This window comes from Dendropsophus ebraccatus, chromosome 2, assembly GCF_027789765.1.
Source record: "Dendropsophus ebraccatus isolate aDenEbr1 chromosome 2, aDenEbr1.pat, whole genome shotgun sequence".
Classification (NCBI taxonomy): Eukaryota; Metazoa; Chordata; class Amphibia; order Anura; family Hylidae; genus Dendropsophus; species Dendropsophus ebraccatus.
In genome coordinates, this window is record NC_091455.1 from 171360382 (window position 1) to 171482277 (window position 121896).

Genomic DNA, 121896 nt, shown 5'->3' on the forward strand with positions numbered 1-121896 from the left:
CCCCGGAGTTATTATATAAAGCGATTGTGCAGTTCCCAGAGAGCCATTCAATTATGCTAATGACTATGAGTTATGGTATATTGACTTATCTGCTCTTTGGCGGTTTTATGGCACTACTAGTGATGCAAGATAATGAAATGAAGCACAAACCTTGAAGATATTAGAAAAGCAAACATAAGCTCTTATAAAAGGCTGGAAGGCTGGCGCTGGCACTACAAACAGGTAACTGATACCAGAATAAAAATAAAATTATTGGCAGTGCTTTTCCTCCAGTTACTTTGTGCGGGTGATATAGGAATAGTGCAGTAGCTCAATGATATATCCTCGGAGGAATAATTCTTGTCTTTTCATTTGTGTAATGATGGCTGGCAGTAGGCCAGAGACTAGTAGGCCAAAAGGAGAGCAAGTTTCTGCATTCTCATTACATCTGCAGTTCCTGGGATACAGAGAGCGATCAGCAGCCAATATGCAGGGAAAAACAACCTGTCTAAATGATGTTAGAGGAAGGCGCTCTTACATTAAACTAATTAGGCGTTTCTGATGCTCCCATACTTTCCAATATGCCCATTACATTAACTCCTTTATTGCTGGATGGGGGGGGGGGGCATAAGAATAGATCTGCAAAGTAACAAGGGTAAAGGCATCGCCTACTTAAAGCTTTTTTTAAAACCTCTGGTATGTCATAACAACATGTCAGAAGTGCGTATTGGTCAGGGTCCAGCTGCTGAGAACCCTGCTGACCTCTAGAGCGCACGCGCTCTGCTCCTTCATCTCCACTGCTAATACGAGCAGTTTATGGAATTCACCTCCCTGTAGTGGAGATGAAGGGGCAGAGCGATTGGCAAGGTTCTCAGCAGCCGAACCCCAACCAATTTTAAAGACGGTAATTACACTTAAATTTTCTTTTCTTTTTAAGGAAAAAAAGACTAGCACAAGTACAAGACACTTCTACTTGTAGACATGAATTGTTCTTATAATTTTCTTACATTAAACATAAGGATGTTCTTTTTACTTGGTTGGGAAAGATTAACTAGACTTATTAGGAAGCAAACGTACCAACAACAGTAATTCACTGTGCCTAGCTCACCCGCTTCCATTTTTCACCCTTAGCAGTGGGTAAGGCTTTGAGGAAAGTACTTTGGCCTTATATATTGCTGCAAACTAAGCAGAATTGTACTGGCCCACCGTGATCGGGACCGGAGGGCCTTAACACCTGAGCAGTTTGCTCTGCTGCATGGCCCTCCAGGTAACCCAGGACACATGTCCTGGACTGCTGGGCCAAAGGAGAATAGAGACATCCAGGACTTCTGGTACAGGCAGGCAGGGAGAGGAGGAGCAGAATGGAGTGCTATAAGAGAAACAGTAGGGGAGTGTTTAACTTTTTTTTGGTGAGTGCACATAAAGGGCCTAACATTATATGGGGAAGGGTAGAGCCTTATACTATATGAGGTGACTGATGGGGCCTAATACTGTATAATATAATGGGGGCATGCTGTAGCTCAGTCTCTTCTGGTCGGTCAGCATCCTGCTTCTCCCTGATGGCAGACTGGTCCTGCTTCCTCTTCTACCATGGTTCCCATGCAACCCTACTGGCATCCTTGTTCCTCCAAGCCTTAGTCTCCTAGTCTTCACCTATCCTGGCTTACCTTCTCATGACAGCTGTATCACCCATTCCATCTTGCCTTAGCGTTGTTGGTTCCTTGTGTTCTTGAGCAAAGGTGTTGTTCCTGTGTCCGCTATTCTGTGTATCCTAACCCACACCTGGAACAAGCCTGGAGGACAGAAATGGCTGCACATGGCGCCCATGGTTGATATGAAAGCCTGTTCACTACATTAAAAACCAACATCAGAAGTTACCACGAGCAGGTCTTCTGATACACGAATCCCTATACTAAAAAAAACACTGCGCCGGTCAGCAAAAGCCAACCCCGCAAAGCAAGCGCAAGCAGGGAAGGAGGACCACAGAATGGCCCTGCAACCCCACTGTCACAGGACCAAACCCCAAAAGCTCCCTCAAACCCTACAGGCACCGCCGGCAGAGAAAGCGGCCATCAAGCAACACAAGTGTGAACAAGATGGTACTACTCACCACTGTACCAGCAGGTAGAATGGGAGAAAGAGGAGGTACCTACAATATGTACACAGGTGCTTCTGCTAATTTGGATCACATGGGAGTAGTGCTAGCCACAATGAAAAAAGGGACAGGACAAAAATAACTGCACATTGCACCCATGGATGATACGAAAGCCTGTTTAGCTACATTAAAAAAAAACAACATCAGAAGTTAGTATATAATTTGATCAAACCATATTGCCTCATTTACCACGTGTAGGTCTTCTGATACTCGAGTCCCTACGCTAAACAACACTGTGCCGGTCAGCAGACGCCAACCCCGCAAAGCAAGCGCAAGCAGGGAAGAGGGACCACAGAATGGCCTTGCAACCCCACTGTCACAGGACAGTCACTTTTTTCATTGTGGCTAGCACTCCTCCCTTGTAAGAGCCATGTGATCCAAATAAGCAGGAAGCACCTGTGTACATTTGCTAAGTACCTCTTCTTTTCTCCCATTCTACCTGCTGGTGCAATGGTGGATAGTATTACCTTGTTCACACCACTTGGAGGCGCCTGGTCCTGTGACAGTGGGGTTGCAGGGCCATTCTGTGGTCCCCCTCCCCTGCTTGCGCTTGCTTTGCGGGGTTGGCGTTCGCTGACAGGCACAGTGTCTTTAGCGTAGGGACTCGAGTATCAGAAGACCTGCATGTGGTACATGAGGCAATATGGTTTGATCAAATTATAAACTAACTTCTGATGTTGGTTTTTAATGTAGCTGAACAGGCTTTCGTATCAATCATGGATGCGATATGCAGCCATTTCTGTCCTCCAGGCTTGTGCTAACCCATACCTGGTCCTTTGACTACACTTGCCTGCCTGACCCCTACTGTACTGTTTGCCTCTCTTGTTGCCGACCCAGACCATGTGACCTGATCCTGGCTTGCCATGCTGCTGCCTCAGCCCTGGTACAATTCTTATTATCCTGTTAATGACCTGGCCTACTGAGTATGCACATTCTGCCTGTTTCGCAGGTGCTTTGCATCGGTACTGCCTGGTTCTCAGGACTTCCCATACTGCTTGTGGAAGACAGTGTGTCCTCTAGCAGCAGAACTTCAGCATCCTAGAGGAGCATAAAGATTGAAAACCTAGAGGGCTTTTGGACTCTGCACTGTGGTGATGCCCAAAGTAAAATCTGTTTAGAGCACATCAGGTCCACATCTTCTGCTTGTTACATATAAATAGGAACAAAGAGGGAGACAAATACTATATGGGGCCACAAAAAGGGTCTAACACTATATGAAGAAACAGAGGTGACTATGGCTTACTTTTGATAAAACATGATTAGTTATCAATACTCATATGTACACAGATACGACTCTGTTGTGACACTCCTAGGATACTGTAACTTTGTCCTTACCATGTGACCATATGGGTCCGATATGGCTTTGAGGATCAACCTTGTAGGTGGACATTCCATAATTTTCAAATATATAAAGTATAGTATATAAAATATATGTATATTTTATACACTAAATCATGAGATGAATATTTAGTGAATATACAGTACCTGTGAGCTACCTGCCCATGTTGCCTTGTAGCAGAAGCCGTACATAAATCTTAGGTTATCTGGAAACATAACACAACTGTTTTACTTTATTAAATTTCCTATGGGCTATTTTTAGTACTTACTTTCAAATCCTTTTCCACAGGGGAAGATTAGGGATTGCACTCACTAATGTTTTTCTAACCTCCCTTCGGATTCATCACTCAGAGAGTAAGCGCCCTCTGCTGGACATAAGAAGCAAGACACAGACCAACATAGTAATTGGTTTGTATTGTTTGCCTTCATTCAGATATGTATAAGTGTTTAATGGCCTTCTATAATCTAAATATTAAGGAGATTAGGAGACCATTGGATATTAACTTAAAGACACAGATACAGTATGCCTGGCTGAATTAGGCTAAAATGACAAAGGACAGAATTACAGCTTCCACAAGCCTAAATACAAAGCTGCAGTTCTGCTGTCATAAAGCCCTTAAAGCGTAACTGTCATATTTTTTTTATTGCAGAAATCAGTAGTATAAGCAATTTTAAGAAACTCTGTAATAGGTTTCATCAGCCAAAAAAGCCTCCTTCTGTACTCAAGAAGCAATCTCCCAGCCTCCCCCCCTGACTTCTTATCTGTGCATTATCAGGCAAACACGTCTTCGTTACAGAGAAGCAAGTGAAGACGGGTTCTGCTCTCTCCATTGTAAGCCTATGAAGGGGGGAGGGGCTGAGGGAGATGAGGGAGCAGGAAGAGGTGACATGAAGGTCCGCTGTTTGTAGACTCTTTGGGCACTTAAAACGCTGGATTCAGGGGTCAGAAAGGTCAGTGCTTATCTATGAACTTACTGAGAGAAGATTGCAGGGTGTTGTGCTGTGCAGGAGTGCTCCGTGCTCAGTCACTCCTAACAGCCCCTCCCCTCTCCATAGCCACATAATGGACACAGAAATCCTGCTTCTTCTGAAGTCAGGGGGGGGGGGAGGCTGGGAGATTGCTTTTTCAGTCCAGAAGGAAACTCTTTTGGTTTATAAAACCTTTTACAGAGCTTCTTAAAATCGTTTGTACTGTTGATATTTAATGTTTTCTAAAAAATTACCCTGAAATGACAGTTACGCTTTAAAGTGACACTGTCGCCCCCTTTGTGCATTCTGACATCTCTACACAGGTGTAATGGGTAAATTTAGCGTTTTTCATACCTTATTTCATATCATACGTCATGGTATTTGTTCAAGTAAAAAGTGTCCTTTTATCAACTGCAGATTGTATTAAGTGGGCATGGCCTCGCAGCATTAGCGCCACTTAGCCCCGCCCCCTCGCTGTCCATTGGAACAGGCTGGCCGAAAGGTCTAGGCCGCGCCCCCTTTACGTCAGCCAACCAATGGGCGTCAAGGGGGGTGCCGTTGTGGGCGGGGCTAAGCAGCGCTAATGCTGCACGGCCACGCCCACCTAATACAATCTGCAGTTGATAAAAGGACACTTTTTACTTGAACAAACACCATGACGTATGATATGAAATAAGGTATGAAAAACGCTAAATTTACCCATTACACCTGTGTCAAGATGTCAGAATGCAAAAAGGAGGTGACAGTGTCACTTTAAGATGTGTTGCTGTATTTCACCATTCAGTAGGCTGAGAAAGCTGCAAGTGAAGTTATAATTTTTATCACAATGGATAAAAGTCTTTCACATAGTAACAGTTCTGGTTCGGTCTCATAGTCCCATAGTCCCCCTGCTTTTACAGTAAAGAATCCCATTCTATGTTAAAATGTAGAAACCTTCTTTCCTTTACATGTATCTTCTACTATAAATAGATTGTTGCAGTGACAATTGATTTATACACAGGTCTCGGCTGGCATACAATGCCACAATAAATCCATCCACACAGTATGGCTCAGTTATACAGTGCTGATGTATCCAATGCAGTTTTTTTTTTTTGTTATGCAAACCATGTCTCTTCTGCATGAAGAAAATAAGTTATATGGGCATCAAGATTTCCTACAGGAGTCAATAGAGACTAAAATTCAGAACTGCAAGTGCCTTCATAGGGTAATGTATGAAAAATATCTGGTTTACAGAGGAAATGTATGTATGTGTATAGATATAGACAAGGTAAACCACCATGTCACTCCAGATGAAATCAAACAAATAGGTTTATTCCTCCCATTGGTGCAACGTTTCGCTCATACAATCAGAGCTTTCTCAAGCAAACTGGTCTGCTCGAGAAACCTCTGATTGTATGAGCGAAACGTTGCACCAGTGGGAGGAATAAACCTATTTATTTTATTTCATTTGGAGTGCCGCAGTGGTTTACCTTGTCTACATAGCTGTGCACTGGTGGTTCCACAGTGCACACTGCTGGCACCCCCCCTCCACAAGAACTTATCTGCACGAGTGCTGCTCCCACTATACATATCATAGTGATAGATATAGATATATATATATAGCAGCTGCATAAATGCACCTAATTTTCTCAAAACCTTTGTCACTGTTGGCATTTATTAAAGGAGAAGTCTGGGGATTTTGAAAATCTGGCAGCTGGCAAGGGGGAATTTGTTAACAAGTAGGAACTTACCTCTCCCCGTGCCTGCAATGAGCAGCAGGATCAGGGAGAGGTTCCCCCGCCATGCTCCGGGATCTCCAGGGTGTATATGTCATGACCCCGCTGATGGACTGGCCGCTCAGCTAGTCAGTGACTGGGGCGGGACGCCACTCCAGTCACCGACTGACTGAGCGACCAGTCCGTCAGCCAGGACAGCCCCCCCCCGTCCCAGTCAAGACATTATCACAACTCGGGGGGAAAAGGAAAAAGGACTTCTGGTGGGGGTCCCGAGGCCGGTCCAGGCACTCTCCGCAGGAAGAGATAAGTGCCCACTTGTTTTCAAATTACCCTCTGCCGGATTTTTTAAATCCCCTGACTTCTCCTTTGAAATAAAAAAAATTATGTTATTGTATAAATAGGTTCATCAATACTTATGTCCATGTTTTTTTTTTCTTTTCAGTATTCTGATTATTACACATTATCTTCAAACAGAGACCCAATACAGGAAATAAATACAATGATTTATTAGGAAAGTAACACTTATTATAAATGATGAATTTTAAACGAGTCACATAATGACAACTAAAAAAACAACAAAAGAAGTCATTGATCTTTGGTCTCCATGAGAAAACAGTGACGGGTATGAATTTCATCTTAAATTATTTCAACTAATTTAGCATCTGTTCCCATGGTGTTAATATTATCAGCTCGTCTGTAGTCGTCCTAGAGTAGACATACCGTACATACTTTCCTATAGGTCATAGTTTTCCACTTGGTTTTGCTCAACAGCTGGTACCCGAACTCCTTCCTGCAACTGAGAAGTGGTTCATCGTCTGGCTTAGGCCTGCAGCGTCTTCTCAGCAGCACGCTTACAATCTCTCTACAGTAACCTGATAGCGGCCCCAGCAGTATAAGTATACAACACCCTGCTAAACTTGAGATACAGACCCTTCTCGGGCATCATGTGGCAGCTGAATTTCCTGAAAGAGCTTGTTGTTTGAGAAGAGGCAAAAATAAGGTAGTTTACCGATACACATTCAGCGGAACACAATGCCCTATTGCACAGATGCTTGAGGCTGATGATTTACCTTGGTATTCTGCATTACTATGATCTATAGCAACCCTCAACATAAGTTATCTGGCTTAAGATAACATCCATTCTCAGAGCAACCCCTGTCCATACGGATGACATAGAGGACCTTTTCCCTTTTAGTGCCCATTGCAGAGGAAAAAACGAGTCCATCAGGAGCATCCCTTATTATTGGGGTTTATGTAGCCAGACCTGCTGGGCTGGCTTCAATGTGGAGAGGGGTTGTAATGCTGAAATAAATATGATAAATACAGAAAAAAGCAGTAGACATAGTAGCAATTTAAAATTTCCCATTTATGAAATACACTTCATAAAGCAAAGAACTATAGCCGTGCTATAGCCAAAAAAGCTGGAAACAGCGTCCTGAGAGTTGGGATTACATTGGAGACCATAGTAGTCCTATACCATGAGGGTGAGACAAGTTTCCAGCAGAGGTAGGTAAGCTAAAGTAAAACTTGCAGATGACAGAGGACATAGAAGTCACATTTGTTCCCAAGGAGCTGAGTCAGTCAGTAATCCTGTAGAAGAACATTTCTATATACTTAAAAAAATGGCAATATAAAAGCTGCATCCTGTCAGTTATAGGTAAATCTATAAATAAAAACCTTTCAGGATTACAATGAACGGGTCCTGTCATCATGACTGTGTTCAGGTTCCTCCAATACAAGACAATTCTGACATCCAAATCTTGTGAATTACAGAAGAGTGAATGCTGGAGGTGACATCTATCCATGTATAGTACACTCAGGAGACGGCCCATTCACCTTCCATTTAGTGCATCGGGTAAAATGGATTAAATGCTCAGGATCAAATCCCTAAACTAGAGTCCTGTGTGAGTGGTCATACCACTTCGTCCGAGTCTAGACCATGTTCTTCATACAAAGTGTCCAAAATATTGAGTTGCTTCTCCATAGCTGGGAGGTAAATGTTCAGGTCCCTCATCATGGCATCAGGGAAGGCGTCATCTTTCTCATCTCCCTCCTTGACAGTCAGTGCAGCCACAAACCCCTCATATGTTGGGGCCGCTCTTAAGGCCAACTGTAAGAAATGTAAGAAATATTTGTAGAAGTAGCGTTTTCAGGTCTTTCGCAATAGCGGTCGTTTGAGATTGTTAACGATTATGCGAACGATAATCGTCCGGTGGAATAGGGCGCTTACTATGAGAGTTCTCCTGGTCGCAGTACAGTTCTCCAGGTCACAGTTTTACTGCCTTACTGCACTGTAGTTATCCACTGTGACAAAGTGGCATACTTTGCAGGGCTGCCCAGTTTATCCTTTGAGGAATCAGAGGCCGAAAAGAGAGAGAATTCTATAAAATGGTTAAGCTGGTTGTCCAAAAGTGCACCCATTAACCAAAAAGGTGAACTGGCAAACAAAATTATCAAGACTTTTCACAAGTAATGCTTAAAAAAAAAAACCAACAAAACAAAAACAGACCTATGCTGCCATCTACAGGCCTAAAACAGTACAGCACCCTCTTGGACAGCTACTTCTTTATGTTCGCATCCCTCGCCCATTTAATATTACAATACCCTGTCACTGTTACAATACAGATAACATACTTACTGCAAATACACCTCTAACCACCCAGCCGTGATACTGACGTAATGTTTTACCATATGCATTACCTGAAAAGAGAATAGTTGGAGAAAAGTCACTTCTTGCTTTTCTATACAGGCAGAAAAGCACAAGGGCATATAAATATGAGGTGAATGTATAAGCTATTACATATAGGAATCTCACATACCTTGGCTATGATAATATGTAGCCTTTGTAAACCGCAATGTGTTCAGCCAGCATCACAGTGCCTGCCGATGTATGCATAATAAACTGTGTCCAAACCATCATACATCATACACACTGTAAAGATTTCCCACTTACTTAGTGCTGTCTGGATGTTATTTTCACCACGTTTCACTTCAGTGAGAAATTGAAACAGAAACTTTAGTCCTCTGGAATTAAAAAAAAAAAAAAGAAAGTTAAGATTCTGTTGCTTGTGTGAAGCATTCATTCTCAAGACCGGTGGAGGTCCTACAGGTTGGACTCCTACTGATAATAAAGTGATTGCATATCACTTGTTCTGGTTCTGGGAATCTGGCCCCCACAAGCTACTAAATCTATTGGGGCAGCCCCACACATTTTTATCACCTTTTCAGCCACAGAAGGGCCTCAGTTGCAGAATTCCGAACTTGTGACAGGTTATTATTAACTTCATGGAGAACGATCTTCTGAAGGGTTGTCAATTCTTCCTTATTGGTTATGTATTTCTGATTTATTTTCTGAGAAAGTAAAATAAAAACTAATCAGAGCTGAGAAATAATAATTATAATGCAGGTTAGCAGTGGTCCACACATAGAAGATATCTGCAGGTAAAAGCCACGAAAAATTATAGTACAAGAAAGGTGAATTTTACTGGGACCCAGTATATGCTTATCTCTACTCAAGGTTGGTGATACATTTTACTTCACCCAATAGCCAGGGCTCACCTGTAACACTATAAATAAGACCTAGCTTTCTGGGCTTAGATATTGTAGCAGTAAAGAACAGCCCTGCCCTATTTCTCTTGATTGCATGTATTCTAAATGGGGAGAAAGTCTCTGCTAGGCTCCTCTGGCCATGTCAAGAAGAGAGAGTCAAAAGAAATTCAACATGCCCGATCCTTCTCTTCCCCAACACTAGCTATTAGAGTCAAGTTGAGAGACCACCATACCCTTTTAATGGTCAACTGGACCCAACAAATTTGGGGTATATACATAGCTAATGTGTATAGCCCTTTTAACAAATAGCGTAAGGTTAGACTAGGCACTATGCCTATGCACCAACAAGTGGCTCATGTTGTATAATAAATCTGCACCATTAAGCACACCTTAATAATTGCCATCCATTATTCCACAATATTCATCCACTGTACTAAAAATGTTTGTTACCAAACAGCTCAGTAAATGGGTGATAACACTACAATTGCCGCTATCAAGATAAACAACAAATAATGCAGCTGTGACAGCATAGATGAATTATCCATTCCAGAGCTAGTCATCAGCCATACTGGGATAAAGATGGGCGAGTCTACACACATCTACAGCAGATATGGAGGGATTAGCATAATCATACACTGAATTCTAAAGACTCATTCTTCTCTCACCTTTATGTTCCCGACAAAATCCATTTTTACAGGTGCAAATACTGTTGGTCCAAGCTTGTCTATGGAGAGACAAATAACATTACCAAGGCCGTTATTCCAATCCATAAAGTAGCTTTCCCTTTTGAAGTTTATTAAAAACCACAACTTGATGAATAGAAATGTTTGCAATGCTAAAAGTCTGAAAAAAAGTTATTCACTCTATATGCCTCATGTGAATAAGAAAAAAATGCTGCATGGCAGATGTATATTGGCTTTATGATGTTGAGGGAATGAGATGCCAAAACACCATATACTACCCACCATGGTGCACTAGGATCCTTATGTGTAGTACTGAGCATCCACCTCTCCTGGCATGGATATAAGGCATCATACCTGAAACCTGACTTCAAAAAGTGCAGCTTATCTGTATTCTGCTTGGTGTTGGCACCTGTTCTTGTACTTTAGTTGCACCTATAAAAGTCTTCTGATGTGTCACTGAGACAAATGGGAAGATGTAATTAATATAGGGCCGGTAAGTCCGCAATCAACTGGGACTGAAGCTTCTCTAACATTTGTCCATCCCTGATTTAGACAACATAGCAGGCAATGGCGAACGGTAGTTCGCTAAAGTAGTTCCATGTAAACCAAGCCCTGAAGAAGATTAGCTTACATAACACGCTACATAGCGAACACATACCCAAAACAGGGACAATAGCATAGCAGGAATCCAGGAAATATTCTGTGGGTATACCCTCTTCATCTTCATATATAAGATCACTGAATCTGAAAAAGAAAAAAAAGACATATGTTCTTCCATCACATGATCTGTATTTGAATTCATAACTTGAACTAAGGTGTCTAGAAATGGAAAGAAAATGTATGGTGGTTATGTTGTGTTCTGAATCCAGATAAGGATCCACCATCTACCAGGTCTTATAGTTTTAGTCTGGGTTCACACTGCGTTTTGTGATGACATTTCACTGCATTTGATTCTGCTATATCATACCAATGCATTTTTTTTTATAATGTAAATCTACAGCCCACTTACCACTTTGCAGCCAATGTTCCAAGGCCCAACACACAACAAATGGAGCACTGGCTGAACACATTGGGGGAGATTTATCAAACATGGTGTAAAGGAAAACTGGCTCAGATGCCCCTAGCAACCAATCAGATTCCACTTTTCATTCCTCACAGACTCTTTGGAAAATGAAAGGTGGAATCTGATTGGTTGTTAGGGGCAACTGAGCCAGTTTCACTTTACACACATGTTTAATAAATCTCCCCCATTGTGTTTGGGGGTGCAATTTTTTTTTTTTTTCTTGGGATCTGTGGGGGTTCCACCCTCAGGCCATGTTCACACAACATAAAACCGGCCACTATTCAACGAATAGCGGCCGCAGAAAACTGACATGTCAGTTTTTTGCAGAGCAACTAGGGATCCCAGCTGGGATACCCTCAGCTGCAGCACAATGAAGGTAAAGTATTAATCACGGCCGTGTCGGAAATCGGCAAGAACAGCCGTGATTAATACTTTACTTATGTTGTGTGAACATTGTCTCCGCATGTTATCCTATGGATTCGGTATAATTAGACTATGCTTTTTCACTTTCCTATGTCAAAGCATCCTGTAAAAAAAAGTATGTAAACTCCTGCATGGCCAACCCTTCCTTCATCCGATATCTGCTGTCAGAAGGCTGCCTGGCCTCCATACACATTACATTTACGGATGACCCCACTGAAATTGAGTTTGGCTACTGTTCTGCTACTTTCTATGGACACCTTATGGGTGACATATAACACACATGCTTATATAGTGGCTTATGTTAAGAAATGCTCCAACAAAAAACCTGTTCAAACAAAATGTCAGTAATCTTTCCATCAAAATGTTATTTTTAAAGAGTCACTGTCGTATTTTTTTTTTTTTGCAGAAATCAATAGTCCAGGCGATTTTAAGAAACTTTGTAATTGGGTTTATTAGCCAAATATGCCATTATCTGCATTTAAAAAGCCTTTTCCCAGGTCCCCTCCTCCCTCCTCTTTTCCATTCACTGCAAAAAAACAAACAGGAAATTGTGACTTATTGCATCAGACACAACCCTGTCTGTTCTAGGGAGAGGAGGGAGTTAGCCGAAAGCAGAAAGCAGATAACAGAGGATTACACAACACGGAGGTGGGTGAACACTGTAATCAGAGCTCAGAGAGGTCAGTGGTGACTGTCGGAGGAGATAAAGGGTGAGGTATTTGTAGACTAACTCTTTGTTGCCCTGTTTTGGTCTTTTATTTAGCTCTCTCCATAGGAGAACAATGAAGACAGGGGGAGAGCTTCAAACTGCTTTTTCATGATAAAAATGCATTTTTCAGCTAATAATCCCAATTACAAAGTTTCTTAAAATCACCTGGACTATTGATTTCTGCAAAAAAAAAAAAACAAAAAAAAAAAAAACAATTTCACGACAGTAACACTTTAAGTAGTTTAATGTAATGAAGCATTCATGCCTGTGACTCATTGTGCTGAAAAACGTTTGGGGCAGATCTCTACTATTGCCCCCTCCTTCATCCACATTCCCTCCTCCTTCATCTTGCTGCAAGGTGCCGCTCACTGTACGTGTCCGTGTGTCATTTGCGTTGTCTTGTAGGTCATGGTCAACCAGGTCTTCTGTAGCTGGTGGGATTATGTCACCATCAACTTCAGCTCCTGCAAGAAAACAATTACCATCAAGTATCAGAAAAATGTCCAAGTTATGTTAGGTCACATGTAGTGTGCCCGTAATTACGGACCCACACTTATGGGCAGCACTATGAACCCATTCATTTAAATGGCCTTGTTCACACTTTCAGTAACTGCATACGGATGTGATCCAGGCAGGTCACAGTACAGACTTGCAGTTGTGGCACGGATGACTAGTGTCTATAGTGTGGGTCTGTGCATTGCAGACACCCTACAGATGCACTACACTCCTATGGAACGTGTGAATGAGGCCTTAAGATTATTATAATAAACATATTGTGAAGAATCAGAAAGCTAAACTTGCTTGAGGAGGAATAAAGGGATTTATGATTATAGAGTATGCCAAAGAGGAGAGAAAAATTTTGATATCTCTTAAAAAGGATTGTTTAAACAAACTATGTTGCAACACGTGCATTCTACAGTATAAGCAAAAGTTAGGACTTTACTTAAAGGGAAAGAAACAAAAGGTTTGCACACAAACCGATCTGTTGCACCAACCCAGCACATTTATGTATTACAAATTTCATCTATACCTGCAATAGAGTGCAACGGATCAGGATAAAGGTCCCTATATATTTTATACTTTTGTCGGCTGAGTTCTAGGTGTGAAGTCCAGGCTCTGTGCATCGTACACTTGTGCCAGAGTGTTAAAAAGCAAACAGACCTTCCGCTCAGTCAGTCACTGTCATCGCAGTTCAATGCATTTTTACCTCCCAAACTTTTGGGTTTTTCCTGGGATGTCGCAGGGACAGTCTCAGAAATTTCCATACCAAGGACACGAATATTTTCAATGATGGAATGGTCGCAATGATTGGTCTTCTCTATATGAGAGCCATTTTCAAGGTTATTATTCAGCTCCATTTTCCTAAAGAATATTAAAGGATTGTCAGCAAATGTCTTGTTTTATAAGTTACAAACACAAAGCAAAATGTCATACAAATATTCCAGTAAAAGTATTTAAAGGGGTTTTCCAGGCATTTTTTCATTGAAGGCCCATCCTCAGGATAGGGTATCAATGTATGATCAGTGGGGCGCTGTTTAGCAGAGGTGAGGCCCAATACAGCACAAATATACACAATGGGAATCTCCTATATTGAAACAGATATGGACACTGTTGTAATATATCAACACTGAATGCAAAATTACGCAACTTTCTACACAGTATTTATTAAACATTATCTACAATTTGGCTGGTACTTTGAGAAAGATAAGATAAGTATGGCTTTCTATTCACTCAGTGTTTGAGATAGCAGCAGAAAAGGGGAGTAAGTACATGCCAGCTGAGATTGTGGACAAAGAGGAGAGAAACCTTGAAGGACAGCTCACAAAGGCTATAGATAAAGAGGAAATCGGTCTGCAGGAAAGAATTATATAGGCTGTGTACATGTGTATAGAGAAACACATCAGATACTGCAAGCTGCAAAAGCAAGAAAAATATAGTTTTCCAAAGGTATCCATACCCTTTCAGTGCTGCTCCCTATTATAACAAAATGTTGCCAAATACAAAAATATTTTTTCTACAAATGGCTGGCTTTATAAAACTCCATCACAATCACACACTTACCTTTGTGCAGAAATCTGATTAGACAAGGTAGATCGGCGCACCTAAAAATGACAAAAAGAAAATGAATTCTAGACATCATGACATCAGCTGTATAGACTACTAAGCCGCTGTTTACTCTGTAGTATGAGGTTGTAAATGATTCGGAAAGCGCTAAATTCAAAATTCTGCAGGATTCAACTGATCAGGTCACATGACTGTAAAGCGATAGCAGAATTGTTACATTTACTTTGGGGCGTGAACAGAGAACAAATGCCAAGAAGCTCTAAATGAGTACAAGATGAGTAAGGGAACATATTGTTAACCATAAAATGTTGCTCAACAAGGCATTGTGTGTACTGATTATATTTTTGTTTAACCACCCTTGTGACTTTCAATAAAACTGATGCATGTCTTCTTTGTGTTTTACAAAGAGTTCTTTCAAAAGTGTGTCTCCAGGCCCATGAATAGCATCTGTCACCAGATCAACCTTAGAATATTATGGCATTTAAAGGATTCCCTCAAAAACAGCGATTCAAGGGTGGTGCATAAACATCCACTAAAAAGCAGACTCATGACCTTGTGTCTAGGGAACCAAAACCTTCATGGAATGAATCAAATGCACCAAGAAGTTTGATTCCATTTGTACCTCCAAACTATTAGACCTCATTTGTTGATCTGTTAGTGGGTCTGGATATATTTAATGATAAACCCTTTAAAGTGTCACTGTTGTGAATTTTTTTTTTGCAAAAATCAATAGTCCAGGCGATTTTAAGAAACTTTGTAATTGGGATTATTAGCCGAAAAATGCATTTTTATAATGAAAAAGCAGTTTGAAGCTCTCCCCCCTGCCTTCATTGTTCTCCTATGGAGAGAGCTCAATAAAAGACCAAAACAGGACAACAAAGAGTTAATCTACAAATACATCACCCTCTATCTCCTCTGACAGTCACCACTGGCCTCTCTGAGCTCTGATTACAGCTGTCAGTCACCTAGCTCCGTGCCTGTAATCCTCTGCTTTCTGCTGTCCCTCCTCCCCCCTTCCTAGACCAGACAGGGTTCTGTCTGATGCAACAAGTCACAATTTCCTGATTTTTTGCAGTAAATGGAAAAGAGGGAGGGAGGGGGGGACCTGGGAAAAGGCTTTTTAAATGCAGATTATGGCATATTTGGCTAATAAACCCAATTACAAAGTTTCTTAAAATCGCCTGGACTATTGATTTCTGCAACAAAAATAAAAAAAAAATAAAAGAAAAAATACGACAGTGACCTTTTAACATAAGCTGTATATGCAAGTTGGAAGTCAGGGGGAATGGATGGGTGGGCTCAGGCGGACGGCAATCTGTAAGTATTGTTTACTACAGCTGACAGAATTGACAATAACTCTGATCACAGCTGTTTATACATGCTATGGTCAACAGCCAAACATGGGATGTAAGCATTAAAGAAGTCATCTAGGACTAGAAAAAACACAGCTACTTTCTTGCAAAAAGAGCACCACCCCTGTGTGTGGTATTACAATTAAGTTAAATTCACTTTATCTGAACTAAGATGCAAAACTACACCCAAACCGAGGACCGCAGAGGTGATATTTCTGGAAGAAAGCAACCAGGTTTTCCCAAGCCTAGATAAACCCTTTAAGGTGCATTCACACATAAGTTCGCAGCGGATTTCACCCTGTGAGTTGCGAAGCAAATGCAATACTCAGTAACATTACAGTCTGTGGCCCTGCAGTCTCGCAGCAGATTTTCATTCAGTGAGTGGACATTAAAGCGTAACTGTCATGTTTTTTTATTTTTTATTGCAGAAATCAGTAGTATAAGCGAAACTCTGTAATAGGTTTCATCAGCCAAAGAAGCCTCCTTCTGTACTCAAGAAGCAATTTCCCAGCCTCCCCCCTGACTTCTTATCTGTGCATTATCAGGCAAACACGTCTTCATTACAGAGAAGCCAGTGAAGACGGGCTCTGCTCTCTCCATTGTAAGCCTATGAAGGGGGGAGGGGCTGAGGGAGATGAGGGAGCAGGAAGAGGTGACATGAAGGTCAGCTGTTTGTAGACTCTCTGGGCACCTAAAACGCAGGATTCTGGGGTCAGAAAGGTCAGTGCTTATCTATGAACTTACTGAGAGAAGATGCAGGGTGTTGTGCTTTGAAGAAATCCTCCGTGCTCAGTCACTCCTAACAGCCCCTCCCCTCTCCATAGCCACATAATGGAGACAGAAATCCTGCTTCATTTGATGTGAGGGGGGAGGCTGGGAGATTGCTTTTTCAGTCCAGAAGGAAACTCTTTTAGTACATAAAACCTATTACAAAGTTTCTTAAAATCGCTTGTACTGTTGATATTTAATGTTTTCAGAAAAATGACAGTTACGCTTTAAGAGGCTGGGTTCACACTATGTATATTTGAGGCTGTATTTGGTCCTCATGTCAGGTCCTCATAGCAACCAAAACCAGGAGTGGATTGAAAACACAGAAAGGCTCTGTCCACACAATCTTGAAATTGAGTGGATGGCCGCCATATAACGGTAAATAACTTCCATTATTTCAATACAACAGCCGTTGTTTTAAAATAACAGCACATATTTGCCATTAAATGACGGCCATCCACTCAATTACAACATTATGTGAACAGAGCCTTTCTGTGTTTTCAATCCACTCCTTGTTTTGGTTGCTATACAGCCTCAAACATACAGCCTCAAATATACGTAGTGTGAACATAGCCTAAGCCGGGACCCGGAGAGTGAATGGAGTGCGAGCAGGGAAGCATTTACTGTTTATTATTTTTACTGTCAGCTAATTAGTTTAATATGGCCGTCGCTACATTCTCGCATAGGAAATAAATCTGCTGTGAGAATGCAGGGCCATAGACTATAATGTTAGCGAGTATCGGAGTAGATGTGCTGCAAAACTCGCAGTGTGAACTCTGCTGCGAACTCACAATGTGTAAATACACCCTTAGGCTGGATTCACACGCTGTAACTGTGCGGCTGTATTTTTTATGCGGCTGTAAATGTGCGGGTGAAACTCCGGCCGTGGGAAAAAATAGACATGCGGCTCAAAACATACGGTCATTTACTTGGAAATCTGGTTCAACTAAAAATAACAAATAAAATGTTAAGAAAGTGCTGGAAACACCTCTGGATGCATCTGGGAAAGCAGGGAAACAGTTTACATGAATCGCTATTACCGGGGTTTGCGATCCTCTGCACTATAGCCGATGTCTCTCATGGTTAATCTATTGAATTAATAAAACACATTTTCTGTCTAATAAAGTCCCTTTTATTGTTCAATAATTAAATGTAAACGATTCCATCATTTTGCAATTAAATATACTGTTAAAATAAATATATATATAAATAAATGTATATTTATATATATATTTATTTTTTGACAGTATATTTAATTGCACAATGATGGATTCGTTAGAATTAAATTATTGAACAAAGAAACTGTATTTATTTAAACGAAAATGTGTTTTATTCATGAAATATTAATTAGTACAGAAAGCTCTATTAGCCGGTAATTCATATGCCGGCAATAGAGCATTCTGTACTAATCATCACTTTACTTTAATGAAAACATCAAATGTTTCTTCTAATTATGTTATGACAATAACATTATTAGAAGAAACATTTAGAATTATATGTGCGCTCAGCTGATTGGCTGTTCGGCTGAGCGCACATATAATGAGCCGGTCCGCAGTACAGTGACTTCATTGTGCTGCGGACCAGCGAAGAGGACACATCGGGGTGAGTATAGAGCTCTCCCCACCCCCTCCCCAGCACTGCACCCCTCCCAGCAAGGAAGGGGGGGTCAGTTAACCCCTTCCTTGCTGGGATGGGTGCAGTCTGACATCAGTCTGGCCCCCAGGGGGTTAAGGGGGATGCAATACATCCTCCCTTAACCCCTTGGGGGCCAGACTGTAAGCAGGGATCTGTAAAGATGCTGCATACTGTAAGGTGCACAACACCGCTCACAATGATGGGTGTTGTGCTCCTGTTTGTGTGTTTTTTGTGTGTTTCTCCCTTTTTGTTTTTCAGATATCGGTATCCTGTGGATTACGTCGGATTCCGTGGACTACGTCGATGACCAGCGGTTGTTCTTTGAATTTTTTAAATAAAATGGTCAATGAGGGGTGTGGGGGTGTTTTTATTTGAATAAAAAAATTTGTAAACTTGTGTCTTGTCTTTATTTCTTTACTTTTTAGACTTAGTAGTGGAAGCCGTCTAATAGACGGAATCCATTACTAAGTTGGGGCCTAGTGTTAGCCGGTATAAAATGGCTAACACTAACCCCCTATTATTACCCCAGTACCCAATGCCACCAGGGGTACTGGGAAGAGCCGGGTGCCAGTGGTCCCGGAGAGTCAAAATTGGCGCTCCTGGACCGGGCGGCAGCAGGCTGGTAAGATTTAGGCTGGGGAGGGCCTAAACCAATGGCTCTTCCCACCCTGGTGTTACCAGGCTGCTGTCGTTTGGTTTTTTAACCCGGCTGGTTATAAAAATAGGGGGGACCCTATGCGAATTTTTTTTTAAATAAATAAATAATTAAAAAAAAAACGCATAGGGTCCCCCCTATTTTTATAACCAGCCGGGTTAAAAACCAAACGACAGCAGCCTGGTAACACCAGGGTGGGAAGAGCCATTGGTTTAGGCCCTCCCCAGCCTAAATCTTACCAGCCTGCTGCCGCCCGGTCCAGGAGCGCCAATTTTGACGCTCCGGGACCACTGGCACCCGGCTCTTCCCAGTACCCCTGGTGGCATTGGGTACTGGGGTAATAATAGGGGGTTAGTGTTAGCCATTTTATACCGGCTAACACTAGGCCCCAACTTAGTAATGGATTCCGTCTATTAGACGGCTTCCACTACTAAGTCTAAAAAGTAAAGAAATAAAGACAAGACACAAGTTTACAAATTTTTTTATTCAAATAAAAACACCCCCACACCCCTCATTGACCATTTTATTTAAAAAATTCAAAGAACAACCGCTGGTCATCGACGTAGTCCACGGAATCCGACGTAATCCACAGGATACCGATATCTGAAAAACAAAAAGGGAGAAACACACAAAAAACACACAAACAGGAGCACAACACCCATCATTGTGAGCGGTGTTGTGCACCTTACAGTATGCAGCATCTTTACAGATCGCTGCTTACAGTCTGGCCCCCAAGGGGTTAAGGGAGGATGTATTGCATCCCCCTTAACCCCCTGGGGGCCAGACTGATGTCAGACTGCACCCATCCCAGCAAGGAAGGGGTTAACTGACCCCCCCTTCCTTGCTGGGAGGGGTGCAGTGCCGGGGAGGGGGTGGGGAGAGCTCTATACTCACCCCGATGTTGTCTCTTCGCTGGTCCGCAGCACAATGAAGTCACTGTGCTGCGGACCGGCTCATTATATGTGCGCTCAGCCGATCAGCCAATCAGCTGAGCGCACATATAATTCTAATTGTTTCTTCTAATAATGTTATTGTCATAACATAATTAGAAGAAACATTTGATGTTTTCATTAAAGTAAAGTGATGATTAGTACAGAATGCTCTATTGCCGGCATATGAATTACCGGCTTATAGAGCTTCCTGTACTAATTAATATTTAAAGTGTCACTGTCGTGAATTTTTTTTTTGCAGAAATCAATAGTCCAGGCGATTTTAAGAAACTTTGTAATTGGGTTTATTATCCGAAAAATGCATTTTTATCATGAAAAAGCAGTTTGAAGCTCTCCCCCCTGTCTTCATTGTTCTCCTATGGAGAGAGCTAAAGAAAAGACCAAAACAGGACAACAAAGAGTTAATCTACAAATCCCTCACTCGTTATCTGTTCTGACCATCACCAGTGACCTGTCTGAGCTCGGATTACAGCTGTCACCCAGCTCCGTGCCTGTAATCCTCTGTTATCTGCTTTCTGCTGCCGGCTAACTCCCTCCTTCCTCCTCCCCCCTCCCCTCTCCCTAGAGCAGACAGGGTACGTCTCCTGCAACAAGTCACAATTTTCAGATTTTTCAGAGTGGATGAAAAAGAGGAAGGAGGGGGGGACCTGGGAAAAGGCTTTTTACATGCAGATAATGGCAGATTTGGCTAATAAACCCAATTACAAAGTTTCTTAAAATCGCCTGGACTATTGATTTCTGCAAAAAAAAAAATACGACAGTGACTCTTTAATGAATAAAACACATTTTCTTGGAAATAAATTCAGTTTCGTTTGTCAATAATTTAATTCTAACGAATCCATCATTGTGCAATTAAATATACTGTCAAAAAATAAATATATAGATAAATATACATTTATTTATATATCTATTTTTTTTAACAGTATATTTAATTGCAAAATGATGGATTCGTTAGAAATAAATTATTGATCAACGAAAGTGTCTTGATTACAAATAAAATGTCTTTGATTAATTTAATATAGTAACTATTAGAGGCATCGGCATTCGGCATCATTGCCGGCTATTTTTGAAGTACTCCGTACGGACCGCCTGTCAATCCTCGGCCGCATGTCCAGCCGCAAATAATGGTCTTGTTCATTTTTTACGGGTCCGTTTACGATAGGGCCGTAGATTCATACATAGTGTGCACTGTGCAGCCGCATATCCTATACTTCCCAGCATACACACGAACCACCAAAAATACCGCCGCACAATTACAGCCGCAAATACAGCCGCACTCTTACAACGTGTGAATCGAGGGTGAAAATGTATATGTCATTACAAATCGTCACCTAAACAGCTTGCAGTCACTCTTGCTGCCGGAAGATTGGGTAAATATGAATACGACCATGACGATCTTTCAGTAACAGGAGCAACTGCAAGGTGATCAGGTAAAGGTTCCTAATGACAGGTATGCTGTGTTCTAGAGAGGTTTTCCTCTAGAACACAGATGTCCAACATGCAGCTCTCCAGCTGTTGAGAGACAATTCCCATAATGCCTAGAAAGCCAAATCTTATAAGGGTCAACCTACAGTAAAATAGAAAAAAAAAAATTCTATGCTTGCCTCACTTCCCCACCACCACCGTCCTCACAGAGCCTGGTCCTGTGAGGACGGTGGTGTCAATGATAGCACAATCCCCAGCCCACTCAGCCAATCACTGACCACAGCACTGCCCCGCATCAGTCACTGATTGGCTGAGCAGGTAAGTCCTTGTGCTAAGAGTGACAGAAGGAGCAGCAGGGAGTGAGAAAAGTAAGCAAAATATAACCCCTCTTTTGGAAGTCAACGCAAAAAAGATGTTGCAGAACGACACACAAATCACTAAATGCAAAATGCCAGGGCCTGTGACCTTCCGCTGTGGAGCTGTTTGCAGCATAGGTTCACTTGAGGTTATTACACAGCTCATGACTAATGTAGGTGTGTTAGTTGTCAGACGGTACCTTGTTGGGTCTAAGGGCAGAGAGGTGTGGAGATCCAGGGGGTGCGGCATACATAAGGCGAGACGTGAAGGTGTTATTTGCAATCTGCATGCATTCTTCCAGGGTCTTCAGGAAAGTATTACACGTAGACTTCAGAAGGGCTCCCATATCGAGATCATCCTATTATAACAGCAAAAAATGCATAACCTGTTACAAAGTGGCTCTCCATACATTATATATAAAATGAGGTTATTTGAAATAGAGGTTCACCTAATACACAGACTACCCAATGTTAGCAAAGAATATGTAACAAGTCACAGGACTTGTACAATATAAGTAAGTGTACTCCCTGTATATACTGACAGCAGCTCCCTGTGTACATCATAGAACTAAAATCAGACTCCCCTCCTCCAGGCTGTGCTGTCCTGCTCTGTGGTGAGTCTGTCCATAAGATGGCCAACATGGATAAGCATGTGACCATACCCCGCCCCTCAATGTCCACCACTGAGCCTCTATATGTCTATAGAGGACACTGGGGAGACCCAGGGACACATGACCCTCCATGTCAGACATCTTATGGACATAATCACCACCTGACCATATTTTAGCACTATGAGGTACACAGGGAGCGGCTGTCAAAAAGTAATGTGAATACACTTACTTATACTACATACAAAACAATTTTACTATAAAGTGTTCAAACCCTTTAATAATTTATTGTAGGGGGTATATTATGCTTCATTCACTTACGCTGCTGCAGAACCGCTTTAAAAAAAACGAGGAATAAAGAACTTTATGCAGTTCAGCAGAGAAATTGAGAAAGGTTAGATGTAAGATACACACTTTAATATAGTGATGTAATCACTGTATGAGATGAATGGCTTATCTACCAGAAACCGCTTTATGAGGTTTTGCTTACAGCTGTAGTTACTTATTAAAGGCTCAGAATTACCATTGGCTATGGATAGGAAACCGTAACTACTTATGGTTATACCCTGAGCAAATAAACCAAGCCCAGTACAGATGTACATACCTGAGATTCAGATGTTCCTATAACAGCGGTGTCTTTAGTCTTGTTCACTTGCTGGACCAATATATCACAATACAGTCTTAATTCAGACATCTTAGTTTTAAGAGTTTCTGTGCTGTCATTGAACTCTGTGGAACAAAAAAAAACCAAAAAAAAAGTATAATCTTAACAGCTAATGGGACAAAAGGTTATAGCAGAAAGATAGTGGAGATTTTTAACATATCATGAATTAAGGGGCTTTTTTAAATCAGCTGGTGTCAGAAAGTTATATAGATTTTTAATTTATTTCTATTTAAAAATCCCAAGTTTTCCAGTACTTATCAGTACTTACTGCAGGAAGCAGTGTACTCAACCCTGTCCGGTGCAGAAGCAAATCCACATAGAAAACCTCTCCTGCTCTGGACAGTTCCTGAAATGGACAGAGGTGGCAGCAGAGAGCACTGTGTCAGAATCAAAAGAATACACTACTTCCTGCAGGACATACAGCAACTGATAAGTACTGGAAAACTTGGGATTTTAAATAGAGGTAAATTACAAATCTACAAAACTTTCTTTTCCTCTTCATGCACCAATTTTTCTCATTTTGCCCATTAAAATGAAATAATGTAATCTAGACAAATCCTTCACTTTCTGAGAAGTAGAAAGAACAAAATAAAATATGACATCAGCGTCTGCAGAATGTGAGGTTACTATGGAGTAATATCCTGTCTAAATCACTGGATTTGAGGAGGTGGCAGGTCACCAACCCAGAGATGTAATCTCCTGATTAAAATGTGTAATCTGTGGTATAACAGATGTGACAGCAAACATATGCAGCAAGTGGGCAGCAATCCTAAGCTTCTCCAGTGTCATGTGTAACACCAGGATAATAAACAAACTGCATATACCACATGATGATCACTAACAAGAATTCCATTAGACCCAGGACTCAACTACCCTGTTTGCCTAAAGATGCGCTAGGCCTTATTTTCAGGGGATGTCTCATTTTTGCATGAAGAATTCACATTTGTTGTTAAACCAAAAAAATAAATAAAATAAAAAAATCTAAACTAATCTAGACTGTGTGCAGCTCTACGTCTGGCAGTAGGGGACAATGGGGATGGCGGCAGATGAAGGGCCTCTTGATGCCTGCCTGCACATTTACAAATGTCGGCTGCGGAAGAGAAGATCAGGGTTGGCTGCAGGTGACGGATTTTCATGACCTGCATACAGCTGCTCTGCAATGGGTTGTGATAAGGAACAACGACGGTGAACTAAAAAGAATCACAGCTGCATGCCCTGGGGTTCTGTTTGGTAGGCATGCTTGAAAACAAAAACTTTGCTAGGTCTTACTTCAGGTGAGGCCTCATATTTAGTAATTCCTCTACTAGGTCTTATTTTCAGGGGAAACAGGGAATACTGTAGCCATCTCCCAGGAATGACTGTGAATAACATGAATTAGCTATATTGCTCTTTATTCTACATATGCTAGGTCTCCTAAATCTATTTGGCACTGAATCTATATAGTCAGCAGATATTGGATATATCTGCATCCTGTTTGAGGTTATTATTAGGGGTGGAACACACCTTCATGCTTACTCCAGGCTTCCAGAGGGCGTTCCCTGTTTTCGCTGTCAACCATTAAGTGAGTTATTATGATACGACAATCTAATCATCCTGCTTTCTAACACATGCTGCCTGCAATAGACACAGCCTACTCTATCTGATATACTCACCTGTCTAATGAAACCAGAAGTAATGGCAGCATTAATTGTGTTCTTAGTTTTCTCCCTGGGAGGTTTCTACACTTCCACTGAGTTTTCTATGCCCTTCTGCTGAACCTCCAGATTATTATCCCTCCTCCGAGTTAGGCTATATTCAGACGTCACTTGTTCTGTCCGCAATTGTGGGAACGCAATTGCGGACAGAACACAGAACCTATGGTATTCAATGGCCTCATTTACACGTCCGTATGTGTGTACGGGGCCACGATCCATGTCACAAAAAAAAAAAAGGACATGCTGTAATGCGGACCGCATTTTGCAGCACAGATCGCTACGCTAATGAAGCGTCAATGTAGTGTTCCATGAAGCAGGGAGCACTAAAGATGCACATTCGTAGTGCGGGCCATGGGTCCGCAGTCACGGGCTGCACTACAGATGTGTGAATGTAGCCTTACTTATACAATAAACAATATATACAATAAAAGGCTTATCTATTTTATTTGTTTTATTCTGCACACAAAGGGATTTTAAGGAGATAATGGAAATGCACAATACTGCAGCATAAAACAAGTCTCAAAAATAAAAAGCTTGTAGACGGTAATCCCTCGCAGGCAGGGTCCTCTTTCCCTATGTACCAGTCTGCCACTTACCTTATTCATGTAATTTGTTTTGATCTTGCAATGTTCCTGTTTGTTAAACCCAATCGCTTGTATAGATTTTCAATCCTATTAATTCTTTCAACATTACATTTAGGAAGCAGTCCACGATTTGTGTGCTTGTATATTACAACATAGGCCTGGAAAAGTGCATGATCATATGACCCTGGCTTGCAACGATCTATGTCTGGGCATCTGCTTCATAAGTCTATGGGGCTGCTTGGACAGTGATGATTGACAGCAGGGAAGTGAAGCATGCTGCAGCTTGCTCTCCTGATCATTGTGAGACCTCCACAGATCAAAACTTAGGACATGTACTTTTTAAATACTAAAGTAAAGGCTTATGGGTATGCCTTGTGTATACCTATTTAAAGGAGAAGTCCAGTGAAAATTTTTATTAAAGGGTTTTATTGCCCTTCAAAAGTTATACAAAATCACCAATATACACTTATTGCGGAAAAAGCTTATAAAGTGCTTTTTTTCCCTGCACTTACTACTGCATCAAGGCTTCACTTCCTGGATAAAATGGTGGTCACGACCCGACTCCCAGAGCTGTGCGGGCTGTGGCTGCTGGAGAGGATGATGGCAGAGGGATGCTCAGTGTCCCTCCAGTGCCCTGTGTCCCTCAGTGTCCCCCTGCCACCATCCTCTTCAGCAGCCACAGCCCGCACAGCTCTGGGAGTCGGGTCGTGACATCACCATTTTATCCAGGAAGTGAAGCCTCAATGCAGTAGTAACTGCAGGGAAAAAAGCACTTTATAAGCATTTCCCGTAATAAGTGTATATTGGTAAGTTGGATAACTTTTGGAGGGCAATACAATACTTTAATAAAAATTTTCACCGGACTTCTCCTTTAAGTGGATTTGGCAAGCCATGTTAATTCCTATTTCCCTACTGATATGATTTTCGAATGCAGTTAACATTTACCTTGATTTCTATGGCTTTGGAGAGAGAGAGGAGGCTGAGTAAACACGGCACTTGCTATTAGTGCAACAAATGACAGAGCAGGCACAGAACTTCTCATATGCAGTACTGCTGTAGTCAGTTTCCTTTTCTTATTGTTACTGTGGCTCTTACACACAGGAGAGCAGGATACACTAGAGAATCTGCACACAGCACATAGAGACAGTCAGTGCAAATAAAGAGAGTTCTATAATTCTGCAGCTCACCTTGGATAGCAACGCACTGCTGGTCTCTTAGTGAGGGCAGGCATTCTATCTTTAGCAGCATTCTACAAGTTCTACAAGTTATGGGCGCTGGATTACTGGTGATACATTGATTCAGGGATTTATTCTGACTCTTATCTTCTTACAACCTTATTAACTATGTTACTATGTATATGTACATAGAGGACATACAGAAAAACAAGGAGGGTAAGGTTTGGTGGGGATTGAAGACGTAACGTAAGGTGAAGGTGATGACGTAATCCTGTCTGCTGACCTGTTACGCATAAAGCCATGTCATCTTTAGCTTGTCTGAGCTGTGATCACACGACCTACCGTAGCTACAGTAATGCAATTTATGGATGCATCTGAGCTGGAATGAAACAGATGACACTGCAGGATAATAAAACCTAGAGTGCAACCTTAATATTTTAATTGAAAAGCCTTACCTTTCTCTTTCTTTGTTCTGATGTCTGTTATACAGGCTTTTGCAGAACCCAAGGCAACAAGCCACTGCTGCCGCTCTGCTGCTGTCCTTGCTTTTAGGTAGAAGTATTGCTCCCCTGGAATTGCTAGATCCATCCGAGTGTTATCGGTGGCATGTACTGTCAAGGCAGAAATAGACATTGTTTGTTGTGCATATTTACAGGAAAAATAAATAAACTAAATTGCTAAATATTTAGAGAATGCTTGAATTGGGGAAAAAAAAGGGTTGCGTGTTATGGTTTTGATCAGGAACAATAAACCCTTATACGGCTCCTGAGGAACCTCAGCCCTACACGCCAATAAATCTGTGTCTCTAGGGAAAAGGTGTTTTTATATAACAAAAATGATGATATGAAAACAAATTCAAGTTCAAGGCTCTATAAGAAGGTAAGGAAAATAGTAGTCCAAATTCATAGCCCCTGCAACCAATCCCTAGCATTAACTGAATATATATATTTTATATACACACGCTATATAAATTGAATAAGGGCCCTATTACACAGTCTGATGTGCACTGGAAATGAGCTCTAGTCTTGCAGATCGACCTACTACAAGGCTCGACCAATGTGTAGGCGATCATTCATTGGCTGCATGTCTCCTATTACACAAGGAGATACGCTGCCAATGAACTAGGATTTTTTTTCAGCCACTCAATTAGCTGATGCCTGATCTTCAGCTAAACGCTGGCCCTATTACCCAAGACAGTGCCAGCCTGTTTAGCGGATTACTGTGTAAGAGGGTCCTAACAACACCACATAAGCAACACCCTGGTGTTGGTAGCCCGCTCCTGCTCCACCACAGCTGCAGGTTCCCAGGCCTCCTGCTCTCCATGTATTAACAACATCAGCCTACTTGCTGCTCAGCATAGACTCTATACTCTATGCTGAGCGGCCATTTTCATTGGGAACAGCACATCAGCAGATGTTGATAAAACACTGACAGCGGCGGACAGCGGGACAGGTAAGTATAGTAGCACTCATGTCCCTCGCAGCATAGCCGATTATGATTATCCCGGTGACCTTGAAGCATAGCCAATTATCTAGGGTGACCTCTTTAGGCCAACTGTGGCTTTCTGGTCAATTTTAGAGAACTATTCCTTCCCAGAAATGTACCTTGAATTTCACAAACAGCCATCTGGATGCTTCCCTTACAGCCCTTCCATGCTTCTTCTCTTGAGTCATAATAGGAGAGAACTCCTCCACAAAGAAGAAACCATCTTGGCTGCCACCCTGGAAGAAACCATGAAAAAGACTTGGTATAAATACTAGAAAGAGACCAAACCAACGCAATACAGGTAGCTACTGTAGAGCCACAATGTTGTGTCCACTTACCCCGCATGTCAGCGTTATAGTTACTTTGTGCAACAACGTCTACTGTCTCAGTACTCAGCACCAGACAGTTCTAGCTAGGGTATATAACCCTATGTAATTTTTTCCACACGTTTTTCCATCATTTATGGTAATAAGATACATTTTTACAAAAACTGTGTGGCATCTCCCATCTCAGAGTGGATGTGAAGCTGAAAGTAAAAGGAAGGAACCATCATAATGGTCAGCTAGGCTGGGCTCATTGTTTTTCCTTTGGTTTGACATATCACTCCGTGAGGTATAAGACACTCCAGGAAGCTATCTACAGAGAAGTAGTGTACCGTATGAAGTAGACAAACAGATTCCTTTTCTCTGTATTTCTAGGTGGCCTTTTGACTCTTTACACACAACAAGAAAAGAAATACTTTTCATGAAAGGTGTCATATTGGTTCATGTATTGCCCTGGACTGGTTTCTGGCTCTAAACAAAACCAGAATCTTTCGGATGATGCGGATTTGTGTGGTTCTCGTGCCACAGGCCTAGGTTGTTTTTTTTTTTTTTTTAAGGAGAAGTCTAGAGAAAATTTTTATTTAAGTATTGTATTGCCCCCCAAAAGTTATACAAATCACCAATATACACTTATTACGGGAAATGCACATAAAGTTCTCCCTGCACTTACTACTGCATCAAGGCTTCACTTCCTGGATAACATGGTGATGTCACGACCCGACTCCCAGAGCTGTGCAGGCTGTGGCTGTTGGAGAGGATGATGGCAGAGGGATGCTCTGTGTCCCTCCAGTGCCCTGTGTCCCTCAGTGTCCCCCTGCCATCATCCTCTCCAGCAGCCACAGCCCGCACATCTCTGGGAGTCGGGTCGTGGCATCACCATTTTATCCAGGAAGTGAAGCCGTGATGCAATAGTAAGTGCAAGGAAAAAAGCACTTTATAAGCATTTCCCGTAATAAGTGTATATTGTTTTTTTTGTATAACTTTTGGAGGGCAACACAATACTTTGATAAAAATTTTCGCCGGACTTCTCTTTTAAATCACAGTCACAATGAGCCCTTAAAACTGCTGACAGCACAATACAGAGGAACGTTACGATACCTTGTGTTCTATTCATGCACCCTATATAACAATGAAATGTCTTGGGAAGTGCTAAAGAGATGGGCCCTTTGTGTCAAGTGCCCAGGAATCTCTGCATTGAACGCTTCCTTAGCCCCTCTGCTCAGTGTTGAGCGCTGGCTGTAGATCCATCACTTGTCTAGCAAACAGTACAGTAAGCTCTGAGCACTATAACTCACCATATAGCAATAATACTCTAACCTACCCCTCTAACTTATGCCTTACCCCTCCATACAGTCCTGCTTTTCCTTCCTGACAGCCAATAGTATTCACAATATGTGACTTGCTTGCCATCTGACTTACAGAATAATCTCCACCTACTGAATCTGGTTGCTGGAACACTCAGCAATGTGCTGATAACACCAGGGGAAGCTGATGCCATGGCCGCTATTACAATAACCAATGTAATGCATGGTCATGTTGTGTCCTTGAGAGTGAGAGGTCATCTTTATGCAGCTCACCTTACAGCCTAACAGCCCAGTTTCAGTCTATTAAGACATATGCGTACTACAGAAGGGGACCCCTGGTTGATACATAATGGTTATAAAGAGATCACAGAATGTTCTATCTGGAATTAAAATGCAAAGTAATTCTCTATTATACTAGGGATGGTGCTAGGACCCTCCCATTCAGGTTCTCTCTATAAGACATGAAGCAGCTCCAGGGTAGAATTGTGGAGAAAATCAAATCTGCAGAAACATGTACATGACTTGCACAATATACGTGTCCTGGTAGGCAGGTCTGGAGGAGACGGCGTGTGAAACGCGCTGGCATTGGCTTTAGGCTAGGGCTACAGAGTCACAGTAATCTTATTAACAATGATTATGAAACCCTCTTGTATATCACTAGATAATTTGTTTTCATATTGCTTTTAATACATCGGGCCTCACTAATGAAACACACACGTGTAGAGACTATAGCCGTTCCTCAGATCCCTTCTGATGTTCACCACCTACTAGAAGGATCTGATCATGTGCACATCCTTCACTTTATTACCCGCACCAGTTTTCAGATCTAATAAAATCCTATAGGACTTAAAGTGTCACTGTCATTTAAATGGGGGGTCTGAGAGGGAGGAGTGAGCACAGAGAGGAGAAAAGGCAGCCCTACATAGCACAATATCCTGCAATCTTATCTCACCAAGTTCCCAGACCAGCACTGACCTTTCTGACCTGTAAACCCAGCATTTTATGTGCCCAGTCTCAAAACTGCACAGCTACTTGTCTGCTCTTCCTGCTCACTGTTCCCCCTCAGCCCTTCCCATCTCTATATGTTATAATGGACACAGCAGAACCAGTCTTCACTTTCCTTCTCTGTAATGAAAACAGCTTTTCCTGCTAATGAGCAGATAAGAAGTGAGGGGGGAGACTGCAAAACAGCTTTTTGAGTACAGAGTTGGACAGAGGCTTTTTTGCCTAATAAACCAATTAAAGAGTTACATAAAATTGCTTGTACTATTGATTTATGCAAAAATATTTTAAATGACAGTTACACTTTAAGGACAGGCCGTCAATGTAAATGTCCTATAAAACCTTTTAAAATGTGAACACAGCCTAAGCAAGTCTCTGCCTGCTGTACTGCCACTGCCCAGACTGGTATAATAGATCGATTTTCAAACCAATAACAATAGATTCCTACAGATAGGCAGTCAACGTAAAAGTCCTGGAAAACCCCTTTAAGAAGTGCAATACATGTACAGTAGACATATATTATGGCATATCTGAGCCCATTCCGTTCAGCGGACAGCAGTATACTAGTGACTATGTTCGGCCCATATACTTTATGCATGGTCAGGTATAGTGAACACCCCTTATAAAGAATGATCACATAGGACATGTAAATAGTATAGTGCTTATATTCTTCCGCTGTTATCCAGGCTTATAGCGATCTTGGTGAAGCAGTAAATACACTGGAGGTACCTGCTCTATCCAGTCCAGAGCCTTTCACCGACATTGTACCTAGTAAAGGTCCCTTACACAGGCAGGTGAAATTCCCGGGACAAACACTGTAGTGCTTGTTATAGGAAGTGGCACTTACTTGTTTTTATTTTCAAGTTTTGGGAGGAATTCAAACAAACATTGCTGTGACACATGACGCCCCTCCCATCAGACACACAGCACTCCCCCTTCCATCAGACAAACAGTGCTCCCCCTCCCATCAGACAAACAGTGCTCCCCCTCCCATCAGACAAACAGTGCTCCCCCTCCCATCAGACAAACAGTGCTCCCCCTCCCATCAGACAAACAGTGCTCCCCCTCCCATCAGACAAACAGCGCTCCCCCTCCCATCAGATAAACAGTGATCCCCCTCCCATCAGACGTACGGCGCTCCCCCTCCCATCAGATGCACTGCGCTCCCCCTCTCATCAGACAAACAACGCCCCCTCCCAGCAGATGCACGGTGTCCCCTCCCATCAGACGCACGGCGCCCCCTGCCATCAAACACTGAGCTCCCCCTCCCATCAGACACACCGCGCTCCCCCTCCCATCAGACAAACCACGCTCCCCCTCCCATCAGACACACCACGCTCCCCCTCCCATCAGACACACAGCACCCAAGCAATTTCCCTGTTTACACGGGTAGATCTGCTGCCAGCACACAATGATTTTTATGAGAAGACAAAAGATGTGAACAACCGATAGCTGGCTAATCGCTGGGATGTTTACACTGGACAATGACCAGCAGCAAATATACACGGAAACATTCACCTGCCCGGTCACTGGCTGCATAAAGAGCCCATAAGTAATATCCATTTCCTACACCGCCTTCATGCACATAAAGCTTCATCACTGTATAATGATATAGCGTCTGCAGCTTTCTATGGCAGATAGTTTAGTATTGTAATGTTGGCATGTGTGTTTACATCCAGAGGCAAAGTGTGTTGTTTCCATGTTACTTGGTCTGGTCTGGTACCCATACATAATGGTCTGTGCTATTGCATCCAGCAAAAAAAAAAAAAAAAAGTATATGTTGCAATGTGTTGTTTATTTTACAATGTAAATCAATGGGAATCAGACAGCAGTATATGTAAATAACATATATACCTTTGTATCCTTTTGAAGTGTATAAAACATATACATTTAACACAAACACAATGAGAACCAGTGAGTTGGATATATATATCAGTGTATGCAGTCACTACAATCGTTACACATCTCTTCTGTCCAGTTTGCTGCCATGTCTAATACTGGCAGGAGAAAGTTTACTGACCGCCACATATCTGCACATTTTTTGACGAGTGTCTGACATTTAATAGAAGAAAAAAAAAACCTTGTCTTGAGATCTAAGAAATATTTACCTGAAGAAACAAAGCTGCCATGGAAACAGGGACAAAACCTGTACCGCCCTGCCCGTAATTGTGGTGACAAGCAGCAGAAGAGCCGGGGTATACAGAGCTCCAGCAAGTCCGGATAGCTGTATGGTGTGCACTGCAGTGTGTGCCCCAGGGATGGCCACTACGGTACGGGTCATATCCTACATAACATGGGCTATGCTGATGGCCACATCCTACATAACATGGGCTATGCTGATGGCCACTATAACATGGGCCATATCCTACATAACATGGGCTATGCTCAAGGCCATATGGCCCGGGCCTTATATTACATAACATGGGCTATGCTGATGGCCAATACGGCCCGGGCCATATCCTACATAACATGGGCTATGCTGATGGCCACTATGGCACGGGCCATATCCTACATAACATGGGCTATGCTGATGGCCACTATAAAGGGAAAGAAAAGAGGACAGGGGCGCCTCCTGGTTTAATATTGTCAGGCAAGCAAAACTTCAAACTGACCAAAAGAAGGAAGAGGCTCACCTGATTGAGTTATGCTTTATATTAAGCACAACTCTATTTAGCGTATTGGAAGACGAGGTGTCGCTGCTCCAGCCGGGGACCCCAAGCAGGGAGCTAGGTAAGATGCACAATATGACCCAAGAGGGGGCACTGGACCAAGAAACGGCACACTGGGGGCGCAGATACCACAGACTTCCACGTGGTCAATAGAGGATTGATGTCATCCGCAAATGAGTAAAAGGGTATTTATTTGCTTGTAAACAACGCGTTTCGGCCCTCCACATCCTAGGGGGCCTTTCTCAAGTATTACCTCTATGTGGCACGGGCATAACATAGGCTATGCTGATGGCCATTATGGCATGGACCATATCCTACATAACATGGGCTATGCTAATGGCCACTATGGCACGGGCCATATCCTACATAACATGGGCTATGCAGGAAAAATAAGCACTTGTATAAATTTCCTAGGGCACCAAACTTTGCAACCACATTGGTGACACTGAATCATTTTGTACGACCAAATTCACTGTGTATCCTGAGCCTAATAGATGCTCATAGTAAATACATATTTATCTTACAGCCTGTCAAAGGGTTTCCTAGGTACGATTTGTGATAAAAGAGCTATTATCGGGGTGTCCTATATATATGGGCGACATAAGGAAACTATTTTGTTCTCAGAATCTCAGTGATCATCCTATGCATAAGTTGCCAAGTTTGGAGTCTGGATTTGGAATTTGGTAGGAAGTGTATAGTGAAGGCGTTTGGTTAGAGTCTATGTACAAATACAATATCCAGCCCTGTATAGAGTCCCCAGACCAGGAAATCAGAGTGATGGAATGGCCGATATGGGGACATCCTGGCTGCTGTGTGTGGGGTATTTGTGGCAGGAGAGAAAGCCTTGTGTCCCCTCTGTTCCCTTACTCACCTTTCCCTATTCCCATACTCCTCTCCCCTCCTCAGAATGCTGTGTGTGGTGCTGGAGCCCAGACAATGGGAGATATACAAGTGTCCTGGAGCCCTTAGGATGGAGGATACTTGGGATAAGTTAGAGGCCTCACTCCTGAGCTGACACATTGCTAGAAGACATCCCCCATATATAAGCACCAGACTGATGGGACTATCATTAGCACCAGATATAATACATACACTACCGTTCAAAAGTTTGGGGTCACATTGAAATGTCCTTATTTTTGAAGGAAAAGCACTGTACTTTTCAATGAAGATAACTTTAAACTAGTCCTAACTTTAAACAAATACACTCTATACATTGCTAATGTGGTAAATGACTATTCTAGCTGCAAATGTTTGGTTTTTGGTGCAATATCTACATAGGTGTATAGAGGCCCATTTCCAGCAACTATCACTCCAGTGTTCTAATGGTACAATGTGTTTGCTCATTGGCTCAGAAGGCTAATTGATGATTAGAAAACCCTTGTGCAATCATGTTCACACATCTGAAAACAGTCTAGCTCGTTACAGAAGCTACAAAACTGACCTTCCTTTGAGCAGATTGAGTTTCTGGAGCATCACAAGAAGCAAGAAGATAAGCACATTAGAGTCTCTAGTTTGAGAAACAGACGCCTCACAGGTCCCCAACTGGCATCTTCATTAAATAGTACCTGCAAAACACCACTGTCAACATCTACAGTGAAGAGGCGGCTGCGGGATTTTGGGCTTCAGGGCAGAGTGGCAAAGAAAAAGCCATATCTGAGACTGGCCAATAAAAGAAAAAGATTAAGATGGGCAAAAGAACACAGACATTGGACAGAGGAAAACTGGAAAAAAGTGTTGTGGACGGATGAATCCAAGTCTGAGGTGTTTGGATCACAAAGAAGAACGTTTGTGAGACGCAGAACAAATGAAAAGATGCTGGAAGAATGCCTGACGCCATCTGTTAAGCATGGTGGAGGTAATGTGATGGTCTGGGGTTGCTTTGGTGCTGGAAAGGTGGGAAATTTGTACAGTGTGAGGGTGCCTTCACACCTACCGGATCCACAGCGGATCTCACTTCTGCGGATTCGAAGCGAGATCAGCTGCGGATCCGGTATCAATTCACCCCTATGATAGCACATATTCGCAGCGGGATTAACATCCCGCTGTGAATATGTGCTTTAACCCCTTAAGGACCGGGCCTGAAATGGCCTTAAGGACCGGAGCAAATTTTATGAATTTGACCAGTGTCACTTTATTCATTAATAACTTCGGGATGCTTTTACCTATCCGGCTGATTCTGAGATTGTTTTCTCGTGACATATTGTACTTCACATTTCTTGTAAATTGGAGTCGATACTTATAACGAATCTTTATGAAAAAAACCAAAATAGCGTGAAAAATTGTGAAAAAATGCATTTTTCCAACTTTAAAACTTTTCTGCTTATACAGAAAATGGTTATACCACATAAATTATATATTAAATAGCATTAGCAACATGTCTACTTTATGTTGGCGGCATTTATTAAACTATATTTCATTTTTTTTAGACAATAGGAAGCTTAAAACATTAGCAGCAAATTTCCAAATTTTCAGTAAAATTTCAAAATCAGATATTTTTAGGGAACTGTTCAGGTTTAAAGTGTATTTGAGGGGACTGTGTGTTAGAAAGCCTCACGAAGCACCCCATTTCAGAAACTGCACCCCCTAAACTCTGCAAAAGCACATCCAGAAAGTTTTTTAACCCTTTAGGGGAGTCACAGAAATAAAAGCTAAGTGTGTAAGAAATTTGGAAATTTTAATTTTCTGTGCAGAGATTTTATTGTAATCCAATATTTTTCATAATTATAAACCTATTACCAGAGAAATGCACCCCAATATTGATTGCCCCATTTCTGCAGTTTATAGAAATACCCCATATGTGGCCCTATTGCGCTATTTGACGCAACCACAAGCCTCAGATATAAGGGAGCGCCTAGTGAATTTCAATGGCTCCGTTATTTTTGGTCATTTTTGACTGTACCACTTCAGGTTGGCAGAGGCTCTGGGGTGCCAAAACCTAAAAAACACCCCTAAAGGGACACCATTTAGAAAACTACACCCCTCAAGGAATGTAACAAGGGGTGCGGTGAGCATCTGGACCCCACAGGTGCTTCACAGATTTTCCAAACAATATGGCTTGAAAAAAGACTAAAGTATTTTTTACACTAAAATGTTGTTCTAGCCTTCAATTTTTCATTTTCACAAAGGGATAAAAGGAAAAAAAAAAACACAAAACATGTAGCACAGTTTCTCCCGAGTACGGAAATACCCCACATGTGGACATAAAGTGCCAAGCGGGCGCAGGACGAGCCTCCAAAGGGAAGGAGCGCCAATTGGCTTTTGGAAGCTGGATTTCACTGGAATGGATTTCAAGGGCCATGTCGCATTTACAGAGCCCTCGTGCTGCCAAGACACTGGAAACCCCCCACAAGTGACCCCATTCTGGAAACTACACCCCTCAAGGAATCTAACAAGGGGTGCAGTGAGCATATGGACCCCACTGGTGACGGGCACAAATGTGGAAAAATGTGACGTGAAAGTGAAAATTTTCATTTTTTCACTTTCATGGCACAAATGTGCCCGTCATCCAGGGGTCCATATCCTCACTGCACCCCTTGTTAGATTCCTTGAGGGGTGTAGTTTCCAGAATGGGGTCACTTGTGGGGGGTTTACAGTGTTTTGGCAGCACAAGGGCTCTGTAAATGCGACATGGCGTTCATCATCCATTCTAGCCAAATCCAACCTCTAAAATCCAAATGGCGCTCCTTCCCTTGGGAGGCTTGCCCTGCACCCACATGGCGCTTTATGTCCACACGTGGGGTATTTACGGACTCGGGGGAAATTGCTCTACACATTTTGTGTGTTTTTTTCTCTTTTAACCCCTTGTGAAAATGATAAATTCAAGGCTAGACCAACATTATAGTGTAAAAAATTTAATATTTCATTTTCACGCCACATTGTTCCACATTTGTGCCCGTCACCAGTGGGGTCCATATGCTGACTACACCCCTTGTTACATTCCTTGAGGGGTGTAGTTTCCATAATAGGGTCACTTGTGGGGGGTTTAACTGTCTTGGCAACACAGGGGCCTTTTGAATGCAACATGGCCCCTCGAAATCCATTCCATCCAAATCCAGCCTTCAAAAACCAAATGGCGCACCTTCCCTTTGGAGGCTTACCCTGCACCCGCATGGCGCTTTATGTCCACATGTGGGGTATTTCCGTACTCAGGGGAAATTGCTCTACACATTGTGTTTTTTTTTATCTTTTAACCCCTTGTGAAAATGAAAAAATCAAGACAAGATCAATGATTTAGAGTAAAAATTTTAAAAAAATTACACTAAATGTTGGTCTAGCCTTGATTTTTTTCCATTTCCACAAGGGGTTAAAAAGAAAATGAACACAAAACGTGTAGGGTAGTTTCCCCTGAGTACGAAAATACCCCACATGTGGACATAATTTGCCATATGGGCACAGGGCAAGTCACCAAAAGGACAGAGCGCCATTTAGAGGCTGGAATGGGGGATGGAGGCCATGTCGCAATTACAAAGCTCCTGTGCTGCCAGAACAGTAGAAACCCCCGACAAGTGACCCCATTCTGGAAACTACACCCCATAAGGAATCTAACAAGGGGTGCAGTGAGCATATGGACCCCACTAGTGATGGGCACATGTGTAGGACATGTGCCGTGAAAATAAAAAATACCATTTTTTTCATTTTCACGTCCCAAATGTGGCCGTCACCAGGGGGCCATATACCCGCTGCCCCACTTGTTAGATTCCTTATGGGGTGTAGTTTCCAGAATGGGGTCACTTGTGGGGGGTTTCTACTGTCCTGGCCGCACAGAGGCTTTGTAATTGCATCATGGCCTCCTCTAATGGGAATGGCAGCCATACCTACTTAGCTGGGGAAAAGGGACAATTCTAATTTATTTGGGGGTATTAGGCCAATTATTAGTTTATAAGGTTGGAAATGACAGGTGTCCATCAAATTCAACCTGTGTTGATCCAGAGGAAGGCAAAAACCCCTCGTGAGGCAGACGACAGTAGCCTCATCACAGGGGAAAAATTCCTTCCCGACTCCATAATGGCGATCAGAATAATCCCTGGATCAACGTGACCCCTGAAATAGGAATAAGGGACAGAATTTAGATAATGTAGAACCCCAATGACGTGTAGTGCGCCTTGGAGCGATCCAGTATGCAGAGGCCGGGGGGATCAGGACAGGTGTCACACTGGTAAATGGTGTCCTTCCTGATCCCCCTGTTACCCCACACTCTGCACTTCTTCTGGGGTCTCCTGTTCTCCAGTGTGGGGGACGTCACCTGGAAAATGTTGTCCTGGTGCGATACGGGGTCCTTCATATCCAGAAGCGCTGGGTCCGCTCCATGGCTGCTAAATATTAGGGCGCTATTACTATTTCTGATATGTTCGGATCGTGCCGCAAGCTACAGTAGCTCAGGCAGCGAGGGACCAGAAGAGGGGGTGCTGGTATAAAAGTTATCCCCGTACGGGTGGTGGTGACCTTTATCCAGCAGTGGGAAGATCAGTTCCCGGACGATCTCCCCACTAACTCCGAGGATGGGGGGGGGGGCATCTGGCGGCTGGATTCGGGTGTCCCTTCCTTCATACACTCTAAGGGTACGTGCACACTGCGGAATCGCGAAGGATAACCCTTTGTGCATTCCGCAGTTGGCACCCGCCGGCGGACTGATGCAGGCGCACGTCTCCGTCCGTGTCGTAGACTCCATTCTATGCACGGGCGGATTCCGCTCTGCGTCCAACGTGTTGATGGAATGACGGATAATGGAATCCGCCCATGCATAGGATAGAGTCTATGACACAGGCGGAGACGCGCCCCTGCATCAGTCCGCCGGCGGGTGCCAGCTGCGGAATGCACGAAGGGTTATCCTTCGCCATTCCGCAGTGTGCACGTACCCTAAATCTGTAAGTGTACCCTGAGGTACTCTCACAGAGTTTGTAGAATTTCACGCCATACCGTCATCTCTTATTGGGACGGTACTGGCGGAAAAGACGTGTCTGGGGGGCAGCGTACGCTACGCTACTCCCAGACACGTCACTGGATGATGAGGAGGATGAGGATGAATGGAGGAAAGAAGGATCCCCCCAATTCATCCTCACTGGCTGTTTCGGTGTCGGAGGCAATAATAATGTATGCGTCCGACACCGAAAACACCCTGGGGGCCATCTTTATATGGGGATTGGTATATGGGGTATGTAGTGGTGTAGTGTAAAACTTTATTCAATGTAGTGTGGTGTAATGTAGTGTTTTTTTACGTGTTTTTTACAGTAAGTATACAAAAAAAACCTACGCCAAAAATGGTGTTGCTGATGAATGCCGCACTTATGTTCGGCACTTATAAGCAGACCGTGGCAGTAGGATATAAAAAAAAAACACCCTACGCCAAAAAGGAGGAGTTGCTGATTAGCAGCGCACTTTCGTGCGATGCTGATCAACACTCAGCGGCGATAGGGTGCGGAAAATAGAAAAAAAAAAAATTGGGAAAAAATTTTTTTTTTTTACTACATTCTGAACATCCCTGTAGTGGCTGATACGTGTATTACACTTATCAGCCGCTAGGGGGCAGCAGAGCGCAAGATCCGAAAATAGACGACGCTGGAGCCGGAAAAATACGAAAATAGACGACGCTGGAGCCGGAAACAGCCGATCGGGACTCACGGAAGAAGCCGAAGTCCCGACAAGAGGAAGTGGACGCCGGGAACCCGGAAGACGCCGATCAGGACCCCGGGACAGGTGAGTAATGTACAAATACCTGCTCCGGACCCCTCAGCTACCTAGCTGAGGGGTCCGGAGCAGGTATTTATTACTTGTGGGGACTTTGATCGCCGTGAACGGCCGGCCGGCTGGCCGGCCGTTCACGGCGATCGGGACGGTGGTACCGTGACCACCATTACTTTTTACAGTAATGGCGGTCGGTGCCGTCCTCGGACAGCACCGACCGCCATTTTTTTCCGGGTCATCGGGCCACCGATGGCCCGGAAAGGTTCCGATCGCCGCTATGGGCTTATCAGCCAATAGCGGCGATCGTCGGCATGGGGGGGGTTAACAACCCTCCATGCCGACAGGGAGAGATGGCCTGCTATGTATTATAGCAGGCTATCTCCCCCGATCGGGACCCGGCCGGCCGCGGCGCCCGTTTAAAGGGATGACGTACCGGCACGTCATGGGTCCTTAAGTGACAGTGATCCATGACGTGCCGGTACGTCATGGGTCCTTAAGAGGTTAACTCCCTGGTGCCCGCAGCCCAGCCGTCGCATCCCCCCCCCTCCCGCCACACCCCCCCCATCAGCCCAGCCCGCCGCCGCCCGCATCCCGCCCCCGAGAGCATACATTACCTGCTCGGCAGCGCGGCTGCAGTGAGGCTCCCGGCTCCGGTCCCGCTCAGCTGATCTGAGCGGGACCGGAGCCGGCAGCCTTACTTCAGCCGTGCCGCCGAGCAGGTACTGTATGCTCTTGGGGGCGGGATGCGGGCGGCGGCGGGCTGGGCTGATGGGGGGGTGTGGCGGGATGGGGGGGATGCGACGGCTGGGCTGCGGGCACCAGGGAGTTAAAGCACATATTCACAGCGGGATGTTAATCCCGCTGCAAATATGTGCTATCATACGGGTGAATTGATACCGGATCCGCAGCGGTTCTGGCTTCGAATCCGCAGAAGTGAGATCCGCTGTGGATCCGGTAGGTGTGAAGGCACCCTAAAAGGGATTCTGAATAAGGAAGGCTATCAATCAATTTTGCAACGCCATGCCATACCCAGTGGACAGCGCTTGATTGGAGCCAATTTCATCCTACAACAGGACAATGACCCTAAACACACCTGCAAATTGTGCAAGAACTATTTACAGCAGAAGCAGCAGCTGGTATTCTATCGGTAATGGAGTGGCCAGCGCAGTCACCAGATCTGAACCCCATTGAGCTGTTGTGGGAGCAGCTTGACCATATAGTACACCAGAAGGGCCCATCCAACCAATCCAACTTGTGGGAGCTGCTTCTAGAAGCGTGGGGTGCAATTTCTCCAGCTTACCTCAACAGATTAATAGCTAGAATGCCAAAGGTGTGCAATGCTGGAATTGCTGCAAAAGGAGGATTCTTTGACGAAAGCAAAGTTTGAAATAAAAACAATGTTATTTCAAATACAAATCATTATTTCTAACCTTGTCAATGTCTTGACTCTATTTTCTATTCATTTCACAACGTATGGTGGGGAAGAAGTGTGACTTTTCATGGAAAACACTAAATTGTTTGGGTGACCCCAAACTTTTGAACAGTAGTGTATATACACCCCAGATACAATACATATATACAACCCACATATAAGCACCAGACTGATGGGATTACACAGTCCTAAGAACAGGGCAGGTTACTCAGTCACTGCACAAGGTCTGAACAATGTGGTTACCAAAAACCGCAGCAGCCATAAACTTCATCAGAGAACCGCTCATCTCCAGTCCATGTGAATGGGACATGCGGGCAATGACACGGAGAAGGGGGCCCCACCAGGTCAGAGACCCCCGCTCCACTCCTGATCTCTGACACAGAAGACGGATAGAACTCCCTACAGTGCCGCACATGTGAGCAGCAGCCGCCCAGTGTGAACTGTCACATAACGCCCTGGCTGCCACCACTTACCGGTCAGATAATTCGTCCACTTGTACAGGATTCCTTCCATGCTGCTGGGGGACACACTGTCAGCTTCACATGGCCAGGACCCTGGCATCTCTCCCCGGAGAGGACGTGCCAGCTTCCTAGCACTACTTGGCACCGGCCCAGGGCTGCTCATGGGGAGGACAGTGACAGCCAGCTCGGTCAGCAGCGCATTTCCGTTGTGAATAGCAACAAGCAGCGGCAGTTACGGCGCCCACAGCACACAGCACCCAGAAGGCGTCGCGGCCCGCCCCTCTACGTCACCATCAGCACAGCCACCATTCCATCTGTCCTGGCAGGTCACCACCCACCCATCGCTTCCTGGAAGAGTTCTCGACCAATCACAGCGCGCGGCCACCCCAGCTGACTTGCACTATTGACCAATAGCGTACCTCGGCTATAATCAGGTCTACTCGTTCAGCCAATAGGATGAGCCGCTCTAGAGTTAAATCTCTCTAAAGCGCTAGAAAGTTATAGACGGTCCGTGCCACGTCTGCGGCTCCCGGGAGCGAGCGGTGCTATGAGCTGGAGGCGCTGGTGAGTGGCGGAGCGCGATGAGGCTGGTGCTGCTGCTGGCGGCCCTGTTGGCCTGTGCGGGCGGCGCTCTCATCCCGGAGCCTGAAGTGCAGATCCAGGTGGTGGAGAAGCCTTTCCTGTGCAAGAGGAAGACCAAGAACGGCGACATGCTGCTGCTGCACTTCGAGGGCTTCCTAGAAAGTAACGGGACACGGTTCTATTCTACGTGAGTGTTATGTGTAGTAATTCCTATGGGTGATCAATCTATTCAGATCCATCACAGGCTGCAGGATGACTGTCTGTATGCCCAGCCTGAGTGATGCATCCTGCCTGGCTCTATCTATCTATCTATCTATCTATCGTATGGTTTGTGGATGGAAAATCTGTAGTAAGGCACAGTAGTGATGGGTGATAACTTGTTACATAGAGGAGAAAGTGGTTCTCCAAGGTCATAGCTTCCAGAAACAGCGCCACTCCTGTCCTCAGTTCGTATGTGGTATTACAGCTTCCTTCCATTGAAGTGGCTAGAGCTGGGTTGTTATGCCGCACACAAGGGGTGGTGGTAAATAATAATAATTGGTGACAGGTTCCTTTAAAAAAAAAAAAAAAAAAAAAAAAAAAAGTGTACTCACCTGGCCCTATACCTCCAGCAGTGCTCGATCCTAGTTTCTACATACTAATTGCATTTTACCAGATCACGTGTTCTTATTAGGTAAGTAGTCTACATTCAGGGATACACCAGCATGCCAACATATACCAAGCTAATACATTCTTCTAAATGAATCAAATGTAGACAAACAGTATGGGGAGATTTATCAAAGGGTGTAGAATTTAGACTGGTGCAAACTGGCCACAGCAACCAATCACAGCTCAGCTTCCAGCTCTGGTGAAAGGAAAGCTGAGCTGTGATTGGTTGCTGTGGCCAGTTTGCACCAGTCTAAATTCTACACCCTTTGATAAATCTCCCCCTATGTGCACACTGATTTTTAATTATTTTTTGCCTTACATATAACATCCCTTTTTATGCCAAATTGAGATTGGTCCATTGAAATTAATGGATAAAACAAGGATACATTGCAGAGTATGTCGGCATTCTGATCTCAGCTAATTATTTAATGTGAGCAATCCCTCTAAGGGTGTCAGTCACTCTTCTGGCCAAAGGCAGCATTATGCCTCTGTTTTTATGGTCAGCATACCCTGATGCTAAAAGGGGCCTAAAATCTGTATGGATTTGTGCAGGCCCCATTCTGATGAATAGAACAGTCAAAAAAAAAAAAAGATTCTGCAAAATATTTGTTAGGTGTGAATGTGCCCTAATGACTGTAAAAGTAGCAAAGGGTAAAATCCCAGTTGCCTGTGCAAATGTACATAAAATCTGGCGACGTTTCCCTTCCATTTGCTGCAGACGTTGTCCATACACATCTAGGAGAATGCTGTGGAGTTATCTCAGGTTTCACCTCTTCTCATGTTAGAGTGAAATGCCCACATGTAACATCCTGCTGATGTTGTGGGGAGTGTACAGCAGGAAATGTACTGTCACTGGAGAACGTACGGCCTCATCACTGTTATGTAACCTGCAGGTATGCGGAAAACAACAATCAGCCTGTATGGTTCACACTTGGTATTCGAGAAGGCGTTAAAGGCTGGGACAAAGGCCTCAAGGACATGTGCGCTGGGGAGAAACGGAAGCTGATTGTCCCTCCTGCTCTGGCGTATGGGAAAGAAGGGAAAGGTAACTTTCTCCACTTTGTAGTACTATATGTGTAACACTGTCTGCAGGTATACTCTTCACACAGCAAAGGAGGAAAATTCTGGGTCAGTATTTGCAAAATCTGCATCTGCAATCCATGTGGTGTTTTACTGAAGAGGAGTACTGTACAATGGTGATCTACATGGGGCTGAGGCCACAAACTACACCTCCACTGAGTAAGCTGTGTACAGACGCTGAAGCCAGGGATGCTGGGAGATTTTAGCTCTGGATGAACTGTGTAATATTGTGTAAGAAGTTACTTTTCAAACACTCTGCCAAGATCACAGGTTTATTTGAAAATGCTGGCTGCAATCTGCACTAGTTTGGTAAAATGCCCATTAAAGAAGCAATCCAGTTGCAGGCTGGCACATACTCTTACCAATGATGATCGGTGTCTCATGGTGCAGTCCTACAGTGCCGCTCGGATCCCACTGGCACCCACGTGGACCCTTCAGCTCGGGAGGCTGGAGTCAGGGTCTCCAATGTAACTCTATGCTAGCGCTTTCACAGAGATGCATTGGAGAATTCAGGACTTCAATAGACCTGCAGAAAGAAGAGGATGAGAAAAGCTGGGACGTCACTGCCAGCGGAATCTGAGCTGCGTCATAGGACTGGAACAAATGTGCAACGCAGGACATCGGTAATCATTAGTTAGTATATGTGCCAGCCTGCAGCTGGGGGAAGAATAAAAAAAAAAATGGACTGCTACTTTAATGTGTCCCTGTAATTTCAAAACTTCATAGTACGTTAGACCTAGGGCTGTCCTGAGGGTAGATGGCAGCCTGTGCAGAATTTGCTTTTAGTCACATTACCCTGCTCGCATGTAGTGTCAGTCTCCTCCACAGCCGATATGTAGTATCCTGCCCCTCTGTGCAAAAAAACCCCCCAAACTCTCTACTTGCCTGCCTTATGCTGGCTCCTCTGATGTCCTTTCTTACCTGCTCTGTGCCACTCTTTCATCGGGCAGTGACATCAAACAGCAATGGAGCAGAGGTACAGAGCGGCCTCTTTTGACCACAGGTAGCATTATGCCTGCAAGCACAACAGTGATTGACAGGGCAAGGAGTCATTGGCTTATCACGCTGTCAATCAGGGCATGCCTATAGTTAAAGGAAGTCAGGTGAAAATTTTTATTACATATTGTGTAATAGGGGGCATCTTAGAACTGATACTTCCAGAGGGGTGTGATAACAGAAGATTCTCTTCGCCATCAGTGGCTAGTTCGGCACGTAGCACAAACCACATACCTAGCTGGAGGCAATTTGTATACGATGTGGGACATTTGCAAAGTAGATTTTCAAGGGTTATGTGGAAAGCAAATCTGTGTCAGTTATGCGTGTGGTAACAGTGCTGGGGGCTTCATTACACTACTTATATTTATGGGTTTTAAAGGAGTCCACGCAGCACCTAGCACTGTCCCCTTTTGATGCACTCAGTGTGGTTGCACGCCCCTAAGGCCGGCCCTGGTTATACCCCCAAAGGGGCAGAAGTGCATGGCGTACAGATTCAATGAGTTTTAGGCTACATTTACACATCTGCAATTATGGATCCGCAATTTCAGACAGCACTTTGTGATTCTGTTGTCCGCAATAAAGGACCACTACATTCCAGACAGGGCATATTGTAGTGCGGATCTGCAATTTCAAACACAGATCACTATTTTTGTGGCACGGATCATTGCCTGTTCACGGATCTGCAAGAATTGGGGATGTGTGACTAGGCACATGGAAAGCTGTTGGTTTTAAATCTTTCCCTGATTACAGATCTACATTTATGGACAAATGTTGCAGACGTGTGAATGAGGCCTTAGATTTTCAGCAAATCAGTATATACCACTATATTGGCTGTCTTTTTCTGCCCCTTTGTTTTAGTGATCAGTGACTGTCTCGGCACACACCCCACTGATCATAGTAGTTTGTTGGAATTGTAAAACTCTGTCTGAAAGTGGGTATGAAATATACAAAGTGGCTGTGGTTGTAATTCAGCACGGGCAATGTTTCTTGTAGCCAGAAATAGAGGGCAGCTACTTGTTTGGCCAACACTCACATTTCACTGTTTTGGTTTGCATGTTCACTCCTTTATACTTTTTTTTTTTTGTATAGCATTTGCTCACATTACTAGTAAAAGCCTGTAAAACTCACAAGTGTGCATGGGGGTCATCCTAACCACCCTACACATACTGCTTCTATGCCTGCACTAACTTCTTCTGTTTGTCGTACTTGATCCAAAGTGTGGTCTGATCTTACATGAATCTGCTCCTTTGGGAAAGCACGTCCACGTCCTCACAGAACTAATGCATGCGGATCCCACCCTTTTGTCAATGCATTTATTATAGCCGGTAAGCTTACTGCACAAGTTTTCTCTAAGGTTAAATGTTTTAACACTATATTTTTCTGTTTCCTAACCTGATTGTTTGAGCAAGTTTTTCCAAACTTGTATAGCTAATTTTTTTTACTGATTAGTTAGAGCACTAGACCCTCTGTCTCTAATTGGTGCCTTTTTGTTCTAGGAAAAATTCCCCCAGAAAGTACTCTAATCTTTGATATTAATCTTATCGAGATCCGAAATGGACCAAGGTCCCATGAGTCATTCCAAGAAATGGATCTGAATGATGACTGGAAACTGTCGAAAGAAGAGGTAACTTAAAATTCTGTCTACTTCCTTTAATATGTTAACTTTTTTGATTATATAGACGTGGTTCTGTGGTGTCCCACCACTGGTGGTCTTTTCTCTTCCTATGCACCTGTCGTAAAGGCTTTCTCCAGGTTGGGTGGTGATGGAGGGTGCTTTGCAGTTACACCAGTAGATGTCATTATTTTATGTTCCTATATATTGTACAGCTGAGGAAGTTCATGAGTTAATTTTTCTGTGTACCATGTGCTCCTATTGTCCAATAGGAGGTGTTCTCTACTTCTAACTTATCTCTCTTCTTCTTTCTTTGCACACTCTCTCATACCCACCACTCATAGGGTAGATTACTTAGCCCCTGTAGGAAGTTAGTTAAAGGGTGGTGGAAGCACAAAGCAGTCTTATCCAGATTCTCATGGTAGAAAGACACAGAGCAAGCGTCCTTGCTGTAGACAAGCCAGGGCCTGGCTTATGCCAGGGCCAGAAAAGAGCCTAGTCCAGACATGAGTGTGTACAGATGTGGTTAGAGACAATAGTTTGTTTTTCCAGTATACCTACTATGCAGTGCTAAGCACTCAAAGAAAGAAGAGTCCAGGAACATCCTAACCCACGCCGAGAACTAGTTTAAAAGGTGCAGGGCAGCATCCTGATACACAAGAGGAACTAGCCTGAATAGGACAAAGCTACCAAAAGAAGGTCCACGTATCCTATCTTGCAGTGCAGGTAACTGGGACACCCCCAGAAACTTAGCTTCACCCAGATAACCACGGCTGGGGCTTGTATCACCCTATTAGGATGGATCACTCAACACTGTAGAGCACAAGGTGGTCTGACACAGTCTAAACATGGGTACAAGTAAACTTCTCACGCTAAAAGTATTCTCTTAACGTTCTGTCAGAGTACATTGCTACATTTGGGTTAGGACTCCCTCAACAAACTCTTCTACTCGCAACTTTTCAAGCTCTGTTACAACTAACTCTCCTGTACTTTACTTCTCCAAGTGCCACCTCAAGCATAACCAAGTTAAGCACTAAAGTCTATGTGCAGATTTAGCTATTTTGCCATAGTGTGTTTAACTACTGAGAGACTGCACAGTAAAAGCTGTTCTATTTTTATATTACTGGGACTCTGTCATATTTTCCTCCACACTAGCACCCATACACACAAACTGCACGCCTTGGGTTATTTTTCCCCTTTCTGTGGGTGGCAGTAGCAATAGTCGGGGTGGGTCAGTTGCCACTTGGGACTGCTGTAACAAGAGCCCAAGGGACCCACTACAACTCTGCAGGTCACCAGCCATAGGGGAACACTACTGGCCATATACAAAACAGGTACCAACATTACACCTGTGTGCTGGACTAGCACTGGTGTCATGACACTACCATCACTACCCCTACACCACAGAATTGGCATCACGGTTAGCTCAACTACTGGCAGAGTACGACCGTTCCTTCTGCTTGTAGCAATAAGATTCTAAGCCTCTGTGTTTATGAGCTACTATAATGCACTTTATTAGGGCTGAACTGTTAAAATTTATGTTCTGATGGTGTTTTTCTGAAGAAACCTTTTGATGCTGCCCTACCCTTGAGTCATGGGGTGGTGCCCAGCGGCATCTTCCACCTGACCGGCCTTGCTCACTTGCGCTGCTTTTGCTATGGGAAGAGATTTATCAGTCCAAGGTCCACAGGGTAGACAGAAGCCAAAGGGGATTGCCCCAGTGCCTCATGATTCAGGCAGCATAAATGTAGTGACCGCTTACCTTTCATGTCTGTTATGCTTAGTTTTTTGTTTGCTTCTAGTTTATGATGCATTCACTTTTTCCCCAGGTCAAGGCTTACCTCAAGATAGAGTTTGAGAAGCATGGCAGCCCTGTGAATGAGAGTCATCACGAGGTTCTGGTGGAGAGCATATTTGAGAAAGAAGATGAAGATAATGATGGATATATTTCTGCCAGAGAATTCACATACATACATGATGAGCTCTGAAGAACACATTTCATTGTCCATTTTGCTATGAATGCATGGCATACGGTTATCAGCCATATTTCGTAATCTATTGTATTAGGGGTTGATGTTTTTATATAAAGCTTTAAAGGTGGTACCACGCTACATTATAGGTGGTACCACGCCTGAGATCTGACACCCCCATTGATCATCTGTTTTAAAGGGGTTATCCAGCGCTACAAAAACATGGCCACTTTTCCCCCTACTGTTGTCTCCAGTTCGTGTTTGCAATTAAGCTCCATTTACTTCAATGGAACTGAGCTTCAAAATGCCACCCAAAACTGGAGACAACAGTAGGGGGAAAGTGGCCATGTTTCTGTAGCGCTGGATAACCCCTTTAAAGCACTGTGGCCCCTTGTAACAGCTGTTTGATAGGGGTGCCAGGAGTCAAACACTGGCCTATATAATATACATATATTGGGAGATATCAACCAGTGTAAAGTGAAACTGGCTCAGTTGCCTCTAGCAACCATCAGATTCCACTTTTCATTCCTCACAGACTCTTGGAAAATGAAAAGTGGAATCTGATTGGTTGCTAGGGGCAACTGAGCCAGTTTCACTTTACACCATATTTGATAAATCTTCCCTTTTAGATTGTTTGTTTGCTTTCACTTGAGGCTGCACTAGAAACTAAGAAATGAATGGTTTGCCATGCATTTATGGAAGAACATTTTAAGATGGCTATGTATTAACCCTGCCAGCTGTGTCTTGGCAGAAAATATTACTAATGCTCAGTAGATTCTAATGAGCACTAATACCAACTCTACATCACTTCCTATTGACGGACTGAATTCTTTTTCCCTGCTAATCTTGTGCCATTGTTGGTGTCTTGTTGCATAGGTTGGGGCTACATGGTGCTTCTTGGTCACAGCAACAAGGGGTGTCCAGGTTTTAGAAAAACATGGCAGCTTTCTTTCAGAAACAACTTCTCTCCTCAGTTTGGGTGTGGATTGGTAGCTTGTTTCCAATAAAGAGAATGGAGCGGAGTTGTAATAAAGATATAAATAGCTATGTTTCTGTGATCCTGGATTACCTCTTTAAATACAAGACTCTTTCCAATACTCTTTGTCAATGTGCATCTCTTCCCTGTACTACATAGCCCACATTGGGCACCTAGAATATAGGAGCAATGAAAACTTATCAAATTATGCAATGTACAGATTCACACACTAGACTCACACACTAGACACAGCCTTCAAATGTACCTTAATTTATGCAGTCTGTCATTTCAGGATATCTTTTTAAATGTTGCATTAAATAAAGGTATAAACTGTCTTGGCTGTACTGGTTAACCATATGAAATAAAATCTTAAAGGGAGAAAGTAGATCTGGCTCCGCAGCTTCCTAATATTCTACAGGATCCTGGGCTGACTTCTGAGGAAATAAGGTAAAGATATAAAGCAGATTCTCCTCAGTGTGCAGTGAATGCAGCCAGTCTCCAGTCTCAATTGTCCTAAATAACTCACTGCTAACTAAATATTCACCGTTCACACAAAGAAAAAACACTAACAATGCCAGATACCTGTCATCTGGAGGTCAGACATAGGCTCCGATTTATCAGCTCTCTGTCAGCATCCATGTCCTAAATCATTACAGCCTCACACTCCCTGCTCAGCCAGTCAGTGACTGCACCTGTGTTCTGCAGCCATGGCATAGGATTGGGAGTGTGGTGGGGAAAATAGAACTTCTTTATTATGATCCCACCCCACACTACCCCATATTTTTCACTGTTGCCCAGATAACTTAAAGGGGTTATCCAGCGCTACAAAAACATGGCCACTTTTGCCCCACTCTTGTCTCCAGTTTGGGTGGGGTTTGAAACTCAGTTCCATTGAAGTAAATGGAGCTTAAGGAGGTTATCCAGCGCTACAAAGACATGGCCACTTTCTTCCAGAAAGAGCCCCGCTCTTGTCTCCAGCTTGGACGCGGTTTTGCTGCTCAGTTCCATTGAAGTGAATGGAGCTTAATTGCAAACAGCACCTGAACTGGAGACGAGAGTCGTGTTGTCTCTGAAAGAAAGTGGCCGTGTTTTTGTAGCACTGGATAACCCCTTAGAGACCCATGACGTATCTGATACGTCATGGTGCTGCGGGGGGGGGGGGTTCAGAGCGGCGCTGATCCCGGCAGACATGTGCAGCCGGGCAGTGCCTCTATTAGCCGGCGCGGCACTTAGACAGCTGCACTTAGAGGCTTTGCTCCATGCATCCCTGGTGTCTAGCGGGACGGATCTTCCCCCCGCGATGCGATCGCGGGGGGGAGATCCGCTCTTCTGCCCGTGCCGGGCCTCAGCGTCGGAATCACGCTGATCCCGGCTCGGCAATAGATTGCTATGGCCTGCAGCAGGCCATAACAATCTATGACCGATCTCATCGATCTTTGCTGTGTATATACACAGCATTGATCTCTATGAGAGATCAGTGCTGTCTATATACAAGTCCCCCAGGGGGGCTTCTAGTTACAGTAAAAAAAAAGTTTAAATTTTTTTTCTTAATAAAAAATCCCCTCCCCTATTAAAAGTCCAAATCACCCCCCTTTTCCCATTTTATAAATATAAATAAACAAATAAAAAAACATGTTTGATATCGCCGCGCGCGTAATTGCCCGAACTATTAATTAATCACATTCCTGATCTCACACGGTAAACTGAGTAAGCGCAAAAAAATTCCAAAGTGCAAAATTGCGCATTTTTGGTCGCATCAAATCCAGAGAAAATGTAATAAAAAGTGATCAAAAAGTCGTATATGCGCAATCAAGGTACCGATAGAAAAAACGCATCATGGTGCAAAAAATAACACCTCACACAGCCCCATAGACCAAAGGATAAAAGCGCTGTAAGCATGGGAAGAGAGCGATTTTAAGGAACATATATCTGTTAACAATGGTTTGAATTTTTTACAGGCCATCAAATAATATAAAAGTTATACATGTTATATATCATTGTAATTGTAACGACTTGAGGAACATGGATAACCAGTCAGTTTTACCATAGGGCGAATGGCGTAAATGCAAAACTCCCCGAAAACAAAAATTCCTTTTTTTTTTTCAATTTGACAGCGCCAATGATTTTTTCCCGGTTTCGCAGCATATGTTATGGAAAAATAATGCCTGTCATTGCAAAGTACAATTGGTATCGCAAAAAATAAGCGCTCATATACGTCTCTAGGTGAAAAAATGCAAGCGCTATGGACTTTTAAACATAAAGTGGAAAAAGCAAAAGTGCAAAAACAAAAATTGGCTTTGACCTTAAGGGGTTAAAGGGGTTGTCCGGCGAAAAAAAATTATTCACAGAATAACACACATTACAAAGTTATACAACTTTGTAATGTATGTTATGTCTGTGAATGGCCCCCTTCCCCGTGTCCCACCACCCCCACCCGTGTACCCGGAAGTGTGGTGCGCTATACATTACCTGTCGCGTGCCGACCACGGTCTCCGATCGTCAGCAGTGACGTCTTCTTCGGGAGCTTGGCGGATCTTCCCGAGTGCCGGCCGCCCTCTGCAGCGTCATCCGAAGCTCAGCCGCGATTGGCTGAGCATAACTGTGCTCAGCCAATCGCGGCTGAGCAGCTGATGACGTGGCCGCGTCATCAGCCGCTCAGCCGCGATTGGCTGAGCACAGTTATGCTCAGCCAATCGCGGCTGAGCTTCGGATGACGCTGCAGAGGGTGGCCGGCACTCGGGAAGATCCGCCAAGCTCCCGAAGAAGACGTCACTGCTGACGATCGGAGACCGTGGACGACACGACATGCGGTGAGTATAATGCACCACACTTCCGGGTCTAGCGTGGGTGGGGGGAAACACGGGGAAGGGGGCCATTCACAGACATAACATACATTACAAAGTTGTATAACTTTGTAATGTGTGTTATTCTGTGAATAATTTTTTTTCGCCGGACAACCCCTTTAATTGTAAACCACACTCAACACTGCATTGAGCACCGAGTTAAAAATATAGTATAGAAAATATATTGATGAGTATATTGGTAAGTTTTTTTCCAACTCCACAGCCCTAGAAATAACTACAGATCTGTGGATATAGCTCAAATCCTTCTGTCCCTATGTGATTACCATATGACCATTGTCAGGAGTCCTTGTTGTTCTTTATGCTGTAGGTAGACCTGAATGACATTGGCTGGATGTTTGGGGTCATTGCCTTGCTCCTGAATAAATAAAGACATAAAGAAGAGAATTGGCCATAATGTATAAGCTGTGACACCAGCCTGAGAATCTGCAGTGACTTCTGTGTCTGTCTCATGAGGCTTGTACTGCTGATTCTATAATAAATGATATCCACCACAGTACAAGTCTGTCTGTAGAACACATGGAATCCCCTGCAGGTGTCTTATCCCCCCCCCACTAGCTGCACATTCATGTAAATTTTAGCTGCACATTCTGCGAACAAGATTCCATCTCAAATACGGGACGTGTGAACCCTGCCCTATACAGATGTCAGACAAACCACCATAGACTAGGTCATATGTACTTGGTTAGCCTTCTTACAAGGTTGTCAGGGCCAGTGGTTGTCAGCCCCCTGATATTACATAGCATATACCACGTATCCATAACGGATCACTAGGCGCAGTACCCAGGCCGGCCGCTAGGGATCAGTACAGCACTGCTCGGGCAGCCAGGGCGGCGCTTGTGCTGGGTGAGCGGAGCATCTCCTGCCGGTGTCATATACGCCCGGGGTCCGGCCTGGAAGGAGGTGAGAGCGGATGGAGGGCGGGGGACGTGATGCATTGTGGGCAGCCGGGGTGGAGGGGGGTGTCACGGGTGTTGTCTCTGCATCCTGGTGCATCACCTGCAGCCCCCAATATATGCAGGTATATAAGAGCTGGGGGATGTCTGTATACAGAGGGCGTCCTCCTCGTGTCCTCCCAACCTGTGCTGCCATATATCACATCTATAGGTCCTGTGCATCTCATCTTACTGTATACATCACATCTATAGATCATATACATCTCACTGCTCTGTATACATCACATCTATAGATCCTGTACATCTCACTGCTCTGTATATATCACATCTACAGATCATATACATCTCACTGCACTGTGTATATCACATCTATAGACCCCATACATCTTACTGCTCTGTATATATCACATCTATAGACCTCACCCCATACATCTCATCTTACTGTATACATCACATCTATATACCCCATACATCTCACTGCTCTGTATACATCACATCTATAGACCTCACCCCATACATCTCACTGCACTGTGTATATCACATCTATAGACCCCATACATCTTACTGCTCTGTATATATCACATCTATAGGTCCTGTACATCTCACTGCTCTGTGTATATCACATCTATAGACCCCATACATCTCACTGCACTCAGTATATCACATCTATAGGTCCTGTACATCTTACTGCTCTGTATACATCACATCTATAGACCCCATACATCTCATCTTACTGTATACATCACATCTACAGATCATATACATCTCACTGCACTGTGTATATCACATCTATAGATCCTGTACGTCATCTCTCTGTATACATCACATCTATAGACCCCATACATCTCACTGCTCTGTATACATCACATCTATAGGTCCTGTCCATCTCATCATACTGTATACATCACATCACATCTATAGACCCCATACATTTCACAGCTCTGTAAACATCGCATCTATAGACCCCATACATCTCATCTTACTGTATACATCACATCCATAGGTCCTGTACATCTCATCTTACTGTATACATCACATCTATAGGTCCTGTACATCTCACAGCTCTGTATACATCACATCCATAGGTCCTGTACATCTCATCTTACTGTATACATCACATCTATAGGTCCTGTACATCTCACAGCTCTGTATACATCACATCTATAGGTCCTGTACATCTCATCTTACTGTATACATCACATCTATAGATCCTGTACATCCCACTGCCCTGTATACATCACATCTATAGATCCTGTACATCCCACTGCCCTGTATACATCACATCTATAGATCCTGTACATCTCAGTGCTCTGTATACATTGCATCTATAGGTCCTGTCCATCTCTTCTTACTGTATACATCACATCTATAGATCATATACATCTCACTGCTCTGTATACATGACATCTATAGACCCCATACATCTCACAGCTCTGTATACATCACATCTATAGGTCCTGTCCATCTCATCTTACTGTATACATCACATCTATAGATCATATACATTTCACAGCTCTGTATATATCACATCTATAGACCCCATACATCTCACTGCCCTGTATACATTACATCTATAGGTCCTGTCCATCTCATCTTACTGTATACGTCACATCTATAGATCCTGTACATCCCACTGCCCTGTATACATCACATCTATAGATCCTGTACATCCCACTGTCCTGTATACATCACATCTATAGATCCTGTACATCTCACTGCTCTGTATACATTACATCTATAGGTCCTGTCCATCTCATCTTACTGTATACGTCACATCTATAGATCATATACATCACATCTATAGACTCCATACATCTCACAGCTCTGTATACATCACATCTATAGGTCCTGTCCATCTCATCTTACTGTCAACATCACATCTATAGATCATATACATCTCACAGCTCTGTGTATATCACATCTATAGACCCCATACATCTCACTGCCCTGTATACATCACATCTATAGATCCTGTACATCTCACTGCTCTGTATACATCACATCTATAGATCCTGTACATCTCACTGCTCTGTATACATCACATCTATAGGTCCTGTCCATCTCATATTACTGTATACATCACATCTATAGATCCTGTACATCTCACTGCTCTATATACATCACATCTACAGTTAATATACATCTCACTGCTCTGTATACATCACATCTATAGACCCCATACATCTCACTGCTCTGTATACATCACATCTATAGATCCTGTACATATCACTGCCCTGTATACATGACATGTATGGATTCTATACATCTCACTGCCCAGTATATATCATATCTATAGATCCTGTGATTTTCGGTCCTCTCAGTGAATCACCGTTACATATTGTGTACACATCACTATAGAATCTAGGAAAAGACTTGCTGTGGGTTTTCCATGCTGAACTTTACAAAGCAAATCCGCAGCAGGTTACAAGAGCAGTAAGTGTGATGTTTGCCATATCATCTATACCCAGCGGATATTATCCTGGCTGAAACTGATCTGAGGTGTGGGCTTATACATTTATTGCTAATCCTCACTCCAGTGAAATTATTGGTGCAGGTAAAATCCACACAAAATCTGCAGCCAATCCGCAACATTTATAAAAATCAGCACAAAGATCAGCGCAGTGTTCATTTACCCTAATAAGAGATTCCAATAATCTGCACTAAAAATACTCCTCAAAGCGGGGCAGTAGCCAGTGACTGGAGATTATAAAGCTGACAGAGAGCTGGATTATGGTCAGGGACAAAACACAGTAATTTCCTGTCCATATGGTTTGTTTTGTGTTATTTGAAGAAATAGTTCCAGACAGTTTTTTGTTCTGTAGAAAACAATATATTTTTTTAGTGGTTTGGCTTTGAAAATTTGTGAGGAAAAGACATCACACGAATGGTGCACCCAAAAAATACAGTGAATTTAAATGGGTGCTGTCACTTTAAAAAGCTTGTAACATACCAGACATTTTGATTGGATAGAGTCTGGGTGGTCCCTGATTGCTTGATAGGAATGGGAGAAGTGCACACTAAAATGGTGCGTTAAAGGCCCTGTTACATCAATCAATTATCGGCTGTTACTGACGTTAATCGCTTGGTGTAATAGCTACTGTTAGGGCAAGTTCACACTGAATAAATTCGTCGGAATTCTGCTGCGGAACTCTCCGTCGCCGAGTCCCGCCTGCCTCAGTGTCAAACGGCGCCTCTATGGGAGGGTTCATGCGCCTCCGCTTAAAGAGAGCGAAGGCGCAAGCCCATCCATAGACATGCCATTTGACACTAACGCAGGTGGCAGGTGGGATTCCGCGGCGGAGAGCTCCGCAGTGGAAGTCCGCCAAATTTACTCATTGTGAACTCGCCCTAACAGTAGCTATTACACCAAGCGATTAACGTCCGTAACGGCCACCGAATTTACTCAGTGTGAACTAGCCCTAAAAAGGCAACAATCAGCCAACATGCACAATACCTGAACAGGGCTCTAGATTACAAATCGGACAACCCCATGTGTGCTCTGAATGATATCTGAGAGTAGCGGAGGTCCAGACTGCTATGGGAGCCCCCCGTCATCTCTCATCATTCTCCTTCTCATCCCTCCGCTGCACACAGGCTTATTGTTATCATTACAGACAGCTCTGTGTTTACTGCGCTCCATCCATCTACCGCTCGGTGAAGGCTTTACAATGACATTTGCTGCTTTATGCTTCAGTTTGTGACTGCAGAACCCATAATATGTCTATGAGAATCTCAGTTACTGTTTGCGTTAATTTTTAAGCATGTAGATACAAACATTAGTATATAAGCAACAATATATATCCAGTTATAAAGGGAACTTAGTCTGTAAGGCTGAAAATCCTCATGAGGTAGAAACCAATTTCCCTCATCTTAGGGAAAAATTCTTCCTGATTTCAATTGTGTCGATTAGAATAAACCCATATTCAAATGATACTATATAAATGTATACAGAACTTGTAAGGGTCTTTTACGTGGGCCGATTATCCTCCAGGTTCGTTGCTAGAAATGCTCCTGCGGACGATAATCGGCCCATGTAAAAGTGACACTGATCAACTGAGGACCTCGGCTGATTGAGTTTTTTGAGTAGGCTTTAAAGGGAACCTGTCAGTCCTGACAGCAGGCCAGAACCCACCCTACCCCAGGATACAGCAGTGGACATTTACCCTCTTCTGGCGGTCCCGTTCCAGATGCTGGTCTCACAGTGTAGAAATGGTTCCCAGTCCCTCTAGGTAGATATCGCCGCCGCGTTTATTATGCAAATGAGCAGTATCCTAATTACATCAGACTCATCTCTTCCCATTTGCATAATAAACGCTGCGGCAATTTCTACATAGTGGGACAGTCATGTGGAGCTGGACCGCCAGGAGAGGGTAAGTGTCTACTGCTGTATCCCTGGGTAGGGATGCAAGGTTCATTCGTGCAGCCTGGTTGCCCACATCAGGGGGCCCACTCCTGCACTACACTAGGCCCCCAAAGTTATGCAGTTATGACTACGCTTGATGCATTAGTAGTCAGTCGGGGGGGGGGGGGGGGTGTATGGAAATGCTGTGGGCCCAGCCATTTTTAGATACTTCCCTGTTCAGACCCCATAGATACACCCACTGTATCCCTTTAAGAATGACATTTTATAGGTGCCCTGTGCACTTTCTTTGTGGGGCTCAATACAGTTGACCGCATATGTAGTCGCAGTAAGCCTATGTTTGGACCATAGTGGCCGGCCAGAAGCATGTAGGATAGTACAATTGCAGGAGATATAAAATTTCTTACTATTTTCTCTATCACTTTGGGTTGCTATTTGTGGGAAATGTCATATATACCATATATAACACTTTTAGAATATTTATTTTTGTCGTCCATTTAAACCAAGCCATCGTATTATGGAACAAGCTTGTGCTATCCCCTTTATCGTTGTTACCATGAATCCGTCACCATATGCTTCCTGCATTGCATTAAGATGCAATATGCATTGTGGTAATGTGCAAGGTTTCAAGACGCCATAAATAAGAACCATACATACATTATTTACTAGGGTTCTTGGTTTTTGCTCTTACCCTAGGATGATTGGTGCACCCCCAAGCTACTGTTTTGTTGCTCTTCCACCCCGAACCAGAAATGGTCATATCTTGTTTGGGAAAAACTCGGCACGACCAAGAGATGAGGTTCAAGAGGTGCTACACTTACCATCTAGAAGTCATGAGGCTGGAAGCAAAGTTCAGGTAAGGTTAAAGGTCAACCTAAAAGCACTGTGCAATAGGTCTTGTAGACACCACTTTTATTATGATCCTGCACTCATGCAGCAATATATAAGCATTAAAAATGACACACAAGGTAGGAAATAAAGCTTAGGGGGGCTCAGAAAGCCCAGCAAGGCTTGACCCCATTGTGCTGTAGAAACATCCCCTTTGCCTCCTTTCTTCCTTCCAAGCAGCTGCCTAAAATCCTGCACAGTCGCAGTAAAGCACATTTCTCCAAGTATAGGCCATGAATATTCAAGTCCTAGAAAATCCCTTTAAATATGTTCAGTCATTACTGTATAAAGAGCATCTATAGTACAATCTGGTATTTCATCAAAGTAAAGCAAAGACATTGTCACCTTACAAATGATGTTACAAATGAGGTATTGAGGACAAATTTATATGATTTTCCAGTGTACATATCTTGCCATTGATCAAGTTGCCAAGACTCATTCTGTGATACTAAGTAAACCAGTCTGGATGTGGGGAGCTGAGATGGGAGCCAACGAGTATGGAGTAAGCATTGGTAATGTGGATGTCACTACAAAGCAAGATGCAGGAGATGCCATCTTATTACTAGGGGCAGATCTTGTCAGGTGAGTGGTCTGATCAATTATTATTCTTGCCTACTCTAAAACTATTTTCAGCAGCAGTAAAGATGATGGTTGTAATAAGTTACAGCCTTTATTCTATACAGTGTCTGCTCTGCCTGCCAATTTCCCATTGACTTCAAATGGGAAAATGGAAAGAAATTTATTTTGGTATTATTGTACGGTGTGAAAGCATGGCCTTATGGTGCAAAAATAATGGGACTATTTTTGCTGGTACTGCCTCTATAATGTGCTGTATGAGTGCTGTTTTCTTTTTATACCTTTACGCAGTCTGTATGATTCTACCTTGGATCTGCTCTCTTCTCTCTTCCCAACCTGTGTGAGACTATTTAGAAAGTTGCTTCATTTGGCAGGAAACAACATTAAAGAATCAGTGTACAGGTGTCCATTGCCTTTAAAGGCTGTAAGTGGCAGTGTTGATAGAAAAGCAATGTGCCACTCCCGTAATGTCCATTCCCGGAAGTTGCAGCAGGGTCCTGGCTGTGTGTCTGCCGATTGTTTGTGAAGTGGAAAGTAGCAGATCCCCCGAAATCAGCAAAAGCCCTGGCTCTGCCTAGGGGGTTAATGTGATCGGTTTTTGTGCTGTCCGCCATTTATCTAAATTTCACCATTGCATTTTAAGTTGATCAGGTGAAACCCAAACAAAAAAGTAAGACATCAGCAATACAATCTAAAGTCAGCATTTATACTTTTTTTCTTGTGTCAATGCAGGCAGCATCAGGCTGTGCCCTTTAGTAGCTCCTCCAGTACCAAAGACTCCACCAAAATCGTGTTAGTCAAGGTCTTTAGGATTTATTAAACAAACATAGTAACAGCAATGTTCCTACCCTGTAGTGAGCCCATTGTAAGAGAATGTACAGTGGTGCCCTGCATCTTCCAGGTGGTGGAAGTTTAAGTATTTAGCCTTATGGTGCGTTTACACGTAACGATTATCGTGCGAATTTGCGCGATGTCGATCGAATTCGAACAATAATCGTACGTGTAAACGCAGCAAACGATCTAACGACGAACGATACATCGCTCATTTTGATCTTTCAACATGTTATCAAATCGTTGTTCGTCGTTTGCAAAAAATTCGCATTTAACCAATGTGTGAGATAGGCTTAAGCGTTCGCAAAACGATCGCAAAACGAATTTTCCATACGATATATCGTACCGTATAAACGCTGATCGTTATGAAAAAAAAATCGTTACTCCGACATCGTTAATCGTACGATCGGGCCAATTATTGTTTCGTGTAAACGCACCATTAATACTTCTCTTTAACCCCTTAACGACATCGGGCGTAAACTTACGCCCTCGCGCCCTGGTACTTGGCGCATCAGGGCGTAAATTTACGCCCGATGTTTCCCCCATCGCTGCGTGTTCGCACACAGCGATCGGGGAAGATGGCCTGCTATGATTCATAGCAGGCCATCTTAGCTTCACGGCACGGGGGGTGGTTAACACCCCCCGTGCTTACGATCGCCGCTATAGGCTGATCAATTCAGATCAGCCAATAGCGGCGATCGGAACCTTTCCGGGTCATCGGCGACCCGATGACCCGGAAAAAAATGTCGGTCGGTGCTGTCCGAGGACGGCACCGACCGCCATTACTGTAAAAAGTAATGGTGATTGCCATGCCACCGGCCCGATCGCCGTGAACGGCCGGCCGGCCGTTCACGGCGATCGGGCCGGTGGCACGGCGATCAGAGTCCCACAAAATAGTAAATACCTGCCCTGGACCCCTCAGCTAGGTAGCCGAGGGGTCCAGAGCAGGTATTTGTACATTACTCACCTGTCCCGGGCTCCTGATCGGCGTCTTCCGGGTTCGCGGCGTCCTCGTCTTCGTTCGGGTCTTCGGCTTCCTCCGTGACGTCACGTTCGGCTTCTCTCGGCTATTTTCGGCTCCAGCGTCGGCTTTTTCCGTATTTAATGCTCTGCTGCCATCTAGCGGCTGATATGTGTAATACACTTATCAGCAGCTACAGGGATGTTCAGAATGTAGAAATTTTTTTTTTTCTATTTTCCGCACCCTATCGCCGCTGAGTGTTGATCAGCATCGCACGAAAGTGCGCTGCTAATCAGCAACTCCTCCTTTTTGGCGTAGGGTGTTTTTTTTCTATATTCTACTGCCACGGTCTGCTGATAAGTGCCGCACATAAGTACGGCATTTATCAGCAACTCCTTTGTTGGCGTAGGTTTTTTTTTTATACTTACTGTAAAAAAACACGTAAAAAACACTACATTACACCACACTACATTGAATAAAGTTTGACACTACACCACTACATACCCCATATACTAGTCCCCATATAAAGATGGCCCCCAGGGTGTTTTCGGTGTCAGAGGAATATGTTATTATTGCCTCCGACACCGAAACAGCCAGTAAGGATGAATGGGAGGGATCCTTCTTTCCTCCATTCATCCTCATCATCCTCATCATCCAGTGACATGTCTGGGGGGTAGCGTAGCGTACGCTGCCCCCCAGACACGTCTTTTCCGCCAGTACCGTCCCAATAAGAGATGACGGTATGGAGTGAAATTCTACAAACTCTGTGAGAGTACCTCTGGGTACACTTACAGATTTAGGGTACGTGCACACTGCGGAATGGCGAAGGATAACCCTTTGTGCATTCCGCAGCTGGCACCCACCGGCGGACTGATGCGGGCGCGCGTCTCCGCCCGTGTCATAGACTCCATGTTATGCACGGGCGGATTCCGTCGTCCATCCAAAGAATGAATACGTTGGACAGAGAGCGGAATCCGCCCGTGCATAGAATGGAGTCTATGACACGGATGGAGACGTGCGCCTGCATCACTCCGCCGGCGGGTGCCAACTGCGGAATGCACGAAGGGTTATCTGTCGCGATTCCGCAGTGTGCATGTACCCTTAGAGTGTATGTAGGAAGGGACACCCGAATGCAGCCCCCAGATGCCCCCTCCCCCCCCATCCTCGGAGTTAGTGGGGAGATCGTCCGGGAACTGATCTTCCCACTGCTGGATAAAGGTCACCACCTGTACGGGGATAACTTTTATACCAGCACCCCCTCTTCTGGTCCCTCGTTGCCCTGTAGCTTGCGGCACGATCCGTAAATATCAGAAGCCGTAATAGGGCCCCAATATTTAGCAGCCATGGAGCGGACCCAGCGCTTCTGGATATGAAGGACCCCGTATCGCACCAGGACAACATTTTCCAGGTGACGTCCCCCACACTGGAGAAAGGGAGACCCCAGAAGAAGTGCAGAGTGTGGCGTAACAGGGGGATCAGGAAGGGCACCATTTTCCAGTGTGACACCTGTCCTGATCCCCCCGGCCTCTGCATACTGGATCGCTCCAAGGCGCACTACACGTCATTGGGGTTCTACATTATCTAAATTCTGTCCCTTATTCCTATTTCAGGGGTCACGTTGATCCAGGGATTATTCTGATCGCCATTATGGAGTCGGGAAGGAATTTTTCCCCTGTGATGAGACTACTGTCGTCTGCCTCACGAGGGTTTTTTGCCTTCCTCTGGATCAACAGGTTGAGTTTGATGGACACCTGTCATTTCCAACCTTATAAACTAATAATTGGCCTAATACCCCCAAATAAATTAGAATTGTCCCTTTTCCCCAGCTAAATAGGTATGGCCGCCATTCCCATTAGAGGATGCCATGATGCAATTATAAAGCCTCTGTGCGGCCAGGACAGTAGAAACCCCCGACAAGTGACCCCATTCTGGAAACTACACCCCATAAGGAATCTAAGAAGGGGGCAGCGGGGATATGGCCCCCTGGTGACGGCCACATTTGGGACGTGAAAATGAAAAAAATTGTATTTTTTATTTTCTCGGCACATGTTCTACGTAAGTGCCCGTCACCAGTGGGGTCCATATCCTCACTGCACTACTTGTTAGATTCCTTATGGGGTGTAGTTTCCAGAATGGGGTCACTTGTCGGGGGTTTCTACTGACCTGGCAGCACAGGAGCTTTGTAATTGCGACATGGCCTCCATCCTCCATTCCAGCCTCTAAATGGCGCTCTGTCCCTTTGGTGGCTTGCCCTGTGCCCATATAGCACATTATGCCCACATGTGGGGTATTTTCGTACTCAGGGGAAACTACCCTACACGTTTTGTGTTCATTTTCTTTTTTAACCCCTTGTGGAAATGGAAAAAAATCAAGGCTAGACCAACATTTAGTGTAATCTTTGTAAAATTTTTACTCTAAATCATTAATCTTGTCATGATTTTTTCATTTTCACAAGGGGTTAAAAGATAAAAAAAAAACATTTAATGTGTAGCGCAATTTCCCCTGAGTACGGAAATACCCCACATGTGGACATAAAGCGCCATGCGGGTGCAGGGTAAGCCTCCGAAGGGAAGGAGCGCCATTTGGCTTTTGGAGGCTGGATTTGGATGGAATGGATTTCGAGGGGCCATGTTGCATTCAAAAGGCCCCTGTGTTGCCAAGACAGTTGAAACCCCCCACAAGTGACCCCATTATGGAAACTGCACCCCTCATGAAATGTAACAAGGGGTGTAGTGAGCATATGTACCCCACTGGTGACGGACACAAATGTGGAACAATGTGGCGTGAAAATGAAATATTAAATTTTTTACACTATAATGTTGGTTTAGCCTTGAATTTATCATTTTCACAAGGGGTTAAAAGAGGAAAAAAAAACAAAATGTGTAGAGCAATTTCCCCCGAGTCCGTAAATACCCCACATGTGGACATAAAGCGCCATGTGGGCGCAGGGCAAGCCTCCGAAGGGAAGGAGCGCCATTTGGATTTTGGATGTTGGATTTGGCTAGAATGGATGATGAACGCTATGTCGCATTTACAGAGCCCTCGTGCTGCCAAAACACTGGAAACCCCCCACAAGTGACCCCATTCTGGAAACTGCACCCCTCAGGGAATCTAACAAGGGGTGCAGTGAGGATATGGACCCCTTGATGACGGGCACATTTGTGCCATGAAAGTGAAAAAATGAAATTTTTCCCTTTCACGTCACATTGTTCCACATTTGTGCCCGTCACCAGTGGGGTCCATATGCTCACTGAACCCCTTGTTAGATTCCTTGAGGGGTGTAGTTTCCAGAATGGAGTCACTTGTGGGGGGTTTCCAGTGTCTTGGCAGCACGAGGGCTCTGTAAATGCGACATGGCCCTTGAAATCCTTTTCAGTGAAATTCAGCTTCCAAAAGCCAATTGGCGCTCCTTCCCTTTGGAGGCTCGTCCTGCGCCCCCTTGGCACTTTATCGCCACATGTGGGGTATTTCCGTACTCGGGAGAAACTGCGCTACACATTTTTTGTCTTTTTTTCCCTCTTATCCCTTTAAGAAAATGAAAAATTGAAGGCTAGAACAACATTTTAGTGTAAAAATTTTTTTTTTTCTTTTTTCAAGCCATATTGTTCTGAAAATCTGTGAAGCACCTGTGGGGTCCAGATGCTCACCGCACCCCTTGTTACATTCCTTGAGGGGTTTAGTTTTCTAAATGGTGTCCCTTTAGGGGTGTTTTTTAGGTTTTGGCACCCCAGAGCCTCTGCCAACCTGAAGTGGTACAGTCAAAAATGACCAAATATAACGGAGGCGTTGAAATTCACTAGGCGCTCCTTTGTATCTGAGGCTTGTGGTTGCGTCAAATAGCGCAATAGGGTCACATATGGGGTATTTCTATAAACTGCAGAAACGGGGCAATAATTATTGGGGTGCATTTCTCTGGTAATAGGTTTATAATTATGAAAAATATTGGATTACAATAAAATCTCTGCACAGAAAATTAAAATTTTCAAATTCCTTACACACTTAGCTTTTATTTCTGTGACTCCCCTAAAGGGTTAAAACACTTTCTGGATATGCTTTTGCAGAGTTTGGGGGGTGCAGTTTCTGAAATGGGGTGCTTTGTGGGGCTTTCTAACATACAGGCCCCTCAAATACACTTTCAACCTGAACAGGTCCCTAAAAATATCTGATTTTGAAATTTTACTGAAAATTTGGAAATTTGCTGCTAATGTTTTAAGCTTCCTATTGTCTAAAAAAATGAAAGATAGTTTAATAAATGCCGCCAACATAAAGTAGACATGTTGCTAATGCTATTTAATATATAATTTATGTGGTATAACCACTTTCTGTATAGGCAAAAAAGTTTCAAAGTTGGAAAAATGCATTTTTTCACATTTTTTCACATTATTTGTTTTTTTTTCATAAAGATTTGTTATGAGTATCGACTCCAATTTACCAGAAATGTAAAGTACAATATGTCACGAGAAAACAATTTCAGAATCAGCCGGATAGGTAAAAGCATCCCGAAGTTATTAATGAATAAAGTGACACTGGTCATATTCATAAAATTTGTCTCTGTCATTAAGGCCATTTCAGGCTCTGTCCTTAAGGGGTTAAACATTGTTGGATAATAATATTAATGATGATAAATGGCGAGGAAAAAATACCTATATAGTTGTACATTTTAGCATAACCCTGGTATAAGTTATGGTGATATAGTTTATTATAATCTAATTGTCATGTTGCTTCAATGTTTTATAGAGTCTGTCATTTACACTACGCTTGTCTTTGTTCTTCCAGACTTGGTCTTGAACGGGGAACAAGTGCCAAAGAAGCCCTTGATGTAATCACCTGTTTATTAGAAGAGCATGGGCAAGGAGGGAGCAGTCTCCGGACAGATGGTCAGGGTTTTCACAGTGCCTTTCTGATAGTGGATAGAGTAGAGGCATGGGTCCTGGAGACAGTAGGCAAGTTCTGGGCTGCGAAAAAAATAACAGGTTAGTACTGATCTGGCTTCTAGTAGTTGCCAGGCAGGTTGGTAAAATGCCACATTAACTTACATATTAAAAGGGTACTCCGGGCCAGGGGGTATTTTGGTGGATCACAGGGGAGGGGGTCGAAATTGAAGCCGGAGGTCACTTACCTCCCCGTTCCAGCGCTGGTGCCTGGATCGCGCCGCCTGGTACTCCCGTCCTGCGGAGTCTTGCCTCATGAGTCACGTCTCATGCGGCAGCTCTGACCAGGAAGCGGCCGCGGGACGGGAGGATATGGTGCTTTGGTGGAGAGTGCAAGGCTGCAAGCCAACTAGGATAGTCCAAATGGGATGCTCCCAGGTAGGGGTCCGTGGGGAAAAAGCTAGTCTAAGTACAAAAATGGTGTATGACTAATCCATAAAGGTTAGCGCTGCCCAAAGACTCAACAGTTAGAAGCAGATAAAAAGTTTAAATATTTATTAAAAGTGCACAATTGACGCGTCCTTCATCAGAATAGCAGTGCAAGAAATGCTATGGGCATTGTTGTGTCGACTACAAACATTTCTCTCCATCTCATGTCCAGGGCACCTTGGTGTGTAAGTAGATACTTTTTGAATAGAAGTAAAGTTTGAAAAAGTGAACTAGTGGCAAATAGATTGAAAGGTAAATGGCAGCTGCTACAATATTTTTACATCTATTTACTCATTTAAACTCTGTGGCAAAATTTCTTTTTTTTTGTTTAAGCATGTTTAAAGAGTTTTTATAATTTTAAAATGACGGGGCTGGAGCACTTATCTGTGCACTTTGCTGCTTTATTTCTGTTCTGCTACACTTGAATTGCTGAGCGTTTAGTGCGTGGGTCCATAGAAAGTCTATGAGTCTGTGCACCATCCACTCGACTATCCAACAAGAGCCAGTCTGAAGTGAAGGGGCACAGTACTCAGCCCTTCTGCTTATTTGTTTTAGCAGTCATTATGGTCTCAGCAGATTAAAACGTATGACATATTGTATGACGTGATAGGTGTCCTTTCAGGTACAACTTCTTACTTGTTCTGTCCAGACAGGGTGTATTTATTAAAGCGACTCTGTACCTACAATCTGACCCCCCAAACCGCTTTTACCGTCAGATAGCTGCTTTTAATCCAAGATCTGTCCTGCGGTCTGTTCAACAGGTGATGCAGTTATTGTCCTAAAAAACAACTTTTAAACTTGCAGTTCTGTGTCAAATTGGCGTGGCCTAGAGTACCCATGCCCTAGGATTGCGACACCTCTCCGTCCCTCCTCCCCACCCTCTTCATCATTAGGAATGCTCCTAGAACAATTTCTCCTATTCATCACCTGTGTGAACACTGCACATGAGCTGGATAGTTAAGGCACCTGTGCAGTTTTCAGACAGGTACGGAATAGGAAAAACCCTCACCGGAGGTGTTCCTAGTGAGGGGTGTTGCAATTCTAGGGCAACCACACTCTAGGCCACACCAATTTGGCACAGGGCTGCAAGTTTAAAAGTAGTTTTTTAGGACAATAACTGCATCACATGCAGAACAGACCCCAGGACAGATCTTAGATTAAAAGCAGCTATCTGACAGTACAAGTTGTTTAGGGAGGCAGATTGTGGGTACAGAGTCGCTTTAAGGGTACAAACACACATAGCATATACGCAGCAGATTTGATGCTGTGTTCAGTTATTTAGGTCTAATCTGCTGCGTATCTGCTGTGTATCGCAGCAGTAAATACGCAGCGTATATGCCGTGTGTGTTTGTACCCTAAATAGTCACCCAGGCACATTAAAAATTACAAAGCATTAAACTTATCTGGCCAATTCCCCAACCACTGCTGGTTTACTGTTTGTCCTGTGCAACATTTGTACTGTACCGGATTTGGGTGTTGGGTAGATTTTCTTCACTTGTATTATTTTTGCAACGTTTAATAAAAATTCACATCTAATAAATATATAATAAGAAAAACATAAGTTAAACATTAACCATTATATTATTATAAGAATAATTTTCTCATGGCACATTCTCTGTAATTTCTCCTAATGTAGATGGTATCAGATGTATCTTTAATCATTTATCACTAATGGTATCAGATCTGGAGCACCCAGAGCTTCGGAGTCATGCCCAAGGCCAGGGCTGGTGGAATGGAGATAAAGAGTTTAACTTTTCAGAAGTTTTTTCCAAACATACAGATGGAGACGATTGCTTGTGGAAAGAGGCTGTGGAAAGTCAGGAAGGTAAGGAATCCTTATACCCTGTGCATCTGCATTGCCCATTTCAAATCAAAATGTCTTTGTAAATTATAGGGCACAACTTATATTAGAACATTTTAATTCTCTAAAACATGACTGATTATAATCAAAGAATAGAAATACTTAAAATTTACCATGCATTAAAAGGCATATCAGAAATATTGTTCCATTATGCACGGTGTAGAGAATAATGAGCATCCTTTGGTTGAATTATTGCGCAAGAAATTCCTTATCTACTTAAACGTTTCTCCATCCACCCACAACGTCAACTCCCATAGATCAGAGAGGTGCCTGGAGTGTTTCAGGAAACGCTAACATAGAAATTAAAGAGTTGACAGGACATAAAGTTTGCCACAGTGTTTGTCAGTCTGCAGGATTGTAGCAAACAGTGAGAGAACAGAGATCTAAATTTCTTCCATTTCTAGCTGGCAGAAGAATGGAAGTGGTGTTTGGTCAGGCAGGTGTGGCTTAGGGCCCTATTACATGGGATGATTATCGTGCAAAAAATCGTTATATCGTTCAAATTGAAACAATAATCCTTCATGTGTCGTTGATCGTTGAGTTAGAACCTAAAATCATCGTTAATCGTTCGCTAATCATTTGCTAATCATTCGCTGTGATTCCACATTCGTTCGCTCAAGTTCCGCATTTGTTCACAAATCGTTCAGTGTAATTGCTCATTGTTCATTATTTTGCTGGGATCAGAAATAAACGATCATAGTAACGATTGCAATAACAATCGCAGTAACGGTTGTAACTAACGACTATCGTTCTGTGTAATATGGTGACTGATTTCAGGTTAACGATAAACAATCTTGTTTGCAATTGTTTATCGTTAGTCATTAATCGGTAAAAATAGCTCCATGTAATAGGACCTTTAGCCTTCTTGGTCTCCTACAGCATATAGACCCATAGAGGGGAAGGCTTCTTCTGCAGCAACTTATTGGATTGTTAGAAGGAGGAGGGATGGCTGATCTCCTTGAATGTGAGACAAAATGGGATTAATGGTGAACAAGGAGGGTGGGGGACGGTGGGAACATAACAAGTATTACTTACCTGTCCCAGTGCCTCCGCAGTGCCACCCCTCATGGTCACCCACTGGTCTCCTGTATCTCATTGCGTCCTGCGATGTCACGACCCCGGTAAAAAATGTCCGCTTAGCCAATCATTGACTCAATTTGGACAACTTTGCCGTTACTAATTGACTGAGTGGGTAGTTCCGTAGGTAAGGCCATCACAACATAGGAACTGGAAGATACTGGAGACAAATGGAAGATATAAAGGGGTACTCCATTTAAGAAAGATTAAACCCTGTTTAAGGTTTCTGTTACATGAATTGGGCCGGGTAATGTGACACATTTAGCTCTGCTACATCTGGGGGGATTAGGGGTGACACATATACCTCTGCTTAATCTGACATTCATCTCTGCTATGACTGAACGTGGAACACATGGGGTGATGTAATGCACATCAGTAAAATAAACGGACATTGATGTAAAAACGGATGCAATCATGTATTGTTTTTCACTGATCATGGATTTAGCTAGTGGACTAGCTAAATCCATCACGGTCCTTAAAAATCACTGGATGTGTGAATGAGGCCTTACCCTTTATCTGTAACTCCGCCCACGACTGACATCACACCAATTAGTGAGCACCTGGCCTACAGAACAGGGACAGCCTCCCCTCCTGAGCAGTATAGGGGAAAGGAAACACAATTGTTTCATCTCTCCCTGTCTTTCTAATCCATCTAATTAAATCCAGGGTAACTAACGCAGGCTCTCCAGCTGCCATCATGCCATGCCATCAATTCCCATCATGCCTGGACCCAAATCTTTAGCTTTGGCTGCCCAGGCATAATGGGAATTGTAGTTTTATGACAACTTTGAGGACCTGATTGTTATATTCCCACCACCCCCTACCCTCCCTTTTTCTTTTTACATTTGCTCAGAGTTCACACGTACAGGATCTGCAGCAGATTTGATGGTGCAGATTTGAAGTTGCAGATTCAAGGCAAATCTAATCTGGACCATGAAATCTGCTTAAACTCTCAAGGCCCCAAAGATGACAGCACACACATTGGAACCATTCAATCATTCTGTCTGTCATTTGGGAGACCTGATTTTGATCAATAATACATCCTTGTATGAAACAAAAACTTTTGTACAGGGTTCCAGTGACAGGTGCATTGACACAACCTTGACTAGTAGGCTCTTTCCTTAGCTGCTTCCTGATTTGGTGCAGGTCTCCAGTGTGACGAGACTGAATCTGTAGAAGAATATGGATATTAACTGAACTATCTCTCTATCAGAACTAATGACCGCTGAATCAATGATAAATCTTCTGCGTAATAAAAGTAGTGGAATCTGTGTGGACACTGACACCTTCCTGACTACAGCGAGTGCAGTATCGGTCATACCCAAGGATGACAAATGGCCTTGCATTCACTTTCTTACAGGCACACCAGACCCATCAAGGTCAGTCATGTTCCCAATAGTGTGGGTGGTGGAGGATCCAGGTCAGTCATCTCCTTGTGCCATAATCCAACCCTGTTTCTGCTTGTTTTATTTTTAAGGTCTATATTTAAACCTTTTATCTTTGTGGAAGATGTTAAAGCCGTCCCTAAGGTGCAGACTTCTTGTGTGGAAGATATTTCTTGTGATCATGATCATTCACAAAGGAAACATGAGCTCTATGAGGCCCATCAATGTGCTCTAATGTTAATGGATAAAGATAAGGTAAGTGACATGTTCAGGCGCACATTATATTTCAATAAACTTCTTTAGATCAGTATTCATCTTTCATCCTTTCTTTAACCCCTTGCCTCTTCAGCCTGTTTTGGTCTTAATGCCCAGGGCCTATTTTTCAAATCTGACCTGTCTCTCTTTATGAAGTGATAACTCTGCGATGCTTTTAACTATCGCGGTTATTCTGAGATAGTTTTTTTCATGACATATTCCTCTTTATGTTTGTGGTATACTTTGGTTGATACATTCAGTAGTTTTTTTGTAAACAACGCAACATTTGTGCATAAATTTGAAAGATTTACGTTTCTTTATATTCAAAATTCTCTTTTCCTAAGAAAAAAAGTCATGTCACATGAACTAATTATTATTGCAACATCTACAACATGTCTGCTTTATGGTGATGTCATTTGATGAACGTCCTTTTACTTTTTAGGATGTTAGAGGGCTTTCGAAATTTTGCAGCGATTTTTCAAATTTTCATGAAAATTTCAAATTCTGATTTTATTAAGGACCAGTTAAGCTCTGAAGTGGATTTGTGGGGTCTGAATGTTAGTTACCCCCATAAATCTCTCCACTGTAAACACTGCACCCCTCAAAGTATTCAAAGTAGCATTTGATACATTTATTAACCATTTAGGTGTTTTGCAGAAATTTAAGCAAGTTGGGGTTGAAATTTAAAATTTCCTCCCAATGCTCACTCCCATCATCCACACTCTTATCATCCACACCATGCACACTCCCATCATCCACACCATGCGGGCAAGTCATGAAGTCAGCAAAAAAACATGAAAGCAAAGAGCTGTAAGTAAGGTATGTAAAGCCTAATAGTACACACAGAGGTCTCTCAGGAGAGAACCATAGACAAATGTAGTGAAACTGAGTAATGTTATCTAAGTGGTGAATAGTAGAACCGTCCACTGGCTCCCCCACATAATAATGACACTGATTTACACAGTCACTGTATACGAACATAATCATTAATAAATATGTTCAGCGACAGGTTGCCCTCCCCGTTTTTTATAATTTCTTGTCAGGCATGAATTCACTACAGTGTTTGATATTTATATATTTATTACTTTTTATATATACATTTATTTCAGTATTTATTATTAGGGAACATTACTTCTGGTATTCACTAAATGGCAACAATGTTTACATCATGCTTTCATTATAAATTTAATTTTCCCCACCAGCCGGCAGTAATTTTGAATTTGTCCACTTGATGGCAGCATTGCCCCATTATTGCCACTGATAGTTCCAGTTCCTTTGCATTATTTGTCCCTAACCAGTAGATGGTGGCGGTTCTTCTATTTTTTTCCTCTATTGTCATGCGCATGTGCACAGCCGCGTTGTCATGACGCGGTGGCAGCGCACATCACGTGATCAGCCGTCGTGGCATCGTGACGTCATGGCGCCTCGGTTGGTGTGTGCCGGACCCGGAAGTCGGGTTATGTGCACGGCGCTTTCATCTTCCTGAGGTAATTATGTGTTACACCTGTAAAGCGGGAGTGGGATTGGTCGCCCTCATTGCGACATGGGTATTTATACTAGGGCCCTCCAGCAGTTCAGTACCCTTCGAAAAAGGCATCGCCGAAACGTGCGTCGGGGTGGGGGCAGTCAGTGGACGGTTCTACTATTCACCACTTAGGTAACATTCGTCAGTTTCACCACATTTGTCTATGGTTCTCTCCTGAGAGACCTCTGTGTGTACTATTAGGCTATGTTCCCACAGCATATCTTTGCAATCGGCAACAATGGTCATACTTTGTACGAAAGGGCACGCTGCCTTATCTTCTATGGCATCCCGGCCGGAGTATATACAAATAGTATACACTCCTGCCGGGATCTATCAAGGCGCCGTAGAAAACTGACATGTCAATTTTCTGCGGCCGCTATTCAGTGAATAGCCCCCACAGAAAGCCCTGTCAGTGCACACTATGGAGCGAGGTGCTCCGGGCGTACGCTTCTTTGTGTGCTGTGGGGAGTTCTGTTGCGGGCGCTCACGGATGCGCCACATCAGAACTGTGCGGCGTGAAAGATCATCCGGCCGGTACTGCAGTAACGGCTGGGATGATCTTTTCAGAGACTGGCTGTTCCGTAACCCGGCTGGGTCATGTAACGGCCGGTCTAATACTACATGGGAACATAGCCTTAGGGCCCTATTCCACCGGATGATTATCGTTCAGATTATCGTTAAATCGTTCGAATCTAAACGATAATCGTTCGGTTGAAATGCAGTTAACGATTAATGACCGAACGAGAAATCGTTGATCGCTTTATAAGACCTGGACCTATTTTTATCGTTGCTCGTTCGCAAAACGTTCGCAAATCGTTCGCATTGAATAAGACATCATTCGGTCGTTCGCAATAGATATGAACGCAATAGCGAATAAATAGCGAAGAAAAAACGATCGCAATTACGATCATAAGTAACGATTATCGTTCCATGGAAATGAGTGAACGTTTTCAGGTCTTTCGCAATAGCGGTCGTTTGAGATCGTTAATCGTTACCGATTATGCGAACGATAATCGTCTGGTGGAATAGGGCCCTTAGGCTTTACATACCTTACTTACAGCACTTTGCTTTCTTGTTTTTTTTGCTGATTTATGACTTACTTGTCATTTAGTCCACACTTTCCATTGTCCATCCGTAGCAGCCCCCTCTTGTATGTTAGCTGTTTTTAAACATTCTTTTCAGTCGTGGTTCATTGTTTTATATGAACTGTTATAATTATGTGCTTTTAATAATAAAGTTTATTCATTTTGTGATATTGAGGTTAGTATATATAGTTAGTAAATAGAACTTGAGTTGTATTACGACAACACTTATTCCTCCACTCATAGTACAACACACATATTGTTCTGTCTGGAGGAGATCTGCAAAACTTTGCATATGTGTATACATTCACAGACTAACATAGACTTCTACTTATATTTTAAATGACCTCCGGGGGGATCGGCAGCGGCCCGGAGGAATCACGCATGCGCGGTGAGCAGCCTGTCTCAGACATGACATCTTCCCTGCGCAGCCGCGGTACATAGAGCCCACTCTGCATAGCAATACTCTTAAGCAATGGATTTGCATAGGGGCAATTTGCGATTTAAGAAACAATGCGGGGGAGAAGAGGGATGTAATGAACAGTAATCTACTGATGAGGTCCTCTGCTTCTGCGGCATATCAGCAGTTCTCTGGGAAAAACCTGCCACTTTAAAAAAAGATGAGGGCTAGTTTGGGTCTGTTCTGTGGGCTAGGTTAGATGATAAGTGTGATTTCATATGATTGCTGGAGTTTCTCTCTTTCCTGTTTCTATGTAGAAGGTAGGTGATCAGCTACTTAATAATATGTTAAATCTGGAGAAACAAGGCTTGGATGCCATGGAAGATTTACTCAGTAGCTCCAATCCACTAGACCATGCTGAAGTAGCGGACCTTTTCTATGACTGTGTTGATACAGAAATAAAATTCTACAAGTGAGGTAATTTTTTTGTAATGCTTGTAACATATAAATGTATTACAATTACAATAGAAGAAACCCTGTTCACATCATGTTATTGGCTCCTAATGTAATGGATGGAAACAAAAAGAGTGTTGGAGGACGCTCTTAAAGTGAATGTACCATCAGGTACATTGCTTTAAGTCTTTTACATGAAAGGATGGGCAGCAATACGGGGAATGCCGATGTTGCGTTCTTTTTTTTTTTTAACCATGACTTGGTTCCTGTGCACTGCGCCAGTCTATTCCCAGGCACTGGCCCAGCATGAAGCACTGGGGACCGGCCCGCTGGCCCCCAGTATGACAAAACCCCTCCCCTCTGTAACGCAGCTCCATTGATATTAATGGAGCCACGTCACAGAGGGGAGGGAAGATCGTCACACTGGGGGTCAGAGGGTCTTCCCCCAGTGCTTCATGCTGGCCCGTTGCCTTTGAATAGACCGCTGCCGTGCGTGGGAAGTGGGCATAGGGCCACGGCACTGGCAACTCTACACCAGCGCCTATCCATTCAACTACAAGGTATTTACTATACAAGGCTAAGACAACCACATGGGTCGGTGTTCTTAGCTATTTTGTCCAACATATGTACTTGCAGGCTACGATTTAACAAAAAAATTGTATAGTAAATACACTCAATTGGGGTTTATCATCTCAGATGCAGGTCTTAAGCAATCCCCTGCCCCACACACGGTCATGTGAGAGTAATGTCAAGGCCACACCACACACATTGTGGTGAACGACACTGGTATCAAAAGCATGACATTTTTTTGCTTCACAGCAATGATACTTCCCCCTACATGTTTACACAGCACCTTTAATTCTATGCTAATTTATTTCTTTTAGGCACCATGAAAAGAATACCGCTCCCAGGAAATAAGAGCATGTGGCTGTAAAGGCTTCTCCATGTGGCAGCGTGGCCAATTTTGCTGTGCCCTGTTTAGCGCTGTGTTTCTCTGTGATATTATGTGTATGTTCAGGGAACAGATTCAGTCTGAAATGCTTTCTGCATGTAGATTAACAGAACTCACCATGTTCTAACATTCATTGGACTGTAAATGGAGATCATAGCTGGTAAAGGTGATATAACTAGAACATTTACACTGAGAAGATTCTAGCACAGAGGGTTGACTAATACCATTTGAGTAAAACACTGCTAGGCGTTTGTAGAGTGTAAGCAATAAAAGTAGAGTTTGGAATGGAATAAGCTTGTGCGGTCATCTGAAAATTTTATTGAAAACAATTGAACTATATGTATTGTGAGTGTGTGAAATATTTTGCCTGTCCCGTACCAAATATTTTAGAAAATAGGCAAACACGACTGTACATGTCACTACATCCATGATCACATCCTAATCTATCTCCTCTACTTTCTTAATATTAAGAAGTGAATCTGTCATCCCTTGACTACCTATCAATGTTTCAAAGATTTTAATTAGGGTTTTTTCACAAATAATTTTCACAAGACAATCAGTCGTTAAACTATTGGTAGCAGAAGGAAGCTATAAGGAGGAATGGAGGGGGAGTGGGAGACATGGGGGAGAGAGAAAAGGAGGGCGGGGGACCGAGGGGGAGGGGACAACGGAAAGGGGGGAAGAGTGGGAGGGGAAGGGAAGGTTGGAGGGGGGGGATGGGAAAGGAAAAAGGGGGGGGGGGAGGAAGGGAAAAAGGGGAGGGGGGAGGAAAATTGGTAGGGGAAAAGAGGAACAAAGGAAGGGGGGAGGGAAAAAAGGGGGGGGGGGGGGGGAGGGGGGTAAGGGGAGGAGGGGAGGGAGGGGAAAATAATGTGGTGTATCCATAGCGTATAACGTTGCCTGAGGATTAGGGAGGGAAAGGGAACATACATGCTAATACGGTAACCTAAAACAATGGAGTTATGCAAAGCAGTAACATATATATATATATATATATATATATATATATATATAGCATTGTCGCACTTAGTAGCATATAGACGGCCCTTCACAGAGCAAAATCAGGAGATATATATAGCAGCCGTAGTGAACCTGTGAGGTGACCGTAATAGGCACAGAAGTATAGCTGTAAAAACAATGGTAGCATAGATGGGGAAACAGACAAGGAGTACAGCATAAGCTGAATGTGGGAAAGGGAGAGGACGGACAGGTGTCCGCAGAAGATCAGAGACCATGCGCTGATCTATAGCTACAAATTGGGGTAAAGGGGGCACAAAGTCAGTTTCAGCCGAGGGGGGAAAACAAAGAAGTGTAGAAACCAGAGCTAGTTGAGTAGTCGATCAAGCGAGAACTAAGATTGAAGACCAGCAAGCAAGTCCAATAGTCCAATGAGCAGGAGATTCAAGTCAAGCAGCATGCTGCCAAGAGTTCACTGCGGATGAGAGGCCAATGAAGAGTCAGGGAGGTTCCAGGATTGCAGTAGTTGTAGTCCTTCGTCAGGGTCACTCAGTACGATGGAATCAGTTCCTTTTAGGACCACGAGGCCTGACGAGCCTCGCCAGCGGTATTGAATATTTTTAGAACGTAGGGCCGTTGTGACAGGAGCGAAGGATCTGCGAAAGTTCAGTGTGGCTGCGGAGAGGTCCGGAAAAACCGCAACAGCGTTGTAAGGAGCCGGCAAATGAGTGGTCTTCCGCATAGCTGTGAGGAACGCTGACTTAGTTGGTAAATGTCGGATACGCACCAGGGCATCTCTCGGTGCGTTTGGGGGTAAATGAGACGGCCGCGGCAGGCGACGCGCCCAGTCCACTGTCAGCTCCTCTGAATGATGATCAGGCAACGCAGCTTTCAACATATAAGTGAAACTGGGCAAATCAGTAGTAGCGACAGATTCCGGCACTCCCCTCAGTTTCACATTGTGCGCTCTGGATCTGTCATCCATGGCAGTTAAAGTCGCGTGGAGAGCACACACCTCCTCATCTAGACGCAAGTGGGAGTCCACCAAAGCATTATACTCATGCACAAAGTCTGTTATTTTATCCTCCGCTGTCTGTAGCCGCTTCTCTACCTGGGCCACAGTGTCCCTTATAGCAGCAGTGGCATTGTCCAGCCTAAGCTGAATAGAGTCACGGAAGGCTAACAAAATGTCTCTCAACAGGGCAGGCGTGAGAGGGGAGTCGGGAATATGTAGCTCATCAAAGGGGTCCCTCGCATGTAGCATAGATGTCCCCTCAGGAGACGGAGTGAACACTGGAGCTGTAACATTCAGTGCTCGAAGGCTGGTAGTCACAGAAGGAGCTGTGTCCCGAGGTATAGGGCTACTGATCGGCTTCTGAGAGGGAAGGGGGACCGGGAGTGTGGCAGGAGAAGCAGAGTGGCTACGCCGCGTATCAGCAGATACGTGCAGGCTTGAGCGCTGATGATGTTCATTAATCTTCTGTCCCCTCCGTTCCTCACCTCTCTGCATTGTCGGGGTAGTACTCACTGTGGCCGGTTGCGTTACAGGGTCCCGCAGCACCCCCATCGGTGGTACATAAAGCGGAGCAGTCTGCCACCCCGCTCCGCTCAGTGCAGAATGACAGGCAGGAGGAAGTCTAGCAGCGTTGCCGGCGCCATCTTGCCTCGTTCTCGCTGTAGGGAGTGAAGCCTCCAGCTTCCTCCGTGCTGCGGCCGCCACTCTCCTGGAGGTTCTCCTCATGTTGGGTGGTAGTAGAAGGTGGTAGCAATCTCCAGGGGAAAAATCAGCCAAAACCGCTTAGTGTAGCTGAATAGAATCGCTGATAAAGCAGGAGCTCAAGCACCACACGTCTTCCCTCCTCAGCAGCGAAACCACGCCCCTTGACTACCTATCAAGCTGTCAGCACCACTGGGTAGATATCAATGTAAGCATTCAGAACAATCCTTTAGTTCCTAGATCTGTGTTATTTTTTGTTTTGTTTTTGTTTGTTTTTTTATAAAAACATCTTTATTCAGGTCATTAATAGTGTTAAAGAGGAGGAGCCTATTATTCCCTGGTCCCTAACACTACTATGCCTCACTGTGCTGTATGCCCACCTTTTGAATAATCTACAATGTACACTATGCATACAACATAGTGTGGCATAGCACTGTTAGGGCCCAGGAAACAATAGGCTCCGCCTCGTTGACATTATTCGTGGCCCAAAAAATAAAAACACAGATCCAGGTAACAAAAGTATATTCTCTATGCTTTCATTGATATCTGTCCAGCGATGCCATCAGCTTGGTCAGAAGTCAGGGCTTAACAGATTCACTTTAAGTTCAAGATACTTCTTTCTCCGAATTGTAATCAAGCACCCGGCCACATTAGAGAATCAGTTGTTAATACAAGGTGGTTTCCAATCTTTTAAAAACTGTAAGGTTAATCACTTATGTACTAATGTACTCTATGTAGCTGAGATGTAACCAGTCTTACATGCAGCCATGAGCCTGGTGTTTAACAGCTTCAGCAACATTCCTGTAGATTGAACATTCTCACTCCCTTTCGATAGTATATAACGTAAAGGAAACCTGTCACGCTAGGGTCCAAGACAAAACCCACCCTACCCCTCCATAGAGATTTTTATTTTTACCCACTTGGTCCCAGTGTTGCTCTGGATGGCGTTCATGTTGCAGTGAAAATCCCGCTTCTGTTCTTGGCACTCATTATTGACATACCGCTGCGACTATGTGACAGCCCCCTTAACCCCCTGGTGGCCCGTACATACATTACCCGCTCTGGCTTGCTTCAAGGGCTCCCGACTGGACGTCCCGCTCAATCAATCAGTGTGCTGTCCTGCCGTCCAGACATCGGGAGCCCCCAAAGCACACATACTCGCAGCTGGATGTCAATTCTGCTGCATGTATGTATTCTCTTTGAAAATGACAGGCAAGGGATCTGCAGCAGATTTTGCTTCAAATTTGCAGCATGAAATCCACTGCGGATCTGGTATGTGTGTTTCTACCCTTAGGCATAATGTCTGGACAAAGCCAGGCACTGCTCATCACCTGTCAAATACCATCCCAACAGTAAAGCACGGTGGCAGCAGCATCTTGTAGGCATGCCCTGGCATTTTTTTGGCTCTGTGGCAGTTTTTCCAAAATGCAGCATGGTGAGGGTGTGGCGTTTTTTTTTTCCTGCAAACTGGGGCGTTTCTCTCCAATAGACTTCAATGAAATTTCTTCTGTTTGTCTCAATAACAATAAGGCAAAAAAAGCCAATCACACCGAAAGTTAAAAATGGTAAGATAATCTGTGGCAGTTTTCCTGTTTTTGTTTTTTGGAGGCCAGAAAAACACCACAAAAACTGTGTGTGTGTGTGTGGGGGGGGGGGGGGGGGGGGGGGAACAGGGGGTGCATGAAAATAATAAACAAAGTATACTTACCCTTCTCCATGCCTCCATTGCACTGCTCCTGGGTCTCACTGACAGCCACCGGCTATCATTTTCAGCTAGCATCTGGGTACATCACGTACCTGGCTCCTCTAGATGCAGTGTCACTGCCTGGCTAATCGATTACCCGCTCAGCCAGTCAGTGACTGGGGTGGGGTCCCACCGCAGTCACTGATTGGCTGAGCGAGCATTTGATCAGCCAGGTACATGATGTTGCAGCTGGCACTACGGGGAGCGGCGCTGACTTTTACTCCCTGCCCTCCTGTCATTTTTTGTCATGTTACTGCAATATTTTAGCTTTTCCTTTTCAATAAACTAGCAAAGATTTCTAATGCGTGCACTTTGTCATGATAAGGAATTGAGTGCAGAATAATAATAATTTTCTATTTAAGCAACATAAATTGTGAAAAATACAAGGGCATGGTAATACCTCCACGGCATTGGAAAAAGTAATTTGCACATTTCTAATTATGTTAGAATTTTAGTAACGCCCAAACTGACATAAATAGTGGAGGTAGCACAGTGATCAGTGTCCACGGAGTTAGCCCACAATATCAAAAGGTTAATATTAGAACAATATTATTATTCTTATTAGAACAAGCATAGTTACATATGGACCGTTTACATGGAATAATAGGTTTTTAGTAATTTACAAAAACATACAGAACGCCATTTTCAAGCTCCAGGTTTATTAATATACCTAATAAATGCATTAGTTTTTTTTTTATCAGATCTAAACAATCAATAAAAACAGATTAAAAATGTTCAACACAAATATTCAGTAGTTTAAATGATACAAGTTTCTTCTGGAATAACACATAAAAAATTAGCACAGCTTACAGAGGTATCTTCCTTCTACCTAACTCACATTCTACAGGGTGAACATGAGCACAAATAAGTCTACATGTGTCCAGGATTCATCTAATGGATAGCCCCTCCCTTGCAGCTACACTGCATGTGAAACAATAAGTTTGGCAAGAAAGCCAGAATTTAGCTTCCCCTATATATCCTCAACCAGATGGAGGAGGTAGACGTTTGTCTATTTAGTAGCTTGCAGACTATATTCCTTTTCCCTTATATCTTTGTTCGGTGTCCCTTTCCTTATACGCCTGTACACTCAGCTCAGTCGAGCATGCATTAGTTTAGAATGAAGAGAGGGGCTGCCAGATGCATCTGGTGATGACTTATTTACCCTGAGAACAAAAAGATTGGACATGTTGAAATCAAACTGCCTGATCCTTCTCTCTTATACAAGAGCTGACCAATGCTGCTTGTCTGAATATATTTTTATTTACACAACTTCAAGGTATAACAAGCAGCATCGACATATTGGTATCCCCCAATAATAAACACATGATAAGAGGCATTTAAAGTGGTACTCTGGCATGCCAACATTTAAAAAAAATGCTCGTGCTCATGAGGAAAAAAGTTATTTCCACATTCCTTGCACATGCCGTATATACTGACGTTGTGCTGCAGATCAGATTATCTGAACTTCCTGCATCATCCAGCTGCGTGGATGTGTCACAGTACCGCAAAGATTTAAGAGTTCATTGTTCCCGGCATCTTAATTATAAATGGGGTTGGGCGTTCCGATAATCTCTTCCGCTGAACACCGTTTGTATATACAGCATGTGCACAGAAAGTTGGAATAAACCCTAATACTTACCTGATCACCCGCAGATCCCGCTGCAGCAAATCCTGGTCCACCAACGTTCGTTTCTTCTGCCTGATATGAGATGTAGGAACAGGAACTTGCTGCTCAGCCAATCACTGGTTAAGGGGAGACCAGTGATTGGCTGAACCTGGGGGGACTGGTATGATTTAACTCAAAGATAAGTATTTAAGATACAGAAATGAAGAGAAAGGAGCTGCTACACCTCACACCCATGGCTGACACTAATGCCTTTCGGCTACATTTAAAAACCAACGCCATGATGTTGGTATATAATTTGATCAAATCATATTGCCTCATGTAACACGTGCAGGTCCCCTGGTTCACGTGAGCCCCTACACTAACTCAACACTGTCAGTCAGTGACCGCCAACCCCGCAAGGCGAGCGCAAGCAGGAAAGGGAGGCCATAGAATGGCCCTGCAACCCCAATGTCACAGGACCAAACCCCCTTCCCTGCTTGCGCTCGCTTTGCAGGGTTGGCGGTCGCTGACCGCCAGTGTGGAGTGAGGGTAGGGACTTGTGTACCAGGGGACCTGCACGTGGTACATGAGGCTATATGGTTTGATCAAATTATATAACATCCTGACGTTGGTTTTTAAATGTAGCCGAGAGGCATTAGTGTCAGCCATAGGTGTGAGGTGCAGCAGCTCCTTTCTCTTTTTGTCCGTATAAGTATTTAAGAATTAGGAAATTCATTTTGGCTGATGACAAACTTTATTGGACATGATAGGAAATTGCTCTAAGCAGATTGATGCCACTGTAAACCACTAAGATCTTATTCACATGTTCCACATTTCACAGACGACACAGACGTGGAAGACCTGTAGTGAAATACCCTGCACGGTAGCATCTCCAATATGATGCTGGGAGTGAAAAAACTATCTAAATATGTGCGCCACTGTAATCAAACATCCGTGTGGCTCTGTCATTACAGCGCCATGCATATTCATAGTTTCCCCACTCCCAGCATCATATTGGAGATGCTGCCGTGTGTCCGTGAAACAAGGAACGTGTGAATAAGACCTAACATCTTGAAATTACAGCATAGGATAACAGGAATACAGGGAAATCCAGGTGATTCATTGCATTATTTTTGCTACAATCATCATAATATTTCATCTTATTATAGGCACAGATCTGCAGCAATAAATAACAAACCGCTCTATTATATTTACGTGGGCAAATCCCCACAAACTAGAACACAACTTACAGATTCCATATCAAGAAGGTTCCCTGGTTGATGCACCAGATTTCCTATGATGAGAATAAGCTACAATACCAGACACACTGGGGAATTATTATTATTCCAAATTATCCACAATGACTGGTTGATGGGCTGAAGAAGCCATTGGCTCATCATGCACTGGCTTGCTTCATTTTTTGACATACTGAAGGTGATCTCTTTTAGAAGTCTATGGAGACCGTCTCTTCCTGTGTGACAATAATCACAGTGAGATATGGTATTAATGGAGTTGTCCAGCGTTCTGTTCTTTTTTTTTTTTTATACTGCTGCTGGTGCATATAAAACAATAAAAATCCTATGCTTACCTCTTCATGCTCCCTGGTGTCCCTAGCTGACTGCAGAGCCTCCTCTTCTGAGACTTCTTGGGAGTGAAAGCCTGCTCAACAGACTGAGACAGGACAGCCCCAAGGCCAGTGATTGGCTGAGTGGGCTGTCACTCCTAAGACGGAAGTGGAGGCTCTGCAGTCAGCGGGGGACACCGGTGACACCAGAAGAGGACATTGCCAGACAAACTCTATCAACTGATCAGCTGGGTCACACAGAGCCTGACTGATCATATATATTTACAATATGGAAATACAGGTCATTAGCTCTACTATTACTCAGAGAGGAAGAACCAACATGTTGTGCTTATTTTATTTGCTACTTGATCTATTTTATATTTTATTTCCTATAGTGTACGTTCTGTTCATATATGTCAATTCTTTCCCAATAGATAAAATACAGTAAGGTAGGTGACTGGATAAGTATGCTAGCACAGGATCCACTCACATTAACCAGGGCAGCCTCAGTTCTCAACCAGTATTTTTCATGGGGCACTAATACAACAATAATACATAAAAGACAAACTTTTCAGTAAAAAAATAAAAAGGCACACGACTCAGCATTGTCCCTCGCTGAACAGATAAGGCTCTACAATAAGTGACATTCAGGGTACTGTTCTCATATAGGCAGCATCATGATGGTCTTGTTGATGTCCCCTTCATGCATTTTCATCCAGTCTGTACAGATATATTGATTCTAGCTATGTAAATACATTGATAAATATCTGTTACTTTGTGCTTTATGTACATGGATATTCAGTCTTCTATACAGATCTATGTGGGTAGGTATAACTGTACAGTCACATAACTGGTCACCATTTACACCAAAGAAGCCTAGTTCTTTGTCAGTCTCATTGGGCTTCAGTTGTAGTACAGGTTTTCTCATCTCATCTGTGGCCTTTGGGGTGGGGGTCCTGAAGGTACTAAGAGAACATAAAAGACAGTATTAAAAATATTTTTTTAAGGAGTTGTATAAAACTAGAAAATATAGTCTTCTTCCACAAATTCTCTTAATTAATACATGGTTTCATTCCAAATTTTGGCAAAAAAATATCTCCCAAAATACTAACACAAAGAAAACATGGAAGCATTTCCACCTTTTTGTGGTTTTAACCCACTCCTGGTATGGTTAAAAATACTTCAATGCCCAAGGCCAATGGTCCCCAATTATGAACCCTTTTAACTCTAATAATCCCTCCACACCTATGTGCCATGTACGGTTACATTCCCACGCTACAGCCACATGCAATGGCCAATGGCTGGATGATAATTCTCAATAATATGCCACTTTTGCTGGCAAAATTAAGCAGCCATTGGTCCCCACATGGGCATGGTTTCATCTGCATGCAGTAGCTGTGATGTGGGACTGTAGTCTTATGGGATATTTAAAGTGGCCTACTACTAGTAATAAGAAGGGTGTAGTAAGTTGCATTTTTATTACTCCAAAACTAGAATTCTGAGTGTAAACTGTGCCTGTAAGTGAAAAAATAAATACAGAAATAACACATAACTGTTTATATTGTTCAGAATATATTCACATCGAAGAACATACCGGTATGGCATTTGCTGGGGTAGATCCTTTCAAACGGTTCATATACTTCTGGTGGTGGCAAGTCCTCCAATGAATGAAAGGTGAATTTTGATTCAAAGTCATCTGTAAGAAAGATAACAATAGTCAGATATTGTGTGAAACAAAGTTCCACATTATAGGTGTGTTCTGAATTAAATCTAGTGATGAACCATCAGGATAGGTCATCAATATTACATTAATGCTGATGCACAGCATAACCACTGATCAGGTGTTTACCACAGCTGCAGTGCCAGCATATACAGAAAACCTGCCACTCAGGGAATGGGTGCGGAGCTGCAGCAACACTATATGGCTGCTACACAATTTATAAAGCTATTTGCTTCCTGCTCTGAGCTCTCTGGGTATTAGTACCCCAGCTATCTGAAATGACCTATCTTAAGGACAGGTAATAAATACATTTAAAGTGGCCATATACCATTAATAACTATCGGCCAAATGATTGTCCAGATGTCAGTTATCTCCCCGCCCGACCCCTATCTCCACCAACATCATCTGTTGGTGGTCAGATGGGAGAGCCCCATGCACCTTATACTGACAGGTGTATGGGGACCTTTAGGCCAGCTTACCCTTTTAAGGATGTTAAAATATTACTACCTTAAATATGATAAGATCCCTTCACTGCAGTGCCCAACAGTGACTTACAGTACAGTACAATTGTTTTACGGTCATGGATGACACTTGTCAGGTACTGCTGTAATGGGCCCTCGCTTTCTTTTGGGCCCCCTTTTATGTTTTAGTAATACATACATATTCCTGCATATATACACACACCAGTTCTGTAACTGACATCAATATATTACACATTAGTAAAGGTGAAATGAACATTATTACCTAAGAGGTGCTTATTTCCAGGACTAGCAGGACGATAACCCTGCTGTGCTGGATTTCTGGCAGGAAGCTTCTGAATCTGCTGTCTGCTGGAAAGCTCCGTAGATGGCGAGCGTGCAGGAGGCGGTGGTGGAGGAGCCAATCGCCCTCCGCTGTTTGCTGAAAAGTGAAAAGGTAAATATGAAATAAATGTCTATAATCGTTTCATTCATGACACATATAGTTTATGTAATTATAAATTAGTAGGGTAATCACTGCACTAAAGATCACCAGCTTACTATAAAATACAACATTTTGCAAGCATATTATATTTATGCAAAAATATATGGTGCATTTCAGCATTCTCCCACTAGGCATTGCTCCCACCTAGCCAGAATCCTGCTCCAACCTGATGAGGGGCAACACCCCAAAACAGCTTTCTGTAGATGGATACCTGGCCTTGGTTTTTCCCTTGTCATTACATTGACTTGTAGGGCCACTTAATATGGTAGTCTTGGTGGTTTCCCTACAGGAGCCACCCCTTGGCTGGGTCCTTCCCGGAGGGATATCTGGCTAGTCCTGTGTTTCGAGACTCTTAAATGCATAATTTGGGAACTTGGTACTTATTTTCTTTATTCTATATAAATCCATTATCAATTATGGGGGGTATAATTGTCATCATCCCAGGATATCCTTTACAAGCCTATTGTCTTTGATGATTCTGCATTTAAGGAAGACCTGTAGTCAGTTCCCAGTTCAGATACCTGAGGTATATGGGTTTCTACTATTTGTACGTCTCACTGGATTGTCAGATGGGTGAAAACCTAATTTAAAAAAGGAGCGTAAATCAGGTTAAGGGTAAATATGAAGCTGAAGGTGCATGAATGAGGCTCAGGGGGAGTATAAATACTTATGCCTCCTAGCATTCACACTCCTTTTAGAAATGAAGTTTCCGCCCATCTGAAAAGTTGGTAAAAAATACAGATGGTCAAACAAATAGTAAAATTCCCCCCAATATCTCAAAGGAGGCAGAGCAAGAAAGAATGCAGTGGGAATCAGGGCAACTGACACTAGAGGGGTTCTCTTCAGAGGGGTATTCCAGCCTCTACCACTTATCTCCTGCTTCTTTTTGTCAGGAGACTTGGATTTGAATTCTCACATTACAGGGACCCCCAGCAATCAGACCCCTGTGATCACATACTTATCGCCTAGCCTATGATTAGGGGATAAGTGTAAGAGAATGGAAAACTCCTTAAACTTACAAATCAGATCTTACCAGTAAGCTTGGGAAGCCTTCCATGTCCAGGTACAGGTGGAACAGAAGGCCTTGCAGGAGGCCCTTTTGAGGGTCGAGGTGGAGCATTATTACTGTGTTCACTGACAAAGACAGGTGGGGGCGGCAATGGCTCAGATAATCGTCGCTTAGCAGACATTGACATGGAATGAAGAGGAGGTGGTGGAGGGGGAGGAAGATCCCTCATATCAGGTGGAGGTGGTGGTGGGATGTAGTCTTCTTCTACCCGGAAGTGCACAGAAGATGAAGGAGGATCTGGAAGTCCTGCATGATCTCTGACATCAGAAAATGAAGGGGAAGGGCTTCTTCTGCCAGGATAACCTGGTGGTAATGACGGTGGAGGATAAGAAGGAAGTGGTGGTGGAGCAGATGGAAAAATATTGGAAAGAGGTCTTTGAACTCTTGTCTTTTCTTGAGAACTTAATGGTGATGGTGGAACGCTTGATTCTCCTGTTGGTTTTGCAGATCTCTCTTTAAAAGCTGGGGGACCTGGAGAAGGTGGCATCAGTTGAGGTTTACTGCTTGATGGTGGTATTGGAGGAGGCATTAGTGGAGACTGGCCAAGGATGGTTGGGCGTGGTGGAGGAGGTCTAGCAGCCACCGTGTGTGGAAGAGGTTTTGACAGGTCAATTTTAATGGGCACTTGATCTGGTTGTTTAGGAACACTTCCCTTCATTCCTGGAAGCTGTGGGGCATTTCTGTTTCCTGTAATTACAATAAAGGCAGAATATATCCCAGTCAATAAAAAGTACAGTACAGATTGCTGCTATCAAATTTGCAAGAATTAGAATGCAATACTGGTCCCCCCAAAATACAATCGCTAAGTAAAAATATTTTAACTATTTTTAGATTTTTGTATTTTCTGAGTATGATAAAGGTGCAGCCATCTTGCCTGAACTCCTGTTCACAGCATTTAGAGATATGCTTTACAGTAGCCAGTAGATGGCAGCACAATACAGATTACACTGTGCACTCTTCGTTTACTGTATTCTATAGACCAGCCATGGTTAAAGAATAAAGGGATTGGGGAGGAGAGGGGCTTGGGGTTGCCAGAAGGAGCACAGTGGCAGAGCAATAATGGACTGTGCTGCTTTTCTACATCAGAGCTTAGGTCTTGGGGAAAGGTTACACAGACTATATTTAATATAACTATGTGGCTGCAAAAATAAAAAATAAAATATTTTTATACTGCAGTGAAGTGGCAAAGAGGCGCAGTGCAATCTGTTTAGACCCCTTGATCTGCAATTTGAACCCCACTCGAATATCAGACTTGTGGATGTGTCATTCTGGTGGACTTGCTGGCTATGAGGTCTGTGTGTCCAGACTGATGCTGCCCACTCATTCAGCCTGGATGTTCCCCTCTCACCCCACTGTAACCTGCTGAGTACAACTTCCCCCTATCTACTGCAGTCAGGAGAAGAGGATGCACAAACTCTATGGCACAACATTTTTAATGATGACTATTTAAAAAGTGGCATAATTTTGTATTTAGGAAACAAATGACCAATTTAAAAAAGTTAATGCAAAGGTCCATAGCCTTTAATAAGATGCCATTTAAAAGAGCATGAGCCCTTAAAAGTAAATCTTTTTGTCTGTTGTTACCTGATGTTGCATCTCTTTGACCTGAAGGCTTAAGAACTGGAAATCCTCCAGCAAAAAGGCCGCCAGCAGGTGGAGCGATTGCACTTCTATTACCATTTCCCGTGCCGCCATTTTTCTTGGTACCTGTCCACAAAAATAACATAAAAAAACAATTAAATATTCATATCTAAATGGTCTGATGTGTAATGTTCCCAAGCAAATAATATTGCTCTTAAGCTGATTTTTATAGTCATCCAAGCCACAATATATTGCAAAATGCAATTTCAGAAGTACATTATGTCTCTAAAAACTAGTTCTTTTAGATATACTCGTAATTATTATTTATTTTAAAAAATTACTTCTAAAGTCTTCCATTACTTATCAGCTGCTGTATGTCCTGCAGGAACTGGTGTATTTTCTCCAGTCTGACACAGTGCTCTCTGCTGCCACATCTGTCTATGTCATGAACTGTCCAGAGTAGCAGTAGCAAATCCCCATAGAAAACCTGTCCTGCTGTCCAGACTGGAAAGAATAACACTTCCTGCAGGACATACAGCAGCTGATAAGTACTGGAAGACTTGAGACTTTTTAATAGAAGTAAATTATATGTCTTTGGCACTTTCTTGAAGAAGTTGATTTTTAAGATTTTTTTTGCTACTGTTTTACACAGCTTCAGCAGGTATACATATAGGTATTGTATTTTATCAAATACCATATTCAGGCATTCTGCTATAATAAAAAGGAGTCTCAGCAATTACAAATATGGTCTCTATTGCTGTAATACACAAACCAGTCACTGATTTCAATATTCCTTGTATAATGCTTCATTCCCTCTGCAGTGGTGCTGCAGGTGTACTCAGCTCTCAGGTTTTCCCAAAGATTACAACAACAATTACGAGAACTCGAGGACTTTATTGTTATATGATCCTCGGGCAGATGTTTAACTTGGCCAGTGAAGCAATGAGACAGTACTCATAAAAAATGCAAATATGTTGGCTCTACAAGGCAACCCCTCCCCTAAAGATAGTATGTGACCGGTTTATCACTACAGATATGGCATCTGAAAACTTAAAGGGGTAGTGCACCAAAAAAAATTTTCTTTCAAATCAACTGCTGCCATGAAGTGCCAGAGATTTGTAATTTACTTCTATTAAAAAATCTCAAGCCTTCCAGTACTTATCAGCTGCTGTATGCCCAGCAGGAAGTGGTATTATTTCCAGTCTGGAGAGCAGGAGAGGTTTTCTATGGGGATTTACTCCTTCTCTGGACAGTTCCTGACATGGACAGAGGAGACAACAGAGAGCACTGTGTCAGACAGGAAAGAAAACACCACTTCCTGCTGGACACACAGCAGCTGATAAGTACTGGAAGGCTTGAGATTTTTTAATAGAAGTAAATTACAAATCTCTGGCACTTCATGTCAGCAATTGATTTGAAAGAAACATTTTTTTGGTGCACTACCCCTTTAAGGCCCTATTACACGGAACGATTATAGGCCATATTCCGTGGAACAGGAGCTGTGGCAGCAGACCGCCGCTATTCTCTATGGGCTGTCCGGATGATCTAGCGTGTAAAAGCCAGTCGCCCCGTGTAATAGGGGCTTAAAGTAATCAGCTGATCACTAGAAAACATCCATACACGATATTACAGCATATGGGGATGGCCTGTCATTACAGGAATCACTTTATTGCAATGAATAGCATTTTCCACTACAGTGATGTCTCCTACCTCCAATTATTTTCCCATCCTAATAAACAAAGTACACATGATACCAATGACTATTTGCTTAGCCTTGCTATAAACTCTGCCTTTTGTAGCTGAAATCCAGATTTTCAAGTAAAGCAGCTTTTAGGCAGTGTATTAGCCTATTGTGGCCAGATAAGTGGCACAGTGCTCTGATCACAAAGATAGGAAAATACATTACAGATACATAAACCCTGTAGTCCTCGGCTTCTTACATTATTGAGCTGGCTGAAAACACTCACCGTCGATGACTGGAGCGCTCCGATCATTGACCTCTGTTACTTTCTTTAAGCGTGCCCCTTTATGAATGTCTGCCAGCAATGCATTTCTCCCTCCTCCTCCTGTCTCCTGCTTCAGTTTCGGTGGAGCTGATCGGCCCTATGAATAGATGTAAATCACAAATATAAAACTGTTTCATTAATATTAAGAAGAAATCAAATGTTTTATCTTGTTTTAATGGGGTTGTCTAGCGAAAACCTTTTTCTTTCAAAGTAACTGGTGTCAGAAAGTTATATAGATTTGTAATTTACTTCTATTTAAAAAAAATGTCAAGTCTTCCCATACTTATCAGCTGCTGTATGTCCTGCAGGAAATGTTTTATTTTCAGCCTGACACAGTGCTCTCTGCCGACATCTCTGGCTAAAAAAGGAACTGTCCAGAGCAGGAGAGGTTTTCTATGGGGATTCCCATAGAAAACCTCTCCTACTCTGGACAGTTCCTGTCTCAGCCAGAGATAGGACATCCCTGCCACCTGCTCATGGGGCACCCCCGCTGTCCCCACTGCCTGGCAGTAAGACATCCCGCTGCCTGCTCATAGGGCATCCCCACCGCCCACAGAGGGCACCCTGGCCGCCTGCTCATAGGACATCCCCGCCGCCTGAACATAGGACACACATACAACATCCTCAACGCCCACAAATAGTACATCCCCAATGCCCGCCAATAGGACATCCTCATTGCCCGCACAGAGGGCACCCCCGCCACCTGCTCATAGGACATCCCCGCCGACCACACACAGGACTTCCCAGCTGCCTGCACATAGGACATCCCCACTGCGCGCACATAAAAATACCAAAAATACCGACCTGACAAAGACCAAGCTGTATTCGATATAGTTTTTTTGGCGATATGTCGCCCAGCCCTAGCTCCAACCAATCAAACCTTCTAACAGGTCTCTGTGACACATCAAAAGTTTTTTCTCTTATAATGACAGACACATAAAGATTTGTGATCTTATAATAAATTTGAGGAAAATCACTCCAGCTCCTTTACTTCAGCGTATGATACTTTTGTGTACCAATGTTCTGTCTGCGGTGGGAGACCAGATAAGCTAACCAAGCTTTTTCACTATACCATAGTCCACAGGTGTTATACCAGCAGCCCTCTTTGTACTGCAAAACTACAATCCCCTTTGTGCCTGGACAGCCAAAGCCAAAGCTGAACATAATTATATTTACTGAATTACTGAATTCATCCACAAGATGGCAGTGCTGCACATATTGTTAAGTGCTTTATAAATAATACCATATATTAGTGAATTCCTGTTTCTACACTTATTAAAAAATTCTGTTTCGGGGGAAGCAAAGTATTCCAAAAAGTAGCAATTATGTGGCCTCAGCAAAAAGATGCCTGACAACTACCATTGTTAAAGAGGTACTTCAGAAAATAAATTGTTTTCAATTGAACTGACAGAAAGTTACACAGATTTGTAAAACACTTCTATTTACAAATGTAAACCTTTCAGTACTTATCAGCTGCTGTATGCCCTGCAGGAAGTAGTATAATCTTTTCAGTCTGACACAGTGCTCTCTGCTGCCACCTCTGTCCATGTCAGGAACTGTCCAGAGCAGGAGAGGTTTGCTATGGAGATTTGCTACTGCTCTGGACAGTTCCTGACACAAACAAAGGTGGCAGCAGAGAGCCCTGTGTTTTGACTAGCCTTGGCTGATATCTCTCCTGATAGATGAAGGCTGAAAGTACATGGCAGCTCAATTTATTCAACCAATGTATCCCAAAAAAACATCTTCAACAATAAGAAGACCCTCATAGTCCAACTGCCTTATGCAGACTCACTTCCTTGTCTTAACATTTCGCCATAATATTAGATTCTAAATGAGAATCACATACATCTAGTGCATATGCTGTATTTCCCGTTTAAGGCTTATTCCCATATTAACATAGTTATACTTGTAGGGTGTGTCAAGGTAAATATTTTTGCAAATACATTAATTCTGCTGATAGCCTGCTCCTCTTCCTGTCCCATTGTTGACATCTCATTGTATGTATATATATATATATATATATATATATATATATATATATATATATATATATTAGATGTATAGAGCTATAAGAGGACATTTACTAAGACCAGCTTACTCGTATGCCGGTCTTAAATCAAGCCCACATCCATTCACCTCACTGGATTTACTAAGAGGTGCATACTGCTTAGTAAATCCGGTGGGACTTGCGCCTGCTCCAGGTGTAGATTTTTGCCATGGTTTACACCATGATAAGGGTAAACCATTATAAACTAGGCCACGCCCTCACGCCGAGCAAGGCCTATGTCTGGTGTCATGTGCCAGGGGTGCACACTGATAAAGGTATACTAAGGTTGACAATAGATATTTATATATATATATATATATATATATATATATATATATATATATATATATATATATCAGCCAAACCAGTGTTGGTTGGTAACTTAGACAACAAACTCTCAACAATTTAATGGAAAGAGCAGCATATCAGGAAGAGGCAAGTTTGCTAAGTGAATTTTAAAAAATATTCAATGTGACAAGACTTTAAGTTTAACTATGTTTGAGATTGGAAAGTCCCGAGCGAGCTGAGGGGAAATTTCTGAGCCAGGACAATTTTTAAATTTCACTGGAGTTCCCCTTTAAGGATAGACCCTACCGGGAACATCTTACATCTGCATGTATTATGAAGCATGGTGCCAGCAAATTTCCGCTGACAGAGTGGGGGCATGGCAAGGAATGTCAGCTGAGAAGGGTGGGAGGAATGAGAACTACAGTCTGATTACACAGCTCATGTTCAGTGCAAGGAAACAGATCTACATTTAAATAATACATGTTACCTACTATACGACTTCAGTGAGCGTACAACACTGTACACATACAGGTGACTAATGTGCTTCAAGGTGGCTAACCTGCAGCAGGGAGTAAAGGTGAGCACTGCCGCTCTGATGAGTCACATGGGTGGGGGGACTTAATCACAGTGTCTATCAATAAGAAACACTTAAAGGAGTTGTCCTGCCTTCAATGCTCAGTATTCGCCAAAAGTGACCTTGTTAATACAGATAGATTAACTTTAATTCTGCAGTCTTTATGATGTCCTGGTGTAGCCCCGGGTGTATGTAAACAATGCAGCTGCAGCTCAGCCCATACACTGGCTCCTTATTCTATCTCTGTACATTGTACACAGCGATGTATAGCCATCACACGAACCTGTCATGTGGCGACTTCATCCAACAGATTTAGAGTTGTACTGTACCGTACCATAACTATTACTATTAGTAGTTATGTGACCTCTTCATGTACAGCAAGAGGGGTTTCAAAGGTATGGGCTAGCTGCACTATTTACATGTGGAGGAGACCAAACCAGGGAGGGATAAAAGGTCAACATGTTTCATTCAAATAAATTACAAAGTTAATCTAGTCTGTGTTTACATTTTTTTTTAATTAGTTTAGCATTATTTAGGCCCCTATGCACCTGTTGTATACCAAAGAAAAGTCCTTTTGCTATACACTAGGACAGTGAGTCAACCTACTTTACTATATAGCAAAGGGTGGTCTGCTGCGTTTTCCTATATAGATACTGAAAAAAAAACCTTATACATGCTAATATAGCAGAAACATACATCACTGTCTTCTATTGGAGGTGTACTTTAGAGTTTAATTTCAATATGCTATTGAATGTTGCATCATGATTCTTGATACCAAAACGATACTTTGCTAACAATAAAAATTAAATGATGCACAGATTCCAAGAGAACAGTAGACCAGGGATGCATAAAACACATCTGGCTTACTGTTTTTTTAGGTGAAGCAAAGGATTCCTATTATCTGCCTCACTATAAGGAGTTTTTGTTGTGTTCTATGCTGGTAGCGTAGGGCACCACAGAAATGAGTGTTAGTGACTGTCAGTCAAATACAAAGCTTTACAGCAAACTGTGCACAGAAGTCATAGTCTTGCCAACGAAGTCAGATCAGTGTAGCCCTTTTTTCTAATGTGACATATAATATATACACATATGTGTTTTATTACATTATGCAGGGCTAAACTTTGATCCCATATTGCTTTACTATGTACACATGATAATACATGGAAAATGAGTAGGGAGAATGACAGTTTGACCTTTCACACTTTGGACTTTCCTGTGGTCCCTCCCCTATGAGCTTAATGCTCAGTAGTAGATTACATTATTGTACTGGAAGACCATCTCTCTTCCTCTTCCTTTGCTGTTCCCGGAGAGATAAGCTCTGCATGGCTATCAAGGGACTGAGCTTGTGCCAGGAGCTCTTGTCTCCATGCAATGTCCCAAAAATAGTACTTTTGTTGTCATCATAAAGTAAAAGGCAATTCCAGCTTACAAACCCATAATAAATCAATGCCTGCTACCGATTAAGAAATGAAGCTGATAAAGGAGGTAATGTATGACGTAGTCTATAAAAGTGGCCTCTTCTGCTATAACAGGATTAAGTGGATTACAAAATCATTATCTACCCTGATGAAAAATGAATAGTAACTAAGTAAAAATGATTTTGGAATAGTCTGACTAATTCATAACTTGTATGTCCAATGCGAATTCCTGGAAATTATTATTCATGTCTCATAGGAAAAAAAAAAACTGATAAAAATGTACACCATGAAAAGCATGCCAAAGATTGTTATATGGAAACAACGACTATGAAGACTCAACATCTTTGTGCTGTGTACATTTTTTAAAGTCTTTGCTGCCACATGTGGACAGGGACCTTCAGATTAAGTGGCATCAAGGTTTAAAAACCTGGGTTGAAGAAGAAGTCCGGGGTCTGACATTTTTTTCAAAAGAGCTGGAGAAGAGATGGCTGAACATGACAACATATAGCTAGCGCTGGGGTTCGCTGTTCTCCACTCCGATTCTTGGTCCCCTGGCCACTTTCTGATTTGAGTGGTCCGCCCAGCCAGTCAGCGGCTGTAGAGGGGTCCCCCGAAAAATCTTACAAAATCTTTGCCCTTTAAAGGGATTTTTCTTTTCTTCAATGTGGCCACTCAAACCAATCACTAGCCACTAGCTGTGATGCCAGTATCTTAGTATATGATGGACATCCCTCTGCCATCATCCTCTCCAGCAGCCACAGCCTGCACAGCTCTGGGAGTCGGGTCGTGATATCACCATTTTATCCAGGAAGTGACATCACCATTTTATCCAGGAAGTGAAGCCTTGATGCAGTAGTAAGTGCAGGGAAGAAAGCACTTTATAAGCATTTCCCGTAATAAGTATATATTGGTGATTTGTATAACTTTTGGGGGCAATACAATACTTTAATAAAAAATTTTGCCGGACTTCTCCTAATTCTCCTTAACAATTGATGGTATTTCAGTAGGACAGATAGACAATTTGCTTTACATTAAATGCAAATTTATGAAAAATCTGAGTTTTTTTGCCCGGAGTCAAATCTTAAAGCTATGCAATATAGGGCTATGTTCACACTGCGTATGAATCCGTCCGTAGTGCGAACCGCGAATATACGCACATAGTTTTGAGGTTGATGCGTTCGCTTGAAAGTATACGATATACGCCCGCACAGTGCACACTACGTATGAGCTTACGGCCGGATCGTATACGGCGCCGTGAAAAATGAACAAGACCATTGTTTGAGGACGGAAATGTTGAAACTCGCGGCCGTGGATTTCCATGCGGTCCCGTACGAAGTACTTATTTCAGCCAAATTGAACTTGATTTTTGCGATCCAAAAGGTTCTGTGTGGTTTATTGGGCTGGGCAAAGATTTCCAAGTAAATGACCTGCCTCAGATCGCTTTGAAACAAGCTAGGGAAGCATAACTGTACTACGGGCGTATGTTTGCGGTGCGTACGCATTTGGCAGCATGTCTATTTTTCCCACGCCCGTAGTTTCAGCCGCACATGTATGGCGGCGTACGATCTACGGACGGATTCATACGCAGTGTGAACATAGCCTAAGGCTGTATTTGCCAGTATGATAAAATAAATAGCAATACTTCACACAGCAAGGCCTTGTCCACAAATCCAAAATTTGCTGTCTGCAATTGTGGACTGTATATGGATTCTTAAATTCTATGGGCCAATGCACACCGCCGTGAATGTCCATGCATTTGACCAGAGCCTGGACTGAAAAAAAAGGTCCGTGACAGCTTCCTCTGGCAGACAATTCTATAGTCTTACTACTTAGGTCAATCCTTTGCTCTTTTTTACATACTAAATGAACCTAACTTTGATCATCTTTCTGGGTCCTGTAGCCCTCCTATTCCATGTATTATTCTAGTTGCAATGAAGGATATTCAGATGCAAATTTTACATTGATTCAGATTCTGATCAACTAGTCAGAAACAGCCTAGTGTTAGTCCAGTCTTCACAATGTAATTATCAGGGACCCTAATGGAGACCTAAAATATAACTGTGAAGTGAAAGTGCCACCAAGTGGGACACATGCAAGGCTGTCTCCTGTACTATATACATTTCATCCAAATGCCAAATGGATACTTATGGCCTATATCAGTTCTCCATTTGTTGCAGTGAACAGCTGTGTATTGTGTGCCGCAGACTCTGCAACTACACTACAGCGAGAGAAAGGAAAGCTGTATGGTTATCCACCACTCAAGACAGCTGGAGGAGCAACAAACGGAGCCGGCTGTCACTGTAACGCCTGGAGTAGTGGATCCACTGGACCGGCACCAGCGATGGCACAAACCTCACCAGGGAGCGGAGTCTAAGGGGCCGCTGGTTTTCACCAGAGCCCGCCGCAAGGCGGGATGGACTTGCTGCGGCAGGCGACCCCCAGGTCGCTACCCCTGGCTTGGTTGCTGGTGACGGCAGGCGAGGCGTGGCAGGAGCAGTAGGCAGGAGATGGCACTGGCAAAGGTCTGCAGGTGAGAGCGCACGTGACAGGCTGAACGCAGGAACAGATGGAGTGACAGGGAAACAGGAACCAGGAACAGGGACTAGGGACCGGGTAACGGATAGGACTCAGGAACAGGGACTGGGACCAGGTAACAGATAGGACTCAGGAACAACAGGGGGCTGGGCCAAACGCTATGGGAAGCATGTAGAGGCTCCAACCCTAAGGACAGGGCATGCTGGGATTTATAGGGGAGTGATTGGGTGCAACTACCAATTAGGAGCGCACTGCCCCTTTAAATCTGAGACAGCCGGCGCGCGCGCGCCCTAGGAGGCGGGGACGCGCGCGCCGGCCGGCACAGCGGGAGACAGGAGCGTGGAGAGGTGAGGCGCCCCCCGGGGCCGAGGTGACAGCAGCGCCGGGTCCCCGACTATGGACACCGGCTGCTGCATAGGGCAGGTAGCGGTCGCGGCGGCGGCCCGGAACGCGGGACGCCGCCGCGGCCGTAACAGTACCCCCCCCCTTTGGCCTCCCCCTCTTTCTTGCCTGCAAATGGCACAGGAAGCCACAAAGTCTTTGACATCTTGGGATAGGCTGGACCACCAGTAGTGGCGAGAGATCCGTTGGCCGGTCTTACGGACTCCCGGGTGCCCGGCCTCCAACGAGGAATGTCCCCAGTTCAAAATACCTCTTCGAAGCGCAGGGTGAACATGAGTCTTTCCGGGGGGTACTCTCTGAAGAGTGGAGGTGACGACTGGTACTAGGCGATCAGGCGGTATAACGTGGCAAGGGACTGTGGGTCTGTGGACGAGGACCTTCTGTAAGTTCTTCCGGTGGTGAGAGGACACGACCTTAGTCTTGGGTACGGTGAGAGGGTACACCTCGTCAGAGAAGGCATCCGCCGAGTCTTGGTCTTCTGCCGGTAGGCCGGATAGAGGCTTGGCCGGGACAGGAAATGACATAATACACTTGGTCTGAGGTGACTTGAGACACTGGTGGGAACAGTCCTGACCCCAACTGAGAATCTCCCCGGTTCTCCAGTCCAGCTGAGGGGCATGTTCTTGTAGCCACGGGAGTCCCAGGAGGACCGCGGGGGAAGAATGGGGCAGGACGTAGAAGGATATCTCTTCTTGATGTAAAGGACCCACCTGGAGGACTAAAGATGCGGTCTGGTAGTACACACGGTCGGTAAGAATTTCGCCCGTGACCGAGGAGATAGTCAGGGGCCTGGCTAGTCGGGTCACTGGTAGCCGCCATCTTTGGACCAATGTTGCCGCAATAAAACTGCCTGCTGAGCCAGAATCGAGGAAGGCAGTAGTCTGATGATTTTGTCCTGAGGGAGTCCGGATGGAAACTGGCATAGACAGACTTGGAATGGTGGCATTCGCACCTAGGGACACCTGTCCCACCGGACCTAGGTGCGAGCATCCTCCGGATGTTTGGGGACGTAGGGGACATCCCAGCCGGAAGTGATCGGAACCACCGCAATAGAGACAGAGATTCTGCTCCAGGCGCCGGATTCTTTCATCAGGCGTCAGGTGAGCCCGTTCCACCTGCATAGGAATCTCAGGAGAGGGTTGGGACATCGAAAGGTCAGGATTCTGGAAAACCGGCGCCAGCTGGGGATGGCGACGGGAATGGGTTAGTAAATGTTCATGCCGAACCTCCTCCTCCCTCTCCGAAAAACGAGTATCAACTCGGGTGGCCAGTAGAATGAGTTCGTTCAGGGAGGTAGGCAGGTCTCGGGCAGCGAGCACGTCTCTCACTCGACTAGACAGGCCCTTCTTGAAGGTGGCCAACAGGGCGGCCTCGTTCCAGTCCAATTCAGCTGCCAGGGTGCGGAACTGGATGGCGTAGTCACCGACAGAGGAGCTGCCTTGAGAGAGGTTGAGGAGAGCAGTCTCGGCCGAAGAAGCACGGGCAGGTTCCTCAAAGACGGAGCGAAACTCGAATAGGAAGGCCCGGAGATTGGCAGCAACAGGATCATCACGGTCCCACAGTGGCGTGGCCCAGGCCAGGGCTCTACCCTCTAATAGGCTGATGATGAAAGCCACTTTAGAGCGCTCGGTGGAAAACTGACTACTCAAAAGTTCAATGTGCATGGTGCACTGAGTCAGGAATCCTCTGCACAACTTAGAGTCCCCAGAGTACTTGCTTGGGAGAGCCAGTCGGAGTGAAGAAGCAGCGTCAGGAGATGGTGTGCGCTGGGCAGTAGTCTGCTGCTGTAAGGCGGCAGTGAGTTGCTGGATCTGCTGTGACTGTTTCTGGATTTGTTGAGCCTGTTGCGCGACCACTCGGGCGACGTCACGGAGATCTGGCACCTCGCCGGGATCCATGGTTGGAGCCTACTGTAACGCCTGGAGTAGTGGATCCACTGGACCGGCACCAGCGATGGCACAAACCTCACCAGGGAGCGGAGTCTAAGGGGCCGCTGGTTTTCACCAGAGCCCGCCGCAAGGCGGGATGGACTTGCTGCGGCAGGCGACCCCCAGGTCGCTACCCCTGGCTTGGTTGCTGGTGACGGCAGGCGAGGCGTGGCAGGAGCAGTAGGCAGGAGATGGCACTGGCAAAGGTCTGCAGGTGAGAGCGCACGTGACAGGCTGAACGCAGGAACAGATGGAGTGACAGGGAAACAGGAACCAGGAACAGGGACTAGGGACCGGGTAACGGATAGGACTCAGGAACAGGGACTGGGACCAGGTAACAGATAGGACTCAGGAACAACAGGGGGCTGGGCCAAACGCTATGGGAAGCATGTAGAGGCTCCAACCCTAAGGACAGGGCATGCTGGGATTTATAGGGGAGTGATTGGGTGCAACTACCAATTAGGAGCGCACTGCCCCTTTAAATCTGAGACAGCCGGCGCGCGCCGGCCGGCACAGCGGGAGACAGGAGCGTGGAGAGGTGAGGCGCCCCCCGGGGCCGAGGTGACAGCAGCGCCGGGTCCCCGACTATGGACACCGGCTGCTGCATAGGGCAGGTAGCGGTCGCGGCGGCGGCCCGGAACGCGGGACGCCGCCGCGGCCGTAACAGTCACATTCCTCTGTTATATGAGAAAAGAGCTGGGGTGGGAGCAAGAAACACCCTGTGCTAAAGCCATTGTTTTTACTAAGTGCAACAACTGCCTGCGATAAAGGAAATACCATCACCTGTCATGGCACTTCTGATTACTATAATAATAGAAGATCATTGGCCATGCATTACTCTATCCTGGGAGTTATTTAGCTCTTCTAACAATGACGCTGTACACAGGCTGCTAGAGGTTGGATACATATTTTGCAATTAACTATTTCCTACCATTTCTTCTAGCTGGATCAGCATACAAGGGTCGCACCATCCTTAAGTGTCAATGAGACATCTCACCATTTAGAGTTAGTTTTACACTAGCCATCCATGAGATAAAAGTCACTCACAAATCAGTCTGACCATTAGTTTGACCACTGCTTGTAAATTTTACATAAACCGTGAATTTGCAAAACCCAGAAATGAGCAGTTTATATGTCCTGGTATCATTACATTTGTATCTAAACATCTCACACTACACTGATTTATGGTCCTAAAAAGGTTTAGATGGCAAGCTAGTCCAAAAATAGAATGGGACCTAATACCTAAAATTATTAAAACTATTTATATTTTTTAGTGAGAGAAACATGCAGGGTCAGCACCCAGTTAATATATTCATGCTTCTTTGTACATTAATAAGTATGTTGAGCATGAAGGTAAAGCCCCTGGATTCCGGGGGATTCATACAGAAGAAAAAAAAATCAGATCCCTTCAGCTCTCTTTACAATTTACAAAATACTCTTTTCATTTATTGTTACAAATCTTTAAAAACAACCAACACGTTTCGAACCTGTCCAGTTCTTATTCATGGTACCATGAATAAGAGCCGGACAGGTTTGAAGCACGTTGATTGTTTTTAAAGATTTGCAACAATTGAATGCATTTTAAGGCGAGCTGAAGGGATCTGTTTTTTTCTTCTGTATTTTTTATTTACACATAGATGATAATAATATGATTACTCAGGAATGTGAATACACAGAAAACAATACCTGAGAAGCAGGAGGTGGAGGAGGGGGCGCAGGAGGCCCAGGTGGTGGGGGAGCAGGGGGTGGAGGTGGTGGAGGGACTGGCATAGTTTACGTTTCTGCTTGTCACACCTGTAAGGTAAGAACATTTGTTGTTAATGTATTTCTTATTTACTACAAACATCTTAAAAACCTTTATGTGTTTTCCTTTCCTGGCTTTTGGAATATGTTGTGTTTGTATAGTATGTATATCTTACTGAAGGTGCAATATCTGGAACTAGTGGGGTATTAAAGTGTTAAAAGGTTTAAGACTTTAATGTATTGATGACAGTCAAACCTGTGATCAACAAACAGTATAGGTTACTCCATAAATAGCAGTAAATGCCTGGAACAAAAACCCTAGTGCTCAACTCCATTTTTATTTGCACTTCCTGTTCCCTACTGACGCGCTCTACTTCTTTCCCAGAGTTAGTATTTCATATGTAATTTGTTGTTCCTTCCACCTGATGAGTTGTGCACACCCATCTGTCACATGCACTGTGTTACTTTGCCTTCACTGGACTGTGAAATGTATGCACTAGGTAAACCACAGTCTCCTGCAGCACGTCTGCTGTTTCAAAGGGCAGGTAACACAATAAAGTGGAGTAGAGAGAATACAAGATAGAAACATTAGACAGTGCTTATCATGATGCCAATGGCCCCAGCCTACCATGTGAACAAACCTGTCTAGGGACTTAGAGAATTCTTTACGATTAAAAACCATAACTCTCTACAAAGCTGTTATATGTATATAAGTATCTATATGTTTACAAACGTCATTTAAAGGTCATGCCACTACTGGTTGGGGCTAGTGCAGAGATCCCGGTGGCGCAGTCAATTTTGTTACATTCTGTGCACTGGAGGCAAGCCCAGCGCAGGGGGCCTCTCTAAAGGGAGGGGATATTGTTACACCGGGAGTGTAACAATATACCCTCCCCTTAGAGAGGCACCCAGACTTGATTTTAATTGAGGTGCATAACTAAGGGGAGGAGGGGGTATCGCTATACTGGTGGAGCTGGGCCTGCCTCCAGTTTATAGAGCAGGTTGAAGTGCACCTGAAGAAAATTGGGGGTACCGGGCAACATTTTAAAAATTGTATTGCACCACTGGGATCTCCACGCTGGCGCTGACTAGTTAGTGTAAAAAAAAAATCAGCAAGCAAATTGGTACATTTGCTTTAAGCCGCAAATTACAGGCTGGCTGACTGATGGGGAAGAAAAGGATTGTGCGGCTGGATTCCACCATGAAGGGAGAATAGTATTGTTTGGTAGTGGCGTACTCCACTCTCCCCATTCAGTAAACAGGAACTCTTACCTAAAGGCCCTATTCCACGGAACGATTATCGTTCGTATTCGGCCGATATCGGCCACTACGGATGATAATCGTCCCGTGGAATAGAGTGCAACGATCAGCCGACATCGTTCATGTCGGCTGATCGTTGCAGTCGCTTGTTTTTCAACATGTTGAAAAACAAGCGACTGATATAGTAGCGATCTGCTGCCGTCGCTCCATTGAATAGGAGCGTCGGCAGCAGACGCTGCTATATCATATGGGCTGCCCGGACGATCAGCGATCACCCGGGCAGCCCTCCGCAGCTCCCCGCCGCCCCCTCCCGCACTCACCTGCTCGCTGCTGCCGCTCTGAATAGCGGCGGCAGCGAGCGGGGAACGAGGAGCAAACGAGCGCTGAGAACGCTCGTTTGCTCCTCTAACGACCCGTGTAATAGGCCCATAAGGATGCATGTGTATATAGGGTAGGGAGAGATAGCTGTTGTGCATATTGACTTCAGTAAAATGTTGGATGCCATGACTGAAAGCATCCACTGGGTCTTGTTTGTGTCAGATCCTGCACTACATATATGTTTGTACAAAATATTTTACTTGATGAGCCCTACAAGTTAACTATATTACTTAAGATGGGAATACCCCTTTCTGAGTACTAATGATTCTGACCCATGAATAATAGAACTAGCCTGGGAGTCTACCACTTTACAAATTTACAAAATCCAATTTTACTATTTTTCTTTACCATAATACCATATACTTTTGCCCACCATAAAATTTTTGTTTTGTGTGGCACCCATAGAAAACAATGGGATACTTTACATACATACATATCTGAATATAATCTTTGAGCCGAAAAAAAAAAGATGCAATGGGTCTATTGTGTATACTAGAAGAGATAAGTATGATGAGTATAATGAACAATTTAGCTATACAAATTACTGGGATATGTTCTTAAATAAGGGCCGGGCATGCTACAAAAGGATTTATACTAATGGATTCCACCAGACCTTTAATTTACCATTAAAACTCATGAAGCCACATGCCAGCTGCAGGCAATGTCAGGGCATGTCTATCGTAAATTACATAAGTTTCCAGTAATTGTCAGAAATTACATGTTGCCTACCAATGCTGTCACTTATGTATTCTGAAAATAAGTTTTATAGACATCTTTAAAGACATAAACGATTTATTATATGAATATGCACGTAATGCATGTATACAGTAAGTTGTATATCTGTTTGACACAAACGATAAATATTGCAGCTATAGGGTTTTATAACTGGTGTGGGAAAACCTAAAATATTTCACTATTATTAAACGGGTATTCTGTGATATTTTTTTTTTCTGCCGACAATCTTCTAATATATACTGCTGCGTCTACTGTAGAAAATTTAATATTTTATGATCCTTTGCAGGTCCCACTGAATCCCTTCCTATTGCCTATTGTTCATCTCCTTTGGAGGCAAAACTTCAGAGCAGGACCTGCCTACTCAGCCAATCACAGGGCAGGTCCTGCTCCGACACACTGTCTTGAAAGCAGCGAGAAGAGATCAGCAATAGGGAAAAGACCTGCAGGGTAAAGGGTTAGGTAAGTATGACACTGTTTCACCTTTTTTACTGCAGCCCCAGCCTTACATAAAAAATTTTTAAATCCTAGGGTACCCCTTTAAGCCCTTTCTCTTAAATAAGCTGCCAAGTATTATTTGGATTACTACAGTCATGGGGACACCAAATAAGTATATGGTAGTTGATGCGGGGTAAGATACTGTATTTATAGTAATGTAATATTTACATAATATTTTTTATTGTATTTTTATACAACTTTTTCCCCCCACTTTATTTTTACATGTAACAACTTAAAAAGCTATTAAAGGATTAACTCTTGATCTGGATTTTTAATAATGTAGTGAAATGTGCCTATAAACCTCCACAGTATACTCAATGTCATCATTGACAGGAAATAGGGCATACTTAAAGAGACTATAAAAACAAGTTATGTGATGTGGATGTAACCTTGAGGTATTTTATTTAATTTTGTGCTTCTGTATTTCTTTACCAGAAATACACATTTTTTGCCTGCTACTTGAGAACCCATTTACCTATCATGTAGAAACTTGTGCAAAAGGTTAGGAAAATCCATCAGGTTTCTATTTTTACGGGATATAATAGCTCAGTAGTACTAATATTATTGTTGGTAATAGCAGAGAACACTATTCTACCTGCAAAAAGCAAATGAAAAGAAACAGATGTTACATTATAGCTTACTGATTTATCCTAAAAGTTTTTTTTCTGTCAAAATGGTAATAGTATTTTAAAGTAGTCCAGCTGTCTTAGGATGGCCATAACATTAGACCATGATTTTTACATGAAAATCATGTGAAAATCAAAACTCGCATGTAAAAATCGCACCAAACACACAGCGATAAAAAGCAGTGTTAAATACGCAGCGATACGGTACGTGTGAAGCTACCCTAAAACAAATGTACCTGATAGTACATTTGCTTTAAGGAGAGTTAGTGCCCCTTTGTCCCAGGCTAAAAAATGGAATTCTTTTTTCCATGGACTGCTTTATTGCAAGCCAGTCCCACTAAAATGTGCCCTTATGGTGGACATTGGTCTAATGTTATGGCCATCCTAAGACAGCTGGACCACTTTAAATTACTATTACCATTTTGACAGAAAAAAAACTTTTAGGATAAATCAGTAAGCTATAATGTAACATGTTTCTTTTCATCTGCTTTTTGCAGGTAGAATAGTGTTCTCTGCTATTAACAACAATAATATTAGTACTACTGAGCTATTATATCCCGTAAAAATAGAAACCTAAATACGCAGCGATACGGTACGTGTGAAGCTACCCTTAAGTGTAGCATATCAACAGAATGGCGCCGATGCCAGGGTCCTTTTTTTTTAAATTGCTGCCCGGTTCCTGCACACAATGCCTCTCTTTTACCAGCCACCAGTTTAGGCTGAAGCACTGTAGGTGGGCCAGTCCACCCCCAGTGGGAGGAAAACCCTGCCCCTCTATGATGCGGCTCTATTGATTTTAATGGAGCTGCATCATAGAGGGGCAGGGGCTTCCTCCCATTGGGGGCCGGCCCACCGACAGTGCTTTAGCCCGGGCCGGTAATAGACAGGCTCCATGCATTGGAACCGGGCCACGGTTCGAAAAAAGGATGGTACATTTGCTTTAAAGGGGTTATCCAGTGCTACAAAAACATGGCCACTTTCCTTCAGAGACAACACGACTCTTGTCTCCAGTTCAGGTGTGGTTTGCAATTAAGCTCCATTTACTTCAATGGAACTGAGCAGCAAAACCCGCCCAAGCTGGAGACAAGAGTGGCCATGTTTTTGTAGCACTGGATAACCCTTTAAGGAGAGTTTGTCATAAAAATGTGTGAAGACTTACAGACATTGCTGCTCCATTGAGAATTCTGTGAAGAAAGCATATGCAAAATAGCTCTCACACCTCTTGAGCTAAGAGATGTACCTTCAAGTCACTCTCAATCTAGGAGTCTAAGAACAATTTGGCCCAAACCCTTTTTCAGAATGCTAAAATCCAATGTCCGGACCATAATTAAACAGCTTGACTGTAAACCTTGCAGAATGCGACTCTGGGCATATCTCCCATCTGTCAAAGCCAGTGTTTTGCCTTATCTATAGCTCCACTGTAACTCCCACCTGATAGAAGACACTGGGTAAGAATTATTGGATATTTGGATTTCAACATGCTCAATCCATTCCCTCTAAGGGGAGATAAGCTTCTGTGCATACGATGATAACCTAATGGCCAACATGCAAATCTCTGCAATGCACAGCAGGGTTACAATGACATAGGTTATGTGTCCTGTCACATGGAGCAGCTGAGTATACAGGGGAGCAGTATAACACACCTGTCACCGGCAGCTGGTAAAAATGGAAATGCAAAAAATCACTGTTTCCCTTTGTCACTTGACTCTTAAGGCCCTATTCCACCAACAGATCTGACGACAGATTATCTGCCAAAGATTTGAAGCCAAACCCAGGAACAGACTATAAACAGAGAACAGGTCATAAAGAAAAGACTGGATTTCTCCTCTTTTCAAATCCACTCCTGGGTTTGGCTTCAAGTCTTTGGCAGATAATCTGTTGTCAGATCTGTTGGTGGAATAGGGCCTTTACAATAACAGTAGCTTTAATGTCGATCATTAGCTCTACAGTCCCAGCAGCCATCAATCACACTGTCATTTTCTATACTTCTTCAGAATTTCAGAGCCAAAACATTAAAACTATTGATGGGTGATGGAAGGAGCATCAATCTTGTGACAATGTCACCTGTGAAAGAGCAAGAAATAATCCTTCATTTATTGACCTTGATGTGCAAGGACCGGGGCAACTTTGACAAGTGGCAAACGGTCACGGCTAGATGAATGGGTCTAAACATGGTCAAAATGGCTTCGCTTGTGGGGTGTTCTTGGTACACCTTTACTTAGGCTGCGTTCACACTACGTATATTTCAGTCAGTATTGCAACCAAAACCAGGAGTGGATTAAAAACACAGAAAGGCTCTGTTCACACAATGGTGAAATTAAGTGGATGGCCGCCATATAACAGTAAATAACGGCCATTATTTCAATATAACAGCCGTTGTTCTAAAATAACAGCAAATATTTGACATTAAATGGCGGCCATCCACTCAATTTCAACATTGTGTGAACAGATCCTTTCTGTGTTTTTAATCCACTCCTGGTTTTGGTTGCAATACTGGCTGAAATATACTGACTGAAATATACATATACTGACTGAAATATACGTAGTGTGAACGCAGCCTTAAACCCCCATTACACGGGGTGATGCAGAGGAGCAAATGAGCATTGTGTGCAGGGAGCTGCGGGGGGGTCTTGGGGATGGGGGTTGGGCTGCCCGGGTGATTGCTAGGTCGTCCAGGCAGCCCATAGGAGATAGTGGTGGACTGCTGCCGCTGCTCCTATTACACAGAGCGACTGCAGCAGAACATTGCTATCTTGGTCATTTGTCTTTCAACATGTGGAAAGACAATCGTTTGTCTTCTATTACACGAGACGATTATCGGTCGTAACCAGGGCCGATTCTGGGGTTTCTGCCGCCTGAGGCAAACCTCAGGCGGCCGCCCCGAGTGATGGCCGGCACTCCCCCCCCCCCCCCCCCCCCCGTCGCCGCAGCCATCCACTCACCTGTCCCACGCCGCAGCCGGCCCGCGCTCTCTGCTGTCTCCACATCCCGTCAGGTCCCGCAATGTCACGGACCTCCAGGCTGTGGTGAGTGAGTGGGGTGATCGGGTCGCGCGGGGCGGTCCCGCGTGACCCGATCACCCCAGCGCGTCCCCCACCGACCCCGGGCACTCACCACAGCCTGGAGGTCCGTGACAGCTGCAGGGTGACATCGCGGGACCTGACGGGATGTGGAGAGCGCGGGCGACGGGACAGGTGAGCGGCCGCTGTCATTTTTGTTAAGTGATACTTAACAAAAATGACAGCAGGGGGGACATAATGCCGCCCCCTGCCGGACCGCAAAATCTTCCGCCTCAAGCGGGCCTGGTCGTAACGGTCGATTTTGGCCGAATACAGACTATAATCGTTTTGTGTAATAGAGCCTTTATAGTTCTTGTGTCACTACTGTTTTGGCATCATGGGGGACCTACACATTAGAGGACAGGTGATTTATTGTTATATCTGGTCAGTGCATATTATAGTGCAACATCATTTATGGGACCACATAGTGTAAGAAGCAGTTTGAACTCCTCTAGGACTTGTTTCACCTAGGTCTATGGTGTAGACTGGACTGAGAGGTGAGTATACTGCACTGTAATTATTCCTAGTTTGAGCCTAGATTTGTAAAGGCCTTCTATTCTCATATGCATGTACATTTATACATGTATTGTTTTACTCTTTCCTTTTGGGCTGGAGGAAGCAGAGACAACATGATCAGGGTCCTACCAACATTCTTCTTTACATTGATCGCACATAACAGTCTGATGTCTTCTGGTCATGACATCATTATTGGCAAGAATCTAGATAGAGAGGAATGTAGGGAGGACACCGATCAGATCCTCCCAGTATCCACTGACACCCATAACATCATATCACTGTCTTTTCCACAGCAGCAGCCCAAGTGAGGAAGTTTCCTTTCTGCAAAACATCCAGGTTACAAAGTTCACTTTCTATAAACAGGAAAGTGTCAGAAGTACAGGGACAGGATATTTATAGTAAAACTGAAAGTGACCAACTACCAGGCTTCAATGTTCACCATGCAATTACCCTTCTACCTAATCTCATGTCAATGCGGAAAGTAAAAGAATATCACTGAGCATCTGTAAAAGAAAATGTAAATTTGTAACTGTAAGCACATGATTCCCACACAGCTTGGCTACGCTAAGAATCAATGGCATAAATGTACCCCAAATTCCTAAAACCTAAAACCCTGGACACTTCACTATCTGGACAAATGCATTTTAGTACTTTGCATTTTAAATCGATGAACATTAATTTTGAGTTCTCCTCCAGGGGGGCGGGGGGAACATATTAAAGAAGCTCTACATAACTATCTCCCTGCACCCACAGAGCACAGCATCACTGCTCATGGTCACTGCCAGGCACCTAAAGCTTCCAATCTAGTAATGTCACGACCCCACTCAGAAATGTCCGCTTAACCAACCAGTGACTGAGGTGGGACACTGATTGTGACAAAACAGGAAGCTACAGGGGCCCAGTGTCTGTCTGGTGACACCGTGCTGCGTGATACAGGGACGGGTAAGTAGAGCTCCCTCCCCACACACACACACACACTGGATTTTTCAACTTTGGCTGAAGTAACTTTTTAAGCACTGAAACACCCCTCTTAATACATCTGCGCCACTCTGTGAATAAAACAGGTTGGTTATCGGTTGCATACACTTGCAGTTCTTTTCCTTTTTTATTCTTTTATTTTATTAGTATTTTATAAGGTATTATGACTGCTGTTTCCATGCTAATCTAATGCCATTCTGCAGGAAAAATGTTACCCTGTAACTTTGCCATTCCAAATTCAAAAAGCTTGACTGACAACCAATGTCAAAGCTATAACGCGAGCCTTACTGGCTGTCACCCAAGAAATACATTTAATAGTCAACACAAATGTACTCATATAGATTATGCCCCTGTATATGTCTTTGCGAACATCTGCATCTATGCGTAAAATATACAACTATGGAAAAAGACTATTCAGCTAAAGTAACTGTTTGTCTATGGCTTGCTGTGTTTCTCTCCATACCGTCAAGTATAAAATGGTAATTGTGATCCTTAAGAACCAGCAGAGACAAAGTCTATTCAAACCACAGTCCCATGATGTGCTTTTATGCTCCACTAAGGCTAAAAAGGTAATTCCAACATACAAGCCAAAAAAGTAATGCAGCATTTTAAGGGAACCAATCACGTCAAAAATCGCCCTAATGTTAGAAAACGTGCTGGCACATCACCCAGCATGCTTCCCAAACATCCCCCTGTACCCTCCGTGCCCCCCTCTATTAGACCGTATTCTTACTTTTATAATGTCCCACGCTGTATGTAAATGCCAGGCAAGTAGTCAGGGTGGGCGTATCTAGTCACAGTCCTGGGCATATCTAGTCACAGTCTTGGCCAGTGGAATCGCTGTAATCATGCCCAGAGGGGCGTGATTGAAAGACCTGCATTCCGCCGACGTCACCCGGGGCCTGCATTCCACGTCGGCAGCGCGGCGGTCTCTTTAGCACGGGATGTATGGCGGGAGGAGATTCTGACGCACTGTGCATGCGCGGCGCCCTAAAGACGTCAGCACGCCGCCGCCGTGGAACACAGGCCCCGGGTGACGTCGGCGGAACACAGGTCTTTCAATCACGCCCCTCTGGGCGTGATTACAGTGATTCCAACCGCCCAGGACCGTGACTAGATATGCCCACATGACTACTTGCCCAGCATTTACATACAGCGCGGGACGTCATAAAAGTAAGAATACGGTCTAATAGAGGGGGGCACGGAGGGTACAGGGGGATGTTTGGGAAGCGTGTTGATGTGCCAGCACGTTTCCTCATCATTAGGGTGATTTTCGGCGTGATTGTTTCCCTTTAAAGCAAAAATGGAATCTTGACAGACTCCATTATAGTTGGATGCAACTGGTCATATAATGGATTCAGTTCTGATGTGGAACAGAAAAATGGAAGATCCGGGTGTTCTCTGTGGTTCTCTGGTTGTTAAAAAAAATTACAGCTCCCATCCTGCCCAGAGAGTCACAGGCTGCTGAGACATAATGCCGGATTTCATTTTGCAACAGGTGAAGAGCCACAGGTTGGAAATGACATTAGTAGGTATTCAGCACAAGCAATTAAAAGGGTTATCCAGCGTTAGAAAACATGACCGCTTTCTTCCAGAGATGTAACTGAGTTGCAAAACCCCACTCAAACTGGAGACAAGAGTCGTACTGTCTGTGGAGGAATGTGGCAATGGTTTTCTAATGCTGGATAACCCCTTTAAGAGTACTTTTACATGGCCAGATATATGGCTGTGCAAGGACACAAGTAAGCGTCGATCAGCGAGATCATCGCTTATTTGCAGTACCTTTAGAAGGCACGGCTAATTCCACGGTCGGGGCGCATGAACGATCCCTGTATCGTTTGTCTGGCTGTTTAAATGTATTGCTATCGTCCACACATCCCCAAGTTTACACAGGGGCAATGTGCAGCAGATAGCGATAAATTTTACCGCCCACACAAAAGATGCAACCAGCCCACAAGCAAACGTTTTCGGTTCACTTTTAGATGGGCCGATTATTTGTTCAAGGAGCGTTTCTAGCAATAAAGCATTTTCCTGCCAATAACTGGCCCATGTAAAGAGTTACCTGAAACTTTTTATATCCCAACTCTGTACATACTGTAAGGGTGGTATTACACGGAACGATAATCGGCCGAATTGGCCCGATTCGGCCGATTATCGCTCCGTGTAATAAATGCAACGATCAGCCGATGACGACGATCATCGGCTGATCGTTGATATAGGTTAGAACCTATTTTCGTCGGGCGCTGACCGCGCACCGCTGCGTGTAATAGCGGTGCGTGGCCGGCGACTAACGATATACATTACCCATCCACGTTCCAGGGCTGCTCCTGCCGTCCGCTTCTCCCTGCGTCCCGCGCGCGCTCTAGCGTCACAGAGGCCTGTCAGCTGATAGGCCGCTCAGCCAATCACAGGCCGCGGCGGTCCCGGCCTGTGATTGGCTGAGCGGCCTACCAGCTGACAGGCTGCTGTGACGCTAGAGAGCGCGCGGGACCCCCGGGAGAAGCGGACGCAGGAGCAGCCCTGGAACGTGGATGGGTAATGTATGCCAGTTTAGCAAGGGCTGCAAGGACATCGGTAACGATGTCCTTGCAGCTCTTGTCAAACGATTATCGGGCCGTGTAATAGGTCCAGTAAACGAGCAACGATCTAGCAGATCGCTGCTCGTTTACAGGTATTATCGGGCCCTGCTCGGCCCGTGTAATACCACCCTAAGTGAATGAATACACAAGAATTCCAGGAGTCTTGTATAAGCACCTGCGGTGGTCTACACATCCACTTAAAACTAATAATGTAATTTTGTCATCTTTGGCGCTTTTACTCATTTAAGAGAAAACAGTGATAAACTATAGTGAGATACAAAGCCTAAACACAAATATACATATACGAGTGGTGCCTTGGATTAAGAGCATAATTCGTTCCAGGACCGTGCTTGTAATCCAAATCCACTCTTAAACCAATGCAAAACTTCCCATAAGATATCATTGAAATGCAGACAATTGTTCCACACCCCAAAAATAATGATTTTTTATTCTGAATAACATGTAAAACAAATGAAACAAAGATTTAGAAACAACTGAATATGTGATATTATAAGTTACTGAGTATAGCAATCAGCATGTGGTGTATTATGTATAGTAACTGCATAACCCTGATAACACAGCAGCAGTTTGTAGATACAGAATGGAGCTGCAGATCCCCATAATGGAGAGGATGGGAAACACAAGTGCTGACAGAGACTGCAGGGAGTATGAAGGAAAGAACAGAGCATATGGGGGCACAGTATAGCAGCACTCTCTGTCCGGGGAGAGAGGGGTTACAGCTATGAAGAGATTACCTCAACAGTCCTGTCCCCTGATGTAAGCCCCAGCCTGAAGTGGATCTGCCATGATTTGGAAGGTGAGGGAGACTTCCTGGGTCAGAGTACAGTGCTGTAGACCCCGCTATGCAGACCATGCCCCTCCCCCACTCCCCCTCCCACCCAGTACAGGGAGCTTCTAAACCAAAGCAATGCTCTTAAACTAAGTCACAATTTTGAAAAACTGTGAGCTCTTAACCAAAACGCTCTTAATCCAAGTTACTCTTACACCAAGGTACCACTGTAATGTATTAATAGTAAAACAATCTAAATAATACGTAGACCTTCATAACCACATGCTTTCATTGTATCTAAATTAAAAAACAAAGCCCATGATGCAAACGCAGTCATACTCCCTTCCATCTCTGTCCCACTATAGGTTACATATAACTGGTAGTGAGTACAGGATCAGGTTACACAGCGTGTTTGTTGTCTGTTACTGTAGAGGAGCTGTACACACAAAACCATGAGGCTATTTCACATCTGCAGTGTGTCATTCATTTTGAGTAGATCCACTGTAACGGAACCTAAAAAAATGGACAACATAACGGATGCCAACGGAACACTGGTGGGCCAGTGTGACCCTGTTTGCGGAGGTCTGATAGCTGTAACACCAATGACAAAAAGTCTTGAGCATGTGCCGCGCTCCATTCATTCTTTATGAGGTGTCTCAGGATAGGGGCTACTGCTAGTATGCTGCGGTATATGTTGGTATCCCATTTTTACAGGATGTTGATATATACTGAATGTAAGAGACAAACTGTGATTTGCATATTCTCTAGGATGCATTTACATTGCCTATAGGTACCACACCTATAAAGCCACAGAAAACTGAAAGCATTGAGCAACATGAGTCCATACAAAATACATATTTCCAATCTCTTTAGTCTAGGCCACAGGTGTCAAACTGGTAGCCCTTCGGCTGTTGCAAAACTACAATTCCCATCATCCCTGGACAGCTAAAGCCATTTATATGTCTATATGGAAGCCATTTCCTGCACTACATTGAACGACACCATGGATGAGCAGTTAACTAAGGTTTCCATGTAATCTTGTATACAATGACCTGTATACAATGACTGTGTGACTGAAAGTACCTTGTGTCAGTACGCAGCCCAGCTATGTGACTATTACAATACATCAGAAAATAATAAGGCTTTTGACTTGATGTGACTTACTACCTCCGCTCTGTTCTATATCTGTGCACTAAGAGAACTCCCTGCAGTGATGCTGAAGCAGAAGTGATTGTATAGAGAGCAATGACTGAAGGCACCAGCAGCGTCTATAATAATAATTCATTGTATTGTGCTACCACCTCTCACATGCCGTGGTCTATTATCTCATATACATCAGGATACCTGCATGACTCGTATGTTTTTTGTGTAGTTTGAGTAGGTATTAAGATTCCTCCTTAGAATTATATGCAGATGGTTATTGTGTTTGCTGCCCATAGTGATAATTTTAGGTACGCACAATCTATATAGATCAATGATAAAGAACATAGGTTTATCATTCTTTGGTGATCTTTTTATTTACGCTGGCCAATCATTACAATAGTTTTTGTATATGTACAACATGTACATGTAGGTTGTATACTGTACATATAAGGCTTGGTTCACATCTGTGTTGGATGCTGCATTAAGTGCCTCCTTTCACAGGTTTTATCAAAAACATCAGGAAAATAGTGCAGGATGCAGCTATAATTTGTCCGGTAAAATGCAGGACACCATGTCAGAATCCCACCAGACCCCATTACACAGGGTAAGGAATCCGGTACATAATAAATCTGCCGGTTTCTGTATTGCTCTGCTCTAATAACATAACAACAAGAAATACAATGCTGGTATCTACCTACTCTAACAGTAACTCAACTTTAAACATTTCACACTTTAAGGTACATTAAACGGGTTATCCAGAGCTACAAAAACATGGCCACGTTCTTTCAGAGACCGCCCCACTCTTGTCTCCAGCTTGGGTGGGGTTTTGCTGCTCAGTTCCATTGAAGTGAATGGAGCTTAAAGTGACACTGTCACCCCCTTTGTGCATTCTGACATCTCTACACAGGTGTAATGGGTAAATTTAGCGTTTTTCATACCTTATTTCATATCATACGTCATGGTGCTTGTTCAAGTAAAAAGTGATCTTTTATCAACTGCAGATTGTATTAAGTGGGCGTGGCCGCACTGCATTAGCACCACTTAGCCCCGCCCACAACGTCACAGTTGGCCACGCCCCCTCACCGCCCATTGGAACAGGCTGGCCGAAATGTGTAGACCCCACCCCCTTTACATCGGCCAGCCTGTTCCAATGGCCGGCGAGGGGGCGTGGCCAACTGTGACGCTGTGGGCGGGGCTAAGTGGTGCTAATGCAGTGCGGCCACGCCCACTTAACACAATCTGCAGTTGATAAAAGATCACTTTTTACTTGAACAAGCACCATGACATATGATATAAAATAAGGTATGAAAACCGAGTGACAGATGCAAAAAGGAGTGACAGTGTCACTTTGATTGCAAACTGCACCTGAACTGGAGACAAGAGTCGAGTTGTCTCTGAAAGTGGCCATGTTTTTGTAGCACTGGATAACCTGGTTCCTGTACTGAAGTCTGCCAAACCAGCCACCTACAGTGGGTTTGGTCAACAGTTCAAGGTGTAGAGAGAAGGTTCAGGCATGTTGGATTTTTTCTGCTCAACTCTTATTGTTCTAAGAGGGATAAGCCGGCAGCAGAACAGTCTGGCTGGGGTTCACCCCCTCCGCAACACATGAACATTCAGCAATGCCGAATATTTATGCGAACAGGGAGGTCGGGAAAGATGTTCACCCAACAATCATTGAAAATGTGTAGTCACTAGAGATGAGCGAACGGGGTTCGGGCTCGAGTCGATCCGAACCCGAACTTTCGGCATTTGATTAGCTGGGGCTGCTGAACTTGGATAAAGCTCTAAGGTTGTCTGGAAAACATGGATACAGCCAATGACTATATCCATGATTTCCACATAGCCTTAGGGCTTTATCCAACTTCAGCAGCCACCGCTAATCGAATGCAGAAAGTTCGAGTTCGGATCGGCTCGAGCATGCTCCAGGTTCGCTCATCTCTAATGGTCACCTTTCAGGCCTTGTTCAAATCTGGGATTGCCATTTCTATTGCTCTGCCTTGTCATTGGACAATAAAAATACTAGTAGGGCCAGATCCCTTTCTTGCCAGACAAACACCATTGATTTTAATATAATCCATCGATTTTTTGGCATGGTGTCTACCATTTTACTAGATAGTGCTGCATACTGTGCTAAAAAATGTTTTATGGAATCTGAGGCTTCTAACACAACCTATGGCTCTTCTTCCATTACTAGTTTGGGTCACCAGAACCAAGCCGAGACTGGCCACATTAGAAATAGAAATACATGGGGAGAAAACTGGTGTAAATTAGAATTGGCTTAGTTGCCCCTAGCAACCAATCAGATTCCACCTTTAATTTTTCAAAGAATCTTTGAGGAATGAAAAATGCAATCTGATTGGTTGCTATGGGCAACTAAGACAATTCTATTTTACACTGGTCTTAGGTCACTTACTTGGAACTGGCCTTATGACTAAGTAACAGCAGTAACAGAACCAATGGATTTCTGAAGGGCGAGGCAGGTGTCCACATTATTTTATAAATAATAGCGGCAGCTGATGAGACAGTATTATTGGCGTCCAACAGCAACAAAAACCTGACAGAACATGGGGAAAATAGCCTGAGTCTGCAAAATAATCTCCTTTAGGCTATGTTCACACAGGATCCAGAAATTCACAGCAAATCTTCACTAAAATCTGCATCGAAAACACATCTTATGCAGGCTATGCTGTTACTCTGACATCAAATTTCACCCTCTAGCAGACTAGATAATACTGGTGGTCTTGCAGCGGGCCCTTATATCTGCTGCATCTTTCTGCAATTTGAAGAAGGGGTTTTGATTCGCACCACCATGTAAGTTTCCCACAACATATAGGAACATCCACATGACCCTAAAGCCTGAGTCTCATCCACACATACAGTATGTAAGACACTGACATAATACAGTATGAGTCACACTGGCATAATACAGTATGAGTCACACTGACATTATACAGGCGCATTTTTACACTCATATCATGGCTACAAGTGTTGACCTAATGGTGGCTCTAATGATGGAAAACGAGAGCATTATAAATTACTATGATGCTGTCTGTACAGAACATTAGACCCACAGTGGGACCAAGATATGCAGCTATAATATGGGCATAAAACTGCATCTGTGTTATTCTAGTGTGAATACAGCCAAGATATATTTAAGGTAACGCTGGCTGGGGTGATGCTCCTATTGTCTTTCTGAGCCAAAGCAACATAATACTTCTTATTAACATCACAATATTTGCACTTATGTCAAAACCCTCTCTGTGTACTGGAACATTACTGTATAGGAATCAGAGAATGGAACAGTCTGTTCCAGTACTTATCAGCTGCTGTATGTTCTGCAGGAAGTGGCACATTCTTTCCAGTCTGGAGAGCAAGGGAGGTTTTCTATGTGGATTTTCTACTGCTCTGGATAGTTCCTGAGGTGGACAGAGGTGGCAGCAGAGAGCACTGTGTCAGACTGGAAGGAATACACCACTTCCTGCAGGACATACAGCAGCAATAAATTACAAATTTACAAATTCCAGCACCAGTTGAACTGATTTTTTTTTTTTTATAAACTAACCCTTTATGACCTTGAGAACTGCTTCTATTGGGCAACTTTTCTCCAGTTACATCTTGTATTGTTCTGGTGATGTCACTCTGGATGTATGATCCTTACACCTTGCAATGTACAGAGATTTGATACAGAACCTAAATGGGTTTTCCGGGCTGCAGCATTTATATGAAAACATAAAGAGGCCATACTCACCTCCCCTGCCACTTCAAGTCTTCAGTCTGCTGGTGCAGTCCTCTTCTTCCTCCTCACAAGTTCAATTCCACTCAGTTAATCACTTGGCTGAATAGGCAGGTCCTATGGGCATGAAACATCCTTGGAAGAAGAGGACTGGGGTAACCAGAAGACTTAAAAGTAGCACCTGGGGAGTGGAGGAGGTGAGTATAGCCACTTTGTTTTCTCTGAGCCAGGAGTCAGGTTACATAAAAATGATGAAGCTTGGAAAACCCCTTTAGGGTGCGTTCACACCTACAGGATCTGCAGCTGATTTTCTGCAGCAGATTTCAGTTAAATAACTGAACACGGCATCAAATCTGATGCTGTGTTCAGTTATTTAACTGAAATCTGCTGCAGAAAATCAGCTGCAGATCCTGTAGGTGTGAACGCACCATTAAGGGTAAATTCACACGGGCGTCTCGCATAAAGAAAACGCAGCTAATCCGCAATACATTTATTATTCTTATTATTATTAATACATGTATTGCGGATTAGCTGCGGATTAGCTGCGTTTTTTTTTTTAATGCGAGACGCCCGTGTGAATTTACCCTAAGGGTGAGTTCACACCTACAGGATCTGCAGCAGATAAGCAGCAGATTTGATGATGCAGATTTAATGTTGTGTTCAGTTATTTAAATGAAATCTGCTGCGGATCTGCAACAGAAAATCAGCTGCAGATCCTGTAGGTGTGAATGCACCCTTACAGTCCCAACACATTGAGTTCAGCTAAGCTGTTAGGCATGACAAGCTTAATAACTGTTTACTATCAAAACCAGCTGAATTATGAATACAGCTCTGGTATATAGCACTGGCTGCATCTCAGAATGAGCACATAATAATCAATAGTTATTAAATGTTAATTAATGTTATAGTACTTATAAAATAAACTGTAAAGATAAACATATAAATTGTAAACACACCAGGTTGGGTTTGCTGCTTCTGCATGTAATCTTAGGGAATATAATCCACTTGTGTGATACTGCCAGTCATGGCATTCAGATTTCAGGGGAAAATGTATTTTATGTCTCTGGCCCTCTTCACTATAAAGGATATGAGACCTAAGGTTCTACCTTTAGTTGTGCAATGATTATGAGACAGCTCTGGAGCCGTAGCCTATAGGTGCCCATATATTTAACATGTATGGTTAAAGCTGTGATGACTAGCTCAGGCGGCAGTCAGAGTAATAACACAGGTTACCATGCGGCATCCCCCTTGTGACCTTTTCTTCCCTGTGTTCACATTGTACATTTTTATTGTGTTTCTTACTTCAAAGTTTTGATTGATAAAATAGGAGTTCTGCAATAATAAGAGAAACGCATGGTAAAAAAAAAAACACAACCACAATGTAAAGTGTGAACACAGCCATAAGGAAACTGCGGCTGTAATGGTCACAGATCTCAACACCTGGCTGCCATAGTCAGGCAATGGCCACAGGCTGTAATGATGCCCACTGACTGGCAGCATGATTTATATGGAGGGCACAGCGGTGTAAACAATGCCCAGAGATGATATGGTAACTGCTGGCACTGGAAGTAGAGTCAGTATATAAGTGTTTAGCACTAATGTGCAGGCTGCAGATCCCATGCAGTGTATGCCACCCTCATATTACAGGGCACCAGAGTAATGCCAGCCCTGCCTGATAATGGAAACAGGAGTGACCCAAAGAAACTCCTCCACACCTCGTCCTGTGCCAGCTGTGCCCTCCTACTGCTCCTGTTATATAGTGAGGGATTCCTGCCGGGTCCTCCCCTGTACTGTGCCCGGTGCCCTGTACTATGTGCGGTGCCCTGTACTATACGCGGTGTCCTGTACTACCCCCGGTGCCCTGTACTGTGTGAGGTGCCCTGTAATGTGCGCGGTGCCCTGTAATGTGCGCGGTGCCCTGTACTATGTGCGGTGCCCTGTACTATGCCTGGTGTCCCGTACTATCCCCGGTGCCCTGTATTATGCGCGGTGTCCTGTACTACCCCCGGTGCCTTGTACTGTGCCCGGTGCCCTGTACTGTGTGAGGTGCCCTGTAATGTGCGCGGTGCCCTGTACTATGCCTGGTGTCCCGTACTATCCCCGGTGCCCTGTATTATGCGCGGTGTCCTGTACTACCCCCGGTGCCTTGTACTGTGTGAGGTGCCCTGTACTATGCCCGGTGTCCCGTACTATCCCCGGTGTCCCGTACTATCCCCGGTGTCCTGTACTACCCCCGGTGCCCTGTACTGTGCCCGGTGCCCTGTACTACCCCCGGTGTCCTGTACCGTGTGAGGTGACTGGCTCTATTACAACCTTTGCACCTGCAGTAATGTGCCCGTGACTCACCGGCCTCCCTGCGGCTTCTCCTGTGCTCGGATGCGGCTATCCCTCTCCTGTGCTCGGTGACCTGCGGGACTGGACGGTTCGGAGATCCCGGGGCGGCGCTGGCTCCGAGCTCCGGGACTGGGGCGGAGGTTACACAGAGGACGATCCTATTTCCAGGGGAGGGGACGGAGTGCGGGACACCTGCTGGATGGCGGCGGCGTCACTCCCTGTGCCGGCATGGGGACAGAGTGACACAACAGCTGCACCGCCCTCCACCCCGACCCGAGTGTGTGAGGTGACTGACGGTGTACACACAGGTACACAGCCGCTTACCACACTGTGCCCTGAGAAAAGTGCCTCAGTACAGTGTGCCAGCGAGAGAGTGCCCCCATAAAGAGTGCCCCCATAAAGAGTGCCCCTATAAAGAGTGCCCCCATAAAAAGTGCCAGCAAGTGTGCTCCTATAGTGCCAGCAAGAGAGTGGCCCCATAAAGAGTGCCTGTAAGGGCCCTATTCCACGGGACGATTATCATTCAGATTATCGTTAAATCGTTCGAATCTGAACGATAATCGTTCGGTTGAAATGCAGTTAACGATTAACGACCGAACGAGAAATCGTTGATCGTTTAATAAGACCTGGACCTATTTTTATCGTTGCTCGTTCGCAAATCGTTCGCATTGAATAAGACATCGTTCGGTCGTTCTCAATAGATACGAACGCAATAGCGAATAAATAGCGAAGAGAAACGATCGCAATTACGATCATAAGTAACGATTATCGTTCCATGGAAATGAGTGAACGTTTTCAGGTCTTTCGCAATAGCGGTCGTTTGAGATCGTTAATCGTTAACGATTATCCAAACGATAATCGTCCCGTGGAATAGGGCCCTAAGAGTGCTCCTATATAGAGTGCCAGCAAGAGAGTGCTCCTATAAAGAGTGCCAGTAAGAGTGCCCCTATAAAAAGTGCCAGCAAAAGAGAGCTCCTATATAGAGTGCCAGCAAGAGAGGGCCCCCATAAAGAGTGCCAGCAAGAGAGTGCCCCCATAAAGAGTGCCAGCAAGACTGCCCCTCATAAACAGTGCCAGCAAGAGAGTGCCCCATAATGAGTGCCCTTTTAAAAAGTGCCAGCAAAAGAGTGCTCCTATATACACTCACCAGCCACTTTATTAGGTACACCATGCTAGTAACGGGTGGTCTTCTCCTGCTGTAGCCCATCTGCCTCAAAGTTGGACGTACTGTGCGTTCGGAGATGCTCTTCTGCCTACCTTGGTTGTAACGGTTGGCTATTTGAGTCACTGTTGCCTTTCTATCAGCTCGAACCAGTCTGCCCATTCTCCTCTGACCTCTGGCATCAACAAGGCATTTCCGCCCACAGAACTGCCGCTCACTGGATGTTTTTTCTTTTTCAGACCATTCTCTGTAAACCCTAGAGATGGTTGTGCGTGAAAATCCCAGTAGATCAGCAGTTTCTGAAATACTCAGACCAGCCCTTCTGGCACCAACAACCATGCCATGTTCAAAGGCCCTCAAATCACCTTTCTTCCCCATACTGATGCTCGGTTTGAACTGCAGGAGATTGTCTTGACCATGTCTACATGCCTAAATGCACTGAGTTGTCGCCATGTGATTGGCTGATTAGAAATTAAGTGGTAACGTGCAGTTGGACAGGTGTACCTAATAAAGTGGCCGGTGAGTGTAGACTGCCAGCAAGAGAGTGCCCCCATAAAGAGTGCCAGAAAGTGTGCTCCTATATGGAGTGCCAGCAAGAGAGGGCCCCCATAAAGAGTGCCAGCAAGAGTGCCCCCATAAACATTGCCAGCAAGAGAGTGCCCCCATAAAGAGTGCCAGAAAGTGTGCTCCTATATGGAGTGCCAGCAAGAGAGGGCCCCCATAAAGAGTGCCAGCAAGAGTGCCCCCATAAACATTGCCAGCAAGAGAGTGCCCCCATAAAGAGTGCCA

General features: G+C 43.8%; 4 protein-coding genes across 9 annotated transcripts; 2 read left to right on the forward strand and 2 right to left on the reverse strand.

The window, feature by feature from the left end:
• Positions 1-6648: 6648 nt before the first annotated feature.
• On the reverse strand, positions 6649-42217 carry PLEKHA8 (pleckstrin homology domain containing A8). Of its 4 annotated transcripts, none has more exons than XM_069958713.1 (14): positions 41883-42215; positions 28118-28234; positions 26969-27124; positions 23001-23125; positions 21989-22147; positions 14645-14685; positions 13791-13945; positions 12849-13047; positions 11047-11132; positions 10371-10429; positions 9377-9507; positions 9110-9180; positions 8795-8856; positions 6649-8266 (listed from the first exon to the last, which is right to left on the reverse strand). In XM_069958713.1, exons 1-14 carry the CDS (start codon positions 42031-42033, stop codon positions 8069-8071), a joined length of 1710 nt encoding a protein of 569 aa, XP_069814814.1. In that variant the 5' UTR covers positions 42034-42215; the 3' UTR covers positions 6649-8068. The 4 variants fall into 4 exon arrangements, with proteins under 4 accessions (XP_069814814.1, XP_069814817.1, XP_069814816.1 ...); XM_069958716.1 differs by lacking the exon at positions 41883-42215 and adding an exon at positions 28337-28495; XM_069958715.1 differs by lacking the exon at positions 6649-8266 and adding an exon at positions 8282-8502 and having other exon boundaries at positions 41883-42217.
• A 61-nt stretch (positions 42218-42278) lies between these two features.
• Positions 42279-50069, forward strand: FKBP14 (FKBP prolyl isomerase 14). The gene is made up of 4 exons (XM_069958718.1): positions 42279-42639; positions 43994-44145; positions 46673-46800; positions 48618-50069. Exons 1-4 carry the CDS (start codon positions 42452-42454, stop codon positions 48774-48776), a joined length of 627 nt encoding a protein of 208 aa, XP_069814819.1. The 5' UTR covers positions 42279-42451; the 3' UTR covers positions 48777-50069.
• Positions 50070-53419: 3350 nt separating this feature from the next.
• SCRN1 (secernin 1) lies at positions 53420-75729 on the forward strand. The gene is made up of 9 exons (XM_069958717.1): positions 53420-53498; positions 58548-58707; positions 59140-59321; positions 65884-66080; positions 68104-68292; positions 70619-70784; positions 70883-71045; positions 74370-74529; positions 75390-75729. The coding sequence occupies exons 2-8, from the start codon at positions 58549-58551 to the stop codon at positions 74526-74528; spliced, it is 1215 nt and encodes a 404-aa protein (XP_069814818.1). The 5' UTR covers positions 53420-53498; position 58548; the 3' UTR covers position 74529; positions 75390-75729.
• A 6487-nt stretch (positions 75730-82216) lies between these two features.
• On the reverse strand, positions 82217-120167 carry WIPF3 (WAS/WASL interacting protein family member 3). Of its 3 annotated transcripts, none has more exons than XM_069958719.1 (8): positions 119958-120167; positions 101263-101370; positions 90346-90481; positions 88382-88504; positions 86762-87484; positions 85510-85665; positions 84640-84741; positions 82217-84010 (listed from the first exon to the last, which is right to left on the reverse strand). In XM_069958719.1, exons 2-8 carry the CDS (start codon positions 101344-101346, stop codon positions 83970-83972), a joined length of 1365 nt encoding a protein of 454 aa, XP_069814820.1. In that variant the 5' UTR covers positions 101347-101370; positions 119958-120167; the 3' UTR covers positions 82217-83969. The 3 variants fall into 3 exon arrangements, with proteins under 3 accessions (XP_069814820.1, XP_069814822.1, XP_069814821.1); XM_069958721.1 differs by lacking the exon at positions 119958-120167 and adding an exon at positions 117627-117725; XM_069958720.1 differs by lacking the exon at positions 119958-120167 and adding an exon at positions 106725-106811.
• Between the last annotated feature and the right edge of the window lie 1729 nt (positions 120168-121896).

Excerpts from the sequence above, each read along its gene's own strand:
- PLEKHA8 (XM_069958713.1), bottom strand. The coding sequence starts at position 42,033 with ATGAGCAGCCCTGGGCCGGTGCCAAGTAGTGCTAGGAAGCTGGCACGT. Across the intron at positions 11,133-12,848 it reads TTCAGCACAATGAGTCACAG|ATTCAGTGATCTTATATATG; the intron begins GCATGAATGCTT and ends TTTCTTTTTCAG. Across the intron at positions 10,430-11,046 it reads TGCTATTGTCCCTGTTTTGG|ACAAGCTTGGACCAACAGTA; the intron begins GTATGTGTTCGC and ends GTCTCTCCATAG.
- FKBP14 (XM_069958718.1), top strand. The coding sequence starts at position 42,452 with ATGAGGCTGGTGCTGCTGCTGGCGGCCCTGTTGGCCTGTGCGGGCGGC. Across the intron at positions 44,146-46,672 it reads GTATGGGAAAGAAGGGAAAG|GAAAAATTCCCCCAGAAAGT; the intron begins GTAACTTTCTCC and ends TTTTTGTTCTAG. Across the intron at positions 46,801-48,617 it reads GGAAACTGTCGAAAGAAGAG|GTCAAGGCTTACCTCAAGAT; the intron begins GTAACTTAAAAT and ends CTTTTTCCCCAG.
- SCRN1 (XM_069958717.1), top strand. The coding sequence starts at position 58,549 with ATGATTGGTGCACCCCCAAGCTACTGTTTTGTTGCTCTTCCACCCCGA. Across the intron at positions 68,293-70,618 it reads GGCTGTGGAAAGTCAGGAAG|AACTAATGACCGCTGAATCA; the intron begins GTAAGGAATCCT and ends TCTCTCTATCAG. Across the intron at positions 71,046-74,369 it reads TGTTAATGGATAAAGATAAG|AAGGTAGGTGATCAGCTACT; the intron begins GTAAGTGACATG and ends GTTTCTATGTAG.
- WIPF3 (XM_069958719.1), bottom strand. The coding sequence starts at position 101,346 with ATGCCAGTCCCTCCACCACCTCCACCCCCTGCTCCCCCACCACCTGGG. Across the intron at positions 90,482-101,262 it reads CTCCACCTCCTGCTTCTCAG|GGCCGATCAGCTCCACCGAA; the intron begins GTATTGTTTTCT and ends ATCTATTCATAG. Across the intron at positions 87,485-88,381 it reads TCAAAGAGATGCAACATCAG|GAAACAGAAATGCCCCACAG; the intron begins GTAACAACAGAC and ends TTGTAATTACAG.